Raw genomic sequence first — 112,831 nt, forward strand, 5'->3', positions numbered from 1 at the left:
GTCTGCGGTCCGAGTGCTGCACCTCTGGTTCGCTCCTTCGTGTAGCGAATGTCCCATGAAGCCAACCTTTACTGCGCCGGGCTCTGAGCCAGGTCCTCAGGGTGCCAACTTGAATGCCCATAGTTGCCTTCATTTAATCAATAGATATTTTACTGGGAACCAACCACGTATCAACTGATCCTGCCGGATCTCTGCCCTCCAAGAGCTTACGTTCTAGAGGAAGAGACATAGTCCAGGCCGACAAATAGGTAAAGAAAATTTCAGAAGCTAAGTGTCATGAAGACGATGATCCCAAGTAATGAATGGGACAGAGTGTGTATGGATGGGGCCTGCCTTTAGATGGGGCGGTCAAGGAAGGACCAGCTGAGGAGATGGCATTGGAGTTGACACCTGAAGGATGAAGCGGAGCTGGTTGTGCAGGAGCAGAAAGTTCAGGGAACTGTCCATCGGCATGACTGGAGGCTGGCATGAAGTAAACATAACAGAGCCAGACCAGAGATCAACAGAGTAAATCTGGGGCATAAGAGGAGAGAGAGAGAGATGTATTGAGCCTCTGGCCATGGGGGGATGCTTCTCCAGAGTGGCTTACTAGGAGAAAAGCCATCCTAGGAAGAGAGAATGGCATGGGGCAAGGCCCAAAGATGTGAAGGCTTGGAGTGAGCTTGGATCCAGGAGTGGGATGGATGGTTTGTACTGGGGAGTGTTGAGAGAAGGGACTCATGATAAAGGCACACTGAGGCCAGACTCTGAAGGGCCGAGCTAAGCCTCCTTGCCAGTTAGTACGTTCATGAATGAAAACGATCAGCGCAGCTCCAGGTTTGAGAAGCACACTCCGGCAACAGACACACTAGCCCTCTGGACCCCAGTCTCCAAGGGAAGCAGAGATCGCACACCTGAAACTAGCATATTGCAGCTCCTGTGCAGCCTGCCCCATTTCAGGCCAGGATCTAGCTCTGCTCCAGTTTCCCAGGGCCTGCCCAGGCTTAGAGGGAACACCACACCCTGAATCTATCTACAAATGGATCAGTTGGCCATTGCCCATACATCTGCTGCTTGCCTGTTCCCAAGGAGAACCCATTAATGAGAAAGCCAAGTACACTTTTCCTTCAGGAGCAATCTCTCCTTCATCCTCCTTCCTCCACTGCCAGGTGCCAGGACGAGTCATGTTCAACATGTATCTTGAAGCTCCACCAGAGAGCCCTGGGAAAGGGCCAGCTGATAAGATCAAAGTCCCAAAGAGGGTTTGAGGCAGGGCCCCAAGAAAATAAGAGTCCACTGGGTGTCCTTCCTCTGACCATTGACAGAAAGATAACCAGCCTGCAAATACCTGCCCAGCCATAAATAGCACTGGATATGGGGATATGTGGGGAGATAGGAAGGCAGAGAGCCTAAATTCTTGATGATCATTTAGCTACTTATGGCTTTGCCTGGTGTTTTACAGATGCCAACTATCTCCTTAAATGTGACACACAGCCATTCTGTCTCAAAAGAGCATGAGTGAGGCTTCAGGCCCCATGGGAAGGAGCATGAATGAAGCTTCAGGCCCCAATGGGAAAGGCCAGAAATCATTGGTACAAGTGGCTTTGAGAGGCACAGAAGCTTGTCTGGAAAACTAAGAACAAAACAGACCAGACATGTTGCTAATGAGACAGAAAGAGACACAGAGCCTTTGGGCAATTCACTTGGATTTTAGTTCCCAGTGAGTTATTAAAGGCAATGCCAAGTGAAAAGTTGGTATTGGATGGATGGAAAATGAGGTGCAGAGAGGAAAGAAAATCAAGGCCTCCCCAGAAGCAACGGGATCATTCTTTGCACTGAGAAAAACCTGGTGGAAGAAAAGAGGGAGAAGAGTTTGGGGTGAAGGTATGGGCTTAGAAATAAAAAGAAAGGTTTTCGGGGCAGCCCGAGTGGCTCAGCGGTTTAGTGCCACTTTCAGCCCAGGGTCTGATCCTGGAGACCCAGGATTGAGTCCCACGTCAGGCTCCCTGCATGGAGCCTACTTCTCCCTCTGCCTGTGTCTCTGCCTCTCTCTCTCTCCCTCTCTCTCTCTCTGTGTGTGTGTTTCTCATGAATTAATAAATAAAATCTTTTAAAAAAAGTTTTTTTTTTCTCTCCATCTAAACCAGAGGCCCTCGAGGTGTCTCTTGGATAAACATGTGAATGCAGATTTTATAAGAAGTCAAACAGCATTTGACAGGGCTAGGAGCATGTCCAGGCCACTGAGACCCCATGTATGTGGTCTTAGGAAGAAGAAATGTGAGCCCAGAGACCAGTGGCTTGAGCATCTCAGGCTAAGGTTGCCAAGATGTAAAAGGCACCTCCAGGTCCTGGGCAGGATCTCTGCAGGTTTGAAGGTCAGAATGAAATAAATCTGAAGCCTGTGGGTTGGCTAGAGTCTGCTCAGCCTGGGGAACCTGGGGAGTGGCTTTCAGTTCCCCCCACCCCCGCCAGCAGCACTCAGCTCCACACTGGAGCAGTCCCAGGTGTATCTATGGCACCTCTGGGCCTCAGCTGGGTAGTCAGGTGTGCTTGGCAAGAGATAGATACAGGCGTTGGCTTCCCCCACAAGGGATGCCTGGCTTCCCCATCCCTTGAACCCCACCCACGACATGAGAGGGCCACATTTTATGCAATGTTTGTTGAAAGAAGCAATGGAAGTTCCTCTAATTATCACCACCGTAATTATATGATCACTTCTTCTACCAAATGTGTTCAAAAAAAGACTTGGTGAGTCTCCCCAAGATGCATCATCTGCCTTAGGCACAGACTCTTGGGAGCAGGCTTTTCGGGTCTGGCTGGGCTGAGTAGGCATTACTGAGGTCAAAGGCTTGGGTCTGACCAGTCCCTGCCTGCCTCTCCAGCCATTTTCACCTCTATCCTCCACATCTCCCAACCCCAACACACACACACACACACACACACACACACACACACACACACACACTATTTACATTCCACAGTGACCCGATTGCAGCTTTCCAATGGGCTCCGTTCTTTTTTGTGTCCAGATCCCTGACCAAGCCCAGGAGGCATTTCCATTTCTTAACTGCTGCTTATAATTTTGAGGCTTGGCTTCTATTTCACCTCCTCTGGGAGGGAGTCTAACTTGACCAAACCTAGGCAAGGTTGGATACTCCTTCCTGAGATCCTCCTCCCCAGACCCCTGAATCTACAATGTATGTAATGTAGATGTAACAGCACAGTGAACAGTCATGTCACTGCTTGTTTACTTGTCATTGTCTCCCTCTGGATCGTGACTGCCTTGTGGGAAGGAACTGTGGCTTGTTGCCATTTATGCCTTCCGTTCCCAGCGCAGAACTTTAGCTCAGAGTAGAAGCTCAAACACTGTGGAATGAACGTTTGAGCAAGCAAGAGGGCAAACCAGATTTCAAACCAGAACAACTGGTTTCACTGATATTCCCATGATTCTCTCCATGATCTTGTTCATGTTCAACATCTGCTCCTCTTCCCTGAAACCCCCTTCCTGACTGAGAAAGTTAATTCTTCAAGGCAGATAAACCTCTGTTAGAGACGTTATGGGATGACAGAAGATCAGAAGTATAGGTTTAGGTACATGGGGAACTTAGGAGGCATCAGTTCATCTACAACCTTTGGCCACAGGTGTTTTAAAAAAACTTAATTTTTTTAGAGCAGTTTTAGGTTTATAGGAAAATTGATGAGAAAGTACCAAGGGTTCCCTCCCCACCCCCAACACACAGTTTCCCTCATTATTTATATCTTGTGTTTGTGTGGCACATTTGTTACAATTGATGAGCCATAAAAACTAAGATCCATAGTTTACAATAGGTTTTACTTTTTTATTTTATTAAGGATTTTATTTTAAAAAGATTTTATTTATTTGAGAGAGTGAGAAAGCACAAGCAGGGGGAGCAGCAGAGGGAAAAGGCGGAACAGGCTCTCCGCCAAGCAGGGAGCCCAGTGTGGGGTTTGATCCCAGGAACCCAGGATCAAGACCTGAGCTGAAGGCAGATGCCTAACCAACTGAGCCACCCAGGTGCCCTGGTTTCACTTTTCAAAAATCTTTTCATAAAAACTAATCTCTACACCCAATGTGGGGCTCAAACTCACAACCCTGAGATAAAGATTTGGATGCTCTTACTGACTGAGCCTCCAGGCGCCCATAGGTTTTACTTTTTGTGTTGTACAATTCTATGGGTTTTGACAAAGGTATAACTTTATGTATCCACAATTACAGTATCATACAGAATAGTTTCCCTGCTCTAAAAATCTCCCATGCTTCACTTACTCATCTCTCTCTCCCTCCAAACTCCTGGTAAATTTACTGTCTCTGTAAATTTACCTTTTCAAAAAAAAAAAAAAAAAAATTTACCTTTTCCAGAATGTCATCTAGTTGGAATCATGCAACCTTTTTTAGATTGGCTTTTTTCACTTAGTAATATGCTTTTAAGGTTTCTCCATGTCTTTTTGCGGCTTCATAGTTATTTTTGTCATTGAATAATATTCCATTGTATGAGTATACCAGTGCTTGTTTATCCACTCACGTATTGAAAGACATCTTGGATGCTTCCAGGTTTTGTCAAGTATGAATAAAGCAGCTATAAATATTTGTGTGCAGGTTTTTGTATGGACATGTTTTCAACCTATTTCAGAATATCATGAGTTTTTTAGAGGTGTGTTGTTTAATTTCCAAATATTTGGGGCTTTCCCAGATATCTTATTGCTATTGATTTCTAGTTTAATTCTGCTGTGGTCAAAGAATATATTCCATAAGGATTTAACCTTCCAAAATCTGTTAAAACTTGTTTATGGCCTAGGATATGGTTTATTTTGATGACTATTCACTGTGCATTGGAAAAGAATTTTTATTCTATTATTTGAAGTGTAATGTTCTGTATATGTCAATTAAGTCAAGGTAGCTGATAATGTTCAGATCTTTTATGTCCTTACTAGTTTTTTAATCAAGTAATTGACTTTTTGTATCAATTATTCAGAGGTATTAAAATCTCTACTTAAGGGGCACCTGGGTAACAGGGTCAGTTAAGTGTCCAACTCTTGGTTTTAGCTCATGTCGTGATCTCAGGTTGTAAGATTGAGCCCAGCATCTGGCTCCAAACTCAGCACTGAGCATGCTTGAGATTCTCTCTTCTTCTCCTTCTGCCCTCCTGCTCATGCTCTCGCTCTCTCTCAAATAAATAAATAAATAAATAAATCTTTAAAAAATAAATAAAATCTCTAATAATAATTGTGAGTTTGTTTACTTCTCCCTTTAATCCTATTTTTGCTTTGCGTATCTGACACTCCATGATTGGGATAATACACACTTAAAGTTGTCATATCTTTCTGATGAAGTGCGTCTTCTATCATTGTGAAATACCTTTTACAGTTTTGGGGTTTTGTTTTGTTTAGATTTTATTTATTTATTCATGAGATACCCAGAGAGAGAGGCAGAGACATAGGCAGAGGAAGAAGCAAACTCCCTGCAGAGAGCCTGATGTGGGACTTGATCCAAGGACCCCAGGATCACTACCCAATCCAAAGGCAGACACTCAGCCACCAAGCCACCCAGGTGCCCCTAAAGTCTTTGCTTTGAAGTATACTTTATCTGATGTTAATATTAATATAGTCATTGAAGCTCTCTTATGATTTGTGTTTTTATTTTGTATCTTTTACCATTCTTTTACGTCCAACCTATGTGTAGCTTTGTATTTAAAGAACGTGTCTTGTACAATACAATGGGAGAAGATATTTGCAAATGTCTAATCAGATAAAGAGCTAGTATCCAAAATCTTTTTTTTTTTTTTTAAGATTTCATTATTTATTTGACAGAGGGAGAGAGCACAAGCAGAGGGAGCAGCAGAGGGAAGAGGAAAGTAAGCTCCCCACCAAGCAGGGTGCCCAATGCAGGGCTCAATGTGGGGCTCCATTCCAGAACCCAAGACTATGACCTGAGCTGAAGGCAGACATTTCACCAACTGGGCCACCCAGGCACTCTAGTATCCAAAATCTATAAAGACTGTATCAAACTCAACATCCAAAAGAAAATAACCCAATTAAGAAATGGGCAGAAGATATGAACAGACATTTCTCCAAAGAAGACATACAAATGACTAACAGACACATGAAAAAATGTTCCACATCACTCGGCATCAAGGAAATACAAATCAAAACCACAGTGAGATACCACGTCACACCAGTCCAAATGGCTAAAATTAACAAGTCAGGAAACAACAAATGTTGGTGAGAATGAGGAGAAAGGGGAACCCTCATACACTGTTGGTGAGAATGCAAGCTGGTACAGCCACTTTAGAAAACAGTATGTAAGTTCCTCAAAAGTTGAAAATAGAGCTCCTCTCTCCAGGTGTCTTCATGGGAGTGACATCGTCTTTAAACCCTGCATGGCAATCCCGATGCACTGCCGTGATGCCCAGGGAAGACAGGGCGACCTGGAAATCCAACTACTTCCTTAAGATCATCCAACTTTTGGATGATTATCCAAAATGCTTCATTGTGGGAGCAGACAATGTGGGTTCAAAGCAGATGCAGCAGATCCGCATGTCCCTCTGCAGGAATGCTGTTGTGCTGATGGGCAAGAACACCATGATGCGCAAGGCCATCCGAGGGCATCTGGAGAACAACCCAGCCCTGGAGAAACTGTTGCCTCATATCCGGGGGAATGTGGGCTTTGTATTCACCAAGGAGGACCTCAGTGAGATCAGGGACATGCTGCTGGCCAATAAGGTGCCTGCTGCTGCCCGTGCTGGTGCCATAGCTCCATGTGAAGTCACTGTGCCAGCCCTGAACACAGGTCTGGGGCCTGAGAAGACCTTTTTCTTCCAGGCTTTAGGCATTACCACTAAGATCTTTAGGGGCACCATTGAAATCCTGAGCTATGTGCAACTGATTAAGACCAGAGACAAAGCGGGAGCCAGCCAAGCCACACTGCTGAACATACTGAACATCTCCCCCTTCTCCTTTGGGCTGATCATCCAGCAGGTGTTTGATAATGGCAGCATCTACAACACTGAAGTGCTTGACATCACAGAAGAAACTCTGCATTCTCGCTTCCTGGAGGGTGTCCGCAACATTGCCAGCGTATGTCTGCAGATAGGTTACCCTACTGTTGCATCAGTGCCCCATTCTATCATCAATGGATACAAGTGGGTCCTGGCTTTGTCTGTGGAAACTGATTACACCTTCCCACTTGCTGAAAAGGTCAAGGCCTTCTTGGCTGATCCATCTGCATTTGTGGCTGCTGCTCCTGTGGCTGCTGCCACCACTGCTGCACCTGCTGCTGCCGCAGACCCAGCCAAGGTTGAAGCAAAGGAAGAGTTGGAATCGGACAAGGATATGGGATTTGGTCTCTTTAACTAATCACCAAAAAGCAACCAATTCAGCCAAGTTTATTTGTGAAACAAGGAAATAAAGGCTTACTTCTCTTAAAAAAAAAAAAAAAAAAAAGGCTTACTTCTCTTAAAAAAAAAAAAAAGTTGAAAATAGAGCTACCCTACAACCCAGCAATTGCACTACTGGGTATTTACCCCAAAGACACAAATGTAGTGGGATCCCTGGGTGGCTTAGCGGTGTAGTGCCTGCCTTTGGCCCAGGGCGTGATCCTGGAGTTCAGGGTCGAGTCCCGCATCGGGCTCCCTGCATGGAGCCTGCTTCTCCCTCTGCCTGTGTCTGCCTCTCTGTGTCTCTCATGAATAAATAAATAAAATCTTAAAAAAAAAAAAAAGACACAAATGTAGTGATCCAAAGAGGCACCTTCACCCCAATGTTTATAGAAGCAATGCCCACAGTAGCCACACTATGGAAAGAACCCAGATGTCCATCAATAGATGAATGGATAAAGAAGATGTGGTGTATACACACACACAGTGGAATACTACTCAGCCATCAAAAAAATGAAACCTTGCCATTTACAATGACATGGATGGAACTAAAGGGTATTATGCTAAGCAAAATAAGTCAATCAGAGAAAGACAATTATCATATAAGTTCACTTATATGTGGAATTTTTAAAAAATATTTATTTATTTAGTTAGTTATGATAGACATGGGGGGGGCAGAGACACAGGAGGAGGGAGCAGCAGGCTCCATGCTGGGAGCCCAATGCAGGACTCGATCCCAGGGCTCCAGGACCACGCCCTGGGCCAAAGACAGTCACCAAACCGCTGAGCCACCCAGAGATCCCTTATATGTGGAATTTAAGGAAAAAAACAGAGAAACATAGGGGAAGGGAGGGAAAAATTAAACAAGACAAAATCAGAGAGGGAGATGAACTATAAGAGACTCTTAATCATAGGAAACAAACTGAGGGTGGCTGGAGAGAAGGGAGGTAGGGGAATAGGGTAACTGGGTGATGGACATCAAGGTGGGCACATGGTATAATGAGTATTGGGTGTTATGTAAGACTGATAAATCACTGAACTCTAATTCTGGATTTAACAATACACTCTATGTTAATTAATTTAATTTAAATTTTAAAAAACCAGAATGTGTATTGTAGATAGCATATTCATGGATCTTGCATCTCTGCTCTGTTTGGCATTTTGTGTTTTTAGTACATTTACATTTGGTGTAATTATTGATGTATTTAGGTTTAATTCTACAATTTTATTATTTGCTTTCTTCTGTTCCATTTGCTGTTGTTTCTGTTTCTCCTTCCCTTCCTTCTTTTGGTTTAACTGATTAATTTTTTGGGATCCCTGGGTGGCGCAGAAGTTTGGCGCCTGCCTTTGGCCCAGGGCACGATCCTGGAGACCCGGGATCGAATCCCACATCGGGCTCCCGGTGCATGGAGCCTGCTTCTCCCTCTGCCTATGTCTCTGCCTCTCTCTCTTTCTCTCTCTGTGACTATCATAAATAAATAAAAAAATTTTTTTAAAAATTGATTAATTTTTTGTATTCATTTAAAATCCTCTATTGGCCTTTTTAGCAATACCTTCTGTGAATTGTATTTGTGGTGGTTGCTGTGGTGATTACAACATAAATCTTTAACTTATCACAATCTATTTAAAATTAATATTAGTACTTCACATAAAATATAGAAAATTCACAATAATATACCTATACTTTTCCGTACTCTCAGCCTGTGTGCTGGTGTTGTTACATAAATTATATCTATATTATAAACTCCACAATAACAGCATAATTTTAGCTTTCAAACAGTGATGTCTCTTAAAGAAATCTAAAGAAGAAATGAAAAAAAAGTTTTTTATATTTCCATTTCAAGTGCTTTTCATTTCTTCCTATAGAGCTGAGTGTTTATCTAGTGTCATCTCCCTTCAGCCAGATAAACTTCCTTTCACATCTCTTATTATATAGATTTGCTGGTGACAAGTACAGTTTTTATCTGAAAATGTGTAATTTTGCCTTCATGTTTGAGGCATTTCTTCATTGGATATAGAAATCTGGTTCGATGGGGTGCCTGGGTGGCTCACTCAGTTATGCAGTTGATTCTTGATTTCAGCTCAGATTATGATCTCAGGGTCCTGGGATCAAGTCCTGACTGGAGCTCCACACTCACAGTGGGGGGAAGGGGATAGTCTGCTTGAGGATTCTCTCTCCTTCACCCTCTGCCCCTCTCCCTGCTGATGTGTGCACTCTTTCTTTCTCTAAAATAAATATTTAAAAAAATGAACACACACAAAAAAATAAATTAATTAAATAAAATAAATTAAAAAATGAACACAATCTCCTGGTGATTGGTGTACACATTAAAATTCAAGAGGCACAGGGACGCCTGGGTGACTCAGTGGTTTGAGCATCTGCCTTTGGCCCAGGGCATGATCCTGGAGTCTCAGGATCGAGTCCCACATTGGGCTCCCTGCATGGAGCCTGCTTCTCCCTCTGCCTATGTCTCTGTCTCTTTTTGTGTCTCTCATGAATAAATGAATAAAATCTTTTTTAAAAAATAATAAAATAAAATTCAAGAGGCACAATCCTAGTGTCTATTCTGTTGGTCATTGGGGATTCAGTGCTGAAGAAAACAGATATTTTACAGCAGATGAGATATAATAAAGAATGTGCAGCATCAGGGCACCTGGGTGGCTCAGTCCATTGAGTCTGCTTCTTGATTTCAGCTCAGGTCATGATCTCAGGATCATGAGATAAAGACCTGTATGGGCTCCATGCTTAGTGCAGAGTCTGCTTGATATTCTCTCTCTCTCTCTCTCTCTCTCTCTCTCCTCTCTCTCTCTCTCCTCCCCTCCCTCTGCCCCTCTTCCTACTGTGCACTCTTTCTCTGAAATAAATAAATAAAATCTTTTTTAAAAAAGATGCTGGGGGCAGCCCCGGTGGCTCAGTGGTGTAGCACCACCTTCAGCCGAGGGCCTGGTCCTGGAGACCCAGGATCGAGTCCCACATCAGGCTCCCTGCATGGAGCCTGCTTCTCCCTCTGCCTGTGTCTCTGCCTCTCTCTCTCTCTGTATCTATCATGAATAAATAAAATAAATTAAAAATAAAATAAAATAAAATAAAAAAAGAATGCTGGTTCAAAAGGGGGTTTGCTTTGTTTTGTTTTGTTTTTCAGCACTTCAAAGATGTTGACCTATTAGGTTTCAGCTTCCATTATTTCTAGTGAGAAGTCAGCTGTCATTTGTATTACAGATCCCCTGTTTATGACCTGTCACTTTTCTCTGGCTATCTTCAAGATTTTTCTCATTCTTAGTCACTTGGGTAGCTGAATAGAAGTTCAGGTCATGATCCCTATGTTCTGGGATTGAGTCCTGCATTGAACCTGCTTCCTTTCCCACTCCCCCTGCTTGTGATCTCTTTCTTTCTGTCAAATAAATAAATAAAATATTTTTAAAAATAAAAATGAGTGGGGGATCCCTGGATGGCTCAGCGATTTAGTGCCTGCCTTCAGCCCAGGGAATGATCCTGAAGTCCCGGGATCCAGTCCTGCATTGGGCTCCCTGCATGGAGCCTGCTTCTCCCTCTGCCTGTGTCTTGGCCTCTGTGTGTGTGTGTGTGTGTGTCTCCTATGAATAAATAAATAAAATCTTAAAAAATGAAAAACATTAAAGAATCTGAAACATTATTTTAAAAAATAAACAAATAAAAGTAAAAAGTAAAATTTTTAAAAAAGATTTTTCTCATTCTGTTTGGATTTTGGTGATTTGACTATGCTGTGCTGGACATGGTTTTCTTTGTATTTATCTTGCTTGGGCTTCACTAAGCTTTTTAAATCTGTGAATTTATTTTTGATTAAATTTTGAGAAATCATCAGCAAATATTTCTTCAAATATTCTTATGACCCATTCTCCTTTCTTTTTTTTAAGATTTTATTTATTTATTCATGAGAGACCGAGAGAGAGAGAGAGAGAGAGAGAGAGAGAGAGAGGCAGAGGCAGAGACATTCTCTTCTCCTTCTTTTTTCCAAAAATTGAATTATATATGGTTAGTAGATCTTTTCATGTTGTCTCACAGGTTCATGAAACCATTTAACTTTTTCCACTTTTCTTTTTCTCTCTGGTCTTCAGAATGGGTAATTTCTTTTTTTTAAAATATTTTATTTATTTATTCATGAGAGACAGAGAGAGAGAGAGAGAGAGAGAGGCAGAGACACAGGCAGATGGATAAGCAGGCTCCATGCAGGGAGCCCAACATGGGACCCAGTCCGGAGACTCCAGGATCATGCCCTGGGCAGAAGGCAGGCACTAAACCACTGAGCCACGCAGGGATCCCCAAGAATGGGTAATTTCTATTGATCTTCAAATTCACTCTTTTGTCATTTTCAAACTATTGAACATGTCAAAGTAATTTCTTATTTCAGTTATCACACATTTTAGTTCTCAGATTTCCATTTGGTCCTTTTTTATAGTTTCAATTTCTCTGGTGAGGTTCTTCATCTATTTCTTCACTATAATTTCTTTTAAGGCTTTGAAAATATTTATCAGTAAGGACTTGCTTTCAAGTCCTTGATGTTAAATCCAACATCTGGATTGTCACTTTTATCTTTGAGAATGAGTTCTGAGTGTAAGTCAGTTTTCTGTTTCTTCATATGTCTACCACAATTTACTTGCGTTTTGTGTGCTGGACATTGTCAGTGATCCAGTGTAAAGACCCTGGATTCTGTTATTTCCTCTCGAGAGTGTTTAACTTTGTTTTAGCTGGCAACTAACTTGGCTGGACTTAAAACTCCAAATTTTGCACCCATCTAGACGGTGGCCCCTGACATTTCCACACCATTCTTTCAGCTTACAGCTACGATTTCACTGAGATCTCTGGAGCCTCCTGTGCATGTGTGTATTCCAGTGGACAGCCAAGGATTTAGATGGAGTTTAAATACAGAATTTGGAACTCATCTCCTCTATAGCTCATTTCTCTCTGGGATTCTCCCCCCCCACACACACCTTAATTTTCCAGCAATTTTCATGGACTTCTTTACTCTTGACACCTGAAACCAGTAAGACCACAGCTCTCTACACATCCCTACCTCCCACACAGATTAGAGAGTGCCTCAGGCAAGAGGCCTTGAGAGTACAAATTTCAGCCTGTATCTCCTATCTTTCAAGAGTTGACTCCTTTCACATTTCTGCCCACTGTTGGATGCTCTACAGTGCCTTCAAATAACTGGAGGGTTTTGGTATGTATTTTGTTCAGATTTTATCATTGTTATCTGAGAGAGGGTTATTCTGACCAAGCCAATCTGCTATTACCACCCCCCACCCTTTATTCCTCAAAGCACCACCTCAGGTCAGCATAATCAGCTCTATTTTTAAGCTAAGGAAACCCAGGCTTTGAAAAGTGAAGCATTTTGCCCAAGGTCACATAGCTAGTTCATGACACAGCCAGGATTTGAGTCAAACCAGATGACACAACCCTATCCTTGGTCCAATGCACAACCCTTCCTATACATCTCTAAGGTGGTTTGGATCCTAGCCTAGAGCTCCCTGGAAAATATTCAAGGATGAGAAGAGGTGATATCTCTGAAAACTGCTATTCAGGCTAGGGTGGTAGTATTCAACCCACAATGTCAGAATCGTTTGAAAAACTATGAAAAATAGAGATGCTAGGCCCCATCTACTGGAGAGGTATCTCTAGCAGTGGAGACTTGAAGTCTACATTTTATACTGTTTCTTTATTCTAACGCCCAGTCGGGGTTAAAAACCCATCTGGTAAAGGTAAAGTACCTGCCACTAGTATTCTTCTGTCTGTTGTAGCTCAGGATTCTTAATTTTTCCATCATGCTTCATCCAAATAATAACACTGGTGGAGAGGCTAATGCTGCAGGCTCTGGAGTCACTCCACTTAGATTCACATCCTGGCTCTGTCACTTGTCAGCTGCATGGCCTTGGGCAGGCAGCCCCACCTCGCTAAGCCTCCTCTTTCTTTTATCTTAAATGCAGATCACAATGGCACCAACTTCACAAGGCTATTGTAAGGATTACAGGAAATAATTCAGCTGAAACATTTCGCAAAGTACCTGACACCCAATGAGCACTCAACCGATAGTAGCTATTATTATGAACACATCTCCTGTAGCCTTTTTGTTTGCATAAACTCTGTTCTATCTCTTACCTAAACCTAGCTTCTGGAGTTAAACTATACCTATGTCTTCTAAGGTATTTTAAAATCCCTCTGTCCCAAAAGTTAACACTACCTCTGTCCTCACAACTGATCCATCTCCACCTGAGCCCCTCTGCCCTAGAGCAGGAAGTGTTTTAAATAAAATGCCCTCAGCATCAGGCTGTGCCCCTTCTTGCCTGTGAGTTGGATCTTGTAGGCCACAACTTCAGTGAAGCTGAATGACAACTTTGAATACCAGAATAGGGTGGTAAAATCACAAAACCTCAATTTAATTGCTTCAATTGCTGAAATGAACCACCTCTGCTCCTGAGAGTCACACTTGAGTCAGAGCACCCTAAGGAAAATCCAGGCCTGACCAAGAATATCTGAAGAAGGCAATCTTCTAACACCCTATTTCTAGACACTGGCTGAGCAGCTGGGGATTATGAGAGGACTCGCTCACTGCCCTTGAAGCTTGCCCCATCTGGCAGACTCCTCCCCTGAGAAAACTTTCCCATGTGGCATATGCCACACCCTACCTAAGGTGACTAGTGCCAGGCACACTCCTAACTACCAGGACATTCACTCAACCTCCATCATGTGTCAGGTTTGTAGATTTCAGTGAGCACTGAGGACAGGCGTGGGGGGTTGGGGTGGGGGGAGTGTTCCCAGGGCTCCTTCCTGGGAAGCAAGGGCAGAGGACCACTCCCCTTTACTGGGGATCCTCTATGTGCCAGATGCTGCACATCCTTTTTTTTTTTTTTTAAATATTTATTTGAGAGAGAGCACATGTGCTGGGGGGTAGGGCAGAGGGAGAGAGAGAATCTCAAGCAGATTCTGTGCTTCTGAGCATGGAGCCTGACACAGAGCCCAATCCCACAACCCTGAGATCATGATCTGAGCTGAAATCAAGAGTCAGATGCTCAACTGACAGCCACCCAGTTGCCCTAATACTGCCCCTTCTTTACTGTACCTTTGTCTACTGTAAGGTGTCTCTTTTCCCCAGCACTGAATCTCCAATGCCCAGCAGAACAGACACCAGGTAAATATTTAATCACGATAATAATAAAATAGAAACCGTTTATGAAGTGGTTATTATATGCCAGGTACTGCTCAAAGTGCTTTATATCTCTTAACTCTTGCAGTATTTGCTAGATAAAAAATAACGACAACCCTATGAGGCTAGACTCTTTGTCCCAATTTTACATAAGAGGAAGCCAAAATGCAGAGAAGGTAAAGGGGTGGTGGAAGGGCAGACAGGTAATAAATGGACAGTGAGGCCAGGCTTTGAATCCAGGAAAAATGTGGCATCCTAAGAAGTCACACGGGGGGAGAGTCTGGGTTGAGTGAGTGAGATTGGATTTTGAAGGAGGTACTTCTGAGAAAGGAAGAGCACAGACTAGCAACAGTAGGGGCCATTGCCCACTGGCTGCCTCTTAGAGCAAGTGTTTCAGATGCAGCAACACAACCCTAGGCCAATCCCCTGAGAAATGCTGACATCATGACCTCGAGGTGTACCACACCCTTTGTTCACAGAAAGAGGTAGAAATGAACCTTAAATTTCATCATGGCCACTGTGGACAGTGCAAGGTGCAGCAAGGTAGGGTTGCTTCCCCAGTGATCATAAGCCCCTATTTCTATGAGTGTCTCTAATCAGATCCTCTCCCAGAGTCCTACAGCCAGGGCAGTTGAGGGGGGAATGTATAGCAGGCGGCTCTCCAGCTCCACCTGAAATGAGTCAGAGTGACACCCCCTCCCTGGACTCTGGGCGAATCTGGACAGGTAGGAGCACGTTGCAAAACCCTGCTGGTGGTTCAGAGGATACCCACCCTCTTGGCCTCATTCTTAGGTGAGATCTCTAGGGTTGGATTACTGAGGGGGCTACAGGGTTGGCCTGCCCTCCTGGGCAAGCATTCAGTGGGCCTGACTTCTTAGGTGAGACAGGGGCCCCACCAGGGCAAGGCAAAAGCCCCCGGCTCATCCCATGGTGACATAGATGACCAAGTCTGCTCTACTCACTCAGCCCCATCCACCTCAGCTACTCCAGTACATCACATTATCTTCTTCACAGCACATATCACCATAGAATTTTCTTTGACCCATACGATGTACTTGCTTGTTATCTCCCTACTGCTTTGAAGCTCCTACTTGCTGCTGTTCCCCGTATTCCTGGAATGGAGCTGGGCACAGAGCAGGCGCCAAATAGCCATGGATGAACCATGAGTATAATGGGCCTTGGTTACACCCAGGCCCCCACCTACAGCCTTGGTACTTAAGCCAAACCCCCACATCTCCAAAGCTGGGCCGACAGGAAGTCCCGCCTTGAACATGGGTCCCCTTCACCAAGTAGTTCAGTGACATGCTGGGTTCTACTAGGGGCTCTGGCTCTGGCTAAGGTCCAGAACAGGAGGAGCTGCTTTAGAGCTGCTTGAGGCCTCTCTGCCGGTTGTCTGTGGGGCTCAGGCCCTACCCTACTGCTGACCTCCCTTCAGGACCTGCCTGCCTGGGAGAGTCCATGCTCACCCCTCTCTCTGGCCAGTCCTCTGCAGTGTCTCCTAGTGAGCTCCTTCGGAGAGGGGGATCCCTTGGCAGAACTGTTTGGGCCCTTCTTGCCTTCATCCCACGGCCTTCTCTCATCACAGAGCAAACAAGAGCTATGTGGGGATGAAGGAGGGCAGAGCCTCAAGTGGTTCTTTGAACACCTGTTCCTGCCAATCTCTCAGCCTAGCCCTCGGTCAGGCCCTCTCTTCCTGGTGTCTCCCTCCTGTGATTTTCTCTCTCAGGTGCCTTTCCTCCCTCCACATAGTTATGTCCGGCCCCTGCCAAAGCTGTTGGGCTGGTCTGATCCTATCTGAATCCCAGGTTCAGATACCTGGACAGGTTGTCAGTTCTATTGCATGAAGCCCACGGGTCCCATGCAGATTGGGGTGAGGTGGGGGGTGTTACTAGCCATATTCCAGGAGGTGTCATGCCCACCCCCTCGCACCTAATGTTTCACAGCTATTTAGAAACCAGTCTATTTCTAACCCACAGGGCCCCTCTGTAGGGTACCGTGGCCTGATTGCTCTGCCCTGGCTCAGCCAAAACCTCCCTACCCAGGAACCCAGCAATCAAGAAGCTGGGGGAAGAGAATGTACATTTTCTAAGCACCCACTATGAGTCAAGCATCCCACTGGGCCCTTCCAAATGTAAGATTTCAGAATGCCAAATAGCATGGCTATAATGCTCTTTACTACACTTTTAGTGAACATCTACTCTGTGTCATGCTTTACCAACCTCATCTTTTTTACATTGTGGCACACAATTCCCATTTCAGAGTTGAGGAGACTGAAGGTCCAAGAGGTGAGGGGACCTTTCTAGGGTTACAAAGCTAGTAAATGATTCCAGAGTCAGTGCTCATCTCATCCTGCCACATCCTATCCCCAATTGTGGCTTTAAGAGGCATGCTTAAGGAAAACCAAGCACAAATCACAACATTCTACTTACCTAAACAAGGGGTGCAAATTCAAATGCCTCTGGGACCCAAACAGATCATTTAAATGAATGAAGCAGTCCAGGCATAAGACAATAGGGATTAGTAGAGACTGTAGATAACACTCCCTCCAAAGGCAGTAGGTGCAACTCATCTCCAACAAAATGTTACCGCATGCAACTGTGGGTCAGTGTGGCCAGATCTTCTGATTTTTCAAGAAAATCTGGAAATCTGAAACTTTTCTGTTAAATTTACAAACAAAACATTTCCACTTGAGGGCTGTATCAGGATAACAATTTGGTCCTCTGAATCAGAAGATGCTCCACAGTCTTTGAAAGGATCCTATATCTACAAACCAGCTGTTTGGAGTTTTGCACTGTTTGGGCTCTCCAGATACCCCCCTATCTGAGGAGGGAGGGTTGGAGATGGGAAGACATAAGACATACACATCCAAAAGGTATGCCACACTCAAAGAAGACACATAGTTTAAAAAAAAAAAAAAAAAGACCCATGTTATGACACAGGACCACTTGAAGCTCATCAGTTGCCAACAACAGAACCCAATTCTAGGTAACTTAGGCAGAGAGGAATTTGTTAAAAGGATACCTGGAAGCTTAGAGTATTGGTGAGAGAAACAGAAAACAGAAACCCAGGGGAGACAGATGGCTGGAACCATACCAAATAGCCCCCGACCACCACTGACAGCTGGAGGCCAGATCATCTCTCCTTGTAGGTAGCCCTCAGCCTATACTTCTAGAAGTTCCAGCCAAACAATCCAGCTTGGTGAGAATGAGTATTTGATACTTTCGCCCCAAACAAAATCTGATATTTGATCCAGAAGGTGGACCCCTCCCAACACAGGTATGAGGTTTAGTGCTGGGAAGTCCCCCGCCCCCGGGAAGTCCCCCGCCACACAGTCTGATTCCTAGTCTGAGCTGGAAGAGATTTTTTTTTTTTAAGATTTTATTTATTTATTCATGAACAACACAGAGAAAGAGAGAGGCAGAGACACAGGCAGAGGGAGAAGCAGGCTCCATGCAGGGAGCCCGACCTGGGACTCGATCCCATGTCTCCAGGATCACACCCTGGGCTGCAGGTGGCGCTAAACCGCTGCACCACCGGGGTTGCCCGGGAAGAGATCTTGAATAGCCTGTTGTCTTTCACTTTCAGAATGGAGAAACTGAGGCACCGAGCAGGCCAATGAGTTGTTCAAAGCCACACATAGAGCTTGTGATCAAGCCATATGTGGACCTCCTGACTCAGGTTTTCTAACTGAGCTGCAAAGGGCTTCAGAGGTCATCAGAAAGGAGAGAAATGTGAAGGTGGAAGGCAAGAAGGCATCTTGGTGGAAATGAGAGAGGAAGGTGGAGGAGCATCTTGAGATGACAGCAAAAGCTAGGTTAGGCTGTAAGGGAGAAATAAAACTAATAATAGTAACAAGAGCCATAGCTTTGTAGTTGGAAATGCAGAGCCTCAGGCCTGGTCTGCATTTTCACCAGATCCCCCAGTGATCCCACTGCACATTCACATTTGAGAAGCAATAGCTCTATTCAATGAAGGGAAAGCCATGCCTACGAAATGCAACAAAACAAAAAACACAGCTTCAGGAGTGATCATATTCTAGCTCATAAATTAGGGAGCAGGTTCACAGATAATATTTATTTTGTGATCAGGTTTTATAACCTATTTCAGGGTTTTGTTCAAAAGTTACCTCCTCAATGAAGCTTTTATAGCTGTACTATTCAAAATTATATCTACCCTGTGCTCCTTTGCCTCTTTGCTGCTTTATATTTTTTCCAGAATGCTTATTACCATCTCAAAGATGAAAAGTGTCAGTTCTTCATTTTTTAAAAAAGATTTATTTATTTGAGAGAAATCAAGAGAGAGATCACAGAGGAAGAGGAAGGAACAGCTTCCCCGCTGAGCAGAGAGCCCAATGTGGGACTTGATCCCAGGACCCAGAGATCGTGACCTGAGCCAAAGGCAGACACTCAACTGACTGAGCCATCCAGGTGCTTTGAAAAGTGTCAGTTTTTTAAATTTATATCTTGTCTCTATGTATATATGTAACGTACAAAAGCAGCATGTGAGTCTGTTTTAGTACCCACTATATCCCCAACATTCACAACAGGGCCTGGTGCCCAGTATCCGCAATACATGCTTTTGGAAGGAATATGTTCTATGGTATATATCAAATATTTTATCACCAAATAAATGGCTTTGAAGATTTTAAAACCATATTTAACAATTGTTGGGCATCACTCTGTGTCAAGTCCTGGGTTGAACACTCCATGTGCCATAAGATCTCACTGAGTCGTCATCATACAGATGAAGACATTGGCACTCAGGGAGCGTGCCATTTGCCCAAGGGCAGAGCTAGGACATGGCAGAAGCAGAATTTGAACTTAACAGAGACAAGAGGCTAGAATGACTTGGGAGATAAACAGGGGACAAGGTCGGGCTCAGGAAGCAGTGGTACTGGGGCAACTGGGTGGCTCTGGTTGAGGGTCTGCCTTTGCCTTTGGCTCAGGGTGGGATCCTGAAGCTTCATTGAGGAGGTAACTTTTGAACAAAACCCTGAAATAGGTTATAAAACCTGATCACAAAATAAATATTATCTGTGAACCTGCTCATTGAGGAGGTAAAAGCTTCATTGAGGAGGTAACTTTTGAACAAAACCCTGAAATAGGTTATAAAACCTGATCACAAAATAAATATTATCTGTGAACCTGCTCCCTAATTTATGAGCTAGAATATGATCACTCCTGAAGCTGTGTTTTTTTTTGTTTTGTTGCATTTCATAGGCATGGCTTTCCCTTCATTGAATAGAGCTATTGCTTCTCAAATGTGAATGTGCGGTGGGATCACTGGGGGATCTGGTGAAAATGCAGACCAGGCCTGAGGCTCTGCATTTCCAACTACAAAGCTATGGCTCTGTATCCGCCTCCTTGCAGGGAGCCTGCTTCTCCCTCTGCCTGTGTCTCTGCCTCTCTCTGGGTCTCTCATGAGCAAATAAACAAAATCTTAAAAAAAAAAAAAAAAAAAAAGGCAGTGGTAGGGAGCTGAAGTCCCAGAGGGCCAACACTCCTCTAAGGCCCAAAGGCAACGCTGTGTTGTTGTTTAAGAGTTAGGGTTGGCTGGGCGGGGTCGGATTTTACCCGGGGACTCTGAAGCCACGCGGAGAGGGCGACATGAGGGCTCTGGCAGTTAGTCAGTGGAGCGCGGAGCTTGTAATGATGCACTCAGATTACAGTGTGGTGCCAAGAAACGCTGGGAAGGCAATTCCGAGCCTTCTAGACTCACCTCACCCATCCAGAGGCCCCGGGGGGGGGGGGGGGGGGGGGCGGGGGCAAGCCAATTGCAAGACAGGCAACCAAGAAGCCATTGAGTGGTGGGTTCAAAATCTAAGACTTTCTGGGGACTCCTAAGTGGCTCAGTGGTTGAGCATCTGCCTTCAGCTTAGGTCATGAACCCCCGGGGTCCTGGGATCAAGTCTCGCATTGGGCTCCACACGGGGAGCCTGCTTCTCCCTCTGCCTGTCTCTACCTCTCTCTCTATGTCTCTCATGAATAAATAATAAATAAAATCTTTAAAAAAAATATCTGAGACTTTCTGAATCCCTGCACTGCATGGTCTCCATTGTCGGAGTAGCTCTGACTAGAGAGCCAGCCACTCCCTGCCAAGGGCTCCCCGGTTGCTGCTGCTCCCACCTTCCTCCCAGTATTACATTGGAGGGAAGCAGGGACTCTTGTAAAGCCACTCTCTGCCCCACTCTTGTCCCCTGTAGTAACCCATCTTTAAAATACACCCCAGATTCAGCATTTGCCTCCACTGGGTCCAAGTCATCCTTCTCCCCCTTTCTCTCCCCTCCCTTCCTCTTCCTGGCTGAGATATAGTTCACATATGTATTAGCCAAGGCTCTCTAGAGAAACAAAACCAATAGGGGATAGGAATAAAGACAGAGATAAGGACAGGTGTCAGTATAGACACATATAAGAGATTTATGGGGCACCTGGCTGCCTCAGTCTGAAGAGCATGCAGCTCTTGATCTCAGATCCGCGAGTTCAAGCCCCATGTTGGGTATTTATTGCTTCAATAAATAGACTTTTAAAAAAAGAGATTTATAATAATTGACTCACATGGTTATGGAAGCTGAGAAGTAGCAGAATCTGCCATCTGCAGGAAAGTCTGTGGTATAATTCAACTGGAGTCTGAAGGCCCGAGAACCAGGGGGTGGTGATGGTATAGCTCTGATCTGAATCCAAAAGGCCCAGAACCAGGAGGACTGATGTCTGAGGGCAGGAGAAGATAGATATCCCAGCTCAAGTGGAGAAAGCAAATTCGTGTTTCCTTTACCTTTTTGTTCTCTTCAGGCCCTCAACAGATTGGATATTGCCCATCCACACTGGGGAAAGCCACTTGCTTTATTTTGTTCACCAATTCTCTTCCAGAAACACCCTCACAGACATACCCAGAAATAATGTTTCGCCTGCTATCCAGGCATCCCTTAGCGCAGTCCAGTTGACATGATACATAAGATCAATCATCACAATGTACCAAAAACTTCACCTTTTCAAAGTGTAAAATTCAGTGGATTTTAGGATAGTCACCAACGTGTTACCACAGTCTAATTCCCAAATTATTTTCATCACCCCTCATCTATTAGCAGTCACCTTCTCCCCCACCATTCTCTTCCCACCTGCCCTGGTTAACCTCTCATCTAAATTCTGCCTCTAGGATTCGCCTATTTTGGACACTTCATATAAATGGAATCACAGAATACATTGTCTTTTTGTGTCTGGCTTCTCTCACTTAGCATACTGTTTTCTTTCTTTCTTTCTTTCTTTCTTCTTCTTCTTCTTCTTCTTCTTCTTCTTCTTCTTCTTCTTCTTCTTCTTCTTCCTTTCTTTTAAAGATTTATTTATTTATTTATTCATAGACACAGAGGGAGAGAGGCAGAGACACAGGCAGAGGGAGAAGCAGGCTCCATGCAGGGAGCCCGATGTGGGACTCGATCCTGGGTCTCCAGGATCACACCCCAGGCTGCAGGCGGCGCCAAGCCGCTGTGCCACCAGGGCTGCCCCTTCTTCTTCTTTTTTAAAGACTTTATTTATTTGACAGAGAGAGAGAGAGAGAGAGAAAGAGCACCAATAGAGCAGCCGGGAGAGGGAGAGGGAGAAGCAGACTCCTCGCTGAGCAGAGATCTTAATGTGGACTCAATCCCAAGACCCTGGGATTATGACCTGAGCCACAGTAAGATGCTTAACCCACTGAGCCCCTAGGCGCCCCAACATTTCAACGTTCATTCATGTCATAGCATGTGTCAGTGCTTCATTATTTTCAATGGTCAAATATTTCCACTATATAGTTAGACCACATTTTCTTTATCTATTCACTAGTGGATGGACATTTGTATGATTTCTAGTTTGGGACCATTATGAACAGTGCTACAATGCACATTTGTATGGTTACAGTTTTTGTGTGGAGACCATTACTTTTTAAAATTTATTAATTTTTTAGAGAGTGAGAGAAGGGGCAGGGGGAGAGGGAAAGAGAGAATTATATGCAGGCTCCAGACCCAGCATGGAGCCCGATCTTACATCCCTGAGATCATGACCCAGACTGAAATCGAGGGTTGGACACTTAACTGACTGAGCCACCCGGGCGCCTTGGACACCGTTACATCTTGCCTGAACCAAACCACTAACCTCCTCACTAGAGTCCAAGCCCCTGCCCTTGGCCAAGGGTCTGTTCTCACTGTAGCCAGATGGGTCCTTTGAAAATGGAAGTCATATCTTGTCATGCCTTTGTTCTAAACCTCTAGTTGCTCCTCATTGCCCCAAGGATAAATAAAGTCGAAGACCCAGCACTCTCTCTATCCAGGCTCCAGCCCCATGGCCACCCTGGTCACCACAGGTGTCTGCACCTCTGCTTTACTGGCCATGTCTCTGTTCCTCAAATGAACTATGCTCCTTCCCAACACCAAGCCTCTGCAAGTGCTCACCCTTTGCTGGGAGCATTCTTCCTCTCCTTCCTCCCTCTGATCTGAAACTCCTCACCATCCCTCAGATCTCCAGGGAAAATCATCCATATTTGCAGAGAAGCCTTGTCTAACTTTTCCACCAGAGGGTAGGGCAATAGGATTTAGAAGGGCAAGGCTAGGGGGTTGGTCTTGAAGCTGCATTTTGGTAGCTGTAGAAGATGCTATTGGTACTCTGTCTGAATCTTTTTCCCCAGCATCCACTGTCCAGCCACTAGGAGTGTTGCTGCTCCTTTCTCCAGAGAACTGCCTTCATCTAAGGGATCCTGCCTCACCTAGGAGATTCTCACACCTCCTACTGCTCCCCCAATCCAGCAGCCTCCAGACAATGACTGATGTAGAGACACAGAAGCTTGGCCCTCTTGCCTCAATGTGGGACAAATCTATGGTGCAATGTAGACTCCAGAGCACTTTGCTCTTTGCCTCAGCTATGGTAGGTCCCAGACCAAGGGGAGACTTTAGCCCCTCCCTTGCCTCATCCTGCTTGCCCCACTCCTTCACTGGATCTCATACACCTGAGTTAGACTTAAGATAATATTTTACATGAGACTGAAAAATTATCCATATCAATATCCTGCATCTGCTGATGGAGATTATGGGGAAGAAGGCTAAGCCCTTCCCCAAGTCCACTTTGGCACTGACTGTGTGACTGGGCACATCTGTCCTCCCAAGGCATCCTGCAATTCCCTTTGTACTCTTACATACTTTACGTGTTTATTGTCAATTGTCTCCTCCTCACTTGATCTTAAGATCTCCAAGGGCACAAATCATATCTGTCTCATTTTCTATCTTATTGTCATATCCACCGGGCACCCCGGGAGAGAAACAAATATCTGGTGAAGGGTGTTCCTTGCTGCAGCATTTATGATATCAAGAGATGGGAAATAACCCAAACGTCCATGAAAGGGGAATACCTATTCTGTACAAGAACCCTCCCGAGCAGCTGGGCTTGCTTACCTAAGCAGGCTCCTTCATTGCTTGATTTCATAGATTCACACACAACCAGAAGCTGTGCACCCAGCTTTCTTGATGCCCTACATTGAGGCCACAGAAGTCAAAGGAATCTCAAGGCATCTCCCAATCATCAGCCACCCACCTGGGAGCCAGCCGACGACGGCAGAAGAAAGGGTGCGGGACTTATTTGGTTACCTCTATTTCCAAAGCCTAAAACAATTTTTTAAAATAAAAATTAAAAAATATGTATATATATGTAAACACTATAACCTAGAAATTCTATCACTAAGAATTTATCCCAAAGGAACAATCAAGGATTATGCACAAAGGTTTAGCTAGAAGCATATTCACTGTAGGATTGCTTACGACAGCAGGAGAAAACTGCATTCACACAAAACACTGCATGCGTTCTTTCTGCAGCTTCTAAGAAGTTGTTTGAAAAGAGAAAGAAACTAGCAAATAAGAGAGATGTCAAACGCCAGGCAGAGCTGGATTCAAATTCTCACTGTCCTCTCTATGAGCAGTGTGGCCTGAATTTACTGAATCAGCTTCTCTGGATCTGTTTCCTCATCTATACAATGAGTATACTGCTATGAAATACCTTGTGTTAATCAGGGCCACTGCTGAAACAACCACTCAATCTCAAGGGCTTAACCCCACAAATGTTTCTCTCTTGCGCTAAGTCTGATGCAGATGTGCCTGGGTAGGTAGACAGCCTTCTGCCAACCCATAGATTCAGGGATCAGGTTCCTTTCCATCATAAGGCCCCACCACCCCCCCCACCTTAAACTCCTTTGTTCCCTTCCATGTAGACAGGGGAGAGAACGTGAAAGATTGGATGGGATGCTTCATGGCCGGGCGTGGTGGTGGGTACACCTTCTGCCCATACTCTCTTGGCAGCACAAGGCACAGGCCCTCCCTAGATGCGAGGGCACTTGGGAATGTTGTCTAGTCCGAGCCTAGGAAGGGGAATTGGGTTCGGTGAACCCTTGGCTTTGTTTCTCATCCACACTTGATGCGGATCATGGGGGCTCCTGTAGATGAATGAAGTGGCACATAGTGGGCATTCAAATGTGCTTTTCCTCATTCCCTTTATGATCAGTTCTAGGGGTGACTGCCCTGACTTTTCAAAAATTGATGTCCTCCTGAAAAGTTTTGTGTAGATTGAGGCAAGATGTTTCTCTTTGGGGGTGGGAAGTGGAAGAGGGGGGGTAAACTGGGGGCAGGGCGTCCATTTAAAGGAGCCCGAGAGGGACGCCTGGGTGGCTTAGCAGTTTGGCTCCTGCCTTTGGCCCAGGGCACGATCCTGGAGTCCCGGGATTGAGTCCCACGTCAGGCTCCCTGCATGGAGCCTGCTTCTCCCTCCCCCTGTGTCTCTGCCTCTCTCTCTCTCTCTCTATGTCTATCATAAATAAATAAATAAATCTTTTTTAAAAGATAAAATAAGTTAAAAGAGCCAGAGAGGGACTCCTGGGTGGCTTAGCGGTTGAGCATCTGCCTTCAGCTCAGGGTGTGATCCCTGGGTCCTGGGATCAAGTCTCACATCGGGCTCCCTGCAGGGAGCCTGCTTCTCCCTCTGCCAGTGTCTCTGCCTCTTTCTCTGTGTCTCTCATGAATAAATAAATTAAATCTTTAAACAAACAAATAAATAAATGAAGGAACCCCAGAGAAGAGGTCATCCCATCTACCACTCAACCCTCATCCCACTCAGATTACTTGCCAAAAAAAGGATGAGTCCTATGGTGTTTCTCTTCCTCTTAATGCCTTCAGTGCCTGCCCACTGTTTTAGGGGTCAAGTCTAATCCCCCTCTGCCCATCATGGGGTCTGGCCCCAGCTTATCTCTCCAGCCTCTGCACCTTTTGTGGCTTTCTTCATTCTGTCTACATTTCTTTGATTTCTAGAATGTGCCTTGTTCTACAACACCTTTCCATGCCACAAAGAAGCCTGCCCAGCACTTCCTCATCAAAGTCCCTTTCTCCAACTCCCTAGTCTAGACAGGGTGCCCCTGCTATACCCTCATGTAACTCTCTGCTTTGCTTCCACAGTGATGAGTTAATTTTGCAATGTAATATTAGTCTCTCCTACCGGACTGTAAGCTCAGGAGGGTAAGAGTAGTGTTCATTTATATATACTGTATACTGTATGTGCCTAATCCATTATTTTCCTCATCTGTAAAATGGGACGATAACTGTTAAGGACTGAATGTTGCCCCTTCCACCACCACCACTCCCATTGAAATTTACAAATTCACAAGTCTACCCTTAATCCCCAATGAATGGTTTTGCAGACAGGGGTTTTACAGAAGTAAAGAAGCTTAAAGGAAATCATAAAGATGGGGCTTTGATCCAATAGGATTAGTGTCCTTATAAGAAGAGACACCAGAGAGATCACTCTCTCTCCCACAAAGAGGACACGTGAACACATGGTGAGAAAGTAGCCACCTTCAAGGTTAAGAAAGAGTCCTCAGAAAGAAACCTACCTTGGGGCACCTGGCTGGCTCAGGTGGTAAAGCCTGAGGCTCTTGATCTCAGTGTTGTGAGTTTGAGTTCCACATTGGGTGTAGAGAATACTTAAACATGAAATCTTAAGGAAGAAGAAAGAAGAAAGAAAGGAAGAAAGAGAAAGGAAAGAAAGAAAATGAAACCTACCTTGCTGGCACCTCGATCTTGGATTTCCAGCCCCCAAAACTGTGAGAAATAACATTTCTGTTGCTTAAGCCACTCAGTTATGTCAGCTCAGATGGACCAAGACATAACAGAACTCATCTAAATTGTTTTTTTTTTTTTTTTCTGGACTGATTGTCAATATCTGTAAAGCACTTATAAACTGTGCCTGGCATCTAGTTAGTCCTATTAACTGTTAAGCTGGTCACACACCAGATTTAAGTATTTGTGGAATGAATAAACAAATCCATTTTGCAAGGTTAGGTTCTTATGCAATGGTTTCCTTAGAGTGAACTTAACTGCATTATTTTCCCAGGGTATTCAGACACAGACGAACTCCTTAAAAAGAGAATTCATAAACAAAACTCTGGAGTTGTAAGAGGCTCTTTTGGTCTCAGAGAATGCCCACCAGAGGGCCCGCTGACCTCTTTCTCCTTCCAAATCGTGGTTGGTTGGCCCAGGAAGTGACCACTGTAGGAAAGCAGAGAAAAAAAAAAAAAAAAAAGCAGAGAAAGCTGCATTTTCTTCTTGGGTTTACTCCACTGGGGGTAAACAAAGCTAATGCAATCCCAGGTGTAGCCAGGTGGGGAGAAAACTCTGGCGGGGGTTGAAAAGAAGCAAGGTGGAAGTCTCAGTTTCACTGGCCCAGGGCTAGTGTCTTGGGGACACCTCTGAACCTCAGTTTCCCCTTTGAGAAAACAGAGATAATCTTATCTAGCACACAGAATTGTAGGAGGGACCAAATAAAAAGCCTTCTGTAGAAATGTTAGTGGTTGCTATGGAATCACTAAGTTGCATGGACCTCATTTTACACAGTTACCTAGTCAAAGTGGTAGTGCGGTGGCCCCCACACCCCATGCCCAGAGACTTGCCCAGGGCACTGCTGACCAGTGTCTGTTGTTTAGCACTCGGAATTTGAATGCATTCAAACCAGACATAAATTCTTTTCCCTCTAGTCTCTGCCATTACGTATTGTAGATGCTTGTCTCACTTCGCTTGTTACCTACCTGGCCCCTAAAGACCTCTTTGAGTCTGCAAAGTCTGGTCTCAACAGAAAGTTCTGTGCCAGTCAGATGATATCTGGAATGCTACATTATTTTTTTTAAGATTGTATTTATTCATTCATGAGAGACACACACACACACACAGAGAGGCAGAGACACAGGCAGAGGGAGAAGCAGGCTCCATGCAGGGAGCCTGACGTGGGACTCGATTCTGGGTCTCCAGGATCATGACCTGGGCCGAAGGTGGCGCTAAACCGCTGAGCCACCCAGGATGCCCAAGGAATGCTACATTATTAATCCTAATCACTGCTATTTATTGAGGTGGGCACCAAACTGTATGCATAATATATGTAAGCCAAATATAGCCAGGGCTTCTGGTTGCCTAGTCTGTGCAATGGTGACTTACTTTGGCAGAAAAAAAAAAAGTGATTGGAAGTAATTCAAATCTTTCCCCGATCCCTTGAAAAAATGCAAAGGGGTGAGTAGACTGAAAAAGATTTTTGTCCAGATCTTTATTGTCGTACAGTAAACTGCACATATTTAAAGTGTGTAATTTGATAAGTTTGGGCAGCCCGGGTGGCTCAGCAGTTTAGCATTGCCTTTGGCCCAGGGCATGATCCTGGAGTCCCAGGATCGAGTCCCACATCGGGCTCCTTGGATGTAGCCTGCTTCTCCCTCTGCCTGTGTCTCTGCCTCTCTCTCTCTCTCTCTCTCTCTGTGTGTGTGTGTGTGTGTGTCTCATGAATAAATAAATAAAATATTTAAAAAATAATTTGATAAGTTTTAGGAAGAAGGATACACCTGTGAAACCATCGCCACAATCAAGAAAATGAATATACCTAGAACCCTAGAACCCCGAAAGTTTCCTTGTGTGCTTTGTAATCCTTCCCTCCTCCCTATCCTGCCTTCCCTCCAAACCCAAGTAACCACTGCTCTGCTACCACGGGAGATTACTGTGGATTTTCTAGACTTTCATATAAGTGAAATTGTACAGCACATTCCCAGTTTTGCCTGGCTTCTTTCACTCCACATAATCCCTTGGAGATTCATTCATGTAGTTGTAGGTGAACGAATCATTCACTCTGCTGTTGCCAAGTTCATATTTGATTGTAGGGAGAGAACGCACTTTGTTTACCCTTTCGCTATTGATGGTCATTTAGTTTGTCTCCAAGCCATTCAAATAGGTGTGGTTTGGGAGTAAGCACCTTTTCTGTACAGAGTAAGACTTCAAGACACAACTTCTCTCCTCACAGAGGTCTCCCTGGAGGAGACAGTCCCTTAGACTTGTACTCAGGTCTCAAAACTCCCTGACCACTTTTCTCCAAAACTGTAAACCAATGGCTGAGATCCTGCATAATAAAGGACAGGTATGGAGCTGAGATGGCAAGGATTCTCTTCCCTTAGAAGGTGGGGACGGAGGGACCCCTGGCTGGCTCAGTCAGAGGAGCTTGCGACTCTTAATCGCCGGGTTGTGAGTTTGAGCCTCACATTGGGTGTAGGAATTGCTAAAAACAAATAAGCTTTAAAAAAGAAAAGGGTGCGGGATCCCTGGGTGGCGCAGCGGTTTGGCGCCTGCCTTTGGCCCAGGGCGCGATCCTGGAGACCCGGGATCGAATCCCACGTCGGGCTCCCGGTGCATGGAGCCTGCTTCTCCCTCTGCCTGTGTCTCTGCCTCTCTCTCTCTCTCTCTCTCTCTCTGTGACTATCATAAATAAATAAAATTAAAAAAAAAAAAAAAAGAAAAGGGTGGAAGGAAAGAGTATGAATAATCACATCTAGATCGTAATAAATTAGCTCAGGGCACCTGCGTGGCTCAGTAGGTTAAGCATCTGCCCTTAGCTCAGGTCATGATCTCAGAGTCCTGGGATCAAACTCCACCATGCGCTCTCTGCTCAGCGGGGAAGTCTGCTTCTCCCTCTTCCTCTGCCCCTCCCCTCACTCGTGTTGTTCTCTCTCTCTCTCTCTCAAATAAATAAAATATCTAAAAAATAATAAATTAGCTCATCTAATCCTCCTATAAGCCCCAAAAGATTATAAAGATCTTTGACCAAATTGTAGTGATGAGGAAACAGGCTCAGAGAGAAAATGTCTTGTTTCAGGTCATACAATCAGACCTAGGATTTGAATCCAGGCCCATCAGTTCAAAAGCTTGTGCTTACTCTTTTCTGCAGATTCCACTGTTCCGGATGCTGCAATTGTAGAAGATCCCCACCAGGCTCTAGAGGTAAGAGAAGTGAGAAAAAAAAAAAAGGGGGCCACTTAGCCAGGAAGAGAGAACTAGCAGTGGTGGTATGGAAATAGCCTTCAGATGTTTGGAAGACTGTATTTGACCCAGAACACATGATTTCTTTTTTTTTTTTTTTAAGATTTTATTTATTTATTCATGAGAGACACACAGAGAGAGAGGCAGAGGGAGAAGCAGGCTCCATGCAGGGAGTCCAATGTGGGACTTGACCCTGGGTCTCCAGGATCACGCCCTGGGCCAAAGGTGGTGCTAAACCGCTGAGCCACCCAGGGATGCCCAGAACACGGGATTTCTTAACGCTCCCTTCCTCCAGATGATAGAAGTGTTTTCAGTATTAATCATCTGATAACCAATAAAGATCATTATTTTCTCATTCATTCTTTTATTTCTTTTTTTTCTTTTTTTTTTTTAAAGATTTTAGTTGTTTATTCATGAGAGACACAAGGAGAGGCAGAGGGAGAAGCAGGTTTCCTGCAGGGAGCCCGATGTGGGACTCGATCCCAGGACTCCAGGATCATGCCCTGAGCCAAAGACAGACGCTCAACCACTGAGCCATCCAGGTGCCCCTATTTTATTTCTTTTTAAAAGATTTTTATTTATTTATTTGAGAGAGAGAAAGAACACGACTCAGGTAAGGGGCAGAGGGAGAACCAGAATCCCTGCTGATCAGGGAGCCAGATACGAGGTTCAGTCCTGGATGAGTCTCCGGGATCATGACCTGCACTGAAGGCAGATGGTTAACAGACTGAGCACCCAGACGTTTTGTTTTAATTTACTGTTTAAATGAGGAATATGTAGTGCCACAGGGGTTGGAGTCATGACTATCCCTAATGATTTAAATTGTTACAAACTTACTCTTGAAACCAAGATAGCTGAGATCAGCTGTGCCAGGGACCAGCTGTATAACTGGGAATTCTCTGAAGTAACTTACCTACAAGTAGATTATGATGTTTATTTATTTTTTTAAGTGTTTTTTTTTTTTTTTTTTTTTTTTTTATGATAGTCACAGAGAGAGAAAGAGAGACAGAGACATAGGCAGAGGGAGAAGCAGGCTCCATGCACTGGGAGCCCGACGTGGGATTCGATCCCGGGTCTCCAGGATCGCGCCCTGGGCCAAAGGCAGGCGCCAAACCGCTGCGCCACCCAGGGATCCCGATTATGATGTTTATTAAACAGAAACACCAAAAGTAAGTCATTAAAAAGTGCTAGTTTTACATTTATATTACCTGTGTTCCATTTTAATTTATATTATATACTCATTATATAATCATTGATATTACTAAAACCCAACAGTACAACCATTGTTTTAGAACTTGAACCAGGGATGCCTGGGTGGCTCAGCGATTGAGCACCTGCCTTTGGCTCACATTGTGATCCTGGGGTCCTGGGATCGAGTCCTGCATTGGGCTCCCCACAAGGAGCCTGCTTCTCCCTCTGCCTATGTTTCTGTGTCTCTCATGAATAAATAAAATCTTTAAAAAAGGAAAGAAACCAACTGGGGTAGTATTTTATCACTACCATTGGTGAAAACTGCTATTGCGCTTTTTTTTTTTTTTTTAATATTTTATTTATTTATGAGAGAGAGAGGCAGAGACACAGGCAGAGGGAGAAGCAGGCTCCATGCAGGGAGCCTGACATGGGACTTGATCCCGGGTCTCCAGGATCACACCCTGGGCCAAAGGCAGGCGCTGAACCACTGAGCCACCAGGGCTACCCTACTATTGCATTTTGATAAAAACTAACTTAGCTGGTTTTATCACTATGTTCAAATTCTCTACATGAAATGTTTCCCTTTGTTGCCAGTTGCCCCACCATTGGTACATCACTGGCCACATGGATGGGAGATTGACCGTCTCATGTGGCATAGAGCGTAGGACCCAGATGGGTGGCTGTGGATAGCTGTGTAGCTTTGACTTTTCTGAACCTCAATTTCATCATGGCTATAATGAGAATTTCACAACATCTTATTTATTTATTTATTTATTTATTTATTTATTTATTTATTATTTTTTATTTTTTACAACATCTCTTTTAAAGGATAGCTGTGAGATTCAATGACATACTGTATGTGAAGATGCTTGCTCTGTCCATTGGGTTGATCCCTTTCCTTTGGGGGTTGTAGCAGAAGAGGCTTCAGTCTTACTGTCTCCTTACTGCAGGTGGTGGGGACTTCTAGGTCCACATTGTCCTTGTCATCTCATTATGCACAGCATGACCTGTGGTGAGAAGGGCATTCTTTCCCTACCTGTCCTCCTGCCACCTCACCAACCCTCCTCCAAAGTCGCCCTCATGCCTGGACTTTGAGGGTGGTTTACAAAGGTGCCTTTTACTTAAGGCTATGGTTCTCCAACTCCAGCGAGCATCAAAATCCTCTGCAGGGCTTAGGAAATGTTGGCTCCTTGGGTCTGGGGGAGGATTTGCATTTCTACCAGATTCTCAGGGGAGGTTGATGCTGCTGGTCCTGGGATTGCCTTCTAGAATCACCATTAGCCTAAGTCAGCGTGGTAATCCTTCTTCTTTTGCCCTTGGTTGATTCAAAGCTAATGGGTGTGAGCAGCTCCTCTCTCTGCTTCCTCCCCCAGGAGGTCAAGATGCCTCAGAGAGAGGTGGCAGTCACTTTGTGACCCCAGGGGAGTCACCACTGGACGGCTGAGAAGGAAGATGGGGAGAACCTGGGCTCCTAATGACGCCACGGAGTTGTCCTTGGCTGCCCTGGGGAAGGCTGTAGGTGAAGGAAGTTTCTGGGGAGATGATGGAGAATTTTCATCAAGGCCAAAAATCACCCATTCTTTATAGCTTTCATTTTGCTTTCCTTGTTTGAAGAACTACACTTTTGACCAGCCCTGGCCTTTCCTTTTTTCCATTCCCTCACTCATTCCTGAAATACAAAAAGGGCAAAGCGAAGGTGGCCTGGAGACCCCCTAAATTTACAACTGGTGTCTGAGGTGAGGGCAGTCTTGTGGAACATCACATCCCTCTATTGAGTTTTGCCAACTCGTTGCAGAAGTGTCTGGCCATCTGCTTAAAATAACACTGCCATTTCCTTGCAGTTTGGGGGTGGTGGGGGGGGGGAGAGGTATGCCTCTCACCACAGATGCTTGGGAACAGCGCTTTATTCATCTGAATATCCAATTATTCCTGACCCAAGACTTCCACATGTTCAGGGAGAGTAGCATTCGTGCTCTGTCATAACTTGGCTTCCTATTTTTAGTCTTGTACGAAAGTTGTGGGATTTCTCTACAGGCAAAAATGTTTGTTTGTTTGTTTGTTTGTTTTTTTGGTGGGGGGGGGGCTTTGGCCTGTTGTCTACACTGCTTACACCGATACACCCTTAGTCCAAGCCTGTGAAAACCCCATGACTTGCAAGACTGCTATTTATTTTCTTTCTTTCTTTCTTTCTTTCTTTCTTTCTTTCTTTCTTTCTTTCTTTCTTTCTTTCTTCTTTTTAAGATTTTATTTCTTTATTCATGAGAGACACAGAGAGAGGCAGAGACACAGGCAGAGGGAGAAGCAGGCTCCCCGCAGGGAGCCTGATGCGGGACTTGATTCCAGGATCCCGGGATCATTCCCTGAGCCAAAGGCAGATGTTCAACCACTGAGCCACCCAGGTGCCCCTAGACCACTATTTTCTGTACCAAGCTTTGGTGCAGATGTCTTTGTTCAGACTGGCTGCTCCACCCCAGGATCCAGCCTCCCCAAGTTTGGCCTACATCACCGATCCTCAGGAACCCCAAACCATGTCTCCACTCTTGGGACAGCTTCCACTTCCTAGAGGATGGGCTCTGCCTCAGCCTCCACCTCTCCAAGCTCCTTCTTCCACCAGCCCTCCCGGAGGGTCCGGTCTTATCTCCTTTCCACAGGGCCTTTACAAACAGTGCTTGTCTCTCTTCTCTGTAGGTGGGCATGACACCGGAGTTGTGCAAAATGGCAGCCCTGTGATGTTCCCTTCCTCTCTGCACCGCCTACTTCTCTCGCCTACCTTTGTGCAACCTATGCCCTCCCTCCCTCCTGCCACTCCAGCCATCACCGATCTCTGTAAAAATGTCAGCATCCCCACCGAAGCCCCTTTTTGTAAATTGCTAAGTACACAGTTCCCAGAGTCTGCTGACTATCAAAAGCCTTTCTTCTCGGAGTTTCTGCTGACTCGCAGAGGGGAACAGAGGGACTTTGGTCTCACCATTTGTTGACTCCTCTGGGGGCAGGAGCGGGGAGGATGGGGTTGGCTGGAACAGTGGGGGTTTCCATGCCAGAGAGTGGCTGGTCTTCGCTCAGTGTGTGTAAAATCAAATGTATCTCAAACCACAAAGATTAATTTCCTTCTGAAAACATGCCCCCCATCTGCATGGAAAATTAATATTTCTCCAAGTCACAGCATTTTGATTTAATTTCGTGAGAACCAGTAATCCTGACCTTATTATGTTAAGGGAAGATTACCCCTCCCTGCTTGGGGTCACATTACAAAGACTTCTTACAGGAGCAGCTCACAGTAAAGGGGCCCTCCCCAAATGGCTCCTCTGTCTTTGAGTGTGTGTGTGTGTGTGTGTGTGTGTGTGTGTGTGTGTGTCCCTGGCTACAGAAGGGGCAGAGGTCAATCTTTTTTGACCAGGGCCACCCTTATGAAGCGCTTGGCACTGTGTCCGGCACGTAGTAAGTAAGTGCCGAATAACTGGAGGTGCTATTATCGTTTGTAGCTAGTTACACATCTAATATACGTTCTTCCCTTTTTTCCTTAGTAACAGAATCCTGATTTTGTCTAGAATAACGATATTTCCCTGCTTGTCTTGCAACTAGGTGTGGCCATGTGACTGCATTTTGTTCATTGCACCGTAGGTGGAGATACTGTATGATTCTAGGAGTCTTGGGGCGCCTGGGTGGCTCAGTCAGTCAGGCATCTCACTTTTGATTTCAGCTCAGATCCTGATCTCAGGGTCCTGGGATTGAGCCCTGCCTCAGGGAGTCTGCTGGGCTCCTCCTGCCTTGAAGGGGCTCTCTCTCTTTCTCTCAAAAAAAAAAAAAAAAAAAAAAATAGGGATCCCTGGGTGGCACAGCGGTTTGGCGCCTGCCTTTGGCCCAGGGCGCGATCCTGGAGACCCGGGATCGAATCCCACGTCGGGCTCCCGGTGCATGGAGCCTGCTTCTCCCTCTGCCTGTGTCTCTGCCTCTCTCTTTCTCTCTCACTGTGTGCCTATCATAAAAAAATAATAATAATAGTAATAATAAAAGACTTTAGGAGCCTCAGCTTTTCATTCAATTCTGACACTTAACTACCCAGGCTTAATGCAGACCCTATAGGTTAGGGACTGAGCCCACCTCAGACGCCAGTCATTGGTATTGGGCTCCCAGGGCACCCACACTTTATCTGACTTGGCTTCACATCATAAGCTCCCAGGACCCTGTCCTCAGTTTCAATAAATCTGTTATAGCAGCTCAGAGGATTCAGGGACACACTTGACTCACTATTATCGGTTGATTAGAGAGGATATTACACAGGATGCAAACGGCCAGCCAGGGGAAGAGGTACTTAGGGTGGGATTCGAAAGGGTCCCTAGCACAGGAGCTTCTGTCCCTGTGGAGTTGGGGGGGGGGCGCCACCCTCCCCGCACAAAGGATGTGTTCACCAACCTGCAAGCTCTCCCCACTCTCTCATTTAGGATTTTAACGGAGGTTTCATTCGGTAGGTATGGTAGACGATTGAAGATTAACTCGGTGGGCAGCCCCTCCCCGCTTCTTAGAGACGGGGTGGGGGTGGGGGTGGGGGTGGGAGGGAGGGGCCGAAATTCCTAATTCTCTAATCCCCACCGGGTCCTTCCGCCGGTGAGCCCACCCCACAGAGCCCCCGCCCATCAGCCATCAGTCACCTCATTAACATGCAAAAACATAATTTTAATAGTCTGGAGGTTCCAAAGATCCTGGAAGTTTTTTTTTTGTTTTTTTTGTTTTTTTAAGATTTTATTCATTTATTCCTGAGAGGCACAGAGAGAGGCAGAGACACAGGCAGAGGGAGAAGCAGGCTCCATGCAGGGAGCCCGAGGCGGGACTCGATCCCAGGACCCCGGGATCACACCCTGAGCCCGGAGACGCTCAACCACTGAGCCACCCAGGCGCCGCTCTTGGAAAGTCTTAGTCTAGAGCTGGGGACTAAGATCAAACAGTGTCCCAAGAGAAGCTCCTATCACCCCTGTCACTCCATTTTACAGGGATTTCGGGGGCTGCGTGCCAAGATCCAGGGCCAAAGTCGAAATAAATAAATCTTTCTGGGCTCCTGGGTATCACGGTAACCCCGGCGTGGGGTAGTCCGGTCCGCCCCGCAGTGGGGCTCTCCGGGCTCCACCCTCCTCCAGCAGCAGGTCGGGGGGCAGGTGCGAGCGCCGTGGACGTGGAGGGGTTTCCCGCGCTGTGGTGCGGCCCCTCAGCACCGCCGGCTCCGCAGCCCTGGAGCCCCCCACCTGCGCGGGCCCGCTGACCAGCCCCCCCCCCGCCCCCCGCACTCCATCCCTTGGGTTTTCCGACATCTCCTCCCACTTAGGCAGAGAGCCCCTTTATGGAAGGCCTCCCCGCATCATCGAATTTGAGGGTGCCAGCTGTATCCGGCCAGGACCCTGCACAAACGAAGTAGCACAAAAGAGCAGCCTCCAGGCTTGGGGTTTCCCTCCCCAGAAACAGCCAGTGTCCCCAGGCTCTTTGGTACCTGCCCATCCAGAAACACCATCACCTGGTTTTTGTTTGTTGATTGGTTTTGGATTATCAAGAATTTGTGAATCTCGAGGTTCACTGAGGCATGTGAATGGATGGGACTCCAACCTCCCGCCCCCCCCCCACCCCCCCTCCCAGCCAGGACAGCCAGTTCATCTTTATTGCCGCTTTTCCCTTCGGACCAACCGCCAGAAGGGCCGGTCCCTTCCGACCTGCTTTCAGTGGGTGGAGTCCAGGAGCAGTGGCTTTCTGGAATTGGTGATGTCCTACATGGAGGCTGTGACTAATTGACATTTGTCAATCAGTGTGACACCTGCAAGCGATACCAGCTTCAGCAAGACCAGAGCAGCAGCACCTTTGCTCCCACCGGTTCAGAGGTGCAGAAGTCATTCTGGGAAAACTCGCAGGGCTAGGACTCCCCACTGGCTGGCAGCCTGGAGTTGCATTTGAACCCTCAGCTGCTTCTTGGACTTGTTCAGCTGATTGGTCTACTTCTCTCCAAAGAAGCCGAGGGCCAATTTTCATGATTCTTGCAGGACTTTCTAGTTTCATTCCTCTGAGGCTAGTTCATCCTGGGGCTTGGAGCCAGGCTCCCTGGGCTCCAATTCCCAGTTCTGCGGCTCCCTCGCTGAGACATCTTGGGCAAATTGCTTGACCTCTCTGTGCCTGTTTCCTCACCTGGGAAATGGGGAGAATAACCCTGCTACCCCATAGGGTTATTGTGAGGGTTGAAGGAGCAAATGACGTAAAGCACTTACTGCGAGGCTTGGCACATAGTACATGCTTACAACATCAGCTATTTTTATTAGGTTGAAAACGGACGTTTCATTGATGGCTGCTTGCTGTAGAGACAACAGTAATTCATCTCATTGGATTATCACAGCCACTCTGTGAGGCCTACAATATCCCTACTTTGCAGATAGGGGAACTGAGGCTCAAAATCCTTCTGGGACTTGTTCAGGGCCCCCACTTGTACGTAGCAGAGCAGGGAAGTTTGCTCTGTGGGCAGCAGCACCACTGCCCAGCTCTGGGGCTGAAGTGTGAAGTCCTGCCTAGTGCACGCATTTGTTTGCTCCGATTGCTGGTCCTTGTATTACAATAAGTACCATAGTATAGTAATATAGTGAGTATAATAGTACATGTCTCTGGGCTTTGGCTTTTGCCTATGAACACACTGTGTGTTTATAAGCCACATCTGAGACACCCAACGTGCTGCAACTCGCTTGATCCTGAGAAAATTGCCAAAGGTCTTGTTCAAAGAAGAGATTCTCTGTCCTTTCTGCCGGAGTCCAATTCAGGAACGAGGGCGGGGCAGTGGAATCGGAAAGTTCTTCACCCTGTGTCTGGGGTTCTTAGGCTAAGGCGGGGAGTTGGAAATTTTTGCTGCGTGGAAGTCGAGCGTCCTCTGCTGTCAAGGAGGATGAATCAAGGCGGAGGAAGGCGCTCTGGGCGCTGGTCCCTCTCCTTGCTGGTGTTTTTCTGCCCTCTGTCTTGTTTACCCTTGAGAGTCACTAGGTGCCCATATTAGAACTGGGCAGGGTGGAGCACCTTGGGTGGCTCAGTTGTTAAGCGGCTGCCTTCGGCTCAGGCCATGATCTCAGGGTCCTGGGAGTGAGCCCCGCATAGGGCTCCCTGCTCAGTGGGGAGCCTGCTTCTCCTTCTCCCTCTGCTGTTCCCCCTACCTTGTGCTCTCTGGTTCTCTCTTTCTGTCACATCAATAATAATCAAAATCTTTAAGAACTGGGCAGGGGTAAGGGGAGTAAAAAGAAGGCAGATTTCTTCTGCTCCCACGGAGTTTACGATCTAATTGTACTGACACAATATCCTAAGAAAATCATAACAGGTTCAGAAAGTGTGGATTGCGCTCCATGCTAAAGTATTTCCTGAGCATGTGCTGTGGACGGACCCCAGGAGTGTAGGATCAGCATTTATGAACTCTGTGCCCAGGACATACCGTACGTTTTGCCAATAGGTGGGGATCCAGAGATGAACACCGGAGTTGAGGAGTAGGACTGTGGGTGCCAGCATAGCCTGGGGAGCCTGGCTTTTTGGGTGGGGGGCATAGAGGAGCTACCACTCAAATAAAAATAGCTTTACCTTAGGGTGCCTATCTGGCTCAGTAGGGGGAGCATGCGACTCTTGATCTGTGGTGTCCTGAGTTTGAGGTCAACATTGGGCATAGAGATTACTTTAAAAAAAATTAGTTTTTTGACATAAAAATTAAATATTCATATTAAACTATTCAAATCATACAGAAAAGAACAAGCATGAAAGTAAAAATTACCTGAAATCCCACTATCTAGAAATAACTGCCGTTAGATCTTTGGAGACCATCTGTCCATATTGCTCACTGTGGTTTATTCTGACACGTGCACACACACCAAATCGCTTATTATACATTTCACTGCATTATACATGCAGGGTCTGAGACTCCCTTCCTTCCTTCCTTCCTTCCTTCCTTCCTTCCTTCCTTCCTTCCTTCCTTTCTTTCTTTCTTTCTTTCTTTCTTTCTTTCTTTCTTCATTCTTTCTCTCTCTCTCTCTCTCTTTCTGTCTCTCTTTCTTATAAAGAGCTTTACTGGGCAGCCCAGGTAGCTCAGCAGTTAGGCGCCGCCTTCAGCCCAGGGCCAGATTCTGGAGACCCGGGATCGAATCCCACGTGGCGCTCCCTGCATGGAGCCTGCTTCTCCCTCTGCCTGTGTCTCTGCCTCTCTCTCTCTTGTCTCTCATAAATAAATAAATAAAATCTTTTTTAAAAAGAGCTTTACTGAGATATATTGCATATACCATAAAGCTCATTCATTTAAGGCATCAGTTCAATGGTTTTAGGACATTGTACACAGTTGTGCAATTATCACCTACAATCTAATCCCTTCTCAGTTTTGTAGAGCTATAATTGACATACAGCATTGTATTAGGTTAAGGCGTACAACGTGATTTGGTATATGTATATATTGCTAAACGATCACCATTAATAGTCTTAGCTAACATCCATTACCTCACGTAGTTACATTTTCCCCCTTTTTTTGATGTTTCTTTTCTTTCTTTCCCCAACACTGCTGTTTTTTTTTTTAAGATTTTATTTATTTATTCATGAGAGACACAGAGAGAGAGGGAGGCAGAGACACAGGCAGAGGGAGAAACAGGCTCCATGCAGGGAGCCCAATGTGGGACTCAGTCCCAGGGCTCCAGGATCACACCCTGGGCCAAAGGCAGGCGTAAACCCCCGAGCCACCCAGGCGTCCCTGTTTTTGTTTGTACATACTGTCCCATCCAAGGTAACTGATGTTGACCAGCTTCCTGGTACTGCTGGTCCTGTTCTAGGGAGGTAGGGAAGGCTGGCTTGTGAAGGCTCCTGTGGCTGTTGGCAATAGAAGGGATCAGAAGGAGACCCAGGAAGATCTTCAGGACAGGTTAACAGGTAGAGGTGTCCAGGTAGAGAAAACAACTCATGCAAAAGCATAGATGTGAGAGTGTTCTGGGTGTGCCCTGGAAGATGCTCGATAGTGTGGCTGATTAGAGAGTGGAGCTGGGGTATTGATGGCCTTGAATGCCAGAATCAGGGCTTATAAGTCAAATGGGATTTTGCAAAAGTTCTTCTTATGGGAAGAACTTTTGCAAAAGAAGAGAACTCAGCCTGGCCAAGGGGAGTGGAGCACTCATGTTAATAGCCATGTAAAGACAATCATTCAGTAGGGCGATGTGCTTACGTTACGCCAGGCATGGTGCTTCCTGTGTCTTACCTCCTTTATCCTCCTAACAACTCACAGGGCAGATAGTGTTTTCATGTCCATTTCAGCAAAGAGGAAACGGAGGTGCAGAGATGTTACTCAAGTTGCCCAAGGCCACACCGCTGGTAAATGGCAGAGGTAGACTCAAACTCAGGCAGCGGTGGCCAGAGTCTGTGCTCTTGGCCATTGTTTCATCCTTGGCACCATAACCTCTTAATCTGCAAAACCCGTTTGAAAGTGACAAGGCCGATAGGCAGAATTACCCAGAACCACCATCACCTTCACCAAAGTAATAGTAACAAATATTTAGTGAGAACAAACTGCTTCAACAAAAGCAGTAGTGTGGAATAGTGGTCAGGGCTTGGATTTTGCCCTCAGAAGGATTTGGGTTCAAATCTTAGCTCTGCCCTGCACCCGCTGGGCAGGTTACACAGTCTCTTAGAGCCTCAGTTTTCTCAGCTGTAAAATGGGATAATAGTACCTACTTACCGACTCCTACTTAGGGAGTTAAATGAGAAAACAAACCAACAGTGCATAGACCAGCCCATGTTCGATAAGGGTGAAGGGTCAGGAGGAAGAATGTACGAGTTTGAATACAGTGGGGCCTGAGTTGGGATTTAGGGTGGTAACTGAATTCCAAGAGAGCCCTGAAACTGGTTGAAAGGGCACCCCTCTTGCGCTGCCTCCTATGGCCAAGGGACACAGCCTTATGCCTTACCTGAACTCTGGCTTTGCAAATCGTTGCTTGCCCAGTAGGAGAGAACGGCGATAAAGCTCAGGGCTACCACTTGCTGAGTATCTGCCGTGTCCGTGTCCCCGTTGCTCCTTGACTAGGCGGGCCGCTCGCGGGTGTGCACAGGTGCCCCAGACGACTTTAGGGGATTTTTAGGTGGTCCACAGCGACACCTGCCGGACATCGTGCAAACTGCTAGCTCAAGGTAGTTTCTCGTTTGAATGTCGGAACTTCGTTCCTTTGGAGGATGGGGAAACTCGCTAAAGCTGGGTTAGGGGCGGTTCCGATTAAAAGCAAGTATCCTACAGAAATTACTGTGGCACAGAAAATGAGGGCGGAAATGCCCAACATAATTCCAAGGATCGAATTGCGCAGAGTCCAGCAAGTTCTCATTCCATTAGTATGTATTTAGGTTTATTCCAGAAGGAACTAAAATAATATTTTTTCTTTCAACTTATGTGTATTTTTCAAGTGGCCTCTAAGTTTTTGGGACATAAATATTTAAGAGTTGTTTTGACCCAAATACTTGCAAAACCAGTTAGGTTTTATTGGGGGGGGGTGTTTATTTGTTTAGCACACGAGTGGGAGTAGGAGGTGCCCTGAAATAATTTCGGAGACACTGAGGGTGCCTTGAATCAAGAAAGTTTGGGATCCCTGCATCATGCTCTTTACCAAACGTTGTCTTAGCAGCCCTAGGAGATATACCTCTGTTTTATACAGATGAGTCTAGAAAGGCTAACTCACGTGCCTGAGGCCCCCCGGGGGTGGGGCTGGAGGTCGAATGTGGGAACAGTGAACATTCAAACGAGGTCTTGTGTCCTCTAGGATGCAAACAGTTTCTCCATTTACATTTGTCTGCGGATTGTGGGGAAGGGCACCCCTTTCTGTTTGGGGAGAAGCAGGGTCATGTTCCTGATGCGTCCCTTCTTGTTCATCCCAAAGGGCCCTCTCCCGGGGACCAGGACCGCAGCGTCGCGGCCGCTGGGGGCAGAAGCTCCGTGAGGCTCTGCACTTCCCCCTCCTCCCACCACCACCAAATCCATCAGGAGTCCCAGGCTCAGCCACCAGGCTGCGGGAGGACTCAGCAGCCAGCACTCAGCGGCGCCGGCAAGGATCCAGGCACCGCCGGTGCCCTCCCTCCGGGTCCCTATTCTAGGTGAAAGTCACCAGGGGGCAGCGGGGGGCAGCAGCAGCCGCGTGGCCGCAGGGAGGAAAAGCACTGCGGGCAGGGGCGGTCCCACCTCCCCAAGGGGCCGCGGCCAGCGTCAGCGTCAGGCGCACAGGCAGGCTGTGGGCTCTGGAGGATGCTGAGCCAGTCATTTAATGCCTCTGAGCCTCTGTCCTCCCACCCGTCGCCCTGCGGAGGGGAATGCAGGGCCTACTAGGTGGACTTCTGAGAATTTAATCCGTTACTGAAGCCTATACTTAGTGGAGCGCGCCGCATACATGGTCCTCGTGCAGTGAAATTTAGCCGCCTGTGCATCTTCAACAAATAATTATTGAGCACCTCCTGTACCATCGAGGCAATGCTCTAAGCTCTGGGACTCTAGCAACGAGAAGACCGACGAAAAAGCCCTGGCTTCAGGGAGCTTGCACCGTAGCAGAGGGACACAGAGCATAAATAATACACGGAACACCCAAGGCAACGCCAGAGCAGCACTGTCCCGAGGAAAGAGAACACGAGCCCCATATGTAACTTACATTTTTCCAGTAATACTGTTACAAAAGTAAAAAGAAATGGGTGAACTTCATTTTTCTAATTTTTAATTTAGAAGATTTTATTTTTAAAAAATTAAAAAAAAAGATTTTATTTATTCATGAGAATACACAAGAGGAGAGAGAGAGAGAGAGAGAGGCAGAGACACAGGCAGAGGGAGAAGCAGGCTCCATGCAGGGAGCCCGACGTGGGACTCAATCCCAGGTCTCCAGGATCAGGCCCTGGGCCCAAGGCGGCACTAAACCACTCAGCCACCCGGGCTGCCCAATTTTAGAACATTTTCATCATCCTGCAAGAAATCCCTATACCCATTAAGCAGTCCCTCCCTCTTCCCCTCCCCTCAACACCCTACCCCACCCTCAACCACTAATCTACTTTCTGTCTGGTATGGATTTGCCTCTTCTGGATATTTCCTATAAATGGAATCACGTGTGGCCTTTGGTGACTGGCTTCTTTCACTTTACATAGTACCTTCAGGGGGTCACTCACGCTGTACCAAGTGTCTGCGTCTTGTTCCTTTTTATGGCCGAATAATACACAGTTGCATGGATACACCACATTTTACTTATCTGTCCATTGCTGGATATTTATGCTTCTCCCCCTTTTTGGTTATCATGAATGATGCTGCTGTGAACATTCACATGCAAGCTTTTGCAAGAACATGTTTTTAATTCTTTGGGGGTTGGCATTAATTTTGATTTTTAATATATTGTAGAAAAAGGTTTTCTCGATGACTGAGTTTTTGGATGCCCCTTAAACAATTTATACTTGAGGCAAGTGCCTGCCTGGCCTCCTCTGGTTCCCACCTTATAAGCCTTGTCCTTTGCTAGCAGTGTGGTTTTGGGCAAGCTGTTCAGCCTCTCAGAGTCTTGGTTTTCTGGTCTGTAAAACAGAGATGATCCCTATACCCACTCACAGCTATTAGGGGGCTACAATGAGGCAATGTCACATTTCCCAGACCAGCACACAGTCGACTTAAGTCAATGTGTCTTTCCTACAGAGAGGCCTGGTGTTGGGCCTGGAGAGGTGGGTCCCAACATGGCTGTGACCTAGCACTGACCTTGAAGAAAGCTGGCCCACCTGCCTCGAACCGCTTCTTGCTCCAGTTCCCAAGGGAAAGCTGCTCTTTTTTTTTTTTTTTTTCCTTCCCTCTCCTGCCTCAGCCTGAGCCCCCCGTCAAAGTCCTCGGGGGCGGGACCCCAAGCTGTTACCAAAAGGCCTCCGTGGCCCCCCAACCCTTCCATCCCGGCTGCCCTGCACCCCCTCCCCCCTGCTCCCCCCCCACTCCCGTTGAAGGCCTCGGCTCCCCCATCCCTCTGCACTGCCATGAGGCCTGCACTTTGCAGGGCTGAAGTCCAAAGTTCAGTCCTTTTGCTAAGCACACGGATAAATATGAACCTTGGAGAATTTCCCCAGCTCCAATGTAAACAGAGCGGGCAGGGGCCCTGATTCACTGGCCGGCTGGGGCCAGGGTTGGGGGTTGGGGGTGCCCACGGGGCTTGGTTAGTGGGGTTTGGGGGGGCAGTAGGTGCAAGGAGCCTGGTTTGTGGCTGCCTGCCGGTCGGCCAGCAGGTCGACAGCCCGCTGGGTGGGGGAGGCGGCCGGTTTGGTGGCCCCGGGCCGCGTGGCCCAGTGGCGGCAGAGCCATGGTTTCTAAACTGAGCCAGCTGCAGACGGAGCTCCTGGCGGCCCTGCTCCACTCGGGCCTGAGCAAAGAGGCACTGATCCAGGCGTTGGGTGAGCCGGGGCCCTACCTGCTGGCTGGAGATGGCCCCCTGGACAAGGGGGAGTCCTGCGGCGGCGGTCGGGGGGAGCTGGCCGAGCTGCCCAACGGGCTGGGGGAGGCGAGGGGCTCCGAGGACGAGACGGACGACGATGGGGAAGACTTCACACCGCCCATCCTCAAGGAGCTGGAGAACCTCAGCCCCGAGGAGGCGGCCCACCAGAAAGCCGTGGTGGAGACCTTGCTGCAGTAAGGACCCCTTCCCCATCCCCGGCATCCAAGGAGCCTAGGGACCCCCCCCCCCCCCCCAGCTCCTGACTGGACCTTCCTCCGAGTCCAGCTTTCCACGAGCTCTAGTTTTTAGCCTGGCTGCCGGGAAGGGCCACAGGGCCCGTCAGAGCTCCGGGCGTCCTTGCTCCCCGGTGGCGGTGGCGGGAGCCTACGAGCCCCTAACCAGGCCCTCTGCAAGGTCGGGAGTCCCCAGGAGCCAAGGCTTTCAGCCCAGAGCCAGGAAGCAAGCCCGTGGCCCGGGGGAGCTCTGAGATGGGGACAGAGCAGGCACGTCTGTAATTCATGTGCCTGGAGAACCGGAGGGTGGTGGCAATGGTCAGTCACCATGGCCCTTTCTACTCCCCCAACCCTCCCCTCCCTGCTAGGCATTCCAGTTGCAGGCTCTGGGGCCCGGAAGCACTGTTAGTGAGAGGGGGGCCGAGGCTGGGGTTTTAGGGGCTCCCTCGGCCACCTAGGGACTCAAGCATTAAGCTAGGAAAGCCCAGGTCTTACCTGAGGGAGATGGAGCCTAGGGGCAGGACCTGCTCCCCTTTCCTGCACAGCTTCAGCCCCTCCGCCTCACCAGCAGGCACCCTGAGAGGTCTCCCTGTTGTGCACCCCCATCCGCTGGCTGGTTCCCCAAGTCCCAGAGAACTGGGTGGGTCTGAGCCCGATGCCTCCCCTCTCCTCAGCAGAGCTGACCTGGTTACTAATTACCCATGAGCTTTATTATTTCTCTTTTGTTTTATAAATTTATAAACGGTAAAAGGCTCTGATAAGGCCTGTGATCATTAACTTGTAAAGATGGTGGCCTGGGGAGGCCTGGGCCAACCAACCCTCCTACCCAAAGGGGCGGGGGGAAAGGGGTCTAGGGGCTGTGGGGACTGCCCTCCCCAAGGCTCCTAAGCTCCAATCCTAACAGCCAGGCCCCAAGCTGAGGTTTCAGGTGCATATGGTCGGATAATGTTGGGATGAACGGCGGCTGACTAGTTAGCTAGGGATAACTGCTTCACAGCTGGGGAAACTGAGGCCCAGCGAGGGGAAGTAGCTCGACTAAGGCCACCCACTGGCGCTCCACAGCCGCTCTGCTTGGTGCTCTCAATTGCGGCGGCTGGGCAGTGGGAGAAAGAGTCCCAAACAGACTCTCTACGGGACCTTTTCTGTCCAAGGTCCTGATCCCAGCTTGGGGTGGGGGGAGCCCTCAGGGTCTGCCGGGCCTTGTGAGGGCCTGGGCAGGGGGCAAGGGAGCAGCCAGGGCCCCCTGACTTGGCAGGAAGAAGAGGGCAAAGGGCCCTGCTGCGCTGCAGGGGAGGGGCAAAGAGTCAGGCATTGCCAGACCCAGGGCGAGGGCGACAGGGGACAGGGTGGGGCCGGGCCAGACCTGCTCCGGGGCCCAGATAGCACTGGGGGCTTTCGGGTGGGAGTGGGGGCAGGGGGTGCCAAGGGCCTTTCTTACCTGGCTGGGTGGGGCCTCTTGATCAGCAGCCCCTTTGGTGGCATGGTGAGTAGGGGGGAGGCTTCATCCATAGCACCCGAGGGGGGAGCAGGGGTCAAAGTGCTCCCTGGGAGCCAGCAGAGACCTGGAAGCTGAGGGAGATCGGGGAGCTGTGGAGGAAGAGGGAGGGCGTGGGGTTGGGGGGGAGATGGAGAGGCCTGGAGAAGGAGAGGAGAGCAGAAGAGCCGGGAGGGCCGAGGGGCTCCCACCCAGCTGGGAGAAGGGGCTGGGGAGAGAGTGAGACACCCCAAGCTGCAGAGAAGGCTGGAGTGCTTCCCGCCTGACCCGATTGGGTTTTCTTTAATGCTAACAGCATGCTATTTACTTTCCATTTAAATTTGAGATGTTGCTATAAATTATCAACCAGCTCCTTGTTCCTGCGGAGTTTATAACTAACTACCTGGGTTACTTATTGTTCAGGTAACAAAAGGGATCTGAAAACGCCCCGAGGGAAAAAAGTGGGGCCTCTACCCTCAGGACCCAGGAGGGAGTGGGGTGGGCACCCCTGATGAAAGCCTGGACAGCAGGGCTGGAGGAGCTTAAGGCTGGAAAGGATGGTGCAGAGGCAGGGTTGCCAGTGGACGCCATTTCTCTGGAGAGGACGGTGTGTGGGAAGGGGCAGGGTGGGTCCTGCCCCCCGCCCCGGGTACCTCGTGCCTGAGGCCACAGCAGGAGCCTGAGCTCTTCTCAGACCCCCACCCCCCTTAGTTCACTGTGTGACCTTGGGCAAGTATCATCTCCTGCCTCATTTTCCCTAATTGGCCAGTGAATAAAATTCAAATTCCCTGTCCTGGTTCCCTGACCTCTTCTCAAGGGACCTCTGTGCCTCCCTCACATCCCTCCCAGGACCCCCAGGAGGGTCGACTGACTTTGCTGATTCCCACCTCAGGGTCTTTGCATGTGCTGCTCCTTCTGCCTGGACACTTCTTTCTAGATCTTCCCATGACCAATGCCCTCTCCTCCTTTTGCTCAAGGGTCATCTCCTCAGGGAGGCCCTCCCTCACTGCCCCCATCTAAAAGCAGGTCCCACCAGAGTCACTCTCTCTTTCACTACCTTCTGTTACTTTCTCTTGTCCCTTAACTTTACGTACGATTGTTTTTGTCTGGTTTCTAACTCCTGCCATGAAAATAGAAGCTGTTCAAAGACAAGATCTGTGGGGTCTTGTTCACCACTCGTACCCCCGATATGCAGCCCAGTGGCTAAAATACAGCATGAATGAATGAATGAGTGGCGAGGATTCCCTGAAGCCCTGGGGACATCTGCTGTTATGGCCAAGGGAGGAACCTGTACCCAGGGCTCCTTCCTGGGTGTCCTCTTGGCTCCTCCCTGTCCCTGAGCCGCCTGAACTTCAACCTGAGGGATGATGTCCTGGGTCCCCTCCATCAGGCAGCACCAGGTCTTTGAGACCCAGGAAGACAGTGGCCACGGTGGGACAATCTGATATCCCTGACTGAGGCCGACCTGCCCGGGTTCAAATCCCAACTCAGCCCGACCCTGACTTGGGCAGGTGATTTCACGTCCCTGAGCCCTGTGCCCTCTGCAAGGCATGGATGACGATAGCACTTACCCACAGGGTCAAGCAGCATGCAGGCGCAGTGAACGGTTGCTAGGAGTAATAGTCCCATTTTACAGATAAGCAAACTAAGCCTCAGAGAGGCAGTGACATGCCCAAGATAATTTATGAAGCAGTAAGGCCAGGACTTGGACCCAGGCCGCCCTAATCCCACGCTCTGCACAGCATCCTTGAGGTTGCATGCTGACCGCGCTGTCCTTATAGGTCTATTTCTCTTTTTATCCTCTCGTCATTCTGCTGTTAACCTCACATCCACTCACTTCCACGTGGTGCTCGAGAGCTCCCGACCACTTACAAATGCGTTAAACTTGTTTTCTCCTCCTGGCAACTTATGAAATTCTTTTGGCCGTGTATCACGGTTGGGGAAACTGAGGCACACAGAGGTTGAGCAGTTTCCCAAGGCCACCTGGATAGTGCGTGGCAGAGCTGGGATTTGACCCGAGCTGGGAAGCTTCTCTGAGCTCCCCCAACCTCCATGCACTGAGAACTCCACTCCCCCTCCAGACTCGTGGCCCTTCCCACTGGTTTCTGAGCTCCATAGCCCTTGGACCCTCTGAAGTCCCAGGGGCCAGCGAGCCAAAGGCCCAAAGTCTTGAACTTCTGATTGATCCCTCCCAGAACCCATAAGAGGTGGGAGGAGGAGATGTGGGCAGATCTTCACGTCTCCTGGGTCCGCTTCCCTCTGCATCAGGGCTGGGAGGCCCATGACCACATCATCCATGATGACGACGATGTTGATGGTGACAAATTGTTGTATTTACTGAGCACTTACCATGTATCAAGCCTCGCTCCTCCCAGGGGCACTGTGAGGCAGGCGTGGGCTTATGGCACCATCCTGAGGAGGCATGCGGCATACACGCGGGAGGTGCTAGGGCACCACGGTGGGAGGTGAACCCAGGTTGGCTTGAGCCTTAAACCCACTGGAGAGAAAGCAGGAGATACCTGGAGACATGGTGCATTAGTTCTGGGTTGGGGAAACTGTCCTGGGAAGAGTCAGGTCCCTGGAGACTGGGGGTGAGTGAATGTGTGTGGTGGGGGAAAGAGACAGAACGAACAACAGAGACACATGCAGAGACAGACAGAGAGAGAGAGAAGAGAGGCAGGTAGAGAGAAACTAAGAGATAGGGACACACACACATGGAGTCAAATGGGCAGTGACGGGACAGTACATCTTCAGTTGGAGCCAGGGAGGCCCGGCTGAGAGGAAGCGGAGCTCATTCTCCCCGGGGAAGGGAGAAGGCGGGGGTGGGGGGGTGGGGGGTGGGGGGTGGGGGGGTGTTGCTCAGCCTGCAGCAGGGGGAGGAAGGAGGCCATCAGGCAGCCTGGCTCCAGAATCAGATAAACATGTTTGCCACGAAGCACAATGCTGGACTTTGTACTGCCCTTCCCTCCTGCCTCTGACTGGCACCCAGGGAGCCGGGGAGGGGTGGAGAAGGAGGATCCTAGGAGCCCTTGAATGCAGGGAGGAAGAAGAGCTTGGGGGGAGTTCTGAGAGGTCCGGGCAAAGCGAAATATTCTGGAGTCCAGGCTGGGTCACTGGACCAGTGCTCACCTTTCTGAGGTTCAGTTTTTCCCATCTGCGAAATGGGCATACAAGTAGCACCTACTTCCTAGGGTTATGGTAAGACTAACATGACCAGCCCTTAGCACGGTGCCTGGTTCAGGGTAAATACTCAAGGAGCGCGATCCTCCCATCTGTCATATGGACGCCGCTGGGGCTTGGCCGACCGGCGGCTGCCCAATGCAAGTGGGACCATCCCCGCCTCCCTCTCCTCCCCGTGCGTGGGAACTGCTGCTGATAAAAAGGAGGGAGTCATGGGGCCCAGCGCTGTGCCCTCACCCCTGAGAAGGGCATCGTCAAGGGGACAAGGCCAGGCTGGCTCTTTGGGAAGGAGAGAAGGGGAGAAGGCAGTACGGGGTGAGCTTCAAAGTACTGGGGATTTGTTTGCTGTTTGTTTCCTTACAGTTAAGTTTTAAATGCTCTATATTCATGTATAGCAGATTATATAATATTATAGTATGTTGCATATTTTAAAGATTTTATGTATGTATTCATGAGAAAGAGAGAGAGAGAGAGGCAGGCAAAGACACAAGCAGAGGGAGAAGCAGGCTCCATGCAGGGAGCCCAATGTGGGACTCGATCCCTGGTCTCCAGGATCACGCCCCAGGCCGAAGGTGGCGCTAAACCCCTGGGCCACCGGGCTGCCTGCATATTTTAATATTACAGGAAAGCAACAGCAGACAGTGTCCCTCTCTCCCTGTCCCCAGTACCCCTTTCCCATCTTGAGACAATCAGTGTCGCTAGCCTCTTCTGGGTTCTGGTATTTCACGCAAATGGAAGCAAATATGTAGAAATCTTGGGCACCACTTCAGATTTTACCCAAATAGCACAGCAGACCTACCAGACTGTTCTGCCTGGGTGCAGGCTGAGCTTCCTCAGTGCATTTTAATGGTTGCATTGCCTGGAGGCACCGCACACAGTAGCCTTCTGCTGGACACTTAGGTTGCTTCTGATATTTTGCTGTGGCAAGCAACACGGTGATGAACTGCCTCTGACACATGCCCTTTGTCACACGTGCAAATGCTTGGGAGGTCCTGATCCTAGAAGCAGATTGCTCAAAGGGGTGAGAACCTCAGGCTTGGAGCCACACAGAGCTGGCATCAAGCCCCAGCTCTGCCTGTTTCAGCACTGTTGTACGGAGCTGCTTTCATCATATTTGTAATCGGGCTCAGGAGAGGACCAGGGCAGGAGAGGAGGGTCGAGCCAGAACAGGAGACGGAGAGAGAGACGTGCAGTGTAGGCAGTCAAGCCTGTCCCCCTGCCATTCCCCACAGTGAGCAGAGGACAGGAGTGTGATCGTAGATGGCTGCAGATCCCTTGAGTTTCTCCAGTGAGAGGCTCTCAGCCCACAGAATGAGATTCGGGTGCTCAAACACACATGTTTTTTTGTATGAAGCCTCTGAAGACCAGCCCCGTAACTCCATCACCTGGACCTGGCTGCCCCTGTGCTGTAGGGAAACTGGCCAGGCCACAGCCTGGGGTTTAGTGCAGATTTTCAGGAGGTGTCTTGACTCTAGGTGATTTTTACCCCATAGATTGACTTAAAATGGAATCCCTTCAGGTGGAATGGGACTGTTGGGCTGGCTTTGTGACCTTGGGCAAAAGATACAAGCACTCAGCATTAGTTAGAGAATCATGTTTCTCTCCTTGTTTTCAGACCCATTTTTTCCCCAATAGATCTCCCTCACCCATCCATTCATACAGCCATACCCCATCCCCATATCCATCTACCCCTTCCATCCATCCATCTACTGTCTATTAATCCATCTATCCATTCATCTATCCACCCATCCACCCATCCACCATCCCATCTACCTACCCATCCACCCATCCACTCATTCATTCATGCATTCACCATGGACATACATTATGTCAAATCCATTTTGGGTGCTGAGAACCGTTCCTGCCCCCACAATGTTTACAGGCTCTCCCAGTGGATAAGACATAGTCACAAATAACACTTCCAGGTAGGGTGAGGGGAGGATCCTTAAAGGAGGTACAAAGGTGAGGACAACCCCCACTCCCAGGGCTCACGGGCCCCCCAGCCGTGCCGGCACCACTCCCGCACCCCCCTTGCTGAGTAGGCTCTGTCTTTGTCCTCTTAGGGAGGACCCGTGGCGCGTGGCCAAGATGGTCAAATCCTACCTGCAGCAGCATAACATCCCACAGCGGGAGGTAGTCGACACCACTGGCCTCAACCAGTCACACTTGTCCCAGCATCTCAACAAGGGCACCCCCATGAAGACACAGAAGCGAGCTGCCCTGTACACCTGGTACGTCCGCAAGCAGCGAGAGGTGGCCCAGCGTAAGTAATGACCACAGCCCCGTCCTCCCTGGCAGGGCCCTGGACTCTCTGCAGCTCAGGGGTGGGGACTGAGAGCTTCTCCACCACATTACCAGGACTGGGTGCTTGGGGGGGAAGTCAGGGATTCAACGGGCACTTCTTACCTATTCTGTGCAAGGCACTCTGGGGAGGGGAGTAGGTTGGTCCTAGGTATTTGGAGGTGCATGAATTAGATCTCTGCCTTCTGGGAACTCTGCGTAGAGGGGAAGCCGAATAGATCATTATGATACAGCGAGACAAGTATTATAATATGACAGAAACAACAGTAACAGCTGGTGTTTGTGAAACATTCACCACGTGCCAGGCCCAGTGCACAGTAGTACTACATAAAGTATTTCAAAATACCGAGCCAGCAGAGGACCAGAGAGTAATCTGTTCTTCCACAGGGAGGCAGGGGCATCAGGAGGGACCACACAGAAGGAGAGCTTTCAGACTAAGTCTTAAAGTCTGAGTGGAGTTTTGGCCTATGGAGATGCAGGGAAGGGCGTTTTGGGCAGAAGGAGTGGCCCAAGTAGAGGCTCAGCGGCAAGGGAGGGTTTTCTTACTGAGACTTCACACCCCACAAAATCCCAAGTGCACTTTCACATTTTTGAGCCTATGTGTAAAAAAAAAATGTTTTTAAATTTATTTTTAATTATCCAAGTTATTTTTTAAAAAGGTAACACAGGGGCACTTGGGTAGCTCAGTGGTTGAGCATCTGCTTTTGGCTCAGGTCATGATCCTGGGGTCCTGGGATCGAGTCCCACATCAGGCTCCCCACAGGAAGGCTGCTTCTCCCTCTGCCTGTCTCTTTGCTCTACTTCTCTGTGTCTCTCATGAATAAATAAATAAAATCTTAAAAAAAAAGGTAACAAACTTAGTTTCAAAAAATAGGAGAAAATAGAGTTTACAATAAAAATCAGGTGTCCTCCTAAAGGACATTCCCAGTCTTATGTATCCTTCCAGAGATATTTTATGCATATACTAGCAATAAATAATATATATTTTTTTCTCTGCTCTTTGAAGGGCTGCTAGCTATTCCGCTATTTGGAGGTACCATATTTGTTTAACTGGCTCCCTACCAAAGTACTTTTAGGGTTTTTCCAATGTGCTGTTATAACCAACTGCTTCAGGGAACATCCTTCTTTGTATATATTTGTGTTCTCACGAGACAGTGTCTGTAGAGTAGTTCCTAGATGTGGAATTCTGGGTCAGAGAGTAGGTACTTTAAAATCTTTGCTAGATATTCCTGTAGTCCTTTATGAAGACATGGTCACAATTTGCATGTTCAGTAATTAAAAAAATAAGCTTTTCTCCCCATGCTTCCTAAACATTTATTAAAATATTAAAGTTCTCAAATTCACATATTGGTTTGCACACTCATTAATATTCATTTATTTACTTATTATTTATTTTATAAGCTGGAAAGTTTTCTGGGTCTTTTTTTTTTCAATTTGGAAAGTTTATTAAAGTGAAAAGTGGGTAGTCCCGGTGGCTCAGCGATTTAGTGCTGCCTTTAGCTCAGGGTGTGATCCTGGAGAACTGGGATCGAGTCCCACGTTGGGCTCCCTGCATGGAGCCTGCTTCTCCCTCTGCCTATGTCTCTGCTTTTCTCTGTGTGTGTGTCTCTCATGAATAAATAAATAAAATCTTTTTTTAAAAATAAAGTGAAAAGTATACTATTGAGATATGAGAGTAGGTGAGCTTGAGAGAAAGAGCAAGCTACACCTCATTTAATATTTATTATTAAAAAAAAACAAAAAAATATTTATTATTATTAATTAATTTTAATTTTAATTTTTAATTTTTTAAAATATATTTTTAAAGACTTTATTTATTTATTCATAGAGACAGAGAGAGGCAGAGACACAGAGGGAGAAGCAGGCTCCATGCAGGGAGCCCGGGTATCCAGGATCACGCCCTGGGGTGAAGGCAGTGCTAAACCGCTGAGCCACCCAGACTGCCCTAATTAATTAATTTTAAAATAATTTATTTATTTGACAGAGAGAGAGCACGAGCAGAGGGAGTGCAGGCAGAGGGAGAGGGAGAAGCAGGATACCCATTGAGTAAGGAGCCTGACTCGGGGCTCAATCCTAGGACCCTGGGATCATGACCTGAGCCAAAGGCAGACACTTAACTGACTGAACCACCCAGGCGCTCCTAAATATATTTTTTAAAGATTTATTTATTTATTTGAGAGACAGAGTACAAGTGAGAGGGGTAGAGGGAGAGGGAGAGAGTCTGAAGCAGATTCCACACTGAGCGCAGAGCTGATGAGGAGCTGGATCTTAGGATCCTGAGATCATGACCTGAGCTGAAACCAAAGTTAGTCACTTAACTGACTATGCCACCTAGGGGCCCCTATTTATTATTTTTAAAAGATTTTTAAAAAAGATTTTATTTATTTATTCATCACACACACACACACACACACACACACACACGCACACAGAGGCAGAGACACAGGCAGAGGGAGAAGCAGGCTCCCTGTGGGGAGCCCGATGCAGGACTCGATCCCAGGACCCCTGGATCACCATCTGAGCCAAAGGCAGATGCTCAACCACTGAGCCACCCAGGTGCCCCCCACCCTTTTTAGTATATGTGCAGCTGAAGTGAGCATGTGTCCCTAATTTTTTGTATGTGTCCCTAATTTTTAAAGATTTAATTTTTAAGTCCTCTCCATACCCAATGAGGGGCTCCAACTCACAATCCTGAGATCAAGAATCACAAGCTCCACTGACTGAGGCAGCCAGGTGCTCCCCCTCATTTTATATCTGTTGAGCATCTGCTACTTACCATTTTCTACTGAATGCAAAAAGCAACTTTTAAAAGCTGTGATGATCGTTTATATAATTTATTTTTTAAAACTATGATATTGGTAGGGGCACCTGGTTGGCTCAGTTGGTTAAGCAGCCAACTCTTGATTTTGGTTCAGGTAATGATCTCCAGGTCATGAGATTGAGCCCTGAGTTAGGCTCTGCGCTGGGCGTGGAACCTGCTTAATAACATTCTCTCTCTGTCTCTCCATCTGCCCTTCCCCAAACTATGATATTAGTATTATCAAGGGGCTGATTAAAACATTAAGTTAATTGGGGAGCCTGAGCGACTCAGTTGTTTAAGTGTCCAACTCCTGCTTGCAGCTCAGGTCCTGATCTCAGGGTCCTGATATGGAGCCCTGTGTCAGGCATCATGCTTGGTGCAAAGTCTGCTTGAGATTCCCTCTGCCTCTCCCCCTGCTTGTGCGCCCTCTCTCCTTCTCTAAGATAAATAAATGAATAAAATCTTAAAAAAAAAACAAACCCAAACTTCATTTAGGTTAGTTAATATTTACTGAGAAGCCACCATGGTGAAGTGTTAATATTTTCTTACAAAGATGATTATGGGGCGGCCCGGGTGGCTCAGTGGTTTAGTGCCGCCTTCAGCCCAGGGTGTGATCCTGGAGACTGGGGATCGAGTCCCACATCGGGCTCCCCGCATGGAGCCTGCTTCTCCCTCTGCCTGTGTCTCTGCCTCTCTCCCTGTATCTCTCATGAATTAATAAAAAAATAAAATCTTTAACAACAACAATAAAAGATCACCATGGATTGCTTATTCGTGCAGAAATAGCGACACATACTGAGGCCTGAGGAGACGGTGTCTCCACCACCTGTACCTGCCAAAGGAATCCTTTGGGTCTCAGGTGGCTGGGACTGTGTATGACATACTTTGAAGGCACTCTCACTAAAGTGTTTTTAGAAAACTGGCATGGCTTTAGTTTATGCTTCTTAGCAGGTAAAACTTAAATAACACGTAACAAACTCTTCATTTTAGAGTAAGTGTAGACTTTCAGAGCTTCCAGGCAGATAGTACAGAGAAATCCAGTTTATCCCAGACCCAGTTCTCCCTATTATTAACACGAGTATGGGACATTTGTCACGATCAACAAACCAACACTGTCACACAATCAGTCAGTCCATACTTTATTATTCAGATTTCCTCTGTTTTCCCCTAATGTCCTTTTTTCTGGTCCAGGATCCCATCCAGTTGTGGACATACTACATTTCATAGTCATGTTGCCTTTGGTTTCTCTGGCTTGTGACAGTTCCTCAGATTCCTTCCTTGGTTTTGATAGCCTTGACAGTATAATTTTTTTTTTAAGCTGAAATGTTTTAGTTTTCTGGGCCAAGTCACAGTGTCTGGTACTCCAGATCTTGGTCCGGCCTGCTGCCAGGCGAGATGGCCAACCGAGTCAGTGTGAGTGGGCACCCAAACCTCTGCTGCTGAGGATGTTGGAACCTGATGTCCAGCAGGCTTCTAGGGGCTTCTAGGGTTGGCTTTTGGTGAGTCTAATCCCACCTCTCCCCAGAGCACTGACGCTGGCTTCTGCCTGTTGGCACTCAGATGATGAAGGCACTGCTTCTGCATTATCCCTGACTCATCCTTCCTGCCTCCCCTTCCATAAAAAATGTCTTTCCATTTATCTGTTCTAGTCTCTTGATTGCTTGCTCAGAGATCATCGAATGGTTTCCATTAAAGTGGAACCACCTGACAAGGGCTGAGTGGGTCTCTCCTCTCCTGGTTAACCCTTGTATTTTAACTATGATTTATAGGTCCAAAAAGTTTAAAATAGTTCTGCATGTACTCAGGAGATGTGGCTTGGTTCTATTGTGCAGCCCTGGAAAGATATTTGGCCTCTCAAAGCCTTAGCTCTTCATCTGTAAAATAAGATAGCAAACGTGTTAAGTCTAAACAAATGCTAATACTTTCCTGGAGCCTTGTGTTGAGAAGGATTATGAGCTTGTATCTTGGGGCAGTAGAAAACTGTGCAGGAGTTAATTAGCAATGTCTGCCTGGGACACAGGTTAAGACAGTGGTGGTATTTGTGCTGTGTGTCATCACTGGATTAGAGGATTTCTAAGTTCTAGCCATAAGCTTCTTTGGCTCAACACCCTAAAAATGAGAAAGAATCAGGCGCATGGTCAGATGAACTGAAGTGGGGAGGTGGGAGTGACCAGCATCCTCCTCATGGCTCTCTGTGCCTACAGAGTTCACCCACGCAGGGCAAGGTGGGCTGATTGAAGAGCCCACAGGTGATGAGCTGCCAACCAAGAAGGGGCGGAGGAATCGTTTCAAGTGGGGCCCAGCCTCCCAGCAGATCCTGTTCCAGGCCTATGAGAGGCAGAAGAACCCCAGCAAGGAGGAGCGAGAGGCATTGGTGGAGGAGTGCAATAGGTAGAACGGTTGGTGGGTTAGCAGGGCTGGTTTGGTCTGGGCTGGGGCAAGGCTGGGGGAAGGTGGCTCAGAGTTCTGAGGGAGGCTTTGCAGTCCTTGAGAGCTCCTGCTGTTGGCCCAGGGGCACTCAAATCCTGCTCAGTGTCTGGAACCTAGTCCCATTCCTAGTATCCACTCCTCACCTGCCCAAGCAATCCTTGAGTGGCTGCTCATCTCTGTTCCCCCTCATTACTACCCTTTGGCTATTTTGCTCACTCTATGAATGGAGAGACTCAGATGAATGAGAGGCTCAGACACTTGTTCAAGGTCACCCAGCATAACTGGGATTGGAACCCAGATCTTCTGGCTTTAAACCCTAAGGTAGAAGCCTACTTCTCAGAATTCTCTCCCCTACCTCCAGCCCCAGGAGAGGGTTCCTCTGAGCCTGGCCTGGAGGCTCATGAGTGGCCATTTCTGCAGGGCGGAATGCATCCAGAGGGGGGTGTCACCATCGCAGGCACAGGGGCTGGGCTCCAACCTTGTCACAGAGGTGCGTGTCTACAACTGGTTTGCCAATCGCCGCAAGGAAGAAGCCTTTCGTCATAAGCTGGCCATGGACACATACAGCGGGCCACCACCTGGGCCAGGCCCGGGCCCCACACTGCCTGCCCACAGCTCTCCGGGCTTGCCCCCACCTGCCCTCTCCCCTAGTAAGGTCCACGGTGAGTGCTGTGGTGGGGGGAGGGTTGAAATAGTGGGTAGAAGAGACATGAGGGTAGGCTGGGGAGCTGGGGAGCATCACGCCAGCGGCAGTAACCACCCAAACCTCTTAGCATTACAGCTTGGTTCCTTATCACTCCCCTCCACTCGTTACACTCCTCTGTCCAGTCCTTTCATCTCCACCCCAGCAACCACTCCGTGACCTTCCATCCAATCCAGCCTAACTTGACTCAGGTCACATCCACTCAAGTCACTCATTTAAGAGCAACTCAATTCAATTCCTTTCAGTTCAATTCAATTCAATTAGATTCAATTCCATTCTGTTTACCTCATTACAATCCAATAGAGTTGCTTTATTTTTTTTATTTATTTTTATTTTTTTTAGAGTTGCTTTAAATTCCACTCAGTTCAACTAAACATAACCCAAGGAAATTACTTTCATTTTGTATGACTCAGTTCAATCCAATCCAATCCAATCCAATCCAATCCAATCCAATTCCAATCCAATCCAATCCATTTCGATTCGATCTGATCTGATCCGATTCGATTCAATTCAATTCAATCCAATTCAATTCAATCCGATTCAATCCGATTCGATTTGGTTCCATTCAGTTCAACTCCATCATGCTCAATCTAGTTCAATTAATTTCGGTTTCAATTCGACTAGATTTCATTTTGTTTGACTAATTCCCATTGTTTCTATTCAACTCTGTTCTCTGCAGTTTCATTTCAACAACTTCAGTTCACTTTGACCCAGATGTCTTTCATTGCACACCTATCGTCTACCACATATAGCACTGGCCAGTGGGGGCCATGGAGCTAACAAAATGCAGGTCTTGCCTTCAAGGCGTCAGAAGCAGCCAGCGCAGGACCAGGCAGGAGGATGCTCAAGTGGTTTGCTGGCTGCATGTGGAAAGCTGGGGCAAGTGGTCTAAGCAAACTGATGCGGTCTGGAGTGATGGGAGCCACAGAGGGCAGAGAAGTGGGGGGGTTGCTGAGGTCGGACGCTGCTCTCATTCCAGGTGTGCGCTATGGACAGCAAGCAACTAGCGAGGGGGCGGAAGTGCCTTCGAGCAGCGGTGGTCCCTTGGTGACGGTGTCTGCGCCCCTGCACCAAGTGTCCCCCACAGGCCTGGAGCCCAGTCACAGTCTGCTGAGCACCGAAGCCAAGCTGGTGAGTGTCCCCACACCCCGCAGGTGGGGAAGACCCTTCCAACCTGACCTTCCACCTTCCCTTGGCTGGGAGATCCTGGAGTGGTCCCCAGGGAGACAGTGTGGGACCCTCACCCACACTCAGCTTGGTTTCCCCTCCAAGGTCTCAGCAACTGGGGGCCCCTTGCCCCCTGTCAGCACCCTGACAGCACTGCACAGCTTGGAGCAGACCTCCCCAGGCCTCAACCAACAGCCCCAGAATCTCATCATGGCCTCACTTCCCGGGGTCATGGCCATTGGGCCTGGTGAGCCTGCCTCCCTGGGCCCCACGTTCACCAACACGGGTGCCTCCACCCTGGTCATTGGTAAGTTGGTGGGCATGGGGGGACACCTGGGTGGGAGGGCTCATGAGGCTTCCACAGAATCCAGAAGCTGGAGGAGCCACTGGGACTCATTTATTCACTCATTTATTCATATACTTATTGAGTGCTTGCACTGTGCCAGGCACTATGCTACATCAGCGATACACAAGTGAACCAAACACACCAAAATCTCAATGACTCAAGTGGGGAGGTAGACAGAAAACATAATACAGACATTAGATAATATCTTGGAAAGCAAAATGTCTATGGGAAAACTAAGTGGGGAAAGAGGGAGTCAAAATTTTGTAGATTATACAGTTTTTTTTTACTTTTTTAAGCCCAAGAAGACTTTATTTGGGGGTACCATTATGCAGAGGCTGAATATATAAGACAGGGAGCTGCTGGGAGAGGAGCCCAGAGTTAAGCCGCAGGGCCTTTGCACTGCTGTGGAACCCCAGGGCCATGGGATCCTAGTTTGACAGCCCCTGCCCATATGATGTGTTAGAGGCTCAGAGTGGTGGAGTGACTTGCCAAGACCATGTAAGTTAGTGACAGGTCCTAGTGTGAAGGGGTCTCCTGGTTCCCTGTTCCCTTCCCAACAGGAGGCCTGGCTGACTCCTGTTCCTCCTTCTCCAGGCCTGGCCTCCACTCAGGCCCAGAGCGTGCCAGTCATCAACAGCATGGGCAGCAGCCTGACCACCCTGCAGCCAGTCCAGTTCTCCCAGCCACTGCACCCTTCCTACCAGCAGCCACTCATGTCTCCCATGCAGAGCCATGTGGCCCAGAGCCCCTTCATGGCCACCATGGCCCAGATTCAGAGCCCCCATGGTGAGTACTCCTAGCCTCATGCTGGGGGAGTGGGTGGGAGGGGCTGGGGGGAGGGGAGGTTGGGGGGAGATAGGGAAGCTTAGCAGCTCTCGTGGTGTGTGTGTGTGAGTGTGCATGCGTGCAGGGCACACACGTGAGCGCCTCTGTGCTGAGGGGGTCTGCAGGGGCTCAGATTCGTACCTGTGGGCGAGAACATGTTCCAGCATGTGAATGTGTGTGGTCGTGCACGCACACGAGTTTCCGTGAGTGGAGGTGCAAGTGGATGTTGATCGGTGTTTGCAGGTGCACAAGCCACGTGTGGGAGGACAGGTCATAGTCCTTTCTCTGAAACGCATGGGGCCACGTGTCTCAGAAGTCCCACTTCTCAGAATTTAGAAAGGTGGTAGGGTGCATCCACCATATATTCTATCACACTCCGCACAGGGTTGGGGCAGCATCTTGTCATCAAAGCCCTGGGATTTCTGTGGCCGAAGGTAGAATGCCATGAGGTGGGTTAATAAAGACTTTGCGTAACTTCACATCAGGGTCGGGTCAGAGTTTGCCACCAAATGAGCTCTAGTGCTACTGAGTTTATGAAAATCTGTTGGTTTTCAGACCTTTCTGGAACTTGGCATTTAGAGTAAGGGACTGTGGACCTGTCTGTGTGGGTTTGGTTGAGTGCCTGTACTTCCGTGTGTATGGTTTTATCAGAGTCACTGTGAGAATATGTGGTTTATGTGCTTTTCTCCTGGCGCCTGAGTGCATTTTGGAGGGTCTGGGCTGTAGGTGAAACTTTGGGTTACATTTTGGAGAGGTGTCCTGAGGGTGGAGCTACGCTGTCCTCTGCTCTGTGCACCCACTAATGGGGGTTGCCAGCCTTTCCCTCCATGGCCTGTACTTAGTACAATAGCACTGTGCCTCCCAGCGCCGGTCATACCTGTGGTCCCCAGGTGTTGGGTGTGGGTTCCTGGGCCTCCACCAAGCCAGCCTGAGCAGGGTCTTGTAGTTGGGGAGAGGATCTAACCCCTCTATCTGGAGCTCCCAGTTTTGGAAATCTGTCCTGAGTCCCTAACCACTGCTCCACTGCCCCACTTCCCCCAGAGCACCCAGCTTTGAGGCCTTCTTGGGAGGGGTCCAGCCTGGCCCAGGATGCCATGTCTTTATATCCCTCTCTCTCCTCCCTCGTGGCCAGCCCTCTACAGCCACAAGCCCGAGGTGGCCCAGTACACCCACACGGGCCTGCTTCCGCAGACCATGCTCATCACCGACACTACCAACCTGAGCGCCCTGGCCAGCCTCACGCCCACCAAGCAGGTAAGGCCCAGGCCGCCCCCCCCTTGATCAGGCCCCTCTGCAAAGTGCTCCCATGGGGAACTCAGGAGGCTGCTCTGTCCCCCCAGGTCTTCACCTCAGATGCTGAGGCCTCCAGTGAGTCCGGGCTTCATACGCCGGCGTCTCAGACCACCACCATCCACATCCCCAGCCAGGATCCTGTTGGCATCCAGCACCTGCAGCCTGCCCACCGGCTCAGCGCCAGCCCCACCGGTGAGCAGCCTTTCCCTGCTCCCTCAGCTGGGGAGGAAGGTGTGTGCCACAAGCGGGAGGGCACCCTGTGCTCCCCTGAAGTCAGCCAAGAGGGGTACGAAACCACAGGAAAATGGGCCTATCTTACAGGAATGTCTCGTTGACTCTGTTGAGGAAAAAGATTAATTGAAAGAGGCAGAGGGTACTGATGAGGAGTACGCGGGGCTGCCCATGGGGCCAGAAGCGGCGCACAGGCGTGTTGGTGTGGCTCAGGGCTTAGCCCTGTTTGAGTATGTTGCCCACATTTAAAAGTTAGCTTTCACAAAGAAATCATGGTTTCTGGCTTTTCTTGGAAAATTGGAGACTCATGTTCCCATGTTCAGTGACAACAGAGTGTGGGCTCTCCAGGTCACCACATCCCACTTGACCCATTCGGTTCAAGTCCCTGGTGCCCTGCATCTGCAGTGATGAAGAGCAGGCCCCTGGAAGTCAGGCTGCTGGGCTCTGAGGCCGCAGGCGATCACTTGCTAAGTGCGTGACTTTAGGCCACTACCCTGCTCTCCATTCCCCTCCCGGAGCCTCAGCTTCCTTTCTCTAGTGCTAGTGGCTGCAGTGACAAGTTACTGAGGGATCCATGGGCCAGCCTCCATGCTTCATCCATGGGGCATGTGTCATCGTCCCCATTTTACAAATGAGAATTTGCACACTCAGGAGGTGAGGGACTTGACCTTGCCTCTGACAGTGACCAGGTGGCAGGGCCAGGACTTGAACCCAGGTCCAAACTCAGAGCCCATTCTTTTAGCCACTGGAGTCAGCCAGGGTTCTGTTTGAGACACAAGCCAACAGGAATACAGTGTTGACCCCTGAATAACACGGGTTTTGAACAGCCTGGGTCCACTTGTATGCTGATTTTTTTTGGTAGAGCACAGGACTGTTAAAAGTACTTTCTTTTCCTTAGGATGTTCTTTTTTTTTCTTAAAGATTTTATTTATTTATTCATGAGAGACACACAGAGAGGCAGAGACAAAGGCAGAGGTAAAAGCAGGCTCCCTTTGGGGAGCCTGATGTGGGACTCGATCCCAGGACCCTGGGATCACGACCTGAGCCAAAGGCAGATGCTCAACCACTGAGCCACCCAGGCGCCTCTCCTTAGGATGTTCTTAGTAACATTTCTCTAGCTTACTTTGTTGTAAGAATACCACGTATAATACCTAGAACACGCAAAATATGTGCTGACTGTATATGTTACTGGTACGGCTTCTGGCTAATAGTAGGCTATTAGTAGTTAAGTTTTTGGGGAGTCAAAAGTAATATGCAGATTTTTGACTGTGCAGGGGGTCAGTGCCCCCAACCCCCACACTGTTAAAGGGCCAACACAAGTATATGTAAGAAACTGGCTCAGGTGCCTGTGGGATGGCAAGTCTGAAAGCTGTAGGGCAGACCAGCAGGCTGGCAACAGAGGTAGGATTCCTTTTTCTCTAGGGAACCACAGCTTTTGTTCCTAAAGCCTTCAAATGATTAGATGAGACTCCCTCATGTCTTCAAGAGAAATCTCTCACTGTTTCCAGCCAACTGATTATAGGTGTTAACCACATCTACAAAATACCTCCACTGTGACACTTAAATGTTTGGTTCAATGCCTGTACTATAGCCTAGCAACGCTGACGCATAAAACTAACCACACCATCTCACCAGGGCTTCTCAAATGTTTCCACTAAAATGTTCTGAGGAGGCCACTCACTGTGCGGCCCCCGAGCCTGGCTGGGGGCGTTGATGAGACCCAAGCATAGAGGTTTGGTTTTGGAGTTCTGGTTATCTGCTGCAGTTCAGGGGATGGCAAGGCCTCGTGTCCTCGGTGCCAAGAACCCCTTGGGATGGGTGGGCGAGGTGGGGTCAGGAAGGGCTTGGCCGGCAGCCAGCTGTCTCACTCGCCCCTGCAGTGTCCTCCAGCAGCCTGGTGTTGTACCAGAGCTCCGACTCCAACAACGGCCACAGCCACCTGTTGCCATCCAACCACAGCGTCATCGAGACCTTCATTTCCACGCAGATGGCTTCATCCTCCCAGTAACCATGGCAACGCCTCCCAGGGGCTGGGCCCTGCCTGGAGCCTGCCTGGCCTACTTGGGGGGTGACTGGGACATCTGAGCCTGTGACACTTTCACTGCCACCGGAGTGCAGCCTGAAAACTGTGCCTTGGTTCCCAGCCTGCTCTGTCAGCGTCAGAAAGAGTTCCAAGGCTCCCCGACCTCAGGAGGGCTGCTTCAGTGCCCAAGAGGGGACTGTGGAGAGCTGGGAAGCAGAGCAAGACACAGGAGGGACTGTTCCTGGTGCTCAGGGTCAATCTTGTCATTTGGAACACAAGGGCCGGCCTTTGGATTTGGGGACCCTGGTGCCCCTGGTGCCCCCAGCCCATGCCTGTGGAGAGCCCCAGAACCCCCAAGGGCACTCTGGCAGTTGCACTTCTCAAGACATGAGGCTGTGGAGCTGTGACTCACTGAGCTCCAAGAGGCCCAGGATCAACACAGCCCCATCCTGTCACCTGTGTCCTGATCAGGTCCCTCCACCCTGCTCCCCTTCTAGCTATAGTCCCACATGCCTGTTTGTACCTACCCTGCCCCTAATCGCATGAGCATTCCCCAAGTGGTTCCTCTGTGCTGGGGCCTGGGGCTTGGATGCAACCCCCTGGGAGAGCTCCAGCTAGCAGCAAAAAGCATGCAGGGCTCTCCAGCTTTTCTCGTGCTGAGCCATCCCTCTCTGCAGCCTCTTGGCCGTCCGTTCTCCTGGGTATCACACCTTCTAATGCCAGTCTGGCATCTTGCCTCTGCGGGAAAGACCCCCTCTGGGCTAGGAAATCATCTCTGCCCCATGGGAGCCTGTGACTGCGCCTGGTGCTGTCAGGATTCTGAGCAACAGCTCCTCTGGCCTGTGGGGCCCTGCAGCCCCTCCCTGGTTTGGGGAAGAAGCTGCTGAGCTTGGAAGGCACCAAGGCCTGAGCAGGTGGCAGATCCGAGGGGCCCAGAGAAGGGAAAGGAACCAGTGGAGAGAAGCCACTTGCATGGACAGGATTGTCACCGGGCTGGCTGAGGGATGGGGAGAGGTCCAGCTACACCCAGGCCCCTGAGGTCCCGAGTGCCACCAAGAGAGACAAGCCAGCTGTGTAAACCTGGAGCTCCGTGGCCTCCACTTCCTGGGGCTGCTGCAGATAACCTGGCTTGCAGACTGCTCCCATCCTGGGACTGAGGAAGGGGCCAGGGAAGAACCAGCGCCCCCTGCAGCTTGCAGCCAGCTAAGGGCAAACCTGTACATTTATTTAACTTTTAGTAAAGGAAAGGAGGAACGGAAGAGTGGAAATGAGTAGTGGAAACTTCTTGCTTGTCCACACAGCGCCCAGGTGGGGCTGGGCAGGCAGAGGGAGGCGGGGGGTGGGGGGGGTGGGGGAGGGTGAGGACTGGGGCCTGAGGAGAGATGGCTCAGTGCACAGACTCTCAGGTCCCACCTCTGTCTTTGTTACTCGGCTGAACTCCGGAGGCAAGGCCACGAAGCCAGAATTTCCCCTTAACTCTGAGCTGCTCCTCTTTCCTGCAGAACACTCCTGGTGTGTAAAACCCCATCCACAAGTGCTGCGATACTTTCCAGTCTTGAGGCTGGGGTGCGGGAACACCCACTGGGCTGCAGGCAGCAGGACACCACCTATGTAATGTTTACTTAAAATGTCTCATCAAGGTTCAGCATTGATATGGAGGCAGCACCCCAATCACTTTAAGTTTGGGGTCTCTCGACAATTTATTTTCAATAATCTGGCTGGCTCAGAGACATGATTGTACATGGTACATTCACAAATGGAAAAGACTTCTGGAAATCTGGAGTGGGGGACGAATCTCTCCTTTTTCAGACAATGTTACATCAAATCTGTGTGGCCTGGAGGGAGAAGTACAAAACTCTTTCTGGGCCGACCCCTTTCCTCCATCTCTTAAGGTGGTCTCCCCCACCAGGCTGAGGAGGTGGGAGGGAAGGCAAAGCTCTCTCTTCACATGCTCTCCTCAGACAGGACCGGGAAGATGGAAGCTTCACCACTTGATCATCAACAGTCTTGAAAAACTGGAAGGCCATGGAGTGTTCTGGAACCACAGGTCTGCCCCAGCCCCAGTGGGAGCCAGATGGGCAGGCCTTGATTAGACTTCTCACCCTACAGCCCTCTTTGTCCCAACTCTTGGGCAAGCCCCAGTCACAGGCAGAGTATGGTCTTGCCATCCAAGTTCTCGGACTTGGAGAGGGAGGTGGGGCTTGGAAGTGCCTTTGTCCTCAGGCTAGTAGAGCCCTGTGCCCATGGGCAGGGGTCAGTGTGCAGGAGCAGCCATTGCACTCTTTGTTGATGAGAATGGGGAAGCCTCCTTGGCCTTCTTGGCTTTTTTCTTCCTTCTTTTCTTTTTGGTCCCAAGTGATGCCTGGTCTCCACTGAGCTTGGGGGACTGCTGTTCCTGCTTCCCACCTGTAGTCCCATACGTGATGGTGGTGGCAGCGACCAGGTCGGCACTGGCCTCCTTCTTGGCCTTCTTTTTCAACTTCTTTTTTCTTCTTTGCCTCTCCTCCCACTTTGATGGGACTGTGGATGGCAGATTCCTGGAGGATGTCGGAGGCCGACACAGCTGCCTCCCGGCATCGCTGCCACTCCTCCTCACTGTCCTCGCTGCTGCAAGGGAGGGCATGGAGTGGGCACAGGGTCCCAGAGCTGCCTCTCACTGCCCTCAGTATCAGCCACCCGGAAGAGGACCCAGGGGGAGGCGGCTAGAGAGCTCTGGCTTGGGAGTAAGGCCAGTCTGGGCGCCAACCTTGGCTTCTCTGCTTCCCAGCTGTGTGACTTCATTAAGTGATGTCTCCTCTCTGACCCTCAGTGTCATCTACAAAATGAGGATCTTAGCAGAGCCCTGGTCTCATGGGGATGCCCCAGGAGTGAGGTGTCTGGCATAAGATGGTGCTCAAAAAGCAGTAAAAATCTAAAGCCAACACGCAGCAGAACCTCTTCCCCCTCCAACCAAGGGCACTACTTCTCGAGCTACCTGACAGGGCTCCTTCTTGGTCTGGATCTTGTCAGATTCTGCTCGGCTATTCCAGGGGACTGACAAATACAGACAACGGGCAAAAAGGAGTGGACAGGAGACAAGAGAGTGAGACCTCACCTGGAGCTGGAAGGTAATCGCTTTCGACCAGGCTGGGGAGCCTCTTTCTTCTCAGAGCCTCCAGGGATGGATGTGAAAAAGAGACGGAAACCTAAAATCCAAAGGGGCCAAGTAAGCCCTGCCAGGGACTGGCCCCTTCTCCCAGATGCCAGGGCTGCCCTGCCCCTGCCCTCAAGGAACTCCACACCCGGAGGCAAAGACCCAGGAATCATTGTTGGCTGACTACAAAAAGGTGCCCTGTACATTGAGAGGCACACATGGTGCCTGCTGGAGCCAGGGACGGGGTACTGAGGGGAGGCCAGCTGCCCCATCAGGTCAGCAAGCCCTAAGAGGAAGCGGAAGCCAGCAGGTGAACCTTCTGCCTCAGGCTGCTTCCACAGTGGCAAGGGAACTGGGCAGGGGACAGAGACTCAGCCGGAGTGGCTGAGGGTGGGAGCGGCTATGGGTGGTGGTGGTACGACACTCCCACTCCGGCTTCGACACACAAAGGTACTCCAGGGAAGTGGAGTAAGGCCAGTCTGGTGCCAACCTCGGCTTCTCTGGGGAAGGGAAGTGACTTCATTTCTCAGAGCCTCAGCTTCCCCCACGGCTCCCCTTGTAAACGAGGGCATCATCATCACACCTGCCTCAGAGAGGGCTGTGTGGATCAAAGAGCATACCCAAACCATTTGCCTGCCCCAGACACACAGCAGGTGGGTAAAGAAACAACAGCTGGCATTAGTAGTATGACTGCTCACCATCATCCTCTGTGGAGACTTTCTGTACCTCAGCCTTTCTCAGCTCCTTCACTACTTCTGAGATGGTAATTGAGCTATGGAAGAAAGAAATGTTTTTCTTTTTTAAAATTTTTATTTATTTATTCATGAGAGACACACAGAGAGAGGCAGAGACACAGGCAGAGGGAGAAGCAGGCTCCATGCAGGGAGTCTGATGCGGGACTCAAACCCGGGAATCCGGGATCATGCCCTGAGCAAAAGGCAGGCAGGCGCCCAACTGCTGAGCTATCCAGGCGTCCCAAGAAATGGTTTTTAGGATGAGATTTGGGGTAACAAGAAAAAAAAAATTAAAACAATATTTTTTAAAAGTGGCGGGAACAGGGGCATGTGATATGAAATACTACAGCAGGAAGCACACTGGCCTGATTAAGGATGGTAACGCTAATAGCCATAACATACTGAACAGCCCTTGGCAGCTCAAATTGCAGTGCTTCAGTTCTTGGAACCTCACTTTATTCCAGACAGTGTTGAAGAAGTTTTAAAGATACCCACAGTACAATAAAATGAATGTAATCTAAAACAGAGCAAACAGTAGATGGGCCAGGAGGGAAGGAAATTGCTGGAGAGAGGGCTGCATGTTTTGCTTTGAGCTTCCTGGCAGCAAGTATGAAAAGGGAAATAAGACCAATCTGGAGAACTGGTTTGGAGGTCAGCTTCTAGAGCAGGGCAGACCTGTTTTTCTGTTTGCTTCTTCTCTTAATTTTTAAGTATTTTTTAAAAATGTGAGGTAATTAGGGATTGACACTCAAGAAATAGTAATTTTGGCACCTCTAGCCCTCCTGTGGTAGGAACGAGCTCCTGCTTCTTGGGTTCCTCTCACTTTCAAGGCAGCAGGATCATATAGTGGCTAAGAGTGTGGCCTCTAAGGCCAAGCACACCTGGGTTTGAGTCCCAGCCCTGTTCCTCACACCCTGTGGCTTCAAGCAAATGCTCCATCTCCCAGGCAGCGTTTCCTCATCTACAGAACGAGGACAACTACAGGACCTATATCACGGGCTGATTATGAATGCCATCAGGTGACATCCAGCACATGCTTATCACAGTGCCTGCCTTACAGCCTAAGCTCCCAGCCAGTGTGAGCCATCCCTGTTCATCTTAAATAGAGGCAGGAGGAGAGAAGGTACATTGTTGGTTACCTGTCCAGCAGAGCTCCTAGCTTCTTGGCTACGTGGGCTCGGAATTCGGGGGTGGTCTGAAGCTCATTGCCGTCCTGTTCGTGTTCATCCACTTTACGCCTACAACGCACATGAAAGGACCTCACTTCCTGCCAGCTCAGCAGCTGCTCCCCATGCCCACCCCCATAAGGGCAGGGACTACATGGGTCTCCTTGACCCTGATATCCCAAGGCTCTAACCTTGCGTGTCTGGCTAATGGCAGGGGATGGCTATTTGTTGAAAGGACAGATTAAACTTGAACCCAAAGTGCACAGTACCTGAGGCTTGGCTGGCTGGCTGGCCGCTGATTATTTGCAGCATCTGTAGAAATAAGAAAAATTGAGGCATTTATAGGGGAAATGACAGCAACGGTTGGATGTGATTTACATGTAGAACACACTGAATGATCCCAACAACCCTGTTAAAGGAGTCATTATCCATTCTGCAGAAGAGGAAGTCGAGGAAGGAGATGTAAACTAACTTGGCCAGAGTCATGCAGCTACTCAGTGTGACAGAGCTAGGGCAAGATCCAGGTCATCTGGCTCCAGAGCCCCCTCTGAACCTCCATGCTGGATAAGAAAGTCTAAGTGTACTTGATTTTGGCACTTATTGTGTACATAGTTTGCCTGGCTGTGTGCTAAGTGCTGTGGAGAGAGAAGGCGGCTCATTTACGCAGGTTACGGTTTTCAAGCCGACACTGGGGATGCCTGGCCTGGTGGTCGTTCGCTCAACCAAATACTGAAGCTCTATTATTATTCTGGCGGTGTGCCAGTTGCTGATCAATTTAGACATAGATCCCAGCTGTCATGGTGCTTACATTCTAGTTGGTGGATATGGAAGACAAAACCCACACAATTAGAATATAAAATTAGATCATGATAAATATAGGGGGAGCAAACAAAGCAGGGGCTTTGAGGAAGTGGGGGAGGATCTAAGTGGAGGAAAATTTTATAAAGGTGGGCAGAGAGGACTTCACTGATAGGTGACATGTGAACAGAGATTTCAGAGAGGCAAGGGAGTGAGCCAAGTGGCTCCCTGGGGAAGAGTCTTCCAGGTAGAGGGAAGAGCACCTGCAAAGGCCTTGAGGCAGTTTACAACTAGCAAGGAGATTGCTGTGGTTGTGGCCCAGTGAGTTGGGGAGAAGCAGAAATGGGGGCCTTATGGGGGCCAGATCATGAAAGGCCTGATGAGCCAACATGAGGACTTGGGCCTTGAGGGAGGGAGAAGCCACTGGAGGACTCTGCAGAGGAGGGACATAAATGGACTTGGGATTTGACACCCAACTGTAAAACCCTGGCTGCAGTGTAGACACAAGACCACACTGGGGTGAGGGCAGGAGGGGGCCACAGTAATTGTGGAGATGAGAAGTGGCGGACCCTGGATCCATGTATTTTGAAGGAGTCAACAGGATTCTGCTGATGGACGAGACAGATGGTGTGAGAGATGAAGGAGAGATGGTTCTCAGGTTTTTGACTCGAGTAATGGGACAAAATACGCTCGTGTGTTTAAGGAGCCAATTGGACAAAATGATCACTTGGTAACTCTGGGCCCCAAGCAGGGCCACATGGCCTTGAACAACTCCAGGGCACGCAGTTCACATTGTAGTCTGTGTCAAGCGTGCTTTGGAGGACAACACAGAATGCAGGGTGCCCGATGCTCCTGGGTTTGGGGAATATGGGAACCTGGGATGGACCCAGTCCTTCTTTCTGAGCACATAATCCCAAGGAGGAGGAGTATTTCCTCTTTCATGACTACAGAGCAAGGGCGGTGACATAATGTCACGGAATAGCAACAGTATTAGACCCTAAACCCCGGAAGACAGGGTTAAGTTCCAGTTCTTCCACTGTGACTCTGGGCAAGTCACCAGATCTCCCCGGGCCTTTGTTTTTTTGTCATCTACAAAATGGGGATAAGACCACTAACTTCCCAGAGTTAGTGTGAGGACATAGTGAAGTTTTGCAATATTTTAGACACTTTGTTGGCATGCCTGTTTCCTCTCTGGATTGTAAGGGGCTGGAACACATGGTCTGCCTCTTGTTATCTTTACACCTCCAGCTCCTGACATAGTGCCTTGGTGTGGAAGAAATGTTGCATGAAGTAATCAAAGTGTATGTTGCTCTACAATGTAAGTGATTGGAGGTACAGATGATTACAGAGCTGTATGAAGGGTTACAGTAATAATAGAGTCACCAAGGGGCACCTGGGTGGCGCAGTCTGTTAAACTCTTGATTTCAGCTCAGGTCACAATCTCAGGGTTGTGAGATGGAGCCCTGTATCAGGCTCTGCGCTGGGTGTAGAGCTGACTTAAGATTCTCTCTCCCTCTCCCTCTGCCCACCCGCCCCACGTGAGCATGCTCTTTCTCAAAAAAAAAAAAAAAAAAAAAGATCTTAATAATATAGTGATCTACATTTCCACATGTTCGTGGACCAAAGGGTAGGAGTTTTGCCCACAATAGGCCTTTGTCTGTGGCAGGGAGTGGCAGTATAGTAGTTAATAGCACGGGCTCCGAGTCGACCTGGATTTATGCCTGGCTCCACTACCTACAAGCTGGACCTTTCTGAGCATCCACTTTCTCATCTGTAAAATGGGGCTAATAATTGCTGGAAAAGTTAAACAACAAATACAAAGTGTTTAGAACAGGACACACAGTGGCACCTGGGTGGCTCAGTCGGTTAAGTGTTTGACTCCTGATTTCAGCTCAGGTCATGATCTCAGGGTCATGAGATTGAGCCCTGCGTCAGGCTCTGTGCTCAGTGTGGAATCTGCCTGAGTTTCTTTCTCTCTCTCTGCCTCCACCCCTAAGTAAACAAAATCTAAGGAAAAAAAAAAAAAAAAAGAACAGGCACACAGTGAACACTCAACTCATAGTGGCTATTATCATTAGAATAGCCCAGGAATGTATGTCAAGTGTTCAGTATTTTTTCCTGGCACACAGTAAGTGCTCAATTAATAGTAGGGTTTATCAGCAGCAGCTACATCTACTTTGATCAGCAGAAGGTTTACAATTTCACAAAAACAATGAGTTGTAAAGCTGATATCTTGGATGCCACTTCTCACATGTGCATCTCATTTTTTTTTCTTGTTAAAGATTTTATTTATTTATTCATGAGAGACACACACACACAAAGGGAGAGACACAGGCAGAGCGAGAAGCAGGCTCCACGCTCGGAGCCCAATGTGGGACTCGATCCCGGGACTCCAGGATCATGCCCTGGGCTGAAGGCAGGTGCTAAACCACTGAGCCACCCAGGTGTCCCTCATCTCTTCATTTGTTGGTCAAAGTTGTTCATGTTTGAAACTCCCAACAATCCCAGGACTTAGGCATTTTACACATGAGGAAATTGTGGCTCTAAGAAATTATTTTACTTGCCTGGGACTATCCTTCAGCGCTGGCACTTGATATCAAGTCCTCCCTCTACTGCTACAGAGAAGTCCATTCTGTCAAGACAGAAGCAACTGGACTGGAAGTCTGGTTGTGGAGTCTCATTCCCTCATTCATCAGAGAAGTGCCTTTCTGGCAAGTTCATTCAAGAACTATTTTCCTGAGCACCGTGCTAGGCCCCGGGGATACCACGGTGAAGGGACAGGCCAGAACCCAGCCTTCATTAAAGTCACATCACATATCCTCTCACTAAAATATCTGTGGAGTAAGTCAGGCCAGGGTTGACTCCTACCGGCTAGGGATGCAGGGATGAAAAGAAAAAAGACAAGAGGCAACCATAGGGGAAGAGGAAACACTATCTATGAAGGGAATCACAAGAGGTATGATGGTAGCACTGTGAAGACATGTAACCAGCTTTTCTGAAACGGTGGTATCTCAGCTGTGTCAAAGGGTAAGCATGAATTAAGCAGGAGAGAGCAAGTAGTCCACATAGAGAGACCAATCACATAACTATTGCCATTTATTGGGCCTTTAATACGTGCCAAACATTGTAGATGTACCATCTCAGTTATTTCTCAATCTTGGGGAGGGGAGGGAGGCTGCCATCACCCTACTGTACGAGTACCTTGCCCAAATTCTCATTGCTAGCGAGTGATGGAGCTGGAAAGGCAGACCTGTATATAGAAGTTCAAGAGAGAAGTGCTGAGTTATGGTGTCCAGAGATGAGAGGATGTAATTTGGTTTGGAGTCTACCTATGGGAAATGCAACATAGCAAGACAGCAGAGCAGGAAGGGAGAGGCAGGCAGGCAGGGAATGGATTCCCAAAGGGCTTGTAAATCTTTTCAAACAAAAGCAGGGATTCTTTGCCTTGCTATGCCTGCTCTGGCAATCTGGTAAAGCCTAGCTCCTTCCTCAGAATAATGTTTTATTTTTATTTTTATTTTTTTAGAATAATGTTTTAAATGCATAAAACACAACACATACGATTACAAAGAAAACCAATGATACAGAAATCCAGTTATCAGCAATAGTGAAAAATAAATAAATAAATTTGGCACATTACTTAGTAAAGGACAGGGAAGGCTAGGTAGAAAGAGACAGGTAGGGAGGGGGCTATGTAAGCAGGCTCATAGAAATTCCAGATGTGGAGAAATGTTATAGACAAGATATTAACCAGAGAGCAGAGAACAAAACAAATCCACCTTGTTTGTTTTAAATATAGACGAGATATTTTCATGTTTACAAATCCACCTTGTTTAAATGTTATAGACAAGATATTTACCCAGTTCCTTGGTCAGTTTTCTATAAAAGACTGAGCATACAAGCCCTTAGAGGGAACACATTCACAACCCCTCTCACTCTAGAGAGATTTTCTCTGTTCTCATTTTCCCTTAATAAACTTTCTCTTCAGGGATCCCCGGATGGCTCAGCGGTTTGGCTCCTGCCTTCGACCCAGGGCGTGATCCCGGGGTCCTGGGATCGAGTCCCCGGCAGGCTCCCTGCATGGACCCTGCTTCTCCCTCTGCCTGTGTCTCTGCCTCTCTCTGTCTTTCATGAATAAATAAATAAAATCTTAAGCAAACAAAAAAACAACCCTTCACTTCATTTCACCGTTTTGTCTGCAAGATTTCATTCTTGGACTCTGTGAGACAAGAACCCTGCAACGTGACTCTATGGGCTTCTATATTAATACATTTTTAATACACTAAGCAAGATCTACTGATAAGCCTAAAAATGACTGCAATTTTATAACAGGGATGAGTGTAAATTATATTCCCCCAACATTTTACTGTGAATAAATGATAGTTTAATACATATGCAAAGACGGTAATGGGATATGAAAATCTGTGACTTTGTTAGGATAAAGTAACAGGTATTGCTCGAAGTACTGTAGTTTTTTGCTCACATGTAGGACAGGAAGCGCTGCTAAATTTCAAATGCAGGTTAGTGAAGGTCAAGGTGAAATACTTTTCCGATTCCAAATTCACAGATCCTGTGGACTCTACCCCGTGCTGAAGGGTTTTGGACTGACTCCTAGGGTACGAGAGCGTCCCGGTGGGACGCAGGAGGGCTCCGCTCGCTCGTTCGCAGCCCCAAGGTGTGAAAACGTGCTGGAGGCCGGGATCCAGGAAGGGGGGTGTCGCAGTCATCTCAGGGAGGCGGCAGGCTGCCGGAGTGTGGCGGTGACGGTGGGCCGAAGGAAACAGAGTCCTGCGACATGCGGGGCCTCAGTTTCCCTGACTGGGACAATGAGACAACCCTCCCTGTTCCCCCTGCCCGCTCTTTGATCCTGAGTCCCACCCCGTCCCTGGAGCTTTCTCAGCGAGAGAAGTCGAGCCCGCGTCACGCCCTCCTCACCATCCATCCTCTCAGACCCCAGGGGAAGACCCTACGCCTTTCGGCCAGACGCCCTGAACACAGCCTCCTACCGGCTCTTGGCTTCTCTGGCCCTCTCGGGCACTGCTCCAAGCCCCAGGCCGGCATCGCTGCCTCGCGGCACCGTGCCAACTCCTCCGCATCGCTGCCGCTGCTGCTGCTGCTGCTTTCCAAATCGCTCAGGGCGCCATTGGGCGCCGCCATCTTGAGCCACCGCAGAGGATTGTGGGGAGCGCTTCTGCTAGCGAACTTTCTTCACAGCCGCACTGAGGGCGGAGAAGCGCAGGGTATTGTGGGGATTGTAGTTCTCAGACTGCGGCCTTCCTCGGCCACGAACTACCTACCCCCTGAGGGTTTCCTCCAACTAGAAGGGCCCAGAAGTGAACTTTTCCATGCTTTTCTTGATGAGGAAAATGAAACCTACAGAGGAGAAGGAATTGCCTACGGTCATTCAGGGAGTTAATGACAAAACGAACATTGGTTCCCAGGCTTTGATCCAATGTAGTTTCAGGTCAGTGTTATGTTTGTTCCACTAATCCCCAGATTCATCTAGGCAAGAGAAGCACCGTAGGGAACTTGTTAGAAGTTATTGTGTCTAACAAAAATTAACCAAATGAGAGTCAGCATGCAACTCTTGATCTTGGGGTTGTAAGTTCGAGCCCCAAGCTGGGTGTAGAGATTACTTAAAAAAAAAAAAAAAAAAAAATCTTAAAAAACCCTCTTTGGCCTTGGGCTTTTCCATTATGAAAGAGAAGAAGGTGACTTATACTTAAAATTAAAAAAATATTTTTTGAGAAGATTTATTTGAGAGAGAGAGCACCAGCAGGCAGAGGGAGAGGGAGAAGCAGGCTTTCCACTGAGCAGGGAGCAAGACTCAGGACTCAGGGTGGATCCTAGGACCCTGAGATCATAACCTGAGCTGAAGACAGACACTTAACCACTGAGCCATCCAGTGCACCCCTCCCTTTTTTAATTTATTTTATTTTTTAAGATTTACTTATTTATTCATGAGCAACACAGAGAGACAGACAGAGAGAGAGGCAGAGACACAGGCAGAGGGAGAAGCAGGCTCCATGCAGGGAGCCCGATGTGGGACTCAATCCAGGGTCTGCAGGATCATGCCCGGGCTGCAGGCAGCGCCAAACCGCTGCTCCACCGGGGCTGCCCGCCCCTCCCTTTTTTAAAAGAAGAATTTTCCCACTACCTATAAATGTGGGCACTGGGACATTATAAAGGATAAAAGATAGGGGGTGGACCAGCCTGTCCACCCTATGGAAAGGAGGCACTTTTCTGCCCCTGAAGCAAAGAGAGGTGGAAAATAGATTTGATAGGGAATAGTATTGATAAATTGCCCAGAGGCTGTTGAAAACCAGTTATAAAGTGCATTTTATTTTATTTTTTAAGATTTTATTCATTTCAGAGAGAGCATGAGCAGTGCAGAGGGGCAGAGGGAGAAGCAAACCCCCCCTACTCCCCACCCCCACCCCCCGGAGCACTGGTAGCCTGACTGGGGACTCCATCCCAGGATCCTGGCTAACTAAAAGCAGGGCCTCCCTGTGTGATTGGCTAGGGAGCTTATTTGGCTTTTTCTGGTTGGCTCTAAGCTGGAAATGAGGTGGAATTAGGGAAGCTGGATATTATTGACCAAGTCCTGACGATTTGGATTGATTGCGGCAGAGATGGTGGTTTGGCTTCGGGCTGGGGACTGCGGAGGTTGTGTGGGTCAGAATCCTATTCTCATATGTGGTCTGGCCATTGTCTATTATATACCAAGTGTCTCCCATCCCTCCTTGTTCCCCTACTGGCAGGGCTAGGCTGTTTCCAAAGCTGGTGAAGACGCCACACCTCCCCAGGCAAGGGCTGGAAGAAGTGGTTGATAGGCTGAGTCCTGTATTATCTGGGCAGAAATGGAAACCTTTCAGCTTTCTTCTTGGAGAGGATAAGGGTGTCGCGGTGCTGGATCCCATAGTTCTGCAAAGGCAACCAATCCTTCAGGACTTGACCTTGGAACTCCAACTGCTGCTGCTTTCTGGGTAGCCCTTGCTTGTATTCAATCTGCTGTTTCAGGCCCAGGATGAAGCCTTTGGCGTCAGTGGTGTAGGCATCGCTCCCACCATCAGGATTCTTTACAAAGACCTGGATCTCGTGGGAGTTGGTCTCCACCAGACAGATGCGAGTGTTGGAGAAGACACCGTAATCGGCCAAGGAGTACTGGCTGCTGAGGAGCTGCTGCTTGGCACCCAGCTCCTGGAGGTACAGATGCTGCAAGCCTGAGCAGCACCGGCTTTGCCACATCTTCTCTTGAATCTTCTTTATGGGCTCATAAGGGTTCACCCTAAGGATCAAATCTGAATAACCCCATTGTTCCACTGTCACTTGGATGTCTCGTGCCTTCTGGAAAGGAAGAGAAAAGGGAGAGGCGGTTAATTTCACACTCCTCTGCCTGACATGCAAAAGCTCTCCTTACCTGTCCTCGTATCTCTAACAGCAGCAGCAGCAGCAGCAGCAAACATTTCAGTTGTGCCAACTACCTTCCAGGCCCCGTGCTGGGCACCTGTCACACTCCTCTGAATGTATTTTATTTTCACAGTAGTCCTATGAGGTTGGTTCCTGTTAGCCTATTGTACAGATGAGGACATTGTGGTCGAGCAGAGTTAAGTGATGTACTGACCATCACAAAGATAGTGAGGAGCACAGCAGGTATTTGACCAAGGTCAGTCAAGACTCTAAAGTCTGTTCTTCGCCACCACCAGAGGTCATGCTCCAGAGCCTGGGAGTCTCTGATGGCTGAAAACAGTACCTGTAAGGTGCTGGGCAGGGCTGGATCCCTAGCTGATCTTTTCAAGAAGGAATATAGGCCCAGAATTCCCAAGTCTTCTGATTTTTTCAAGATAAAACTCTTTGCACAATGATTTTTACATTCAGGAAAAATCCAGAGGCATATACTTTTCAGTCTGTTTGTGGGCCTCATTTGGCTGGTGGGCCCCACGAAGACCTGGGTGTACAAATCCTGACCTTGCTCTTAGCAGTGTGATCTTGGTTAATTCACTTAACCTCTCTGAACTTCGGTTTATTCATCTGTAAAATGTAGATGATAATGTTCAAGATAGTGATGATGATGATGATGATGATAATACTTAACCCCTCTATTTTACAGACTTGTCCCCAGACAAGCGCTTGGCAAATTATTAAGTACAGTAGGAATAGAATAAAATTGATTATTATGATCTTTGCCTGTACGATAGGTTTGCCATTACATGATAATATTATTTAGCATTTTTTATTCCCTGAGTAGCTTTTCTGGCAATTCTTTTCTTTCTAGCAGTTTTGTGCAAACTTGTTTCATGGGCTTGCTTCCTACCAAAATCCAGTGAGCCCTCTGGGGGTAGGGGCCATGTTTTATTTCTGCACTGCTGTTGCCCCCCACCATCCCTAAGTACTGGCACAAAACAGCTGATGAATCCACTTTCCTGGCCTCAGCTTATGTACCAATGATTGAGAGTATGACTGATTCTCCAGGAGGTTATGGGAAAGAGAAAGAGAAGGAGAACATGAATTTGAAAGGTAGCCACCTGAGGCTCAGAGGGTTGAAAACTGTCCCCAAGTTCAGAGAGCCGCCTGTCCTGGCTCTAAAGCCCTGTAAGCTCCATTGACACAGAAGGTAAATAAGTAAATTCTATGCAGCTACCTCCTTCTGAGCTTTGAGCCCCTGAAAGCCCCAAGATGAGTCATTACCTTCACATTCCAGCTGGGGACTGGTTTCTCCTTGTTGTCATAGCAACAGTCCTGTTTCAGGCATTGGCGGGCCCTCTGAGCAACTATGTCCCATCTGTACCCTTCTGCCACATTGTGGGTGGGGTCAGCTGGATCCAAGGATGATGGGCCTGCAACACAAGGAGAGGGTGCCCAGGCTTTTTCTGGGGGCCAGCAAGCCAAAAAGAAGCCTGCTCAAGCAATCATCGAATCAAATCACTGAACACATGCTGTGTCCAGAGCCCCAGGCCCATCAGTTCAGGAGGGCCTGAGAACATTGCTGGAGAGGAATAGGATGGGGATGATGATGTTTCCAAGAATTCCTTTTGGGGGTGTGGAATGGTTATGATTCCCAAAGGCATTTGGTAGCTATAACAGATGCCAGCTCAGGCAGGTGAGCATCATAAGGTCAGGGCTTTTGGTCTGCTGAGCAGGCTACATACGTAAGTTTGAGGCTAGGGCTGCTGCATTGCTTTGGATAATAGAAACACCACCACTACCAACTCCTGATATTTATTGAGGCACTGGGTCAAGCCCTATGTGAATTTACTTATTTTAATCCTTGTAACAATTCTAAGAGGGAGAGACTATTAGTTTCTTTCTTTTTTTAAAGATTAATTTATTTGAGAGAGAGAGAGGGAGTGCAAGCAGGGGAAGGGGCAGAGAGAGAGGGAGACAAGCAGACTCCTGCTTAGTGGGAGCCTAAGGTGGGGCTGGATCCCAGCTCTCAGATGATGACCTGAGCTGAAATCAAGAGTTGAATGCTTAACCAACTGAGCCACTTAAGTGCCCCAGGAGAAACTATTATTATTGCTGCTGCTGTCGACCGCATTTCACAGATAAGGAAACTGAGGCATAGACTTCTCTAAGTTCGTACAGCCAGCAAATGGGTGTTCTTACCCATCTGCTCTGCTTTCATGGAGAAGAGGTTCAGCTGCCGCCAAGTATCTCTCTTCTCTATAAATGATGAAAGAGTACTTAAAGCATATTGGCTTGAAGTGGGTCTAACAGCCTCCCTAGGTTGCTTGGGGTGATCACATGTGTTGGATGCCAAGCCTATGAATAAGACCTGGTTCTTGGGATCCCTGGGTGGCGCAGCGGTTTGGCGCCTGCCTTTGGCCCAGGGCACGATCCTGGAGACCCAGGATCGAATCCCACGTCGGGCTCCTGGTGCATGGAGCCTGCTTCTCCCTCTGCCTGTGTCTCTGCGCCTCTCTCTCTCTCTCTCTGTGACTATCATAAATAAATTAAAAAAAAAAAAAAGACCTGGTTCTTGCCCTCTAGAAGCTTTTGGCTTAGGAAGGAGCTATGACTTTATCTATGACAGAATGTGACAGTATGCTATGGGAGTTTGCTGGACACGTAGGCTCTGTGCTTGCTACTCCCAACATCCCTGCATCCTTGAAACAGTCTGCTTAAAATAGGGAGCAGTGCCAGTGCCTATATTGTGAGATCCCCTGACCCAAAGTGACCCACCAGGTGACCCAACATGTAGGGCCTGGGCCCAGTGAGTAGACTAGTTCCCTTTGGGTTTCAGACCAGGGATGGTGGAGGTCCCTCATCACATGGAAGTAGGAGGGGAGCAGGGCAGGTGTGGGGAGTGAAGCAGAGGCCGTGAGAGGAAAGAAGGAATGTGGACCCATGAAAGAGTGGCAGAGAAAGGGGGTGTCTACAGGTTTGCTTCAGGTCCTGATGGCTTTCTAACCTTGAATTTTTGGATGTCTCATAATAAACCTTCTTTGCATCAGGAGATTAATTTTTTTCTTCTCTCTCTATATAAAAGAGGTCCAAGACTCATATAAGGGAACCATAAACATTATTGGGATATTGCTTGCGCTGACCTAGAGGGGATCCCGAGGGATGGATTTGAGTGCAGTGGTGCATTGGGAAGGACATGCCAGGAAGCACCAGTAAGGGAGTGGGAGAGTGAGACAGGAAGGGTTTGTATTGAGGTGATTACCACTGTGGGCAACTGAAGGTTAGTCCCACTGCAGGAACTCTGGGCAACAACGTAGCACATGTGATCCAGAGAGTCTTTCCATCTGAGATGGGAGGGAGCTGGGGTATTTATCCACCAGCTTCCACCGGTCACTGGGGAAGGCTGAAAGCCCTCGGGCAAAGGACACAAGTGCTGAGTGCTGGAGGTTGAGCCAGCCTTCACTGAAATGGCGATCCGGAGATTGGGGATGGGTGCTAGTTCTACATAGAGCTACATGCGCTACAATAGTGAACATGTCTCTGGCATCTACCATAAACTAGACCCTGTAGACTATATATATTTTCTCTGACCCTTACAGCAGCCTGCATTGTAGGTGCCACTTACTCCTATTTCACAGATGAGGAGCTGAGACTCACAGAGGTGCGAAAAAGGCAGAGCTGGGATGAAACAGGGCTCTATGTGATTCTTTCCATTTTTCCATGTTGTTGCTAGAATGCACTGAAATGGCCTTTTGGAAGCAAGGGAACTAAGTAGGGTGGGGTTCCTTGAGGAACAAGGAGATGGCTTACAAAAAAAAAAAAAAAAAAAAAAAAAAAAAAAAAGGAGATGGCTTACAGCTCCCCAACCCCTGGTGATTTTCAAAGATGGTCTTGGGATCCCAGTGCAGTCTTCCTGCTTGATAAAGCCCACCCATTCTGAGATGCGATACCGCCTTTGCCTCAGTTCATTCTGTTCCCTGAGAGATGTGGCAGACAAGCGGGAGCCCAGTACCTGTCTCTTTTGAGCTGTTTCCTGACAAAATCCTCAATGACTGGGTTCTGGAATGTGTAATACTTGGTCCAGTAGATGCAGAGGAACTCATACTCTTGGAACAGTTCCATCACAGTGGTAAAGCCTTCATCCAGCCTGAAACTCTCATCCTCTTGAGTGCCCATCTCCCAGGCGTAGATAGTCAGCAGCTCCAGGGCATAGTCAGGGGGCAGCGCAGCCCTGGGGCACTTGGCTTTCACATACTGTTGAAAGAGACAGGAGGGGCCCCAAGATACTGTGTCAGGTTGGCTCTGGATGGACCAGAAACTGTAAAATCCAACTTTTTGTCTCAGCTCTGCCACCTACCAGCTGTGTAATATCAGCCAGTCACTTCCTCCTCTGGCTCTAAAAGGTTTCCCCATTTTAGAATTAAGGGGCACAGTTGGTCCAGTGGGTTTTAGACTACGTTTTTGTTTGTTTGTTTGTTTGTTTGTTTAAGATTTTATTTATTTATTTGAGAGAGAGAGATAGAGCAGATGTGGAGGGCGGGGAGAGGGAGAAGCAGGCTCCCCACTGAGCAGGGAGCCAGATGCGGGGCCTGGTCCTGGGACTCTGGGATCATGACCTGAGCCTAAGGCAGATGCTTAACCTACTGAGCCATCCAGGCACTCTTTCTTTCTTTCTTTCTTTCTTTCTTTCTTTCTTTCTTTCTTTCTTTCTTTCTTTCTTCTCTCTCTCTTTCTTTCTCTTTCTTTCTTTCTTTCTTTCTTTCTTTCTTTCTTTCTTTCCCCTTCTTTTTTTTTTTTTTTAAGATTTTATATTTAAGCAATGTCTATGTCCAACATGGGGCTTGAACCCACAACCATGAGATAGTTTCATGCTACATTGACTGAGCCAGCCAGGTGCCCCACAAAATATGCTTGACATAACTCCTGGAATGAACTTAGGAGGTGTCCCAAAGAGTGAGTGGGTTGGGTCTCTGCCACTAGCTCCCAGCTTAAGCAGCTCCATTTCTATTTTACTATACTGGGCTTCTGAAAGTTTTCCTTTAAAGAAAAGTCTTCTTTGCTGATAGAAAAAAAGGGAGGTTGGAGGTTTCCATAGAAGTTGGCAATGCTGAGATTCTGTGGGGAGCAAAAAATGCTCTAGAAAGCATTTCTTTCTTCTCCATTGTATGGTAGCTGCACTGTTTAGTTGCAATTACCACCACACTCAAATCCAGGGTGGATCCTGACCCAACGTGGTCCTCAGCATAAACCTATTCTCCTTGCTAAGTGATTGGTTCAGGAGAAGCTTGTGATGTAAGCTGGCCTCAATTTGATTGAAGCCCAGTTCTTTTGTTTGAAGAAAAATCTACTGTGTGTGGACATGAGGGCAGGAATAGCTGTGGCCATTTTGCCATCATGAGGTTAAACCAGCCTGAAGTCCAAGGTGACACAGAAAGACAGCCTGAGAGGTAGTATAGAGAGACAAGTCTGAAGACCCCAACAAACAGTGCCTGAAGCCCCCTTCCCACTGGTATGAGTTTTCACAAAGGAGCTGAAAATTGTCCTTATTATTTAAATCAGTTTGAATTGGTTTTTCTCTTACCAAAAGAAAGCATCTTAATTGATACCAGTCACTTCTTGTCTAAAGAGTCTTTATAGAGGAGCCTGTGTAGCTTAGTTGGTTAAGTGGTCGACTCTCGATTTTAGCTCAGGTAGTGATCTTAGGGTCATGAGATTGAGCCCCACAGCAGTCTCCGTGCTCAGTGGAGAGTCTGTTTCTCCCTCTCCTCTGCCCCTCCACCCCTTGCTCGCATGCACACCCTCTTTCAGATAAATCTTAAAAAAAAAAGAGAGAGAAACCATATGTGATCAAAGTCTTTTTTTTAAGGAGGAGGCTTGAACAAAAACAGAAGGGAAGATTCTAAAAGCAAAGCTGATGTATGATGTCCCGTGGACATTACAAAAAAAAAAAAAAAAACCACAACTATGTATATCATACGTAGGAAGAGAAAACACTTTGCCCTCTCAAACAGACAAAGCAAGCAAATGAATCATTCTATGGAGTTCTAGTTCTCCGAAGCCAAAAAACCTTGCATCATTTCCTGTAAGTAATTCATTTAGCAACAAAACCCGTTTTACTCTTGGCTTTGGCAATACTGATGTCTGAGGATATTTCACAATGTTGGTTGATGTGATAGTCATATAAGAAAATGGCTGTTTTCTCACCATAAACAGAGTGACTGTAAACCTACTAACCTTGAAAATTTTCTGATTTTGTTTTTTAAAGATTTATTTATTTGAGAGAGAGAGAGAATGAGACAGTAAGGGTGGGTGGAGGAGCAGAGGGAGAGTGTGTGAGAAAATCCTTAAGCAGACTCCCTGCTGACTGACTGCTGGGCTCCATCCCACGGCTCAACCCCAGGACCCCAAGATCATGACCTGAGCTGATATCAAGAGTTGGACACTTCACTGACTGAGCCACTCAGGTCTCCCTGATTTTTATTTTTTAATAAGAAAGTATCTTTTCTCCCCCACTTTCTAATTTTTTGGTTTGTTTCTGTGTCTGCTTTTCATAAGCTTAGATGACTTTGTTCATTTGGATTTTTTTTAAGATTTTATTTATTTACTTGACAGAGAGAGAGAGAGTGCAAACCAGAGAGCACAAGTTAGGGGCACAGCAGAGGCAGAGGGAGAAGCAGGCTCCCCGCTGAGCAGGGAGCTTGACGCAGGACCCCAGGATCATGACCTGAGCTGAAAGCGGAGGCTTAACCGACTGAGCCACCCAGGCACATTTAGCTATTTTGAAATATACTTGGAACCATGTGAGCCATCACACATGAAATCTAAAAAGTAGCTGTTAGGGATATGTTCACTTGGTAATGATCATGATAGGAACACGGTGATCTGTAGGGGAAACTGGTAGAGGTGCAATAACTGAAACTTCCCTCTTGTTAGTCCTTAACCAGCTGAGATTAACTAACGTCTGGAGAACTCAGTGAAGTCGACACTAGCCAGTGTAGACTGCAACTGGGGTGTTAGAAACACTTGTGTCCTGGGAAATATTGTATGTTCCTTACTTTTCTCCTTTTGTCTCTGTTCCCCTTCCTCTTCCTCCTCTACCTTCTCCACTATTTCACTCTACAGTATAAAAGGTTAGCATTTCCCCCCCCACCCCCCACTACCATCCCCCCCACTCCCCCCCCTTTAATGCAGTTCCCTGGAATGGCAAATCAGGCCTTTTTTCCAGCACCCCTGAGGGGCTCCATCCTGGCAGCCCCCTCACCTGCAGATACCAGTGTTTTACTAGCCGTAGGAGGCTCTTCAGCTTGGTTGGCCGATGTTTCACGAAGTTTCTCTGCAGCTCGCTGAAGGATGGGGAGAAATTTCCAGGGAAACCTTGGGCCTCAATCAGACTCTCATAGACCTCAGGATATGGCTGAGAGTTGGAAGCAGAAGGCCCTGGGGTGGGAGGCAGAGCAGGGATTTAGGAAGCCCCAGATTGATAAGTGGTCTGTGGCGGGGAGTCTACTAATTCATTGGGGGTGTCTCTCCGGGGAAACCTGATACCTCACAGCCTAAGAGAATTAAACTGGGGGAGCAGCAGAGGGAGAGGAAGAAGTAGGCTCCCCCCATCCCAAGCAGGGAGCCTGGTATGGGGCTTTATCCCAGGACCCCGGGATCACAACCTGAGCTGAAGGCAGATGCTTAACTGACTGAGCCACCTAGGTGTCCCTTGATTGTCCTTCTGGAGAACCAGAAGTCGATTTTCAATTCCTCAGGGCACTCAAGGACTGTTGTATTCCCTCGAGGTCCCCAAAACCTCAATTTCCCTTAATGGCTGTTTGGGATTTCTTTCTCAGTGATTTATTCTAACCTCCTGATACCAGAAGCAGAGAACCATCCCAGATAAGAAAGCTGGACTGCTCAAGCACGTTGGCTGGAGGGTGTGCTTTGGTGGTACGCATCACTAATGCATCCTGGCACTCTCTGTCTTGCCTAGGTGGGATCCCATTGCTGACATCTTCTCTACAAAGCAAATAGTGGCAGCCACTCTAGTTAAGAGGAGCTGGTGCAAGATGAAACCTGGTGTTCTGGAGTCTTAGTTGATACTGTTTACTTCAAACATTGAGGACTCTTTGCCTGAGGACAAACCAGAAGTGCTGGGGAGCTAATGGTCCCAGGAAGCAGCCCTCAGCCAAGGGTGATGGGAATAAACAACCCAATCTAAGATCCCACTTGGGATTCAGTTGAGGGGTCCTCTGTGCTGCTACCTAGAGTTCTCCAGGGGCATAAAACTCAGGGGCTCATGGTGGTAACCTTGTGATGCCTCCTCCCTTCCTTGTCCCTCTCCCCTACTTCCCTATCAGCATTTCCTGGGACTGCTTATCCTCACACCCTTGTCTTGGGGTTTGCTTCTGGAAAAGCCCAAACAATGACAGGCCCTGGCATCTGTGATAAATGCCACAGAAGCACCCCAGGTTCTGCTTCTAAAATATTCCCCTCTGCTGGTCTCATCATCTCCTCTTGCAATCATATATTTATCCATGTGATTCTTTGATAAGTATTTCCCGAGTGACACAATGGCCCAAGTTGGGCCAGTCTCATGTCCTGTAGTTGCTAAGCCCCCAGCTCAGGATGTGGGTTGAGCAGATGAATGCAAGGTCTGCATGTGGGCATGAACAAGCAAGGGAGTTCAGGTCTCTGTGGGATGGTGAGCACGTGAGTCCGATGGGCTTCCCCTCCTCTTACCCAGGGCCCTGTAGGCAGGCACGATGGTGACAGTGATGATCTCTGCGGTCCTCCTGGTCTGGATGGTGAAGACAAGAGTGTCGGGGACTCCCTGGTTGATCTCCACGTCCTCAAGCCCAAGCGCCAGCAGATCACGGCAACACCATAGCTTTTTTTGTATCAGACTCAGGATGGCTTGGTGGTGCTCGGCCTCTTGCTGGAAGCTGTGGAAACAGCTCAGGAACACCACCAGTTCCACCTCCAAAGTGTTCCTGAGAACTGTGCCATTCCCAAAGGAGCCTACCTGCAGAACACAGAGCCCTGTCACCTGCCACTGCCTCTGCCAGGCCATCCCTGAGGCTCTTCACCTGAAATATCCATTTATGTTCCCCACAACCCAGAAGGATGGGTGGGTGGTACTAACATCCTCTCTTTACAGGTGAGAAAACTGAGTTTTCAAGGGAATAAATCTCTCACCCAGGGTCACATAGTACACAGCAGAGCCTGGGTTTGAACCCAGGCAGCCTGACTCCAGAGGCCCAGCTTCTTATTTATGACATTGTAGTGCTTCTGAGATGGGGTGGTCTCACCTGCAGAGTGATGCCTTCTCCGGGACCGCTAAAGCTGATGCCCACTCCACAGAGTATTCTGAGCATTCTGGGCATCTGAGTAATTTCATGACATTGAAAAGTGGGGAGTAGGATTGCCTGGTAGATAAGAGCCATGGAGCAGCCTGGCTTTGGCCCTGCCTGACTCCTGCCCTTGTTTCTCAGTTGTGTGATCTACACAGCCTAATTCCTTGTCCACGAAATGAGAGTAACCATGGAATACAAGTCATTTGGTTCTTGGGAGGATTCGGTAAGATAAGGTGTGTCGGGGACTTGACACGTGCCTGGCATACACGAAGTCAGCCATATATACATATCTCTGGTCCTCTTTTTTGTCTTGGCTTAGATCATGCCTTCTCTGCCTGGGATTCCATTTCCCCATCTGGATGGAAGGAGCCTGAGCTGGATGATTTGGAGCAGTCTATTTGATATTTGTTTTTTTTATTTTTATTTATTTATTTATGATAGGCACACAGTGAGAGAGAGAGAGAGGCAGAGACACAGGCAGAGGGAGAAGCAGGCTCCATGCACCGGGAGCCTGACGTGGGATTCGATCCCGGGTCTCCAGGATCGCGCCCTGGGCCAAAGGCAGGCGCTAAACCGCTGCGCCACCCAGGGATCCCTGATATTTGGATAGTCTAGACCTGCTCTCCAGTCCCTCCTGTCTCTGGTGTACAAAGCCGTACAACTCTTTGGCCTCCTGTCTTTCTTACCCCAGGTTGGGAGATGGGATTGCTAGTGATGCCTCAGACCTCAGGGTAGCTACTTCTCCTCCTGGTGGAATCACTACAGATTGCTTTATAATCCCCCCATTTGGCAGGGCTGGGGATGGAACCCGGTGTGGGGACAAAGCTGAAAATTGAGCCTAGACTTCTTGCCTTTTTCAAATAAGATCCAGGCAGAGAAGAAAGAACATTCTAGAATAAGCTTCATGACTTGCTCCCGTCCAAATCTATTTAAACCCAACTCATTCAAGGATAAGCATTCATTCATGCGAACCAGCCCAGCTCACTGGGTTTTTGCAGGAGTGGGAAGAGTTTAGAGCCTGGATAAAGCATTATTTCTCCTCAGCCATTGTTTTGGAGGTATCTCTTCTATTTTATAGCTTCGGGGAGGGGGGGGAAGGAACTCTGGTCTGCAGACAGAATTTGAGGGCTGGGTAAATACCACTTCCTGTCTTTAAAACTCATTCTGTTGGTAGCATCTTCTGGTCTCCAGACATCTCCTTTTTCATCCACTTCACCCTCAGGATTGTCAGGGGTGCGATGGGCTGGGAGAGTCTGCTGGACTCAGAGTAAGAATTTATCATGATGCTTTTGCACATTTACCATGTGCAAATCTTTTAGCCTACATTGATGAGGCTTTTGCTGGACAAGGAGGAGATGATGATGATGAGGAGGAGACAGAGGGATTGAGAGACAAGAGGAGTCTAAGATCATATAGCTGGAAAGGAAAGAAGCCAAGAGTCAAACCCTGCTCTGTCTAAATCATATGGCCTCAGGTTCTAGGTGCTGGGGTGGGTGGAAGGAAGGGCTGGAGGCCTGAGATTTCTAAAGCTCTTCCTGAGGTGGCTGAGAACTGGGCACTGGGCTGGGAGTCAGACACCCTAATTCTAGTCTTGCCTTTGCTACTAGTTCACTGTGTGAACTTGAGACATCTCTCACCTTCTCTGTGCTAGAGTTTCTTTAATGTTTAAACAAAGGCTTGGCTGAGACTGTCTGATTCTCCAGGGACTTTCTAACTTTGACTACAGAAAATTGACTGCAGGTAGGACAAGAAGCAGCTGAAGGAAGGGCATGGGGGGAAAAAATCACTGTTGGCAACCTAGAGCCCTGGCTGTGGAATCAGATCCTGGTTCAAATTGCAGCTAGCTGTGTGAACTTGGGCAAGTCACCTTACCTCTCTGAACTTCTTTTAAAGAAAACTTATTAAAAAAATAAAAAATAAAGAAAACTTCTTCCTTCCTTCCTTCCTTTCTTTTTTTTCTCTTTAAGATTTTATTTTTTGTTCTCAAGAGACACAGAGAGAGAGGCAGAGACACAGGCAGAGACACAGGCAGAGGGAGAAACAGGCTCCCTGCAGGGAGCCCGATGCAGCACTCAATCCCCTGACTGAAATCACGCCCTGAGCCAAAGACAGACACTCAACCGCTGAGACACTCATGCATCCTAAGAAAACTTTTTCTAATCAAAAACTTCAAACATAGGAAAAAATAGGAAGGGAATCCAATGAGCGCTCATACCCAGCCAGCTAAATTCAACAAGTTTAAACTCTTTGCCACATTTGCTTCATCAAAACCACTTTAGAGTAATTACAGATACCGAGGAACTTTGTCTCTGAATACTTCAGCATTTGTATCCAATCAAAGAGAGCATTCCCCACCCCTATAACCACAAAAGGATTACACCTAACAAAATCAACAATGACTGCCTTATATTATCTAATATCCAGGCCATATTAAAATTTCCCTACTTATCCCCAAAGTGTATTTTATGGATGGTCTTTTCACCCAGTCAGAGACCTTATATTGCTATTGGTCATTATGAATCTTAAGGCTCTGAACTTCCATTTTGCTCATCTGGAAAATGGGAAAAGAATAGTGCATACCCTGTAGGGTATGCATTAATTAGAGCTAGCATATGGTAAGGGGTTAGGCTAGTGCATCCCAGAGAACTGAACTATTCCCATTAGTTTCCTTACCCGACTTGTTCTGCTCAAGGCAGTACAGTAGGGTAGGGGGCAGGCCGCTCCATGGGTTGCCCTGACATGGGAGAAGCTTGAGCTAAGGATAATCAGACAGGAGGTCCCTGGCACCCTCTGGGATGAGGACATTCATGCTGCATTTTGCTCCACCCTGGTTTGTCGGTGGAGGGGACCAGTCTCACCTTGACCACTTTTAGCACCCGCACCTCCTGGTCCGGCCCATAATCCCCCTCAAAGTGCTCTTCCCTCAGGAATTGTTGCACAGTCTTCACGGCCTCCAGGATCTCTTCTTTCCAGCTCCGGTGGGGCTGCAGCCACTGAGCCACGAAGGAGTCCAGCTTGGAGGCAGGGGTGTCATACAGCTCCATGGCCTGTGCCATCTCTGAGCCAGAGTACCCCGTCTGCACAGATATATAGCCACACACCTACCCAGTTCCCTGTATACACCCACTTCTTCAAGGGGGATCCCTCTCAGCCTACTGCCAGCACCCCATGGGGAAAAGGGACCAGAGTGGAGAGGCAACCAGGGGTGACTGGCCTGACCTGGGGTCTTCTCCTTGGAATCCCTCTGCTGCAGCAGGGGCACTGAGGGACTGTCCAGCTGGGAGTTCTGGGGCCACCTTAACAAGCTTGGCTTCCGGCCTCATCTCTTTTGCTATTAGTTTCTATTCTCAGCTTTCAGTTTCCATTTATGATGTTTAGAAACTGAAATTGGCTTGGGTTTGGCCCTCGAGGAGGCAACTCTCCCAGGAGGCCAGGGTGGGTTGGTATCCAATAATCCAGTCATCTCCACTGTGTTATAGGAACCTGAGCAGGCTCAGAAAGGAAAGGGACTTGCTCACGGTTTGGGGGTGAGCAGCAGGAACCCCCGAGAGTCCAGCAGAACAGACTTTCAATTCCAGTCTGCCCCTCCTTTTTAAAAGATTTTATTTATTTATTCATGAGAGAGAGAGAGAGACAGACAGACAGAGAGAAAGAGAAAGAGAAAGAGAAAGAGAAAGAGAGAGAGAGGCAGAGGGAGAAGCAGGCTCCATGCAGGGAGCCCGACGTGGGACTCAGTCCCGGGACCCCAGGATCACACCCTGGGCCAAAGGCAGGTGCAAAACCGCTGAGCCACCCAGGGATCCCCTCCAGTCTGCCCTTTGCCACACTCTTAACTTCTCTGACCCTCCCATAATTTATCCATGAAAATGGGTTTAGTAATGACACCCTACCCAATAGGTTGTTGTCCAGATCATGAATGAGAGCGCTGAGCATGGAAAGCATTCAGTAAGTGCAAATATTATTATTTGTTCACTAGATACCTATTGAGCACCTGCTAGGTCCCAATGTGTTAAATAGACAATACGTTGTTCCTGGGACATCTGGGTGGCTCAGCAGTCGAGCGTCTGCCTTCGGCTCAGGGCGTGATCCTGGGATCCGGGATCAGGTCCCACACTGGGCTCCCCACAAGGAGCCTGCTCCTCCCTCTGCCTATGTCTCAGCCTCTCTGTGCGTCCCTCATGAATAAATAAATAAATCTTAAGAAAAAGATGTCATTCCTGTCCCAAGGGGCTCCAAGAGTGGTAGGAGAGAGGGTCCAGTGTGAGCCTTAAAAGACTGGGGATCTGGCCAGGAAGGAAGAGGAGGGCATCCTGCAGGCAAAGTAGCAGTCTAAATGACCCTGATGAGTGCCAGGGATTCAGTTGTCAAATATTCATTGGCACGGAAGGAGAGGAGGCAGGAGGTGAGAGATGTGCCTGGACAGGTGGGCAGGGGTTGCATATCGGAGTGCCATCATTCATCCATTCATTCAATGAGTATTTATTGGGTAGCTACTATGTGCTGGGGGTAGAGCAGTGAATAGACAAAAATCCCTGCCTGCAGAGGACTTACATTCTGATGGTGGAGACAAACCATAAACAGGATAAATAAGTCAAACTATAGTAAATAAGGTGCTAAGCAGAAGAAATAAAGCAAGGCAAGAGGTTAAGATGTATATATGTGTGCCTGTGCGTGTGTGTATGTGTGTGTGTATGGTTGAGTAGATGTTCAGTCTCAAATAAGGTGATTGGAAAAAGAGATATTTGAGCAAAGACATGAAGGAGGCGAAGTGAGTCATGTGTATGCCCAAGGGAAGACGATAATTCACTGCAGAAGGAGCAGTAAGTGCAAAGGTCCTGTGGTGTCAGTGTGCCTCATAGGTTTGAGGAAAAACAGCATGACTGGAATGGAATGATCAAAGGGAGAGACTGCAAGGAGATAAGGTTTAAGTGATAAAGGGCTGGGGAGCAAATAGTGTAGGATCTTGAAGATGATTAAGACTGACTTTCGCTCTGAATGAAATGGGGAGCCTTGGAGAGTTTCAAGCAGAGGAGTGACATGGTCTGACTTTCATTTTAATGAGATCATACTGGCTGTGGGCCCGTTGGGGGGGGGGGGTGGCGGTGGGGAGAGGTTAGATTAAAAGCAGAGAGTGGTGGTGGAGGTGAGAGGGGAAGCAGGAGCTCAGTTAGGAAGCTACTGCAATAGTCCCAACAGGAGGGCATCTGGGTGCTCAGTCCGTTAGGCATCTGCCTTCGGCTCAGGTCATGTTCTCGGAGTCTTGGGAAGGAGCCCCACATTGGGCTCCCGGCTCAGCGGGGAGTCTGCATCTCCCTCTCCCCCCACCCCTTCCTGCTCATGCTCTCTCTCAAATAATTAAATAAAATCTTTTTAAAAAAATAGTCCTACCAGGAGATCTGGCAGCTTGGATCAGGATGGTGGTGGTGAGGGTAGAGAGAAGTAGTATGATTTAACTTTTTTATTACGGAAAATTTCAAACATAAACAAAAGTGGAGTAACAAAAGGAACCTCTGTGTACCATCACACAGCTTCAACAACTATCCAACTGAGTAAGGAGAGTAAGGAAAGGGTTAAGGTATAGGCAGGGAGAGATAGGGGGCCCCTGAATAGGCTCTGAAACTATTCCTGGCAGGCAAAATCTCTAAGACAGAGTGAACAAGAGATAAGGGAATAGATCAGACCACCTGGCCCCGGATGTTAGGGACTGTTTTTCTTTGGAGGCTACATTGTAATCACAGAAAATGACCAGACCTTAAAGAAGGAAGTCATTAAGGGTTTTGTCATGGTCCTTGCTCAGACCAAGAGGGTACAAGAATCTCAAGAGGGCATAAGCTTCCTAGCCAAGTTTGCAATAAAAGACTGGCCTTAAAAACCTTCAGTGGCAACCCATTCGAAACCCCTCTCAATCTAGAGAGCTTTTTCTTTCCTTTCTGTCCTCACCCTAATAAACTTTTACTGCACCTCCCCCTTCTGTGCCCGCGAGGTCCATTCTTCGACTCTGTGAGACAAGATCCCTGCAATCCTGCAACAGAACTGCAGACAATCTTTCAATTCGCATCCACATCTCCTCTCCTGTGTAATTTAAACCTGAATCCTAGATTTCACACCATTTCCCTGTGTCTACTTTGAATATAAACAGGTCCTGCTAATGGATAGAAGGTGATGTGAGACAAAGACTGGATTCAGGGACAACACAGAGGCTTTGACCTTGACATCTGGAAATATGGAATTGTCCTTACCTGAGACAGGAAAGACTGGGAAGGGCGCAGTGTAGAAACCTCTAAGCCTCGTATTCTCATCCGTAAAAGGGGAGGCAGCATTAATCCTACTCCTCCACCTAACTTCTGGGGCAGCTGTGAGGATAGGAATCAAATGACATCATGTCAATAGACACGCTTGGTGTCAACGCCTTGTTGATGCACGGAATCATTAATTTACTGAGGCATAGAAAAAAAGAATTTTATTGAGCTGCGAAAACAGATCTTAGTCAAGGCTTTTGGATACCCAACCTACTCACATTCACTCAGTGAGTAGCTCTTCATTCCATTTAGGTTGATGAAAGGTTATGGAAGAATTTGATTAAAAAGAAAACAACAACAACCAGGGCAGCCCGGGTGGCTCAGCGGTTTAGCGCCTGCCTTCGGCCCAGGGTGTGATCCTGGAGATCCGGGACCGAGTCCCGAGTCGGGCTCCCTGCATGGAGCCTGCTTCTCCCTCTGCCTGTGTGTGTGTATCTCTCTCTCTCATGAATAAATAAAATCTTAAAAAAAAAAAAACAAAAACAGGCAGGTTGGGGTGCCTGGGTGGCTCAGTCCGTTAGGTGTCTGCCTTCAGCTCAGGTTGTGATCCCAGGGTCCCGGGATCAAGCCCCATGTCCAAGGCAGGGAAGCTGCTTCTCCCTCTCCTTTTACTTCTCTCCCTATTCCTCCTCCTCTCTCTCTCTCTCTTTTCTCTTGCTCACGCTATCTCTCAAATAAATCTTTTTTAAAAAGGGGGTTAGGTCTAACAGCACCAGGCAGTATTTTGCCCTGGGGCTGTGTGAGCACTTTTGATTCTCTCTTGCTATGCATAGCTTCATTCTCTGTGTGGGGGGGCTTTTCACTCATATGCAGACTTAAGCTTTGGCTGCTCTGCTCTGACTGCATTTCTGCTCAGACATTCACTCTCATTTAACTATACCAGGAACTGCTGTACTTGATCCCACCGCCCAGGGCTCACAATCTGAGAGGCTAAGTAAAACCAGGAGATGGATTCTATGCTAGGTCAGCTGATCACTCTTGGTCCATTTAGGTTTGGACACATGAATGAAGCTATTGGGTAGGAGGACCCCGGCGAACGTGGGCAATTTCAAAGAATGAGACATAGCAGGGAGTATCCCAAACCGTGTGGTCTCCAAAATGGCATTGGACTGAGACCCTCACAAAGACAATAGGGAAGAATTCAAAGTCATTCTTTGGTTGGTTCATTTATTCAGCTAGCATGTGCAGAACACATGCACCAGGCAAGCAGCATTCTAGACTATGGGGACACAGGAATAAGGTACTTGTCAAGTCTCATTAGACCAGGTAGACTGATGACCCAACAAAGGAACACAATGAGGGTCCCAAGTGCTTTCACAGAAGTCCGAATCGGGTGTAGGAGCAGGAAGTGATGCAGTTGGCTATATGGGGCTTCTAGCAATGGTTCTCAAACTTGAGCATGCACTAGAATTACTTGGAAGGCTTGTTAAGATTGCTGATCAGTGAATCAGATTGCTGATTCACTCAGGTGAATCTGGGATAGTTGCTGAGAATTTTCATTTCTAAGATGTCCCCAGGTGATATGCTGATTCTGCTGGTCTGGGGTTTATGCTTGGAGAATGATGACTTAGAGCTTTGAGTTTTGAAAGATAGAAGCACAAGAGAAAGGGATGGTTGAGTCGGTCACTGTGTCACGATCAGGCATTTAGTACTCTGGAGCTGCATGAGTATGGGCACCTCTGGTGTGTTTTGTGAAGAGGAGAGATTGAGAAGCAAGCAAGGGCAAAATTGTCAAGGACCTTGAATGCCCAGCAAAAGAACTGGAACTTTATTCTATAGGTAATAGGAGCCATTGGAGGACATCATGCAGGGAAGGATAGATTCATATTTATGCTTCCAAAAATCACAGTCGTCTGGGTAGAAAGGGGTAGGTGAGAGAACAGCGCCATAGAAGTCTACATCATGTAAAAAGTCTGATCATGGGTAGTCCTGGGGACCTGTGGCTTCTCCTAATGAGTGTGATTGTGTCACAGTCTTTGATCTGTAGGTCTGAGAGGCTGCGGTGATTCCGCAGTCTCCGATTCTGGAACTTTAGTATCTGATCCTCCACGTAAGGTCCTCCGGCTTCCTCAATCTTCTCTTTCAAGTCACGGATGGAGTCCTCAGGGTAGATGGCATAAGGTTTGCTCTGGCCACTAGAGTCCTTCACGAAGACCTGGATCTCAGAAGGGAAGGTCTCTAATACCCGGATGTTCACTTTAGAGAAGATCCCATAATGTGCAAGTGTCTGCTGGCTGCTGAGCAGTTGCCGTTCCCCTCCTGGCTCCTGGAAAGAGAGACGCTGCTGCCCGTAGAAGCCAAACGTCCTCTTGATCTCTGCTTTCATCTTCCAGATGGGACTGTGAGGGTCCACTGAGAATGTCTGGGGCTCCTCTCCTGCCTTTTTCACCAGCACCTGGACATTTCTTGCTGGCTAGTAGGGAAGGAGAAGCAGATAAGGATGTCAGGCACTGGGATGTATGGTCAAGGATATTCATTGTAAGATCCAAAGTCTGGAGCAGTCTAAAATTCTTTCAGTGGGGCAATGGTCATAAAAGAGAAGGTATTTTCCTACTTTCCTCCATTGGATCAAAATATAGCTATTAATCCAGGGTGGCCTGATGTTCCCACTGGTCTAGGGCAGTCCAGGTGTGTGTCCCTTGTTCTGGCATAAGCAGCATCACAACATTTCATACTCAAAAATATCCTGGTTTGGACTTTCTGTTATATGGTCGTACCCTTTTAGGTCTATAGGTGTGGATACAGAATTGTCTTTCTGATAATTGAGGAACCAAATCACCTAATAGTTTAAGTAAATAAAAGTAAAAAGGCAAAAAAAAAAAAAAAGTAAGATTACAGTTAGAATGTGCTAGTGTGCAGGTGGCGTATCTATCCATGGGAAGAGACGCAAGACATTGATCAGTGGATGTTGGGGAGAGGCTTGAGATGGGAGGGAAACTTATTTACTCACTTGCTTACTTCATTGATTTATTGTAAAAGATTTTATTTATTTATTTGAGAGAGAGTGTGAGATATCACAGAGGTAGAGGAAGAGGGAGAAGCAGCCTTGCTGCTGAGCAGGGAGCCTGATGTGGGGCTCCATTCCAGGACCCTGGGATCATGACCAGAGCCGAAGGCAGACATTTAACTGATTGAGCCACCCAGGCATCCCAGAAACTGACTTTGTGTGTTCTTTTTGAAGGTTTGATATTTTCTTTGCTAAAAATGTGTGCTACTTTTTTCACAAAACAATAATATTTAAAAGATTATGGTGAGGGTTCTTAGCAAGAGTTGGAAGACTGTTCATGAATCTTGCCTCACAGTGGGGCGGAGTGGGGAAAGAGGTGGGATTGGGGGGAGTGGAGCTCCCAGTCTGTTGGACATGACAGCCAATGGGCCTGGGCTGGGTGGTGGGTCCTTCTCATCCACCATGTGGGAGCTGCTACAGATTTGCCTTTGATTTGCCTTGAAGCCAGCTTCAGAATTTCCCTGCAGGCTATGAAATGTGGGACTGGCAACGATTTGAGCTGATAGCAATGTCCTGGTCTCTGAACCCTGGATTCCTATGTGGTGTTCAGACCCAGGACTGCTGTGACAGTGTGGGAAAAGCCATGCACAAGGTAGCTGCGGGACTGGCATTGCTGTCTGCAGTGGAATCCTATGCTCCTTCCCGATTGCTTCTGGATACATCATTAAATCTCTCTCTCTCTCTCTTTTAAGGTTTTATTGTTTATTCATGAGAGACACACAAAGAGAGGCAGAGACACAGGCAGAGGGAGAAGCAAGCTCCCTGCAGGGAGCGGTTGCTTAACTCAATCCCAGGACCTTGGGATGATGATGCTCTAGGCCGAAGGCAGATGAGCGCTCAACCACTGAGCCACCCAGGCATTCCTCTCTCTTTTTTTTAAATAAAGATTTTATTTATTCATTTGAGAGAGAGAAAGAGAGAGAGAGAGGGGGAGAAAGAGAGAGATAGAGAATGCACACAACCAGGGGAGAAGGGCAGAGGGAGAAGCAGATCCCCACTGAGCAGGATCCTGAGATCATGACCAGAGCCAAAGGCAGAAGATGCCCAAACCAGGTGCCCCAAATCTCTCTCTCTTTTTAAATAAGTTTATTTATTTCATAGTAATCTTTACACCCAACATTGAGCTTGAACACAACACTGAGAGAAAGAGTCACATGCTCTTTGATTGAGCCAGCTTGGCACCCCTTAAATCTCTTTTTTTTGACAGCAAGAAGTTGAGCTTTCAACAACCCATAATAGGGAATATGTTACCCCACAGGGGTATGTATGTATGTGATAAATTCTTTTGGTTATCTCTCAAATGGCTACAGAGTAGGGCAGAAACCAGCTGCCCATTTCACAGATGAAAGAACTGAGGCCCAGGGACTTGGAGCAGAAGGGGAAAACTTGCACAGCTGGTTGGCTGGGACATCTCCATGGGCGGAGGGGGGGGGGGTGACCTGTCCTGAGGTCTTAGAGGCACTATGGTAGAAGTTGAGGGGATTCATGGGGGGAGGGGCTGAAGGGAGGTCATCACTGAGTCATGACTGAGGGGTGGGGGTGATGGTACCTGTACGTGCCAGCCCTGGCTGGGGTCTTCGGTCCTGCAGCAGGCCTGTCTTAGGCAGCGAGCAGCCTCTTTGGCCACCAGATCCCATCTCTTTTCACTTCCCAGGTTGTTGGTAGGATCGGCTGGGTCCAAGATAACTGGTCTGGGAGGAAGAAAAGGAGTGGATCTCCATCACACTTAGGACTCTGGCCTCTGTAACTCAAGTCTGTGGGACTTCCTGCAGCTAAAGCTCTTGGTTCATGATTAGAAGTGTAAGCTAAGTTGGCCCAATCAGAGTGAATCTCATGGATTCTGCTTAGAATGCTAGGGCAGGGGTGCCTGAGTGACTCAGTGGTGGAGCGTCTTTGGCTCAGGTCCTGATCCCAGGTCCTAGGATCGAGTCCCATATTGTGGGCTCCCTATAGGGAGCCTGCTTCTCCCTCTGCCTGTATCTCTGCCTCTCTCACAGTCTCTCATGAATAAATAAAATCTTAAAAAGAAGAAAAAAGAATTCTAGGGCAAAGGTGCTTTCCCTCCTTTGGAGTGCAAAGGAGGAGTCCAGATGACAAGACTGGAACTGATGTCGTTATGTTAGCCTGAATTCAAAGGCAAAACCCAGGGGAGGGACAGGCTGATTGATTTCACAGAATGGGACCCTGATGAAATAGTGACCATTTGTATCACACTATACCTGAAGCTTCATTTATCCTTGGACTTCTCAGTTACAAAAGCCAATAAATTATCCTTAATTTAAAAACTGTATGAGTTGGGTTTTTCCATTCCTGGCAGCCGAAATTAATGCAACCAACACACTCACCTGCATTCTTTCAACTGTTGTTTGATATGGATTCTGACAGTCTCATTTTGGAAATCATAGTACTTGGTCCAATATATGCAGATGTCTTCATAATCTAGGAGGAGTTCCATCACAGCTCTAAACCCTTCATCCAGGTTGAAGTTGTCGCTTTTGTCTGTACCTATTTCCCAGGCGTAGATAGTCAATAGCTCAAATGCATATTTGGGGGGCAATGCTGCGTTTCGATATTTAGGTTTCAAGCACTTCAAGGTTGGGGAGAGAGGGAGAGAAGGAAGGAAGGAGGGAGGGAGGGAGAGAGAGAGAATGAATATGAGATGCTATCCTGGGAATTGAGAATTTACATGTCTCTCTATTTCCAGGTCCCAGTAATACTTTGTCAATTTCAGGAACATCTGGCTGGCTCAGGTGATAGAACATGGGACTCTTGATCTCAGGGTTTGAGTTCAAGCCCCACGTTAGGTGTAGAGCTTGCATAAAAACAAACAAAAATAGTAAAGAAAAGAACTACTTTGTCAACTCTACTTTACATTTGGATTATATACCACATCCATGAAATTTGAAATGGGCCCAGCAGCCTGGTCTCTAGATAGATTATGTCCTGGTTTCTAGATGGATTACATCCTGCAGCCATCAAAATTTCAATGAAAGAGAAAATTGGAGCCTCTCATGGACCTTCTGGGCCTCATCAACCTATGTGGGTTTTCTTTTATTTTCAAAGATTTATTTACTTGAGAGAGAGAGCAAGGGAGAGAGCACACAAGCAGGGAGAGGGGGGCAGTGGGAGAAGCAGACCCCCCACCTAGCAGGGAGCCCCACAAGGGACTGGGTCCCAGGATCATGACCCGAGCCAAAGGCAGACATTTAATCGTTTGAGCCACCTGGGGGCCCCCATCTTTTTCTCTTTAAAAAAATGTTAGTATGTGCACGCCCTCCCTCTTGCCCCTGCACCCAGCCCTGTACCTGCAGATACCAGTGCTTCACCATCCGTAGGAGGTTCTTCAGCTTAACAGGGCAACTTTTCACAAAGTGCCTCTGCAACTCTGTGAAGCTTGGCGAGAACTCCCCTGGGGGGCCACCACTGGTTATTAAATCTTCATAGATTTCTGGTGATGGTTTAAAGTCGGAGGAAAAATGTCCTGGGAGAGAAAAGGACCTGGTTCAAGAAAATCCATCCTTTGAGGAGAGGAATATGGGGAAAAAAACTGCTAGGTATAGAGTGTTCATAAATTATCTCACACAGTCCTTTCTACCGCATTCTTTTCCCCACTTTACCATAAAACAAGTGGAAGCTTACAGGGTTTGGGAACGCCCTCAGAAGTCACAGAGATTTTAAATAATTCACAGTGGTCAAAGACTTACCATGTGTCGACACTGGGCTAAGCTCATGGAATCCTTAGAACAGCTCCATGAAGTAGGTAAAATTAAGAGGAACCACAGGGAGTGCCAGTGTTTGTGGATCAAACACGGTCAAATATTGTCAATTTCCTATGGTTCAGCCTAATATTATCCCACTTAACAGGTTGGTACATTGAATCTTGGAGGCGTTAGATCTTGTCCAAGATCACAGTTAGTAAATCAAGCCAAAATTTAAAAATATTAAGGGTCCTGTTTTTTAAATGATTGCCATCTAACTCCAAAGACCTCGACGTGCTCACTTGTCCTGGTGTTTCCCAGAGGGTCAGAGAAGAGACTCCTCCTTGGGTTGGGTGGGAATCCAGATGTCCCCTCTCTCCCCAACATGGGATATGGTAGCACATGCATTTATGGAAGGACTGAACTCCCAGGTACAGCTCTAGTTGCAGCCCCCTAGAAAAAAAGCAAACTCTGCTTTCTCCCCCCTGGTTTCTACTTTTCTAAACCTCCCCAAGGCCAGATCAGTGAAGGGTCCCTGACTAGCTTCCCTGGCCTCAAACCATCATTGTCTTTACCCAGAGCATCATAAGCTGGGAGCACATCCACTCCAATGACTTCACTGGTCTTTCTGGCTTGGACCTGGAAGGACAGGGAGCGGGGGACCCTGGTTGTCTCTTTCTGAGGGACGATGGTGATGCTGTAGGCCAGGTTCTTGCTATGCTGAATCAGCCTTTTCTTGATGAAGCTGATGATTGATCTGCGGTGTGCTGCTTGGTCTTGGAAGCTAGAGAAGCAGCTCAGGAATAAAACCAAGTCCACATCAGAGCTGTAGTTCAACGTTGTCCCCTTCCCAGAAGAGCCACCCTGTGGAGGACATTGATGTTGAAGCTCCACCTCCCTCAGGGCCTGGAGCTTTGAGGTCGGGGTGAAGCCAGCAGCAACCATGTTAGGCTGTTTATACGGGTGCCAAAAGGAGCCTTTGGTCTCCTCCTCCCTACTGGTGGGGACTTTGCTGACCACATCTTTTAGTTGAGTTAGAAAAATTAAGTACATAATAAACTATTCAAAGGATATAAATGAAATGTAAAGTACCACGGGCACCTCAGGCACCAATAGTTACCAGCTTCTTATAGATCATCCCAGAGATGCTTGATGCCTAAACACATGGTATCCAATATGGTAGCCAAGAGCCACATGTGGCTATTTCCATTTAAGTGGAATGAAATTTAAAAATTCAGTTTTGGGCAGCCCAGGTGGCTCAGCAGTTTAGCGCCACCTTGAACCCAGGGCCTGATTTTGGAGACCTGGGATTGAGTCCCACATCAGGCTCCCTGCATGGAGCCTGCTTCTCCCTCTGCCTGTGTCTCTGCCTCTCTCTCTCTCTCTCTGTGTGTGTCTCTCATGAATAAATAAATACTTAAAAAAACCCTTTATATAAAAAATAAAAAAATAAAAATTCAGTTTTTCAGCCATACTAGACTCACTTCAACTGCTCAACAGCCACCCACAGAGAGTGATGGGAAGAGCATGTATAGAACATTTCCATCACTAGGAAAGTTCTACCGGGCAGCTCTGGCAAGCATATTTTTACATATAAATTTTGTACATACATTTAGTGTGTATGCACAAATATATTTTTCAGACTTCATGTGTGCGCATGTGTGTTTATGCAGGGATGCTGGAAACCCTAGTGCATCGGCAGCAGGCATGTTCAGAGAATGAGGCCCAGGTGTAGCCTTGAAAGGTGCATCATAAATCTTTCCTCTTGAAAAAAAAAAAATAAATCTTTCCTCTTGGATAAGAAATAAGCAGGAAAAGGAATCTGAATGTTATGGACAAGCATCCAAATCCATCCCTCCCTGGATGATGGGGTTCCCCCACCAGAGTGGGACAGAGGATGGAAAGTCCTACCTGCCCTTAATTCATTTGCAAGCCATTGTCCTCTTGCCAGGTCCTTTCTGCCACTTAGTGCTGATGCACTTGGCAGAGAATGAACCAGAAAACCACATGTGCCTAGTATTTGGTCAAAAGAAATCTCAAGAAAAGCAGAGATTGAAGTGTAGAAAGGCAACCACTGGGGGTGTCTGGGTGGCTCAGTCGGTTGGGCATCTGCCTTCAGCTCAGGACATGACCCCGGGGTCCTGGGATTGAGTTCCACATCGGGCTCTCTGCTCACTGGGGACCCTGCTTCTCCCCCTTTTTCTCCCCCTGCTTGTGCTCTCAATCTCTTTCTCTCAAATAAATACATAAAATCTTTAAAAGAAAAAAACAAAGGCAACCAATGTCCTGGGGAGTGTTTTTTTAAAGACTCCCACCCACATTTCAGTGGTTATTGCTATGCCTGCCATAGCACCTTGAACCTCTAAATCCCGGCAGTTCTGAGGGGTGGTCTCTGCTCCTTGTCTAAACAACCTGAAATGAACATGTCCTCTGAGGAAGGAGACCTGGAGGGCTCCTTCAGTAGGCAAAGAAGGGGGGTGGCCCTTCTCTGTCCCACATACAATAAGTTGATTTTATTTGGAAATAATTATAGATTTGCAGAAAGATAGTTTAGAGAGGTCGGCTGTGCTCTTCACCCAGTTTCCTCCCAATGGTCATGTCTTATGTAAATATAGCCAGCAAATCAACACCGATACACTGCATGTAGTGCTAAGACATTTCATCACATGTGTAGATTCCTGTAATCGTCACTGAAATCAAGATACAGGACAATTCCACTCTACTTCCTCCTTTAACTCCTTTAGAACCACACCCACTTCCCTCCCTGGACCATCCCCAAACCCTAGAAACCACTAATCTCTTTTCTATTTCCATAATCCTGTCATCCTGAGAATGATACAGATGCAATCACAGTCTATGTGAGTTTTTTTTTTTTTTAAGATTTTATTTATTTATTCATGAGAAACACACACACACAGAGGCAGAGACACAGGCAGAGGGAGAAGCAGGCTTCATGCGGGGAGCCCGACGCGGGACTCGATCCTGGGACTCTAGGATCACGTCCTGGGTCGAAGGCTGGCACTAAAATGCTGAGCCACCAAGGGATCCCCATGTATGTGACTTTTTGAAGCTGGCTTGTCTCTTTTCATTTAGCACAGCCCCTCCCCCCCTTTTTAAGTGGAGCCCAACATAAGGCTTGAACTCACAACCCTGAGATCAGGACCTGAGCTGAGATCAAAAGGCAGTTAACTAAACTGACTGGGCCACCCAGGCGCCCCTAGTACAGTGCTTTCGACATCCATGCTGTTCCACATATTACTAGTTTGCTCTACTGTAATCACCTTTCTTATAGGTTGTCCCTCGAGTTTTGACTTCAGTCCCCAATTTGTCTGCTTACTGTTTACTTTTCAGAGTTCTCAGATTCTTGCTTTTTGGTGTCTGTCCAGAGTTTCAGCTGCAATTTGTGTGTGAGAGAGTTTGTACTCCTTACTTCATCTTGGCTGGCACCAGAAATTACTAGCATTAGTTTTTGAAAATCATGAGGGATTTTTGACTTCAGATTCCTATGTAACCTTAATTTGGCACCAGCTTCCTTCACCCAATGAAACAGAATAGCAGAAAAAAAAGGAAGAATATGGATGTTAGTGGGTGGCAGTGATCAGGCCCAGCAAGAGACGTCTTTGAAAAAGTTACTTCTGGTCCTAGAAGACTCTCCAGGCCACTCATAGTAGGAAATCCAATGAAGTCAGTACATCAAACTCAAGAAAATTATAGCACCCTCACCATAATAGAGATGAGACCTGAAATAGTAGATGCAATTAAGAAAATCTAGTGCTCAACCAGTTCCAGAAAGACAAAGAACTGTTGAATTATGTAACCTCTTCCTTCCACTTCATATAGAAACAGAAACATTTGTTACAAATATGTGTCCTTTTGCTATTGCTGGTTTACCAATGTTTATAGGGTGTTTAACTCCATAAATATTTGGCTCTAGGCATTTTTTAAAAATTTAAATTCAATCCGCCAGCACATAGTATAACATCCAGTGCTGGCTCCAGGCATTTTTGATAATAGTTGGACATAGTTATTGTAGGAGTATTTAAACTTCTAGAAATAAAGATCATTGAAAGAACAAGAGGAAAAGGAAAGTGATTTTTTTCCCTTCTCCAAATAGTCACCACTTGACATACACCCATAAAGGTGAGAATGGGAACTTCAAGACATGAGTATTTGAAGTAACATAAATGGCAGGTCTCCAATGGAAACACAGCATCTTCAAATCCATAGAAGAGCTTTATTTGGAACATATGTTAAAACACTTGAACACTTTCAAACTCGTCCTTTAGAGACTATGCATCCCATTTCTGAGTCTGATGGGGACTTCCTTATATGGTTTTAGGTCCTGAAAGCAAAGATACTCATGGAGCTCTATAGTAGCATACATTTCAATTACTCCAGGAAGTTCAGATATGTGGAAAAGCCAGAGCCCAGAAGCACAGAGTTTGTATCTTTTAAAGCAACTACAATAGTTTGTATTTCTTGAAATTCCATTTGGAAGCTCATGCTTTGCTGATGACACCTGAATCTTTTATTTAAAGATTCTTTGGGGTGCCAGGGTGGCTCAATCAGTTGGGTGACCTACTGTTGATTTTGGTTCAGAGCATGATCTCGGGGTCATGGGATCGAGCCCTGTGTTGAGCTCTGCGCTCAAAAAGGAATTTGCTTGGTATTCTCTTGCAATTCTTTTTTTTTCTTTTGCAATTCTTTAAAGCTGCATATCCTTTCTTTGGCAGCCACAATGTTACAGGATTTGTGTCCCCTCAGGCCAGGGGTTCTTGGTCACACCATTTTGAAGAATGAAGAGGTAGACCAGACAAAGAATGGTGGGCAGCAAAGCAAAGTTTATTGAACAATAGTGCAAAGCTCATGGAGAGGGAGGGGACCCAAGAGGTTGCCATTTTGGCATTCAAATCTACAGATTTTTATAAGCTCTTTTGCAGAACAATCTTGAGCATCCTGAGTGTGGGCCCTTTGTGGATTGGCCACTCAGGTGTGCCACTCAGGGCTTTGATCACGCACCTGTATACCTATTGGGTTATTGTTCATGTGCTGATTGTCTTTTGGACATTTGGACACCAACTGTCTCAACTTGTGATAACGACCAATGGTTTATGGTTGTTTTGTTTCAGGATGTTTTGTAAAAGTCACTCCTGCAGAGACTGCTAGACGGGATGCTACTGTGGTGCTAAGATGTAAAACAGGATGCTAGTGTGGTTTTGTATTAGCTGTCCTGGTTCCCTGTTTTCTTGTGGGGTACCCTGGCGCTGACTACCTAAATGTCCAATTAGTTCCTAACAATACCACCCCCCTCCATTAGGCTTTATTTACTTAATAATTAGATGTATGAAAATTAAGGGAAGCCTCACAAAACAGAGTCTGAGGCCAGAGGGCGAGGCCCTCAGGAAGAGTAGTGGAACTGAATGCCAAATATAGGAACCATCAATTACAGACTCCCCAACAGAACTATAAATAGGAAAGAAACATCAATTATAGGCTCCAGGGTGCCTGGGTGGCTCAGTGGTTGAGCATCTGCCTTTGGCTCAGGTCATGATCCAGGGGTCCCAGGATGGAATCCCACATTGGGCTCCCCATGTGGAGCCCGTTTCTCCCTCTGCCTATGTCTCTGCTTCTCTCTCTGTGTCTCTCATGAATAAATAAAATCTTAAAAAAAAAAAATACAGGCCCTAACATGAAAAGATGTACATTGCATTTTCTATAAGAAATTGACTACCCCAGCAATTCAGCCAATGAGAAAGTCTCATCACTCTGAATAGGCTTCCCTTCAAAATAACCTCTCCAACTTCCTCTTCCTTCTTCCTAAATTCCTCTTTTGTGTATTGGACTTCCCTATGGTCTTGCCATAGCTGGCCTGTGCTGAGTTACCATTCTTTGTTATTCCTATTAAACTCATTTTGCTGGTAAAATAACTGGCTGTTTTTTTTTTTTTTTTTTTTAGGTTAACAGATATCTTTCATCTAGCAAAAATTGGCAAAACCTAGACCGATGATGATCAAGACACCTGATTTAGGGTGATATGTTAAAAGTTGAGTTACAATGTAGTACTTTCCAGGAAAAATCCCCGCAGAGACTGCTAGACAGGATGGTGCTAAGGTGTAAAACAGGTCGCTAGTGTGGTTTTGCCTTAGCTGTCCTAGTTCTAAGGCTATAAGTGAGTGTTGAATTACATGGGCAGCCCCTAAAAATCCATTAACCCATGAAGTACTCATAATTGCTAGGTACATTCTAATACAACTAAATATAGTGCCATTTTAGAAGAAAAATATAGATTATGACTATGAGAGTGCAGGTTTTCTTTTTTCTTTTCTTTTCTCTTTCTTTCTTTCTTTCTTTCTTTCTTTCTTTCTTTCTTTCTTTCTTTCTTTCTTTTTTTCTTCTTTAAAGATTTTACTTACTTATTCATAAGAGACACAGAGAAAAAGGCAGAGACACAGGCAGAGGGAGAAGCAGGCTCCATGCAGGGAGCCCAGTGCAGAACTCGATCCTGGGACTGAAGGATCACACCCTGAGATGAAGGCAAATGCCCAATTGCTGGGCCACCCAAGTGTCCCAGTTTTCTTTTTTCTTTTAAAAAATATTTTAATTACCTGACAGAGAGGGAGCACAAGCAGGGGGAGCAGGAGAGGGAGAAACAGGCTTCCCACTGAGCGTGGAGTCTGATGCCAGACTTGATCCCAGGACCCTGGGATCATGACCTGAGCCCAAGGCGGACGCCTAACTGACTGAGCCACTCAGGTGCCCAGGTTTTCTTTTTTTAAAGATTTTTTTAGAGTGAGAGCAAGAGGCATGAGAAAGAGCACAAGTGGAGTGAGGGGCAGAGAGGTAGAGAGATGGAGGACTTGGAGCTGAGCCTGGAGCCCCAGTAGGGCTCTATCTCTTCACCTCCCGACCCTGAGATCATGACCTGAGTGGAAACAAAGCGTCCCATGCTTAACCAAATAAGATACGCAGGTGCCCTTACCGGTTTTCTTAAAAAAAGGAACAAAAGCATACATTTTGGAGAAGCTTGTTATAAATATTCCATCTGCCACCCTGGCAATCAGCTGGATCCCAAATTATCATCATCCTGATCATCCTCCTCCTTCGGATTGGTAGGATAATTTACAATTTAAAAGCACCTTCCCGGGCAGCCTGGGTGGCCCAGCGGTTTAGCACCGCCTGCGGCCCGGGACTGATCCTGGAGACCAGGGATGGGTCCCGAGTCGGGCTCCCTGGGCTCCCTGCGTGGAGGCTGCTTCTCCCTCTGCCTGTGTCTCTGCCTCTCTCTCTCTCTCTCTCTCTGTGTTTCTCATGAATAAATAAGTAAAATCTTAAAAAAAATAATAATCATAGATTTTTTTTTTTTAAAGATTAACTTGGGATCCCTGGGTGGCGCAGCGGTTTGGCGCCTGCCTTTGGCCCAGGGCGCGATCCTGGAGACCCGGGATCGAGTCCCGCGTCGGGCTCCCGGTGCATGGAGCCTGCTTCTCCCTCTGCCTGTGTCTCTGCCTCTCTCTCTCTGTGTGACTATCATAAATAAATAAAAATTAAAAAAAAAAAATAAAAGCAGAAAAGTAACCCAGGCAGACCCAGGCATAAAAGAGACCCCCTCTGCCTGGGTCTCTGCCTCTCTCTCTCTGTGGGTGACTATCATAAATTAAAATAAAATAAAATAAAAAAGATTAACTTGCATAAATAAATAAAAAAATGTTTGAGAAAAAAATAAAAGCACCTTCCCACAATTTATCTCATTTATTCCTTAAAACGAGTCTTGGTAAGATACGGATGCAGTGAAATGCGGGGACACCTGCACCCCGATGTTTATGGCAGCAACGTCCACCATAGCCAAACTGTGGAAGGAGCCTCGGGGTCCATCGAGAGATGAATGGATAAAGAAGATGTGGTCCACGGCTACAATGGAATATTCCTCAGCCATGAGCGACGACAAATACCCACCATTTGCTTCCACGTGGATGGACCTGGAGGGTATTATGCTGAGTGAAATAAGTCCATCGGAAAAGGACAAACTCGATATGGTCTTATTCATTTGGGGAATATAAAAACTGGTGAAAGGGAATAAAGGGAATGGAGAAAAGGAGGGAAAATATCAGTGAGGGTGACAAAATAGGAGACACACCAAACTCTGGGAACTGAACAAGGGGTAGTGGAAGGGGAGGTGGGCGGTTGGGGCGACCGGGTGATGGGCACTGATGGGGGCACTTGGCGGGATGAGCACTGGGTGCTATGCTATATGCTGGCAAATCGAACTCCAATAAAAAAAATAAAAATAAACCAAAAAACCCCGAGTCTGGGTGATGGAGGGGGATCCAGAGATGCAATGACCTCTCCTCCGGGGTCACAAGGTCTCTAGGCCACAGGGCCGGGATGCACCCCCACCCCACCCCACCCCACCCCACCCCACCCCGTCCCTGCTCACCTTCACCACCTTCAGCACCCTCACTTCCTGGTCTAGAACCAGCTCATCACGGAAGCACTGGTCCCGGAAGAAACGCTCGATTCTCTGCCAGGCATCCTTCACTTCCTCCTTCCAGTCCCCCTCGGGCTGGAGGCTCCGCTCCACGAAGGCAAGCAGCCGCTCTGCGGGGGTTTCATACAACTTCTGCACGAGCGCCATCTCCCCCTGCCCGCGGCCCCTCGGCGTAAATTCTCTCGGCTTCTGTCCCTGCCTTTTAAGGGGGCTACACTAGCCTTTCTCCGGGGGCCGGGGCGCACTTTCTAGGTCTCCTCATGCTGCCTTTGGTCCTCAAATCTGCTTTTTTCAGGGAGTCGTTGCGGCTGCCGTCATTTGGAAACCGAAACTGTAATTTCCTTTCCGGGTTTAGACTCGGGGGTAGTTTGGGGGGTGCAGCTCAGCGTGGAGCCAAGCGCCCTCTGGAGGTCACCCGCGGAATCTCCGGGCGATCGTTTCCCGGCGTCCCGGAGCCGGCCTCCCCGCCTCCACGCCCATCTCCTGCAGCCTGGAGAGGAGACCTCGCCCCCCACCCCCACCCCCACCCCACCCCACCCCCACCCCCACCCCCGCCGCGGGAGCAGGATTGTGTCTACCCGGGGGGTCAGGAGGTGCTGATGCCTGGGTGGGGGGTGCGGGGCTTGGGCTGAGCCTGAGGAGGTCCTGGGGCCAGGCCCAGGATGAACTGAGCTCTTTCTTCTTTTCTTTTTTAAAATTTATTTATTCATGAGACACCACAGAGAGAGGCAGAGACTAGGCAGAGGGAGAAGCAGGCTCCTCGCATTGGGAGCGCCATGTGGAATTCGATTCTGGAACCCTGGGATCACACCCTGACCCAAAGGCAGACGCTTAACCACTGAGCCACCCAGGTGTCCCTTGAGGTCTATTATTGCATCTTTGAGAAAATAAGAAAATAGAACAGTTCATTTGCCCCTTCAGAAACGCTGGGTTTTATTTGTTTTCCAAAGATGCCTTTTACATAGAACTCCTCCCATTCCCCTTATTTATCCTCCTCAATCCGTTTACTCACTTTCCTACATTCCTTGTGTTATCATGCTGGGTCTGAACTTGAAATGTCTTTTCTTATTTACAGGTCACTTTGTTGTCATCATCTCTGCTAGCTTGGATTGTGATTTTTTTTTTTTTAATTGAAGTCTTTTCTATAATTGAGTTGTAGTAGTTCTTTATATATTCTAGATACATGTTTCTTATCAGATACATGATTTTCTAATTTTTTCTCTACATTGTGGGTTATCTTTTTACTTTTTAAATCATGCCCTTTGAATCACAAAATTTTTTTAAATAATAAATCTATTTTTTATTGGTGTTCAATTTGGAATCACAAAAATTTTTAATTTTGCTATGTCCAATTTATGCATAATGGAGTCTTACGAGTTGAAAGTTATTTAGACCTTAAGTCACATCCTCATCAATATTTCAGTCCTACAAATTAAAAGCCAACTGTGAAAGGGTTAGGGAAAGATATAAATTAGTTCTAGATCGAAAAAAGCACCTTACGGGGCACTTGGCTGGCTCAACTGTTAGAGCATGAGACTCTTGATTTTGGGATTGTGAGTTTGAGCCCCAAACTGGGTATAGAGATTACTTGGAAATAAAATCTTAAAAAAAAAAAAAAAAGGTTCATCACGGACACATCATTCTTCTTTTGAAATCCTGTGGTGGCTTCCTTCCTCCTGTCTGTGGTTAAATTTCAGGCTTCTTCATGTGGTTGTAGATCAAGGTGTCTCTGATTTCAGCGGCCTCATCTCTCACTACACTCCTTCCTGTTCTCACTTCCTGAAACTTCCCAGCCTTCAGACCTTCTTGTGATGAATTTACTACTATGCACCTACCCCCTAATCTGCCGAATCCCACTTGTCCTTTGGGATCCTCCATGAAACCTTCCTCATCCCTGCAGGCAGTAAGCTCAAGTTCAGGTCCAGTTCCTGGAGCAGACAGTGGTGATGAATGAATGATACATGAAGACAGGGATAGTGTTTGCCTGTCTTGCTTCTCTCAGAGCATCAGAGTATTCCCTAGTTATTTTTTTTCTTATGTTCATTTTTTTTTTCTGTTTTCATGGTATATCTTTTTCTCATCTTTGAATTTTTTAAATTAATAGACTCTTTAAGAGCAGTTTAGGCTTATAGAAAAATTGTTAAATAAATGGAGTTCCCATGTACCTCATCTTCCTCACTTCCCACACACAGATAGACCTATAATTAATATTTTTCATTTGTGTGGCACACTTGTTATAACTGGTGAATTGATATTGAAGCATTATTATTAACTAAAGTTCATAATTTACATTAGGATTCACTCAATGCACTGTACGGTCTGTGGGTTTTGCGGAAGGCACGGTGACATGTATCCACCATTACAGTATCAGACCGGATAGTCTCTCTGCCTTAAAAATTCCCTGTGCTCCACTTGCTCATCCCTTCCTCCCTCTCCCTAAACCCCTGGCAACCACTCATCCTTCTATTGTCTCCATAGGTTTCCTTTTCCAGAATGTCCCATAATTGGAATCATACAGTTGAAGAAGTCTATTCAGACTGGCTTCTTTCACTTAGCAGTATGTGTTTGAATTTCCCCCCATGTCTATTCATGGCTTCATATCTTGCTAAATAATATTCCATTGTATGGGTATACCAGGGTTTGTTTATCCATTCACCTATTAAAGGACATCGTGGTTGCTTCCATGTTTTGGTAATTGTGAATAAAGCTGCGGTAAACATTCCTGTACAGGTTTGGTGTGGACATAAGTTTTCAGCTCACTTGGATAGATACAAAGGAGCATGACTGCTGAATCATACAGTAAGAGAATGTTTAGTCTTGTAACAAACTGCCATAATGTCTTTCAAAGTGCACCATTTTGTATTCCCACCAGGATGTGATGGTGAGCCTCTTTTCAGATGCTTATTCACCATCTGTATATTTTCTTTTCTTTGGAGGTTGTCTTCCAGCCTATCTTCTCCTAGCTTTATTAAAATATAATTGACATATAACAGTGCATAAGTTTAAGATGTACAAAGCAACGATTTGATCTACCTACTTATTGTAGAATGATTATTCTAGTAAGGTTAGTTAAAACTTTTGACTCTTTGGAAACCACTAACAATCTACTATTGATCTGAAGCCTTACTGATGACATAAACTGTCAACCAAACACACATTTTGTATATTACATACTGTATCCTTACAATAAAGTAAGCTAGAGAAAAGAAATGTTACTAAGAAAATCATAAGGAAGAGAAAATACACTTACAGTCCTGTACTGTATTTATTAAGAAAAAAACCGGGATCCCTGGGTGGCGCAGCGGTTTAGCGCCTGCCTTTGGCCCGGGGCGCGATCCTGGAGACCCGGGATCGAATCCCACGTCGGGCTCCCGGTGCATGGAGCCTGCTTCTCCCTCTATGTCTGTGTCTCTGCCTCTCTCTCTCTCTTTCTCTGTGACTATCATAAATAAAGAAATAAATAAATTAAAAAAAAAAAAAGAAAAAAAAAGAAAAAAACCCTGCATATAGGTGGATGCTTGCAGTCCAAACCCATGTTGTTCAAGGGTCAGCTGTATTGTTAACAACAGTCATCATGCTGTACTTGAGATTTCCAGAGTCCATTCATCTTATAACTAGAAGTTTGTACTCTTTGACTACCTTCACCCATTCCCCTTCCCCCCACCCTTAGTACTCTTGGTACACCCCCCACTCCTAGTACACCAATGCACTCTGTTTCAAGGAGTTCTTTTTTGTTGCTGTTTTGTTTATGATTCCACATGTAAATGAGATCACACGGTATTTGTCTTTCTCTGACTTTTGTCACTTAGCATAATGCCTTTGAGCTTGATGCATGTTGTCGCAAATAGCAGGATTTCCTTTTCTCATATGGCTGAATAATAGTCTATTTTATTTTTAAAAAAGATTTATTTATTTATTTGAGAGAGAGAGAGAGAGAGAGAAAACGAGTAGGGGGGAGGAGCAGAAGGAGAGGGAGCAGCAGATTCCCCACTGAGCAGGGAGCCCAATGTGGGGCTTGATCCCAGGACCCTGAGATCATGACCTGAGCCAAAGTCAGGTGCTTAACTGAATGAGCCACCTAGACTCCCCAATATTCCTTTTTATATATCAGTTTCTTTTCTGTTTCTGGATCGTTTCTCATTGTAGATTCAAGATGAGGGACCATATCTGTCTTATTGTTGGGTCCCCAGTCCCGGTACCATCACAGCCATAAACAGATGCTCCCAAGAAAGATTATTTTTATTTTCTTTCAAATAAACTGTTTTGAAATAAATTTAAAATTGCAGAAGAGTTGCAGAGGTGGCACAGGCAGCTCCAGTAATACCCCCTACTTAGGTTCTATTGTGATCACCTCACGTGACTGTGGTTATGAAGAAGACAATGTCGTTTTAGTTCCGTTAGCTAAACCCCAGACTTGATTTTGCCAGTTTCCCCTTTAATGTCCTTTTCCTGTGCAGATCCAACCTAGGACACCATGTTGCATTTAGTTGTCCGGCTTACCCAATGTCCTCTCGTCTGGGACAGCTTCTCATTCTTGTTTTCCGTGACCTTGATTGACAGTTTTGAAGGGATGTGCTGGTCAGCTATTTTGTTGCAGGAGCCTCAATTTGGGTTTGTCTGATATTTTTGTGATGAGTAGGCTGGGAATATGGAATTATGGAAAGAATACCACAGCGGTGAAGCGCTTCTGTGCCTTCCCATCCCATCTCAGTTGGGTGTGCATGAGATTCACACAGCATTACTGCTGACTTTCATCACTGAGTGACTTGTCACTCAGTTAAAGTTGTGTGTGCCAGTCTGCTGCCCCAAGTCACTGTTTCCCTCTCTACACTCTGTTGTTTGGAAGTGTGCTCTAAATCTACCCCACCTTTGGGGTAGGGGGTGGGGAGGATTTTCCTTCACCTCCTGAAGTGAGGAGTTTATTATTAGGAATTCTTTTTTTTTCTTTTTTAAGATTTTATTTATTTATTCATGAGAGATACAGAAACATATGCAGAGGGAGAAGCAAGTTCCCCTTAGGGAGCCTGATGCAGAACTCAATCCCAGGACCCCAGGATCACAACCTGAGCCAAAGGCAGTTACTCAACCACTGAGCCACCCAGGTGCCCCTATCTGGAATTCTATTAAAGCAAAATTAGCCTTTTCTCCCCTATTTGTTCATTTGTTTATATCAATATAAACCTGTGTATATTTATTTCATATTTTGGTTATAGTCCAATGCCGTATTATTAAG

At 47.4% G+C, this 112,831-nt stretch overlaps 5 protein-coding genes and 1 long non-coding RNA gene across 7 annotated transcripts; 2 read left to right on the top strand and 4 right to left on the bottom strand.

The window, feature by feature from the left end:
• The first annotated feature begins 6,330 nt into the window (after positions 1-6,330).
• Positions 6,331-7,442, top strand: LOC112676688 (60S acidic ribosomal protein P0-like). Its single transcript, XM_035706376.2, has one exon. The coding sequence runs from the start codon at positions 6,349-6,351 to the stop codon at positions 7,351-7,353; it is 1,005 nt and encodes a 334-aa protein (XP_035562269.2). The 5' UTR covers positions 6,331-6,348; the 3' UTR covers positions 7,354-7,442.
• A 31,651-nt stretch (positions 7,443-39,093) lies between these two features.
• Positions 39,094-45,825, bottom strand: LOC112676695 (uncharacterized). Its single transcript, XR_003146662.3, has 3 exons — positions 45,256-45,825; positions 41,018-41,205; positions 39,094-40,517 (listed from the first exon to the last, which is right to left on the bottom strand). It is a non-coding gene; the product is annotated as an uncharacterized LOC112676695 (long non-coding RNA).
• HNF1A (HNF1 homeobox A) lies at positions 44,187-64,792 on the top strand. 2 transcript variants are annotated; one of them, XM_025474230.3, is made up of 10 exons: positions 44,187-44,721; positions 51,478-51,677; positions 56,720-56,906; positions 57,366-57,607; positions 58,628-58,779; positions 58,921-59,122; positions 59,756-59,947; positions 61,119-61,240; positions 61,327-61,471; positions 63,391-64,792. In XM_025474230.3, exons 1-10 carry the CDS (start codon positions 44,396-44,398, stop codon positions 63,516-63,518), a joined length of 1,896 nt encoding a protein of 631 aa, XP_025330015.1. In that variant the 5' UTR covers positions 44,187-44,395; the 3' UTR covers positions 63,519-64,792. The 2 variants fall into 2 exon arrangements, with proteins under 2 accessions (XP_025330015.1, XP_025330016.1); XM_025474231.3 differs by lacking the exon at positions 44,187-44,721 and adding an exon at positions 49,242-49,729.
• A 416-nt stretch (positions 64,793-65,208) lies between these two features.
• Positions 65,209-74,564, bottom strand: C26H12orf43 (chromosome 26 C12orf43 homolog). The gene is given in 7 exon segments (XM_025474234.3): positions 65,209-66,021; positions 66,023-66,140; positions 66,628-66,718; positions 67,365-67,438; positions 68,540-68,638; positions 68,836-68,878; positions 74,371-74,564. Coding segments are annotated over 7 exon segments (810 nt in total). The 5' UTR covers positions 74,522-74,564; the 3' UTR covers positions 65,209-65,787.
• Positions 74,565-75,299: 735 nt separating this feature from the next.
• Positions 75,300-89,437, bottom strand: OASL (2'-5'-oligoadenylate synthetase like). The gene is made up of 6 exons (XM_049102121.1): positions 88,968-89,437; positions 85,496-85,778; positions 84,030-84,205; positions 80,764-81,022; positions 78,053-78,201; positions 75,300-76,711 (listed from the first exon to the last, which is right to left on the bottom strand). Exons 1-6 carry the CDS (start codon positions 89,163-89,165, stop codon positions 76,211-76,213), a joined length of 1,566 nt encoding a protein of 521 aa, XP_048958078.1. The 5' UTR covers positions 89,166-89,437; the 3' UTR covers positions 75,300-76,210.
• A 4,121-nt stretch (positions 89,438-93,558) lies between these two features.
• Positions 93,559-107,968, bottom strand: LOC112676689 (2'-5'-oligoadenylate synthase-like protein 2). The gene is made up of 6 exons (XM_049102117.1): positions 107,548-107,968; positions 99,689-99,977; positions 98,721-98,896; positions 97,761-98,002; positions 96,965-97,106; positions 93,559-94,821 (listed from the first exon to the last, which is right to left on the bottom strand). Exons 1-6 carry the CDS (start codon positions 107,743-107,745, stop codon positions 94,309-94,311), a joined length of 1,560 nt encoding a protein of 519 aa, XP_048958074.1. The 5' UTR covers positions 107,746-107,968; the 3' UTR covers positions 93,559-94,308.
• Between the last annotated feature and the right edge of the window lie 4,863 nt (positions 107,969-112,831).

Source organism: Canis lupus, chromosome 26, assembly GCF_003254725.2.
Source record: "Canis lupus dingo isolate Sandy chromosome 26, ASM325472v2, whole genome shotgun sequence".
In the NCBI taxonomy this organism is placed as follows: Eukaryota; Metazoa; Chordata; class Mammalia; order Carnivora; family Canidae; genus Canis; species Canis lupus.

Coding starts and splice junctions, on each gene's coding strand:
- OASL (XM_049102121.1), bottom strand. CDS start 89,165: ATGGCACAGGCCATGGAGCTGTATGACACCCCTGCCTCCAAGCTGGAC. Junction 81,023..84,029: donor TAAAACACTGGTATCTGCAG/GTGAGGGGGCTG, acceptor CTCTTTCAACAG/TATGTGAAAGCCAAGTGCCC. Junction 78,202..80,763: donor CAGGTACTGGGCTCCCGCTT/GTCTGCCACATC, acceptor CTTGTGTTGCAG/GCCCATCATCCTTGGATCCA.
- LOC112676688 (XM_035706376.2), top strand. CDS start 6,349: ATGGGAGTGACATCGTCTTTAAACCCTGCATGGCAATCCCGATGCACT.
- LOC112676689 (XM_049102117.1), bottom strand. CDS start 107,745: ATGGCGCTCGTGCAGAAGTTGTATGAAACCCCCGCAGAGCGGCTGCTT. Junction 99,978..107,547: donor GGGTGCTGAAGGTGGTGAAG/GTGAGCAGGGAC, acceptor TGTCCTCCACAG/GGTGGCTCTTCTGGGAAGGG. Junction 98,897..99,688: donor CCCAGCTTATGATGCTCTGG/GTAAAGACAATG, acceptor TTTCTCTCCCAG/GACATTTTTCCTCCGACTTT.
- HNF1A (XM_025474230.3), top strand. CDS start 44,396: ATGGTTTCTAAACTGAGCCAGCTGCAGACGGAGCTCCTGGCGGCCCTG. Junction 44,722..51,477: donor GTGGTGGAGACCTTGCTGCA/GTAAGGACCCCT, acceptor TTGTCCTCTTAG/GGAGGACCCGTGGCGCGTGG. Junction 61,241..61,326: donor GCCTCACGCCCACCAAGCAG/GTAAGGCCCAGG, acceptor CTGTCCCCCCAG/GTCTTCACCTCAGATGCTGA.